The sequence below is a fragment of the Podarcis melisellensis genome (genome assembly GCF_964234715.1).
Source record: "Podarcis melisellensis genome assembly, chromosome: 1".
Taxonomy (NCBI): domain Eukaryota; kingdom Metazoa; phylum Chordata; class Lepidosauria; order Squamata; family Lacertidae; genus Podarcis; species Podarcis melisellensis.
In genome coordinates this window covers 77,485,593-77,626,179 of record NC_138528.1, presented here as the reverse complement: position 1 = coordinate 77,626,179, position 140,587 = coordinate 77,485,593, and the positions used below count along the sequence as shown (strand labels likewise).

The following is a 140,587-nucleotide window of genomic DNA, read 5'->3' as shown; positions in this document are numbered from 1 at the left end:
ATATAGGAAAAGTATTTTAATAAAAACCAATACCAATTAAAAACAACATCTGTCTCTAATAATGTCCGAAACAAAAAAAGTGCCAAATTAAAATAATGTGGAACTAGCAAGTATCCACAAAATAGTTAGCATAGCTCATAAACTGTCACAAAGTACACAAGAATGAAAAGAAATGAACCAATAAAGTTAACAAAAAGACCAAATGTGTTTTGACCAACATCTTCCTCAGTGGTCAGAATAAAATAACTATAGTTCAGCAGATAGTAAATTAAATATTGTAGATGTGAATCACCAAATAGCACCACAATCACCAGTTAGAGGGTTTTGTTTTTTAAAAAATGATAATGCTTATATAGCCTCAGTGCCACTTACAAATGTAATCTGATAAGCATGCAAGAAATAATTTGTTTTCCTCCAAATGGGGCCTCAGAACAAAGTATTCAAATGCTATCTGGCTGGTAAGCCTTCAAGGCCCTGAGCTATTATCTCTATTCTTAGGACTTAATTGATAACACTGTTCTTTTAACTATTTCAAAAGCTCACACAGGCCTTGCCACTTATAAAGAAACTTCACATTTGCAGATTCCTCACTTGGAGGAATATCCCCAGTATTTGTGCAAACATTAAATAAATCCAATGCACATATACAGCACATGTACAGATAGATAACATAATGGCCAATCAGGAATTAAGGTGAATTACACATTCTACCTTGCTTGTAGCCATTATCACCATCCAACCAATCTCCTCATTGAGGTCAGTTGGTGCTTTAGTCTTAAAGTTGTAGATCCAAAACAATTCCCTCTGCAGTCGCCTTTGATGTAGCTGGGTGCCTTGAGCTTTCATCTTTTCAAGCAGAATCTTAAATCCTGAACATTATGCCCATAATCAACAAAAAGTTGGATTAAAGGAGCTTGCAACCTTTGTGTTCTAATACAACTTTTATGCTTACAGAGTCTGACTTTAACAGCTCAAGATGTCATGTCCACATATACTTTATGGCATGCACAAGTAATGGCACCCGCGTGTGTGTGTGTGTGTGTTTGTGTGTGTCTTCAGCAGTATTTCTTTTAATTCATGCTGTGAGCTGCCCTGGGTACTGCACTGTGAAAAAGCTGGGATAGAATAAACAAATAATGTATATACTAATACAAACACATTGAATTATATGCTAGTAATAGCACTTTTGGGACGCGGGTGGCGCTGTGGGTAAAACTTCAGCGCCTAGGACTTGCCGATCGCATGGTCGGCGGTTCGAATCCCCGCGGCGGGGTGTCGGGGCGTCGTTCGGTCCCAGCTCCTGCCCACCCAGCAGTTCGAAAGCACAATTAAGTGCAAGTAGATAAATAGGTACCGCTTTCTAGCGGGAAGGTAAACGGCGTTCTGTGTGCTGCTCTGGTGCCGGTTCGCCGGAGCATCTTCGTCACGCTGGCCAAGTGACCCGGAAGTGTCTGCTGACAGCGCTGGCTCCCGGCCTCTAGAGTGAGATGAACGCACAACCCTAGAGTCTGTCAAGACTCTACGGGCAGGGGTACCTTTCCCTTTCCCTTTACCTAATAGCACTTTTATATATTGACTATGAATGCTTTACAAAAGTAGCTATTTAAAAATTTTATTTATATATATTGGTCACAGTATTGAGGATCAGCAGATAGGTCCCATTATCATCTTGTGTCCTGGACAGATCACCGTGCTGCTGCTCCCAAGCAATATTCCTGGATTCACAAAGAGATTTGAGGACGTTTCTATGACTTCTGTGCTCCAGCAGGTGGTGTTGCTAAACCAGGAGGTTAGGAGAAAGGCACGTTTATCATCTTTCTGCACTGTAGTGCTGGGATAGACTAGTTGCTGTTTCAGTATAGAAAACAAAGTGGCTGTACACAAAGTAGACTATCAAAACTGAATTTGTGTAGAAATTAAATGATGCATTACAAATGATGACACTTTAATGTACATAAACCCTATGGGTGGTGAGACAATTTTGTCTGTCTGTCTGTCTGTCTCTCTCTCTCTCTCTCTCTCTGTGTGTGTGTGTGTGTGTGTGTGTGTAAGGGGGGGGGGAGAGAGAGAGAACCTAATTTCTTGCAATACATTTTGGTATAAAGCATCTTTTTCAATAATCTTTTTCACACTAGCGGTGTTGATGGAACGATTGTAGAGTTCTTAGACAATTATTTTGAAACTGTATAGTTTCAACCTGAATATTTGGAAATCAATGACAACGCTATAAAATGCCAATAAACCTCCTTGACATCTTTCAAAAGGGGAACAAACCCAGGTAAGTGCTGCACTCCTGGAACTTCTCACATTGCTCAGAGAAATGGGGTGAACAGTATGAATATACAGCTTTTGCCACATAGATATAGTGACTAGATCTGTTCCAGCCACCATCATGTGAGCAGTCTTGTGTCAGACTTGGCCATGAGGGTTCAACCAGAACATTTTAAAGAGGCAGAAGGAGCACAATACCCTATGAGTTTCAGTGATTTGCATTAAATTAAAAACAGCATTAAAACGAATGGATAAGCATCAGAAGCCAATGAATGGCAACAACGTTCAAGGCTGATTTACACAAAGCTGGATGGGAGCCAAATGCAAAGTTCTCCACATGATGAAGCAATGGTGGGGTTGGGTACAATGCTAAAATGTTGACATGCCTTGAAAAATCGGGCATTGGACGAGCACTAAAACAATGTTCCCATGTACAAAGAAGCTGTTTCAGCACTTATCTAGGGTTCTATGATTTGCCCAGGCTGGTTTTTTCCTTCTTCCCTGCAAGGCATTACTATTTCATTCTCATGTATTTATTTGTGCTGAAAACTGATGAGGCATAATGAGGGACATCATGTTCTTTCTTAAAAAAAAAAAAAATGTCAAGCTCTCAATGTGGAGGAGGAATGTAAAATATCTGAAAACATGCACATCAGCAAGTTCCCATTTCTTTCTCACAACACTGAGCCTATTACAATAAATTAAGTTATAGCTCCCATTTTTTGTACATTCTGCTGCTCTTCAGCGCACCTGTCAAACCCTCCTCCCATTTTAAAAAAGAAAACGGGTGTGAAATCTTCAGTGCCAACATTCTCACAGAAAAAGCTAACACGGCAACCCTTGGGAGACGGCCAAAGGGCAGGCTTCTAAATCAGAAATGCTCAGTGACTATCCAGAGGTCTCCAATGACCATTAGAAACAACACACGAATGGAGAGCTACATCACCTTGGCCTTATCCACACTTAACCTTTTCCCCTGCTCTTTCCAGGCATAGGTCTGTGCTTAAAAGCCCCATGTCTGAGTGTGGGTTTGGGGTGTGTGTGTGTTTCTGCCCCAGAGTTTTCCCCACAAAAACCCACTCTTTAGCACTCAGTTGGAGCAAACATCAATTTGGGTTTTAAGCGGATTCCTGTTTGCTCTGATTGAGTTTAAAGAGCAGATTCAGAGCAAAAAAAAAAAAGAGGGAGCTGCTTCCACACACAGCTTTAAAGCACGGACCATGCCTACAAAGCACAGAGGAAAGGTAAGTGGGCATAAGCCCTCACATGCAGTTCACCAGCCTGCAGTTCCAAGCTGTTTAAATTGGCCTCATTTATAATAATTATTGGCATGGCCCTGTAGAGGAAGATGCCATTAGATCTAAGGGCTGGTAATGAAGAACTGGTGCTGTTTTGCATAGTGAGGCAATCTAGAAGGTCATGGGGCTTGAGGGAAAATGTGTTTGTGAATAAGTTACAAAAATATATTGGGAATAAATGTTTTAATTTCACATGAAGGTTTTATTTTGTTTTGTTTTTTACCTAATGTGTCAGCCTACTAATGGGACATATCAAGCTAAAAAGTCAATGCTATATATCTATGGAGAAGCACCAGTTTGACATACAGTATTTTGATTGGTGAACCAATGACAGGCACCATTTGCCCAAATCTCTGTGGACCTTTTTTTGAAGGATAGAACTTGACTGTTGTTTTAAGACTATGATTAGATTGTAGCCAAATAGTCATGATGAATTATGGTAAATGTAGTTCAGAATCTATTAGCTCATAAGCATTTTCTAACTGCTATGAACCATAAAACATATCTGAGAGAGACATGAGTAAAGGAAACCCTCAGGAAAAAAAATAGTGGCAATATAAGAGTGTATGGGAAACACTTTGTTATATAGCTGCGTGAGAATTAAGAATATAATGATGGCACGTGAACAATCACATCTTAAAGAAGAGATGTCTGATTTTATCCAAGATAAATACAAGATGAGATTGAAAGAGAAGGCAGGCCTCACTCTAAGAAATAAGAGAAATGCACAAAATGTTTTTCCTTAGTCAGGTCAAAGGAAAGCCATTTTTCTTGGCCACAGAAGGTAAACACAGAAGACCATTCAAGGAAAATATAACAAGATGAAGTGCCATTTTGAGCATGCTGCAATTTATCACGGGTAAGGAAAATATTCTTACTCCCCCACCCCTGCCCTCAGGGTGAATGTGTTTCAGAGGGATAAGAGCTGGATTAGGGATGAGAAGAGACATTTAGCCCCAACATACAGACTGAAAATGGTTCCCTAATGAGGAATCATCATAGAACCAACAGCTCTAGCTGAATGACTTTCCAATCATAACCAGTCATTGAAAGGGAAATATATCTTCTTCCCTGGCTTAGTTGCAAAGTGGTGACAGTTCCTAAATTCAGGAAAGGTTTGTCAGAGCCATGCAGCTCAGCTGGCGCAACCAACTTAGCCTTTTCACACACTGAGTTTATCAGCTGGACTGGGGGAGAACACTAGGCCTGATTACCTATTTCCTCCCAAGGTAAGAGAAGTTGGCATAGCTAAGCCTGGCAGGACAGCTCACTCTATGGAATGAATGCATTGATTAGACTTCAGCATGTTGGTTATATGAGGCTGGTTATCCCATACAGACAGCAATAATGCAATAAACTTTGGGGAGCATTGCAGAAAAATTGAATGATGTGTTGAATGACCTGACCAAAACAGTAGCCTGGAGGGCCCCTAAATCAGATTGCATATAACACCCCATTATCATCATGAGCACAAATCGTAATGAATGCAAAATAAAAGGGGCATCTATTTATTCTTTGAACCGCCCTGAGACCCCCGGGTATAGGGCGGTATATAAATTCAATTAATCATCATCATCATCACCACCATCTAGAGGGCCCCTGCAAGCCATAGCGGTCCTAGCAGGAGTATCTTCCCTAGTATGATTTATCCAGGTATTTCTGTAGATTTTCCATAGTATAAAGGCTTATTATTTTACTTGCTCATCTATTGTTCTCTAACATCCTACTTAAATTTCACTGTTTCTTATTGCTACTTGAAGACCTTCTCATTATATATTACTAAAATATCACAGCAAAAGAATGCCTTTCCCTTCTTCGTATTTATGTACCCTTTGCATATTTGTCCAGTCCTATTCTATCCACTGCCTAGCCAAACTATGCAATTAGGTCTTTTTATTCATCCATCTAAACTCAGCATGTCTGCTCTCTCTGCAGTCAGCCCAATGCTTTTCTTGGGATAAGAAGCTGCGGTTTTCATGTGGGAAAGAACATACCGGGCAAAGAACTTCTCCTTCTCTCTCTCAAGTCTTCAAAAGGTGCCTTGATGCTCCACACAGGCATTGCTCAGTAAGTTATCAGGAATCAGATATACTTTGTAAGAACATTTGTAAGGCGTTGCAGACCCCAGGAAAATCCACACACAACTCAATGAAGACTCCTGTACTGTAAACAATGGGCTGTCCGATGGCAGAGCAAGAGGAAGGCAGCTCATGCAACTTATTTTTCTCTTCCTTTCTCTCAGTGTGGCTCTCAGGACTCTCACCAGTCTACCCTTCCTCCTCAGCCACACTCCTCTCCCTAGGTCACACCCCACATCAACTCCCCTTTGCACCCTCCTTGGATGTTTTTGCTGGAAGTGTAGCTATCATTAAAAATAGCAGCTCAAAAACTCAACTGGGCGAGACTAAAAAAAGCTCAACAGCTTTGGCAAAAAAATGGCAACCCTTACAAGCCGCACTCCCGAATGAACAACTTTTCCTGCTCCCTCCCTCACCTGAAGCATATTCTGCTCAGGACTTCTGTTCATCTCACTGTTTGGAGGAGATTTGCAAGATCAAACAAAAGTCCCATCCTGTTTCCCCACAAGGCCAATCAGATGCCTATGGGAGGCCTAAAAGTAGACCAGGAGCACAAGGCCCTCTCTTGTTCATGATCCCCCAGCAACTGACAATCATACTACTACCTTTTTAAAGGACTTGTTCAGATTGATTAGTTAGTGCCTTGTTTCACTGAGGGTGGTGCCTCTAACTTTGAGATATTGGTTATCATTTTCAATTTGTCTTTTGCTCCTCTCTTTTGCTCTCAGGTCTCCTTTCCCATAATGATGAATGACAAACGCCAATAATAATAATGAACCCAGGGCTTGGCATGTAAGTAGAGGAGGAACTGCTGGGAATCAAGCTGATTTTATGTGCACATTTATCCAGAACTAAATATTAAATACAGCTTTCAGCATGTGGGTTAGCAGCAATAAGTCTTCCTGCTCTGAACAGCTTATACGACATGCAGATGACTATGGTTGCCAGGCCTACACACACAGCCTGTTGCTCCCAACTACTATAATGGGATTTAGGTAGCCTAACTGCAGGCAAGACTGCAGCCTCTGAATCTAGAATTCCAGCACGAGCTCCAATTTTATTCATTGCAGTTCTGCTAATTTAAATTTCTCTATCAAATCCAGTTGGGAGCATCAGGAACCAAGGGCCTCCTTTGGGATGATGAAATTAGTTGAAAGGGGAAAGCAAAACAGAAAGTAGTAAAGGCAGGAATGTTTACAAGGCAGGCTTTATTGGCCAGTTGCTGTACGCCTGGCCTCAGTTAGCATCCGTGTGGATTAAGGAGCAGGCCCTTTAAATGTATTTATCATGAGTTAAATCTGATACAATGAGCTTTCGTGCCTTTGAGTTATAATTTTCCCTTATGTTTTCATGTTTTATGTCTGACTCTGGTTCCTTGTATGCTAAGCCCTGTAACTATTAACGGGCAGTTCTAAGGGGATTCCATTATACTGCTTTTGAAGAATATGGGGTTTGAGCCTGAGGCAATCTGCTGCTGAAACCTTTAAAAGCTTATAGCCTCCTGAAAGGGGAGATGGAGGGGAGAAACCCCAACTACTTCTCTCAAAACCTGCAGTCTTTGAAATAGCAACCATCAGGTGTTGGAATGAACAGATGGCAACTGTGAGATAATTCAGAGTTTTAGATGAACCTGAGGACATACCTCACTTTCAATGAGCACCACTCAAGAATGTAAGTGAAACACAGCTTTCTTGGAATATAGGACTAGGAAATCCAAAGCTGAAGCAAGCTTGTTTTCTTCTTCTCCAAAGCGTAGGATCTGAACATATGGATTTAAGTTACAAGAAATGAGATTCTTGTAAATATCAGGAAGAATTTTCTGATGGTAAGAGCCGTTCAACAGTTGGACAGACCCTCTTCGAAGATAGTGGACTCCTCTTCATTAGATGTTTTTAAGCAGAGGTTAGATGGCCATCTGTCATGGATGCTTTTGTTGAGATTCCTACACTGAAAGGGGTTGGACTAGATGTCCCTCAGGGTCCTTATTCTACAGAATCAATTTTATTATTCTACAGGGAACAACAAAAGGAATAACTTGCACCATTCTGAACAAGCCTTCCCCCTGAATTCATCATCTGGCTCCTGTGTTCATCATCTGAGGCTCTTTTCCATGTGACCTCCTCCAAGTGAGGTGTGAAGGGTTGCAAGATGAGAATCTACTTTTTCAGTTTGTGAAATGCTTTCCCCATTTTTATACTTAGTTTTAATGTTTGTCTTGTACGTTGCTTCAGGTTACTTTTGTGAAAAAAGTTAAATTATTATTATTGTTCCTGGGAAATGATTCACCTTTCGTTTGTAAAAGGGCCAACTAGAAGCCTTTCCCCAGTGCTTTTGCTTGTTTGTTTGGGGTGTAGTTAACTCTTTTAATTTTTTTTAATTACCGCACTACTTCTGACATGTGTATGTTAAGTTACATATCTGGTCACTGTAGCAGCTTTTGTCATTTGTGGGGTGAGAGCAAAAAGTAAATGAAGGATTCAATCTTTCAGCTTAAGTGCCATGTTCCCTGTATCAAGGTCAATGTTGTCATCTGAGAGCAGCAACTCAAATCAAAGAATTGGTCATAAAACTAGATGTTGGAAGAGCTTGGCTTGCTAAGGACACCCCAGAATCACTGGGTCCTGAGAATATTTCTATCAAGCACTCTATCTATGCATTTGATGTATTATTCAAACAGTCACAGGAACATTGGAAACTGCCTTATGTTGACCATTAGTCCACCTAGCTGCATTGACTGGCAAAGGCTTTCTAGGGTTTCAGGCAATAGTCTCTCTGGGCCCAACCTGAATATGATGGAGATTGAACCTGCTTGGAGCGTGTGTGCTCTATCACTCACGTTTGATAAATTTGTTCTGCCCTTCAAAGGGCTTGTCAACAATGCTTCAGCTGGGTCCAACCTCATAAAGATTCATAAAACATAGCTACCACTACCATGGGTTTCATCCACTGGAAATCTTGCAATTATGTGCATATCAATACACATATAGACTTGCAACTCTACACAAGTAGAAATGTCATTGAATAACAATACACAATCACTTAACTACAGAGTAATCGTACCTCAGTAAATTGGTGCAATCTTGCCTGTTCTTTGACTGTGTGTTATTTCTGATTAGTTTACTGGGATGCATAAAACGAGTTGTAACATATCTGACTAGCTTGGATGACTGGGTTTTGTCTTGGGTCTGCTGCTCTGATGTCTGGATCAGGATGACATTATCATGGCAACCTTTAGGATGTCACCACATGGCATCATCACTTTGAACGCACAATTGTTCCACCCACAGCTGTTGTTGATGCATTTTGCTCTGAAATCGGCACTAACCTTCCTGTTTTTCTTCAACAGCGTTTCCAAGATTTTGCAAGCAGTTTTTAGAAGCCTTGGATTACACAGAACCAATCTGTCTGAGGAACAGTCACATCTACTGCTTTGTATTTTTTACCGTAGCTTTTGGCTTCTGCCAGGTGAAATTGCTGATCTTCCAACAGCTTACAAAAATAAGGTAAGATTTATTTCACTAGAAGTCTATTTAATTGAAACTGGAATAATCTGGTAATGTTTCCTTCTTAATTATTTGTTGTTACACCACAGAATGCAGAGAAAGAAGTGTTCATTTTTTCCATCTCTGTATCCATTTGTCTATAGTCAGGATGTGCTAATAACCACTTTCCCCTAACAATAATTATCACTGTAATAATTATGATGAGGAACACACACACACACACACCAACTTTCAACAATTATTTTTTTAAAAAACAGTCACAATATTAGAAAATAATTAATAGGAATATAAAAGACTACCTTACACTAGGTCAGATGATTTGTCCATCTGATTGTCTAGTCAACTCTAATGACCAATCTTTTCTCATTTTAACCCTAAAGTGAATTAATTCATTTTTTATTATTATTGCTGGGCACTTTTCTAAAGACTTTCTTCAGGAGCTACAGTTCTAGAACTATTTCCATTACTAAGAACTTTCACATTCTCAGATGCAAACCTGCCTGACTGTCTTGAAGACATCAAGTACCTTCAGAACTACCTTTTCATTTATTTATTTTACTATTTATTAAATTACCACCCTTCACCTGAGGATCACAGAGTGGTTTACAATATACAGACACAAAAATACGCACCGTAGTAACAAACAAACAAAAATAATTCCCACAAACCTACCTGTCCAATAATCTGAGAGACGGTATGGTGGAGTTGTTATAGTGTCAGACTAGGAACCGGGAGTCCTAGGTTCAGATCCATACTCACTCATGAAGTTCACTGGGTGATCTTGGGTGAGTCTTTTTGAGCCTAACCTACCTTATGGGCCAGCATTCAACTACCTTGTCCCACCAGCACAAGTATTTTTTTGCGCAATGGAACTTCTCCCTCTCCCCATGCATGTCCGGTGGCCTTGCCAAACCTGTTCCAGAGGATTAGGGGGAGGGAGCCCCTAGAACAGATTTATGGGGTGCACAGGGGGAGGAGAGGGGGGAAATGTTCCATTGCACAAGCAGAAATCCTTGTGTTGATGGAATGTTCACTTAGCACTACATTGGATTCTGCACAGGGTTGTTGTAAGGATAAGCAGACGTGGTGGAGGTGATGGGAGAAACATCTTCACTTCCCTAAGCTACTCAGAGGAAGAGTGGGAAATTGAATGGAGATAGCTGGCTTCCTTAAAGCCGCAATTTAGTCTTATTGTTTATGAGAGATGAAAAGAATCCAATGCACACACATTTATCAGACAGCAATGATTTATTGTTAAAACACACAATAGAAGCCTTCGAGTTCTGTGATGGGACGATGAGCTGCTTGTGCGTAAAATGCAAGTCCCTCAGAGTTTGATCAGGTTTTCAAACCTCTGCCTGTGACGGAGCCCCTCCAGCATGGCTGCGTCAATCACTAGTAGAATCCGAAAGTGGCTGCTTTCGGAATCTTTTCCAACATAAAAGCTCTTTAACGGAAACACGTCGTCTGGCCTCTCGGCGTGACAGTTTCCGGCGAGGTGTGGGTGTCCCTATAGGAGGTCCTGAGACCTCCCCACTGTTTTCGCTGGAAGTGTCTCTGAGCCATCCCTCCGACTCACTTTCCCTTGGAGTTCTTGCTCGCCCTCTACTGGTTCCCTCTTCCGCTGCTACTCCTCTCTCAACCTCAGTGAGCCTTTGCGCCCCCGGCGCTTTAGATGGCAGTTCCCTGACATCCACCTCCCCTCCAGGGCCCCCTTCACCCCCTCCCGTCTCCTCCCCTACTGGCGGTGAGGAGGTAAAACCCCTGAAAGAACCTCCCTCATCTTCCGACGTCGCGAACACTTCCCTCCACTTGTTGCTGTTCCTACTCTCTCGGTAATCTTCGTCATCGGAGTCCACTCCCTCTTCCAACTCCGACTCCGCGAACCCTTCCATTTCCTCTTCCTCATCGGTGGTGCCGAAATAGTCCCTCATAAACCTTGCTATCGGCTGAGGTTTCCTCGGGAACCTTTGGTGGAACGTTTCTGTTAAAACCTCGTCATTGACTTCCTCTGCACTTACCCAGGTGTTTTCTGACTCCGGTTCCCCTTCCCACGCCACCAAATACTCCACCTGATTTCCCTTCCACCTGGAATCGAGGATTTCCGCTACATGGTTGCGGCGTTCCCTCTCTTCCAAGGCTGGTCCCCTGACGTACTCCCCTTCACGTCCCCCCCTGTATGGTGACAGTAACGACCTGTGGAACACTGGGTGCAATTTCATGTGGTTGGGTAATCGGAGTTTGAAAGCTACCGGGTTGACCTGCTGAATGACCTCAAAGGGTCCCAATCTTCTGGGCCTCAATTTCTTACAACCCCCTTTGAACGGCAACCCTTGGGTTGACAACCACACTTGATCCCCCACCCTTCTGGTTTCACCTTCCCTTCTGTTCTTGTCTGCCTGCTTCTTATATTGTGCCTTAGCCCTTTCTAAGTTGAGCTGGAGCTGATGATGGATCGCTTCCATCTCTTCTACAAAATGTTCAGCCGCTGGGACGCTCCATCTCTCCCCTCCTTCCCCTGGAAATGCCCTGGGGTGACACCCGTAATTAGCCAAAAAGGGACTCATCCCTGTGGACACATTCTCCGCATTATTGTAGGCAAATTCTGCCAACGCCAACTTTTCGACCCAATCGTTCTCTCTGTCATTGACATAACACCTCAGATATTGTTGAAGAATGCCATTTGCTCTTTCCGCCTGCCCGTTGGTTTCAGGGTGCCGGGCAGTTGAAAAATTGACTTCCACGTGCAGCAAGCTCATGAGCTTCCTCCAGAACCTGGAAGTAAATTGTTTGCCGCGATCTGAGATCACCCTCAAGGGAGCCCCGTGCAACCTAAAGATGTGTTCTACAAACAACTTCGCTGTTTCTTCCGCTGTGACTGCATGTGAGCATGCTACAAAGTGGCACATCTTAGTTAACAGGTCTACTACTACCATGATGGCTGTTTTCCCCTTGGACTTTGGCAGATCCGTCATAAAATCTATTGATATCGCTTCCCAAGGCCGTTCTGGTGTGGGTAATGGTTCTAATAACCCTGCCGGCGCCCTTCTTTCCCCTTTGGCTCGCTGACATTGGTCACACCCTCTTACATACTCCCTTACATCTTCCCTCACCTTAGGCCACCAAAATTCCCTGGTAACCAACCACATGGTCTTGTGTTGTCCAAAATGTCCCGCCGTGGGGCTATCATGCAACTGCTTGAGTACTCTCCCCCTCAATTCACCTTCGGGTATATACAGTGCCCCTTTGTAATACAATGCCCCATTTCTTTCCTCAAAACCTCCGGGACTCTCGCCCTCCCCCCTGAGACCTCTGAGCTTATCCTGGGCATATTCATCATTTTCCGTTTCCTCTACCAGTTCTCGTTGCCCCACCAGCGCCGCCCCACACACCCAGCGGTCCTCAGGGATGACATGTCTCTCTTCGATCACCCCCTCCCCTTCCCAATACTCTGGTTTGCGTGAGAGCGCGTCCGCCCTGACGTTTTCTGGGCCTGGCACATAACAAATTTCAAAGTTGAATTTGGAGAATTCCTGTGCCCATCTCACTTGTCGTTGGTTGAGCACTCGAGCTGTTCTCCAATACTCTAAATTCTTGTGGTCGGTGCACACTTGCACCTTGTGTTGTGCCCCAATTAATAAATGTCTCCACCTCCGGAATGCTTCGTGAATGGCAAGTAGTTCCCTGTCATACACCGTGTAATTCCTCTCGGATTTATTCAGCTTCCGCGAGAAGAAGGCACACGGTCTCCACTCCGACGCACTCCTCCCCGGTTGAAGAAGGACCGCCCCTACCGCCCGGTCGGATGCATCGGTTTCCACTCTCATGGGTTTTCATAAATCCACATGCAGAAGTTGTTCTTCCGAGGCGAAAGCCCTTTTCAGTTCTTCAAAGGCTCGATCCGCCTCTACCGTCCAAACAAATTTCTTCTTGCTGCTGAGGCAGTCGGTGATGGGCGCCGTCAAGTGGGCAAAGTTCTTGATGAACTTCCGATAAAAGTTCCCAAACCCCAAGAATCTTTGCACGTCCTTCTTGGTCTTCGGTGTCTTCCATTCCAGTACCGCTTGGACCTTGCCTGGATCCATGGCCAATCCCTTGTCTGACAAGCGGTACCCCAGGAATTCCACCTCCTTGGTATGAAACTGGCACTTCTCCAGTTTCACCCACAGCTGGTTGGCTTGCAGCCTGCCCAACACTTCTCGAACGTCCCTCACATGCTGTTCCTCATCTTCCGAATACACCAACACGTCGTCTAAAAAGGCCACACAATTCTTGTAGAGCAAAGGTCCCAGAACGTGGTTTATAAAAGCTTGAAAACACGCGGAGCCCCCTTGTAGACCGAAGGGCATAACGAGGTATTCAAAGGCTCCCAAAGGGGTAAACATGGTGGTCTTCCATTCATCTCCCTTCCTTATGCGTATCAGATTGTACGCCCCCCGCAGGTCCAGCTTTGTAAAAATCTTTCCCTTCCTTACTCTGGTCAAAATGTCATCAATTCGGGGCATAGGGAAAGCCAGGGGCTCCGACACTGCATTGAGGGCCCTAAAGTCACACACCAGTCTCGGTTTGTCTGTGTTCTTTTTGTCCACAAAAAACACTGGGCTGCCCCCCACCGCTCGGGACTCTCTGATGAAACCTCGCTTCAGGTTTTTGTCAATGAACTCCCTCAGCTCCTGCATCTCCCTGTCTGACATGGCGTACAGCTTGCCTACTGGGAGTTGGGCCCCAGGGAGTAGGTTGATTTGACAGTCAAAGGGTCTATGCGGTGGCAGTTTGTCTGCTTCCCTTTCGCTGAATACGTTGCTCAGATCTGCGTATTGCGGGGGCACCTTCCCTTTGTCCATTACTTCCATCCCGGCTAGGGTGACTCTGTCTCCTCCCGAAACCTTCCCCTCCTTGCAGTGTTCTAGGCAATGCGCTGACCCAAAGGAGACCACCCTCTGATGCCAGCCCACTAGCGGATCGTGTAGCGCCAGCCAGCTCATCCCCAAAATGATGGGCGCTCCTCCCAGGATGGCCACATTAAACGCTATCTGTTCGGTGTGCCTTGCCACCCTCATTATCATCGGGACAGTCTGTTGGCTAACTTCTCCCCCCAACAGCTCTCTGCCGTCAATCGTAGTCACCTGCAAGGGGTTACTTAAAGGGATGGTCTGTATCTGATGCTCAGCTGCAAACTCCTTACTCATGAAATTACAGGAGCTGCCTGAATCCAAAAGCGCCTTGATCTTTAGTGGGTGTCCGTTTGGCAGTTCTAGTAACACCTCTATCACTAAAGCGGGTCTGGGAGGTTCCGGCGTGGGCACTTTCACTGCTCTTTGGCCTGGCTGCTGTGCCCCGACGGTGGCAGCCAGGCGTTGGCTTTTACTTGCTCCTTGCCTTCCTCTTCCTTTCCCCCAACAGCTCCTGCCATCCCTTGCCATTCCTTTCTTTGTGGGCAGACTCTGGCAAAGTGCCCTGGCTGTTGGCAGAGATAACATCTCTTGGCGCTCTTTCCCTCCTTCTTCCGCCCTTCACTGGGATTTGAAACTGCGCGCGCCCGCGCTGTTCCAACTTCCATCGGCTCTGCCGGCGGGAAAGGTGGCTCTGGAATGTCTGGAATGCGGAACTCCCTCCAACGGTCTCCTTTCCCTTCCCGCTTTTCCAAAGCCCTCGCCTCCTGGCGCGCTCCTATGGACAGCGCAGATTTGGTTAACTGATCCATAGACTCCGCCCTGGGCCCCCGGGAAAGCTCATCTTTGACGGTTGAAGAAAGCCCCTCTTCGAAAAGCATTTGGATGGGCTCCGCCGATAGGTCCCACCCCAATTTATGAATCAGCATAGTAAATTCAGTCCAGTACTCACGGACAGATCTGCTTCCTTGCTGGCAAGCCATTAACTGCCTTCGCACCACCCCCTGCTCAATATCGCTGGAAAACATCAGGTCCATGGCACGAAAAAACTTCCTCGTGTCCTTTAGGATCTCATTATTCGCTGCCATCAGGGGTCTAACCCAATCTTTCGCCCCGGATTCGAGATGGCCAATCACAAAAGCCACTCGCGATTCCTCGTCGGGGAAGTCATCAAACTGCAAGTTTAGAGCGTATTGCATCTCTGTTCTAAAGGCATGATAGTTCCTGGGATCCCCCCCGAATTTCTGCACCAATCCTGGTACCTTTCTGGCGAGCGGGGTGGTTTTCTCCTTTCCCTTTTCTGCATCCTGAGCCCTCCTCTCCTCAAGCCTCGCCGTTTGCAGCGCCAACTGGATCTCCAACGCCCTGTACCTTTCTTCCAGGCTTGGACCCCCTCCAGCTGCTCCTGCTCCTCCGGTTCCGGCTGGGTTGCTCATGATGCTTCTCCCTGCACAAGCTGGCTTTCGGTGACTTTCGGATTGCTGTGATGGGACGATGAGCTGCTTGTGCGTAAAATGCAAGTCCCTCAGAGTTTGATCAGGTTTTCAAACCTCTGCCTGTGACGGAGCCCCTCCAGCATGGCTGCGTCAATCACTAGTAGAATCCGAAAGTGGCTGCTTTCGGAATCTTTTCCAACATAAAAGCTCTTTAACGGAAACACGTCGTCTGGCCTCTCGGCGTGACAGTTTCCGGCGAGGTGTGGGTGTCCCTATAGGAGGTCCTGAGACCTCCCCACTGTTTTCGCTGGAAGTGTCTCTGAGCCATCCCTCCGACTCACTTTCCCTTGGAGTTCTTGCTCGCCCTCTACTGGTTCCCTCTTCCGCTGCTACTCCTCTCTCAACCTCAGTGAGCCTTTGCGCCCCCGGCGCTTTAGATGGCAGTTCCCTGACAAGTTCCTTGTAAACAGCTGGGCCTTGTCCTTTTTCTTTTACTCTTAACCATGGGTAGGCAAACTAAGGCGCAGGGACTGGATCCGGCCCAATTGCCTTGTAAATCTGGCCCGCGGACGGTCCGGGAATCAGTGTGTTTTTACATGACTAGAATGTGTCCTTTTATTTAAAATGCATCTCTGGGTTATTTGTGAGGCCTGCCTGGTGTTTTTACATGAGTAGAGTGTGTGCTTTTATTTAAAATGCATCTCTGAGTTATTTGTGGGGCATAGGAATTCGTTCATATATTTTTTTTCAAAATATAGTCCGGCCCCCCACTTTAGCTTAAGTTTATGACTAGTTCACACTGACACATGGATCAGAACCATCTGAGGTCAATAAGACTTTCTGGATGGCTTTGCATTATGGTTCAGACTCAAAGGCTGCTTTGTCATATTTCCTTAATCCTTATTTGCACTTACTGGCCCTTTAGCTGTTGTACCATGATATCACCCGCTAATCAAGTGCTATTTCCTCCCGCCGCAGGAATCCAGTTAGCTCTGGAAACAATGCCAAATTGCTGCTCTGGAACCTTGATTGGTTCCCTTCAGTTTCAGGTGAGTCAATTGCTCTGGGACTGATTTTAAACTTCTGTGGATTAAGTAAGCATGTAGTTCATTTGTATACTAGCAATGCAATCTGATCCATGTTTTTGCATGCTTCGAAAAGCAAACTGTGCATTCATGTAAATGACCAGCATGCTGGTGCACATTGCTTAGCAGTTTCTGGGGTGCTCCTCCCCTGCTGCTGTGCCATGGATAAAACAAAATGTCTTGTCGTGTTGTTGAAATCCAGACTCATGGTTTATTTCTTCCAAACCGTGAGTGGTAGCCAAAGTTGGTTCTTGGTTTACCACTTATGGTTTGTTTGGAGAAACAAGTCACAAGCCTGGGTTCAGACATCCCAACAAACCAGACTTGAGCTTCTTTCATCTATAGCATGACGGTAGCAAGCGCAGGAATGCCACTGGAACTTTTGAGCAGGGTGCTACACATTAGAGTATAGTTTGCTTCAAATTATTGTTTGATGTGATATTTGAACTGTGAATTGTGTTTATGAGGCCACAGAGTGGAAACAAGTTGTGATAGAACACTCTAAATGACTTCCATGAATATGGGACTTGGAACGGCCCAGTTCAGATGTTTGTCAGTCCTGGTTCTGGCAGGTTAAAGAGATCTGTGAAGTTATTAAACTCCACCACATTTAAAGCTGCTGGTTTTTATTGTGCCATTCTTGCCTTTATTTATTTTGAAAACAGTGCTTGTGGAGGAAGAAGCATTCCCTTTGGCAAACCCTGCTCTCTTTAGGAGATGGTAGTGTTTGTGCCAAAACTATTTTCTAAGTTCTACCTGAAAGCAAATGAAAACTAGTCCAGATCTTTATGTCCTTCCCAGAATTTTGATGTAGAAAAAGAACATTTGGAAAGAGAATGAATCGTATTCTTCGTTGTGTAACCAGCATAGTTCTTTCAGTTGAGCTTATCTGGTTTATATTAATGAAAAGCTGATCTTTGTTCGGTTTAAATGGAATATTTTAAGTAAAGATTTTTCCCTTTGCAAAAGAGCCCCGAGAGCTAAAGGTTCTGCCTCTGTCTTTAAAATTAAGAAGTGGTTAAAAAGAGCGAGAGAGAATCTCTAAAACTTTGGGGGTTGTGTATGTGGGGGTCTGTTCTTCATTAGAAAATAATTTCAATTAAGCTGCCATCCTAAAACAGATTTATCAAGGAGTAATCCCTGTTAAACTTACTTCTGAGAAAACATAAGATTGCACTGCACGGCCCCTAAAAATAATAGTGTTTAATGCACTCTGTGTGAAATCTGACCAGAGCCAAGAAGACCAAATACATAACGGTATCTATTGTGCATAATGTAACACCGTGACATCTGACATCTGTAAAGTATTCTGTTCAAAGGCTCAAGCCCTCACTAATGTAAATGCTAAAAATTCAATTTGACATTCAAGGACCCCGTGCTTATTTACATCATCAAAGATTTATGATTAACGCTCTTCAAAACTATGATAGCTCAACAGAATATAATAAGACATTTATTATTTCAGACTCCTGGCTTGTAATTTTGATTTGGCAACCATATTCAGGGCTAATAAGCTTTAACGATGCTTTCAAAGTAAGCTGGTCGTCTGTGGGTCCCTGTTCCGGTTTTGGGGGCTTCAAAAGGTTGAGTCCAAACCCAGAAGTGGAGCTGGATTGACAGTTTGTCGTTTCTTATAACACAGATGCTTCCCACTTACCTGTTCTGTGAGCAGGCTGTCTCTCATCTAGGATCCAGGGTCTCACTGCGTATGCGCGCTTCTATTAAGCTATGGACAGAGTTCCTGATTGGGCACAGTCCGACAGGCCAAAGAAATGTCATGGCTCAAGAACCTAGGACAAATCTGGCAGGGGCAAATGGATCTGACACCACACATTTGCAGCTATATTTTGTAGGCTTCTAGCGCAGAACTGGCTAGAATCACTTCCCCAGACTTAAGTCTCTCTTTTGAATGTAATGCAGTGAGAAGTGCTGGGAAAAGCTTTGAAAAGTTGTACCTTTCCCCACTTCTTTTTTGTTCTCTCCCTCCCCTGGGCAGGGATAGTGCGAAGTTACTCATGGACAGCAGGGGGGGAAGAATCAAATCTGAACTGAGCTTCCTGCAAAGCTCTAAAAAGGGGAGAGCTCTGTGCCTTGAGAGTCCTTCCTAGATCATATGGGGGGGGGAATATTCTTTGTGTGAGTAAAATGCCTCACAATCGTCCCAGGAACCCGACTCCAGTTCCAGAGGTGACGTGGGATTCTGGGCTGAAGGAAATGAATGAGACCTGGAAAGGAGCAATTGCCTGCCTTGGGGTAGCTGTGTTCTTTGTGATGACCATTGGGATTATTTACTGGCAAGTGGTGGATCAGCCAAACAAAAATTGGATCCTGAAAGGGAATGCCAGTGGTCTTATTTGGGAAAGAAAAGCTCATTCCCTCATCCTGCAGACTCTGAGTGAGGACAAAACTTTCCTGGAGATTCACATGGGAAGACTCTCAGATGTGGAGGTACCTTTAATGAAGAATCTGTGTTGGATAAACAAGACAGAATTCTGTTACACCTGGGAAGCCACCGCACATTTGAATATCTCCATGGAGTCCAGCCTTTCTTCCAACACGGAGTGCTACAGCATCGCTTGGACGCCTCTGCACTGCCAGGTTAAGATCAAGGTAATTAACTACAGCCTCAGTTTATTTCACTAAATATTACGCTTATGTCGCATTCCCAACAAACTTTACAGAGTGTGAATATCAACACTGATAAAGATGCCAGTAATATGCATGCTAATCAAAACAAGCATTGACATCTTAAACTTGGTCCTTGCAGTAAATGTAGATTTGCATTTTTTGTTGTTGCCTATTTATGAAAATCCTGGTTTTTTAAGGTAAAAGTTCAACCCCCTAAAAGAATCTCCAGGATCCCTGGGCAAATACCAAGATATCTGCACACAAAGACAAAATTGCAAGAATACAAAAAGTAAATCAGCCAGCTAAATCCAAAATCAGTTCTAGCTCTGCACCGTTGTAGTGTTGTGGATAACCAGAGAGTGGAAGAACCACCTTTCTAAAAACGAACCAAGTAATACCTAAAATCATATCGGTCTCTGAAAATTGCAAGCTAAGAAAGTTCCCTTGCCACCATAGTCCTGACATAACTTTCCAAATTATTTATCATGGAATGACAGCGGGAGTCTTCAAAACAGCTTTTTTTCTGTGCTCCAAAAAAGGAGGGGGGTGCTTTATAATTCTTGTGAAAGTAACAAATCTATCTGCGCCAGCATTGAAATCTAAGAACTGTGTTTCTCTCTGGATATACTGAAAGCTGGATAGGAGTGTTTTGGCGTCTCCTGCATGTATGAACTTCTTCAACAATATAGGATTTGGGCAGCAGTCCCAGGCATATGAAACATCATACTGAAATGTGTGGGATTTTCCTCCAAGTAAATATGTTTATGAGTCAGCATTAAACACATATTTTATGGACAGGATTTTGCAGCAATATCTAGAAATTTATTTATTCTTGTACTTGGCTTTTCACCCTCAACCATCTCAGGATCTGAGACAGGTTAAAAAATATTTATGTGGACCTATTGACATATAAGAAATTAGAACAATTCAAAAGAATGACTGGCAGAATCCGAGACCTGGGAGAATAAAGGATTGAAGAAGATTGGAAGAAGTTCAAGACTTATCTACAGAAATATTGTGATTTAATGGAATGTTAAGAAGGATGCTTGGTTATAAATAATTGGCCATCATTAAAATAGTTTAGAATTTGATGATAAGAGAGATTAAGAGAAACAAATTTGTAGGGGAATTATTTTATTGTATTTAAATAAGCGATTACAAACTTGGAAATAAGATGATAAATTGCTTGACAAAAATTTATTAATGATGCAAATGGGAGCGGGAGACGTGAGGAAGTTCAAGGATGTTATGAAATTTTGTTAAAACAAAACAACATTGTTTATTATCACTGTATTTTCTTTTCTTTCTAAAAACTTTAATAAATATCTTTTTTTAAAAAAAAGAACAATTCAAAAGAATGTGATCCTAAGCTGACATACTTAGTTGGAAGTAGGGGTATTTTCTTGAGTGATGTAAATAACTCTCTTGAATCAGGAATGCACCACTCATTAGCAATGCTAATGCAGGAATGCTTTTAAATATTTTTTTTTAAATAAAGATACATTTAAAATACAAACAAACAGAATGTACATTCCAACTGAGGTTTTATTTTGGAATTAAAGACATAGGAAATGCAAACCTAACTATCTTGAATGAAAACAGCTTTTTAAATCAGTGGGTGATCTGCTTACTTTGACTATCTGACCTATTTTTGCTCTCAATGCACAGCATATGCCTTGTTTGTTTTAGTGTACTGGTATGCTAGCAGTACCTGAAAGAAATTCAAAATCTGTGCAGTCATGTTTTCTATGTAAAATACAATTTTTAGTTCAGGATCTTGGGGAGGAAGAGGCCAGTTAGCATAAACAGCTCTAATTAAACCACTCAGTTTTAAGCATGAGGCTCACACTGGGTCAAATTCTTTGACCTCAGTTAGGCATTCTGGTTCATGCTAGAATTTCTGCAGACTTTCAAATGGTTTAGCAATCATAGGAGTACCCTAATCAAAGTCTCAAAAATGAAGCCAAGCCTTTTTCAGAGATTCGTAGATTGAATTGAAAGGACCACGCCATAGCTTTGTGTTATCATGGTCCCATAAAGACTAAGCATATGGAACAAAAGACTTCTCACTTGTACAATGATACAGAGAAACTCTTGCACTGATTGCATTAGGGGGCTGAGAATGCCCAGGGAGCAACATTCAGATGCATATCAAAGACTAAGAAAGAGGTAGAGAGTCAGACAGGAAACATGCAATTGTTTTTTAGGAGAGTTCTCAGTGAGACAATAAAGGCAACTTGCTTTTGGTCTACACAACAGGCAGGTTTCTTTTATCCTGCTGTCATCATGATCAAACAGACTTTTTGGAACATTCTCCACATCTGCCAAACCTGTTTATCGGAAGCAGTCGTAGCACAAGTGTGCATGGTATAATCAGTTATGCTCCTTTCCCTCTACTCAGGGAAGGCAGGGGGGAAATGACATCCAGTTTTGGTTATAAAATGGGAAAGCCAAACCAGAATTAGCTTTATTAAATATATTTCAAGACAACAATCTGGATTTACATAATAAAGAATTAATGAACCACTTATTACAAGCGTCAAGACGCAACAAAACCAGACACTGGAGAGGCATTTCTGGCACAATGATAGACAATTGGTACAAAACAGTTTGAGAAATATGACTAGAAATCTTCCCCTCATTAGTGGCTGATCAACCTTGACTGTGTAAAGGAGACGACATAAATGTTAACCCTGATGCCTTCAAAAACTCCAAAATCCCTTTTGAAATGTGTTTGGGCTTTCATCTAAGAGGCCTTGTGCTATTAGCCAGTGATTATGCAATCACATGGGAAGTAAAACTTGCTGATCTCATTTGTTCAGTGGAAGTAAATGCTTTTAAAAGGGTCTGGGGCAACCTGAATATTTGAGTAAAAATAACCCCACAGCTGGGTGAATAAGGTTGGAGCAAGGACAGGTCATATGGGCACAAACATGTACCCTTGCATATTTTATAGATTTAACCTAGGCTATTCTTCAAAATTATACATTAGTTTTTCTGTAATATTTTGCTTTCCAGGACTGCTTTTCCATGGTAAATATTTCCTGGTATGGAGGAGCAAGTGTCAGCAGCCAGCATTGGCCTCTGAACAACGTGAGCATCAAGTCCCAGCCATTCATTATCAGCAACCTCGCCAAAACCCCAGCTGCTTATGGCTCTGTCTTAGAAAGATATTTTTTGGGATCAACTGGTAAGAGTTGCCTTCCTCACTTGATTTCCCAACACTGTTGACTGTAAATAGTTTTTCTATGGCTTTAGTATTTTCTTTTCTTTTTAATACAGTCCGACTGAATGAAAAATTAAGACGGTAACTAGGGTTGTATCTTCTCCAAGAAAGGTGGCTAGCTACATCAAGTACCTGCCTCACTGATACAGTGAACAGAGAGTGATGTATCATACCTTAATAGTTGGATGGCCATGGACTCTACTTTACAGAGGACAGTCCTCTGTTTGAATGGCTGTCTGGTCCAAATCTAGTTTTAAAGAACCATAAGAAGGAAGAGTGAGCAGGAGTCTTCAAGCTGTCCACCAACACAGGTCACCTGGCCACATTCTTTCCCATTACAGTGGGATTATACATATATAAAGTAGCATATGCAAGTTTTATGCAATCCTGTGCCCTCTTTTTTGTTGACACAGTTCCTCTTTTTTGCAATGTGTACACGGCCATCTTACTAGCGCATTGTGCAGCAATGGTTTCGAATATTAGCTTTTGATGTGGGAATTCCTCTTGATGTGGGAAGTCTGGGAGCTTCCATGTCTCTTTGCTGTGCTGCATTTTAGAAGGACAGGGAATGACCGTTCCTAAAGGAGGATAGACCACGTCTCTGGGCTGAGAATCACCCTATGAGGAGGATTCTCTGTCAGGATCAACAACTTTGGAAGGCCGGGCTGTGTTCAGTTTGATGCTTTGCAAGTTCATGATTAAAAGAAGAAAAAAATCTAATTACATTGATAGTATTCAATCAGTTATGAGATTTTAATACCTAATTATGGTTATTAGACATATTATGCAATAAGTAAACAACAGAATGTTTACGATCTCAGCCATGAGCAATATAACTCGCAATCTCTACAAGGCTTATGTGCCTTTGACAACAACAAAAAGCAGAGCCACGTGGAGTCCCTGTTTTATTCCTTAAATAAGCAGATTTGCTAGAATGGCAACAGCCAGTGTCAATTTTCTAGGACAATTAGGATGGCACAGAGAAATGTGCACCCTTGGATGCAGGCAGAGAAGTCTATGTAGGCTTATGCCCTTTTGTCATCATCTGCACAGAAATGGAAGTGAGTGAGTTCTGATTTCTCACACTGGATTAAAAAAATGATACTGGAATTTCATCAAATGCATGACAAAGTAAAGCACAGTCCTAACTGTCTGATTTCTTTTTTTATACGTTTGTGTGTTTGTTATCTCTAAAGGAGTGACAGTGATGATTGCCTCAGACATACCCATCTTCCTCTCAGTAGAGAGGAACAAACATTTTTGCCTTGAGAGTACCCTTGGCGTCAACATGGCATCCCTGCAGTACACAGTGTGTGTCAGTCAAAACATCACGTCTGCCCATCAGGAAGTGGGAAGCCAGCTTTCAGGACATCAGCGGAAGCTGCCAGATACTGACATACTAAGGTAAGAAAGATATCAGAAAAGTTTGGTCTGACATTAAGCACCCAACCAGCTATAGGGTGGCAAGATCTTAAGGGTATGGGTACATGCAAAGGTGTATAACAGAAATCCAAAAAGGCAGACTGTAAAATAGAAGTAGTTGGTTTTGTTATTCCTTTTATATATATAACCCACTTTTAGGTCCAGTGTTATATGGTTCTGGCAGCTGCTCCCAGTCACCAGTCTAGCAACCACATTCTGAATTAATTGCAGTTTTTGAGTCACCTTCAAAGGTAGCTAGCTGCACATAGAGTGTGCTGCAGTAGGGCCAGTCCTGATTAATATTATACTGTACTATGAACCTGAGAAGGGACTCGGCTGATGCTGTGGTCTAAACTCTGAGCCTAGGGCTTGCTGATCGGAAGGTCGATTGTTCGAATCCCTATGACAGGGTGAACTCCCATTGCTCAGTCCCAGCTCCTGCCCACCTAGCAGTTCAAAAGTACGTCAAAGTGCAAGTAGATAAATAGGTACCGCTCTGGCGGTAAGGTAAACGGCATTTCCGTGTGCTGCTCTGGTTCACCAGAAGCGGCTTAGTCATGCTGGCCACATGACCCGGAAAAACTGTCTACGGACAAACGCCGACTCCCTCAGCCAGTAAAGCGAGATGAGCGCTGCAACTACCAGAGTCATTTGTGACTGGACTTAACTGTCAGGGGTCCTTTACCTTTACCTTATGAACCTGAGAAATGGAATCAAGTGGGGAATTTGCATATCCTATTAGACAGGAACATAAGTTTTCTGCCGACACGAGTCCCCTCCCTTTTTAAACATCTGCAGGCATATACTAGATATGCTGGTTTAACCTAACTATTTTAGTTTTTTGACTTCCTTCTCATCTTGAAAAACCTGTGGGCCAGATAATAAATAGGTGTTAAGTTCAAGCAAAGCTTCTTTCTTTAACTACACCAATACAGGTTGCCTGTCTGGAGCTATTACAGAGCAGCAGATTCTGCTGCCAAGGTGGAGCGAGGATTAAGATATTTCTTCAACAGACTGCAAAGGCATCACCTCGGGGAGGGGCTAATCGCTCTCAGTGAACTTTCCACAGTGCTACTTGGTAATACGGTATGTGCATCTTTGGAGGTCACGGGCAAGCTGCAGAGCTAGAGGACAGCATTTTCACCCACTCTGTTAATTCCTCAAATATATATCTTTCCCAGCATTCTGCATTAAATTGTAATAGCTACACTTTTCAAAACCTTAGCCAGCAAACTCCCATTTTCCATGTACAGGAGTGTTTTCACAGACTTTGACAACAGCTAGATTTGGTGTTTGATATCACCAGACAAATAAAATACAGAGTCCAGTTTTTCAACAGGTGTTTTGCACAGCTACTTGGCACACAGTTGTACACACACACACACACACACACGTGCACCAGTAGTCCAATATGTCTAAGCATGGGAGGCAAATTTATAGATGCAAACCCACAAATACAGGTGGGTTTTGTGGGTGCACATTTCAACTGGGATGTGGGCCATTGTGTGTGTGTGTGTGTGTGTGTGTATGTATCTGTGTATCTCAATTTGATTATAATGAAACCTCAAAGTGTTTTTTAAAAAATTACAAAAAAAATTGTTATACTTGTCTTAATTCTCACAAAACTTTTTATCATCCATATCCCTCTGTTAGATTGAACCCCAATGAAATTGGCAATTGCGGGTAGATGAGCAAAGCAGCCTATTTTTGATCCATGTCAATTTCACATACATTTATTCACATAAATTAATATTTAAATACTGTATCTACTTAGGTACATGTTTTACCACAAAATATGTATTTGAATACATGTTTTATCTAAACATTTCCCCCCAAAACATCATTTTTATTTATTTATTAAACTGATAACTATATTGCAAAATTCAGGGAAGTGAAAAATCAGCTATGTTCTGATTGGTATTTTAGCTTGGTAAGTGTGTATTAGGTCAGTTCACTTACAGACCAAATAATATTTTTGTCCATCCCTAGTTGGGACTGATTCCTTAATAGATTCCCATTAACACCATATAAATGTTATTGGACTATCTCCTATTTGAATCTATCTCCTATTTAATCTGACTGTTTAGATAGCAACTGGTGAACTTAACTTATTAAGGCTTAAGCTAGTGGGGCTCCTATTGGCATTCCATCTAGGCTCTAACTAGGTCCATAAACCCTTATCTTCTACATTCCAGACCATTCACTGGAATACTGCAGCATTGTTCAAGCCAAGGCTATGTGAATCTTGTGAGTGGAAGCTCCATCTAAGCCACCTTGACTTTAATTACTGCTTTAAGAGCCTTTATAGCTGTTACCAGCAGCAGGACTGAAGAGCTTTTTCAAATTATGCCAAACCCGGTGTGGTGTGGTGCCTTTTTAAACACACACACACACACACACACACACACACACACACACTACTTCCTGCACTTCTGTTTTTTGTGCTGAAATATTAAACAGAAGTAGGGTAAGATTTCTTGGAGATGTCATCTTGAGACCCTGTTAAATAAATAGCAGAGTGTGTTTTGCTGCTTAGTCTTACCTTCCAAACATTATAGTCCCTGGTCCTATGACAAAATCCTTGTCTAATGGTGCACACTATTCTCTCTCCTTTCAGGAACACAAGTTTTTACCTGTGATGAGACAAAAAGGGTTGCATAGTCCAAGGCTTGCCATGGACTCCTCACTTACAAAACATCTAAAGCTTTCCATAACTGTGTCCCCTTTTGCAAGCATCAACTCCCAACTTTTTCAGATGTCTCTACAAGAAGGCAAAGAAGACTTTTGGCTGAGCCGCCACTCTGAATCTGGTGACTACTCGGTACAAGTCCCTAATACAACATCTTGCACTTGACCAATTACCTCTAGAGGTTCCTAGCCTGGAAGGAACCAGTAGGTATCAGGCTTTCTCGGCTTGCTCAACATACATTAGCAGACGTTAATGAGCCAAAGCACAAGTTATGTCGGAGATGCGTGATTGGATCCCCCCAGTTGGTAGTACGTGAGACTCTTAATTGCAAGGTTGTGGGTCCGAGCTCCACAATGGGCAAAAGATTCCTGCATTGCAGGGTTCTGGACTAGGTGACCCTCATGGTACCTTCCCATTCTATGACTCTATAGCAGGGTTGAGGAGCTGTTTCCAGCCTGTGGATTGGATGTCTAGGTCCCTCACCCTGCCCCCTGCTGGCCATTCTGACAAGTAGATGGGACTGCCCACTTGTCATTCAGCTGGCATCACAGTGATGTCAGGTGACGTGCTTTATTTTGCCTGGGCAGTTTGAAATCACATTCAATGGACCAAGACACAGGAGTTTGCAGGAGCTGACAATAAGTTGAGTGTTTGCACTTGCAAAGCCCTGTGCCTTTGCAAGCACTGCCAATCAGCATTTTTCTTCTCCTGATAGCAGCTACCACGACCCCTGTTTGGATGGAGCCCTGACATGGTAGGAAGGGGGTCTTACCCTCCTTCCTTGTACCAAAGCCTTGATGCAAATCACCCTCCCTGAGCTGCAGAGGCGAAAATATGCAATACAGTCATAGAAAGGAAGCTGTATGGAGGGGAAACTTTTAGCTTCATGCCGTAAGCTCAATCTAAACTGGGTGTGTGAGTGTTGGGTCGCTTACAGCGACTTTTAGGAAAGTAAAATCATGGCAGGATACCTAATCATTGATTTCCCACATCATGTCTAGTAAGGCCCTTGTAATCAATAATCAAGCTGTACCTAAATAATGGTTCTTGGGCCTATAATCAATTTCAGGAAATTATAGCTATCCTGTATCTTCAATGGTGTCTGCAAAAGAAATATATTTCAGGCCATGTTTTATTAAGCAATGTAATGTAGCAGGCTATCATTTTTTAAAAAAATAAAAATAAATCTATTGCCTAATAAAATTGTCTCAGTGCCCATGATACACATAAATACAGAGTGATGCCTTTGTTTTGAAAATGCACATTAGCTATAAAATATTCAATGCTGTGTTCATATGATTCTGCTCAGAATTTGAGGCAAGGAGTACTGCCATTCGGAGAGCATAACCTTGAAACCAAGTGCTCACAAATGGTCCCTGCACTCCCCTTAATCTGGCGCTGCCAACTATTAGTTTAGGCAGGGAACATCCAATATGGTAGCTTCTAGATATTGCTGGATTGTAACTGCTATCATGCCTGACCATTGGCTATGCTGTCTGAGGCTGATGGGAGTTGGAGCCCATAACCTTCTGGGGGCCCCCACATTGGTTACCTGCACATGAGGTGAACCAGGAAGTCAGCCTAGCCCTTTATGCTTCTGCTGTTCTCTTCTGATGGCTGTTTCCTATTGCAGGTGCCGCTGCTCACCAGATGGAAAGGGCAGTTTTCTGCTCAGCTAAATGTAACCAGCTGGCCTGCGGTGCTCTGGTACATGCACCAAGTGAGCCTCTTGAGGCAGCGACTGGGAGCAGAGTATTTGGTTTTCGAAAGTGGCGAAGGCAATTGGTTTATGGAGCAAGCAATCCCACCTCCCACAGAACTTGGAGGGGATAAGTACATTCACATTTTAGCCTCAATGGCAGCTGCATTGGGAAACTCATCAATAATTAGCGCTGGCACAAGGTTTGTCTCAGGATAACTCTCCTAACTGTCTGTTTCTGAGGGCATCCTATTAGTGTGCACCATCTCCTGCCCCTTCTTTTTATTTCGTTAAAAAAATATTTTAGGGGAAATCTCACATCCCCCTCTCACCCCTTTCTCTGTCCTTGTCATTTGCTGCTGGTGCTGCTGTAATCTGAAGGAGAATCGTGGGGGACAGTGTGAGCTAATGAACAGAGGCATGGATGTGCGTTCAGCATGGGCTCTTCCTTTCCAGAAAAGTGGCTTCAGCTTGCATGAACTGGGTTGCCATATGTCCTCCTTTTCCAGAGCATGTCCTGTTTTTCATGGGTGTGTAAAATGAGAGTCGCTGTGGTCTAAGCCACTGAGCCTCTTGGGCTTGTCGATCAGAAGGCCAGTGGTTGAAATCCACGCAACAGGGTGAGCTCCCGTTGCTCTGTCCCAGCTCCTGCCAACCTAGCAGTTCGAAAGCACACCAGTGCAAGTAGAGAATTAGGTACTGCTGTGGCGTGAAGGTAAATGGTATTTACCTTCCTGTTGCGCCAGAATCGGTTTAGTCATGCTGGCCACGTGACCCGAAAAGCTGTCTGTGGACAAACACCAGTTCCCTTGGCCTGAAAGCAAGATGAGCGCTGCAACCCCATAGTCGCCTTTGCCTGGACTTAACCATCCAAGGGTCCTTTACCTTTTTTTTTTACCCATAGTTAAAAGTAGAAGTTGACAGATGTGTCCTCTTTTTTGCTTTTCAAAATATGGCAACCCTAGCATGAAGCCAAGCCACCAGCTGCTATGTGACAATGCGTCCTTAGAACTGTCTATGACTTTGATGCAATGCTGCACCTGTGCCTTAAGTTGGCCTCCCTCAACCTGGTGCTCTCCAGGTGTTGTTGAACAACAGCTCCCAGTGGCTCCAACCATCATGGCTAAGTCAGGGCTTATGGGAGTTGTGATTCAACAATATCTAGAGGGCGTCAAGTCTGGGGAAGGCTGAATGATTACTGTGCCTTTCAGTATTTTCAGTTTGACTCCTGGTCTGTTTCTGCTGCTTCTAGAGCCAGCCACCTGCCGCTCTTTCTCCAAATGAACCCCCGCCAGTCCGACTGGAGCTATGCTGGTTTGAAAGGGATTATTCCATCGGTGCTTCATTACAGTCTTCTTGGTTATAACTTTTTTATTCCGGATGCAATAGGTAATGTTATTTTAAGGTCAACTTCTCCTACTTCTTCTTCGAATCCGTTTTATAGAAGGGCTGAAGATGCCCCTGAGAGAAAAGGCAGATCTCATGGGCAGAGCCCATATGCTGTGTGTTAAGAGGACCCAGATTCAATCCCTGGCATTTTTGGGAAGGGCTGCAAAAGACCCATGTCTGAAACACTGGAGAGAAGTTGCTGGTCAATGCAGAGTCTTGATCAGCTACCATCCAGATGTCAGGCTGCAACTCCCATCAGCCCCAAACAGCAAGGCCAGTGGTCGGGGTTGATGAGAGTTGGAGTCTAACAACATCTGGATTATTATTATTATTATTAATAATATTAATAATAATAATAATTTTTATTTATACCCTGCCCTCCCCAGCCAAGGCCGGGCTCAGGGCGGCTAACAAGCAATAATAAAAACAAGTTGAATGAATACAACTTAAAAACAAGATTAAAATACAACATTAAAATATTGGTACGTAGGTACGAGGGTCCTAGGCCGTGAAGGGCTTTAAAGGTCTTAAATCTGACCCTGTACTCCACCGGGAGCCAGTGTAGCTGGAAAAGCACTGGGTGAATATGCTCCCATGGCAGAGACCCCGTGAGGAGCCTCACTGCAGCATTCTGCACCTGCTGGAGTTTCTGGGACAGCTTCAAGGGCAGCCCCGCATAGAGCGAATTACAGTAGTCTGGAGGTGACCGTTGCATGTATCACTGTGGCCAGGTCGGGGCAGGAAAGGTAAGGGACCAACTGCTTGATGCGGCGAAGGTGGAAAAATGTCGCCTTGGCTGTTGCTGTAACCTGCGCCTCCATGGAAAGGGAGGCATCAAGGATTACACCCAAACTCTTAACAGAAGGCAATGGCACTAATTGGGCCCCCACAAGAGAAGGGAGTTGGAAGACACTATGTTGGCTACTGCCTCTCTAAATAATACTGTGCTAGATGGACCATTAGGCAGCTTTCTATGCTCCTGCAGGGGAGATGAATGCATATAATCTGCTCACCTAATCAACTATGTTCATGAAAGCTACACCAAGCAGAACTTGAGGAACATCAGTGCCTGAAGTTCTGTTTGGTGCACCATTAGATTTAATTGATTTTCTGTTGACAAGAATTGGCCAGCACATTTCTTAAGCATTAAAAAATTTAAGCAGGAATTGCATATACATTCAGTTCTACCGAAATTAGAGGGTGTTGTTGTTGTTTTAAAAGTGTTTAGAAATAGAAGTAATGGCATTCCAGCTTCATTCATCTGGTTAGCAGAAGCCCAGAGGCTTTTGGACTGCAACTGATTTGTAGCATGGATCACATCGACCCCATAGCTCAGCGATTGAGCGCATGCTTGGCATGCAAAAGGTCCCTGATTCAGTCCTGCACACAGCCAAACACCCTTAAAACCTTTTAAAGTTCTCGTTTATGTTGACGCTGATGTAATGAACTACATGCAGCAGGTTTAAATTTCTTCATTTCAGACTGCAATGTAAAGATCTGGATTCAGCATTCAGAGTTATGCATACCTGGGGGGAAACTGTGTAATGAGAACAAAGTTTCCAGAGCAGTCCATTTGTAAAAATTCAGGAGATGCATCTGACAAATGGGAAGGCAGCTTGGACAACCAATCTTTCTCTTCCCCTTCAGAAAGTTGATGAGGCCTAGCAAGCATTGAGGGCTGTGCCATAAGGGACTGCAGTGAGAGAGGTGGATTCCCTGAGGTGGAGGAATTTTGCACCATTTGTACAGGGCTCCCATTTTGGGGCAATTCTCCCTTCCTACTGCAGTCCTGTAAAGCCCGGACACAGTGGCTTTTTGGGGGAGGTACAGTACTGTATACTGAAGAAGCCAGAAGTGAAAACATTTGCTTTAAAACTTTAATATCTCTGTGTTATTGGTTACTGTAATAAATGTATGATATTAGGCTTGTATTTTAGCAAGCAGAAGGACTTCTGTTACACAGTTGGACTTCCCCCCACCCCATGGGGCTCCTAAATCTGTTCTGGGGGTTCCCCCAACCTTCTAGTGCAGGTTTTGGGATAGCATGGGACAGAAGTCCTGTTGCACAAGTGGAAGTAATTGAACTCCCACATTTTTTAGTTGAATATCATCCTTCTGGTATTGCATCTAACTGCATTCCTATGGGAGCCAGCACTTTCTGAAGTGCTGTGTGATGCCTTAAAAATCCTATCCGTACACACACATACCCATAACAATATCTATGTCTCTTAGAAGAGAAGGTAAAATTTTGTGGCAAGAGATATAAAAATATTAATAGTTTTTTTTAACAATAGACTTGAACCCTGTAGTAAATCCTTCTTTTCGTGCTGAAAAGAGGGAGCTCATGCACTCCTTGTTCTCACAGTGAGCTGTCACTTTTGATAAAATGTGAGGCTGTTTCAGAACGAAATATTCTGTTTTGGAAAGCAATTCCCCTTTCTGAAGGAATTGGGCTCCTTAAGCCCAAGGCAATATTTTTAATAAGAATCCTCTCTTGACCCTCACCCTTTCGCCCGCTAGCCAGCACCTAGTATTTCACCAGGAAATCTGCTTGCTCCCCTTTGCAGCATGCTTTCCTTATTTCAGTTTTCTGCTCTGGTGGAGGAAACCTCTGTTATGATCTCCAACCCCCTTCAGGATTTATGAAGCTAGATGAAGCGGTGTCATGTCGCATTACATGGCGAAGTATTTTGGATGTGTTGAAACGCTACATAACCCTGCGTGGGATGACAGGACACAATATTTCCTATTGCAAGTGATATTGGTAGCATCTGTGGAATTGCTTTATCTTTCTGGATATGCATGGATTTTAAGATGGTCTCTGCAACCTGCTAATATGGATGGGTTTATGTTTCAAGGTTATAGTTCATTCTTCCCATTTGGCAAACAAGCTGCAGGGGTGTACTCTTCAGCATCTACCTTCTGCGGGTGGGTTTTGGCACAAGGCTTCCCAAGACTTTTCAGTCTATAAGTGCCCCTTCCCTACATTTCTACCTAGAAGGTGTTTCTTTCATGTTGGATTAAGAAGTCATGTCTCTGCAGATCATAAAAAGATTTAAATTTATGTATGTGGGGGCCTGACACTTTTCTACTTTGATAAAGAAACTATGCAGCTGGACAACAAATTAACTTCCTTGCACGGAATTTTAAGTCAGGGTATCCAATATGGTGTCCCCAATATGCTTTTGGCTCCAGCCCCCATCAGCCTCAGCCAGCATGGCCAATGATCAGGGAAGGAGGAAGTTGTAGTCCAACAACATCTGGAAGGCATTATAATTATAATTATTTATTAAATTTGTATACCACCCTTCATCTGTCGATCTCAGGGTGGGTCACAACATAAAACGCAATATAAAAACACAAAATACATGATAAGAACAAGAAACACAAACCAATGAACCCCACCCCTCCTCCTCCCACAAACCCACTTAAAAGGGAAATAAGATGTTAATCAGCCAAAGGCCTGGTTGGGTACTCCTCTCTAGTTAATGTGTTTCAAGATGCCCCTGTGGTCCTTAGTTATGATGTCATAGACATGGGGTTTTCCCCTGGTTTATTGTGGTAGGCTGGAACGGCCCCTAAGAGCCCCCCAAACCCAATCACTTGCACTGATGTGAATTTAGCAGTTACCAGGAATAAATGAGATACACAGGAGTAGGGAACGTTTTCTTTTCAGGGTCTTTAGTACAATATTATGTATTTTACCTGCTGTGTCAATTCCAGGCTGCTGACTGTTGATGTTATAATACGCCAGCAGTCAAGCTGCTAAAGCAACGAATGCAAAGCACGCGCCAGAAAGAGAGATGAAAGATGTTCTTTCTTTTAACAGATTATCTGGATTGGCCACTATTTATACTATGTACTGTTCCTTTCCAGCTGGAAACTGCCCCCCATTTGTTTCACATCTCAGCTTGAATCCTTCATAATGTGCTCCAAGCCAATTACATTGTTTTGTGTTAGGAGTCAGATGGTCAGAAATGTTGTTTCTCTGTGAAATCTCAATATACTCAGTGTCCCCGTCCCCGTCCCCCCGACACCCCACTTTCCCACTGCTTTTGAAATTCTTCCTACAACTTGTGTTTCCAGAATGCCAGCAATGCCAAAATGTGAGTTGGATCAGGCCATTCTTTAGTTCCACTTGCTTTGAGCCGTCGAGACTGTTTAAGCATCTGGCATGTGTCTTTTTGAACAACGCTGGCTTCTCTAGCCTCTTCTTTCTCCCTTTGGATCTTATTGGCCCCTGTACCAGCAAATAGGAGACAGAAGCCACTTCCAAGCTGTCACTCTTTTGTGGGGAATGGCCATAGTTCAATGGTAGGCCATCTGCTTTGTATGGAGGAAGACCAGGTAGAAACGGGAATGTTCCTTTCCAAGACCCCAGACTGCTGCTGCCGGACAATGAAGACAACATTGAGCTGGACTGACCAACATATAATGACCCCCTAGCTGTAAACCAGCAAATTTAGATTGTGCAGTTAAAGTGGTTGTGGTGCTCTTGTGCAGCAAACCTGCTTCCAACCCCCCTGGAATTTTCATGATAAGAAAAGTGATTGTGGCATCTAACTTGCACACAAATAAAGCAGCATGAAGTCTCAATAAATAACAGTGTTGTAAAACATTCATGCAGATTTTGTGCACCTGGATCAGGATGAATGCTCAATTAACTGGCTGTCTGGAAGAGCCCTGGGTTGAAGCTATTGTATTTTATCATTTTGTACTATTGTATTTTAATATTTTGTTGGATATAAATAATAATAATCATCATCATCTCAGCAATGGCCGCAATAGCACAAATGAAGTCTATTGCAATGGCCCTCCCCTTAAAGCTATCCAGGGAAGTTTCACTACAGGCAGAGTTGGCATTCTGCAGTGGACGCAGCAGACGCCACTGCCAGAAGACCCAGTGCAGTGCAGGAGAAGCTGAGATACATGAGGCCTGGTGGTGACTGGGCAGTGTTTTAATAGCACCTTGATTATGCAAGAGCACACTGAAGCCTTGTTAGAAATCTCAGGGTTTATCATTAATATAACATTCCTAAATTACTGGATCAAAGATTAAAGTTGAATTCTAAATATTTATAACGGTTTTCCTATTGCCCAACCATTTTTATTTGTTTGTGCTGTGCAGGAGGAAGTCTTGCAAATGAATTTCTGATCGATGAAGAGCTATATATTAGATGGCTGCAGATTGTGACTTTCCTTCCTGTGATGTCTTTCCGTACTCCACCTTGGGTCTGTTGTGATGACTGGGTAGGTATATCAACTACCACTGGTATGCTAATGATAATATTCTGTTCTCTTGGTTCCCGAATTCTCTCCCTCAGTTCTTACAAATTTTTTTTATCTCTACAATGTCTCTTTTGGATGCTTCACCACCACCAAAGTTTAAGGTGGATTAAAAAGTATACTCTGTATGTCTTCTCTGAAATCATCACTTCCATCTTCCTTGACACATCATCAGTACTCTCATCCAGGACTGGCCCAATGCATTTTGCTGCCTGAGGTGAAGGACAAGATGGTCCATTTCACATACAGAAGCTAACTGGACCAGCAGTTGAATCTTTATCTAACACTGGTGCTAGGACAGGGTGCTCTGTCACATCTGAGATAGCAAGTTAGCTTATGGGGGCCAGGACATGCCATGTAGCATATATAGCTCTGTCCTCTAACATAGGGGCTTAGGAGGAGCAGCAAGGTGGCTGTAATTGCTGCCTCTCCACCCAACATCTGCTGCCTAGGGAAGTTGCTTCACTTTGCCCAAAGGTAGGGCTAGCTGTGAGCTTCAGTTTTGCACATGGGGTGTGGGTGGGTGTTATGGAGAAAGGGAGGGGGAGAGAAATTTGCCTCTGTGTTGTTCATTAGCAAAACATTCTGGTGCCAGATCTTGCAATATTTTTCTTCTTAACACTGCCAACATTTGCTTTTTCTGATTTCATAGAAACTCTGGTTCAAGTTCTTGTACTTTCTGGCCTCAGCTATCACCAGGACTTTCTTATACCTCATCTTAAATTCTTATTTCAGCCCTAAACTCTGCCACATACCTTGCTCATGGCATTCTACCATTCAGTCTTCTTTTTTGCTTCTCTTAATCAGTTCAAATTACCCCCTCCTCCTAGTTGCTTCATGCTGTGTGCCCCATCTCTCCTTTCTAATTCCCCTTTCACATTCTTTCTCCCGCTATTAATTCTGCTTATACTAATCTTCTTATCTTAGTCCTTTAGCTATGCTCTCTTAGTCTTTTAGCTATGTTCTAGAGCTCAGCTGAAACTTCAAAGAAGGCAGTTTTCTGAAAAAAGAAGGCCACCTTACAGAATTTGCTCTAAATATTCTATACCAATTTGTTTGCGGTTGCTGCCATTCTCCTCCTCTCAACACAATGCTGGCTACAGGTGTAGTGGTAGTAAAGACTAGCATGATAAGAGACTGAAGAGATGATTTTCATCCAAGCTCAAGGATGAGAGATTTAGATAGGCTGGGATTACAATACCACTAAATTAATATTTTCTTGGCTACTCTGGGTTGGATTCACCTAGGCATCCCTGTCAGGAAAAGACCTGCGCAAGGACTTTTGCTTATACAACACAGCTCCCCCCCTCCCTTCCCCGTACACACTCTGAAATTGGCTCAGGCTGGAGAACCTCCATTACAGCACACAGTGTGGGGGAGGGTGGAATCCCAGTTGTGGAAGCTGCAATGCTTGTGCAGATGGAATGATTAAAAGAGTGTGACACTGAATTCCACCCTCTGTATCTACTCCCTTTGGGAGAACATAAATCAAACTAAAATACCTGCTTCTCTCTTGTCTTTTCCACAGCGTATTAAAATAATATGCTGAACTTCCTTTCTTTCAGGTGCTGAATCTCACCAGGCACTATGTTCAGACACATCAGAATTTTGTGGTGCCTCTTGTTGAAAAATACAGCAAGGAGTGGCTCTCTGTAGGATACCCTATTTTTCGACCTGTATGGTGGCTCAGCCCCACTGAGTCCATTACCTTTACAATTGATGATGAATTTCTCATAGGAGATGAGGTAAGAAATAAATTTTACCCCAGCATGTTTTGGATCAGGAAGGGCATCTCAGGGACTGAATATTTTCTATAAGGCATTTGGATTTATATTATAGTACTGAACATTTCAGTTCTCTACGGGTTTTGAAAATTCATGTAAAGTTATGAAGGTAAAATAGAATACTTGATGATAGAAAACCCTCATAAATTAAAATTGGCAGAAAACATTTATTATAGCTGGAATTCTAAAAACATGGAAGAATTAACTTTGCTGAGGAGTCAGCATGACTTCTGTAAATGGAATTCTTGCCTCACTAAACTTTTGGAACAAGACACATTTAGACTGTCCAGTCAAAATATAAAATCATACAATGATAGTGATGGAAGTGACCTTGAACATCACCTGCCAACATCTTGCTCTGTGTAAGAAAACAGAGACATATGTGATCCAGTGGACATTATATATTTGGTGTGTGTGTGTTTGTGTGTATCTGTCTGCCTCTATCTCTATCATCTTCCTCCTAAAATGTTACCAGAAGGTTCCAACATTAAAGCATTAAAAACAGAAAAGAGACTAAGAATAAAAGTGTATTACTAACAATGGATGGAAATCACCCATGAGGTCTTCCAATGATCTGTGTTGGGATTCATGCTGTTTAACTTAATCATGAAGGACTCGGAGTCAGAGGTGAACAAAAGTGTAGAAGATGACACAAAACTACTCAGGATGGTGAAAACTCAAGCAGTGTGTGAAAGCTTTCTTCTAACTGAGCAAATAGGCAGTAGAATGGGCAGTGCAAGGAGGTCCAAAGTGATGCTTGCTGGGACATGAAAATCCTAATATATGAAGTCTAACTTGGCTGTGACTATTCAGGAAGGGGATCATGGAGTCAGAATGGAAAGTTCATGAAGAACAGAAGCTCACGTAGCGGCAGTGTATGGGAAAACATAAATCTCATGTTAGCTTTATGTTTGATCCCTTAAAAAAAAATAATCCCTATCACAATGCTGTTACATAAATTGGTGGAATGCCTGTATTTCACTCCAAATGAATACTACAGGACAGGAGAAAGATGCAGAGCAGGCAAGTAAATATTCAAGAGGTTGGAGTACCCGCCGCATGAGGAGAGTCTAAAAATTTTGCATGTGGATATTTTTAAGTTTACAAAAAGTCAAGGATGACATGATTGAGATGTACTTATTGTATTGAAAGAGGTGGGGGGAGGGGAGAGCCAACCAAGAGCCAAATTTTGATTTAAGGTTTATTTGGCCCATTAACTTCTTGTGCTTGGAAAAATAGAATGGATCTAAACAATTTCTACATGTCCTGACATCTGGCAATTTTAGCGTCAATATATTAAGTGGAGGTGAAGGAGTGGCCAACTTCTTCATGTTCAGGGTCTGATGTATTTTCCAGACAATGAGCGGGATGCTGATGGTATAAAACATATGCTAATACTGTAAAGGACTGCAAATTTTTTTGTTGCAAAATTTTACTTCTGTGTCAAATCTGCCTGGCAAGCCAGATAAAACTGCTTCAGGGTCTAGATCTGGCCTGGCAGCAGCCCATTATCCATCATGAGGGCAGAGCTGCAAACTGGATTCCTCACAGGAATGCGACTGTGATGGACATCAGAAATGGAGGAGAGAGATGAATATATGATCAGTTGTCCAGCTCCAAAGGTTATAGCATGATTTCTTTATAAAGGTGCAGGTATCTGACTTGTTTAAGGTAGCATGCCTCAGAATCTACTCATAACCTAAAGCACAGGGTCTGCACCAATAGTCCCTAAGTATTCCAGAATGTCCTCCCAGTACTCCCTAGCTATAACTTGCTACAGAAAACAACACTTTCTCCCTGACTTTGGCCTGTCAGATATCCACTCCCATCCCCGGCACACACAATAGTCTGTTTTGCATGGTGCAGTAAGCCCAAACTATGGCTTATAAGGACTGCAAAAAATGTGCATGCTCCTGGAGAATGTCTGATGGGTCAATGCAGCAGCAAAAAGGGCCAGGGAAGAGCAACTGATTCTCAATTTAACAACTAGCTACCTAATTCTCACTTCCAGAAATGATGTGTGAATTGAAATTGGCACTACTCCAAATTTTGCAATGCAGTTTTCCAATCAATGTATAAAATAATTAAAAATAAATGCATATATTGGGGGAGGTGTGCATAAAAATGTGTATATTCATAAAAATAACACAGCAATGCATTAAATCAGGGGAAACGACGTGCAAAAATGTGTGTATTAAATGAAATTGCAGACAAAAATGTGTTTATTAGGAAAAATTCACACTAAAAAGTTGATGAATCTTCATGTGGGTTAAAAAAAAGAAATTTGAAAATTAGATGCAGAAAGTGGAGAACTGAATTTAAGATTTGAAAAAAATGAGCAACAGAGAGAAATCAAAATGCGACAGATTCATGCATCCTTCTGTGTAGTTTGACTCTCCCTGTCATATGAACCAGGCCACTGTGACTTCCTTACTAGGTCAACCATTAGGTCAGAGAAGTAAATAGCACTTTTAAAACTTTCCCTTTCAAGGCCGCCTCTTTCCAGCCACTACCTCACATTTATCATTCCTCGCTGGTTTCCCACCATTGCCTTCCCTTTGGCAGAGGGTTAACTGGAGTGATTGTGATTTATGTGACATTTTCCACAGCCTCACAAAAGCCCAGCAACATCAGTATTTCAACCGGCAGGTTTACAATGCTTTTAGCAAAGCAAGCAAATGCCTACAGTACCAGAGTGAAATATGGGGCTTTCCATTCAGTGACATTCTAGATCTCACTTTCACTTCTCTCATTTCCTCTCACGCTTCTTTCCATCTCCACCCCGCTCCCCCTTCTATGGCTCCTACTACTGTCATCCTGGAAAATCCATCACCCATCTGTTGGTTTACTTTAGAGTCTTCTACAATAGACTGGGAAAGCCTGTTGGACGTAGCTTTTTCTGTGTGGCTAGTTATGCAGGAGGTGATGTTTTATGGGGCATTCTTAGTTGATCAACTTGATTTATTAATATATGACTGGCTGCATTTCCAGTGAAGCTTCTGGTTGTTGTTGTTTTGCTAGCATGGAAAAAAACAACTTTCACAAAACTGAGGAAATGAGGATACTATAAGAACATGTGTTCTGCTGATACAATAATCACAGATTACAGTGGCAGGCTTTAGAATCTACTTGATAAAGTTCTACATTGGTGACTGCCCATAGATTATACCCAAAGGTTCACCTGTTAATTCATATGATACTTTTCAATAAAAACATGCTGAATCACACATTATTCCTGAATCATGGTCTGCCCCGCCCCCCATAAATAAATGAGGTGGTATAGTATAGGGATTCAATACTACAGTCTTTTCTTCAATGGACTGAAACCCTTTGGAGATCAATAGCAGTTAGAGGTCCATTCTGTGAAGACCACTTTCCATATCAACTCTGTTGTTTGGGTAACAATCTAAGCACATGTCTCCATTGATTCTGTTGTATCTTGATTAGTTTCTCCTTGGCTGCTTGTGAAAAGGAACTCTGGATTACATTGATGGAAGTTTAGGAATGATGGGTCGCAAACAGACCCTGGCCCAAAGAGCCACTGAAACTGGCTGGGGTCACACCATTGTAAGCATTGTAAGCTCAGTAAGCTAATTCTTCATGTTGCTCTCTTGGTGACGGTGGCATATGGGTGTAGCCAGGAATTTTGTTGGGGGGGGCAACCAAAGTTGTTGAGCTTCCCCATTGAAGCCTGAAGTCTGTAGCTATCCAGGTGAACCACATGAGGTGGTTGAGAGGGGTATATGTTAGAAGAGGAAGGAGACATCCTTTCAAATATTATTGTTTGGGTATGCATTGGAAGCACCACATGCATAACAAAGCCATTGGACTGTAGCAATCATCTTGACTTTGCATTGGTCATAATGAAACCCTATAACCTGCCCTGTATCCTAGAAATGTAGGACAGTGACCATAGCTCAGAAGGTCTGTGGTTCCATCCCTGGCATCATGTCCTCTGCCTCAGACCCTCAAAAGTCACTGCCAGTCAGAAGAGCAGACAACACTGGGCTAGATGGGCAAGCAGTCTGACTTGGTGTAAGTTCCTATAAGAGATTGGAGGGAAAAAATGCAAATAAAGAACTATAAAATGCTGCCCCCTTCTTTTGTTCACTGTAAAATTTAAATAACTATCTCCTCCATATGTGTGTCTTTGCGTGTTGGAGAAGAATCTTCCACCGCTCTAGGAATACCCAGCTCCTTTTCTCTATGATGCCATTGACTTGGGCAAAAGGAGACATGGGTGGTGGTACTAGCTGTCCACACCTAGAGGCATCTTGAAACAAGGAAGACTGTTTATGAGATTGATTTCTATGAGATGTTCATGCCAATGATGCCTCCAAGTATTTCAGATCTTGTTTGTCTAGATTAATAAGACAATCGGGTGCTCCGTTAATGTTATAATCAATTAGCATTAACAAGCAACTGGAAATAAATTAAAGAGCAGTTAGCATTCTAATTCCCTTTGCTGTTAGCATTTCAAATACAGCCAATATCTAATTAAATCTTTTGAAGCACTTTCCTATTTGCTGAACTTATGATTAATGTAAAGACTTAAATATTTCTCCCAGATCAAGGCAACAACACATTGATCTTTAGTGTCTTAAGTTCTAAGGCTGGTGCATGGTAGGATCTAAAGTGTTGCCTTTAATCATATTATGAAGACTCTCACTGAGGGCTCATTAAGCGCTCAAAGGGCAATGGAGTTTTGTGTGCATTTGAAGCCTTCTAAAATTTACAGTGACTGTTTTAAGAAGAGCAGTAGTTGCAATCTTTTTGATCAATATTTCTGCTTTGATGCTTTAAATTGTCTCGATTACTACTGTATTAGAGAATGTGCAGGGTTAGGATAGTCTTTACTGTCCAAAGTAAAATGTGAACCTCATCCCAGTGTGATCCTTGACCTTCCGCCCTTTAAAATGTAAGATGTAAGATGATTGACAATCCCTGCATTTACAAGGGAGAAAGGTCCAAGACAAAAATGGGGGTAGGACTGACATCATGTGGATACTCCTACAAGCCCCAAATACAGTGGCCACTTCTGCAAATGGCAACTCATGTGAGCAGCCGAATGGTGTGAAAAATGTAGGCAACCTAATATCTTCTGGAAGTGAAAAATCACAAGTGAGTGGAACGATGAGTGTGTCTGGGTGTGCTTAGTCTTCTTAGACAATGTTATTTACAGAACTTGGAACGTTTTTAGTAGGTATGATACACAATTCTCTCTGGTGGGCCTGCATGTTTCTCATTGTATTCTGTTTCACATAACTGAAAACGGCTTTTGCCTGATTGTGACAAGTTCCATACACCTTGGAGCAGACTATGTAGACGTGCAAGTAATCAGAACATTTGCTCTCACAGACAAATGGACTTTGGGCTGACAGCGAGGGTGTAGGAACAGCTAGTTACCAATTAAACCTTGTGGCAGATGGTTGCTAAGCCACCATTGTGTGGAACGCACAATGACCTTGCTACAAGTCCAAGGGCTATTTTCAGTCATCGGATCTTCCTTGTCAAACTTGTTAGGATATTTCCGTTCCACCTTAAAAAGGGAGCAGGTTGTTGTGCCACAGCCTGCATATTTCCTGTTCACAGGATGTTTCTGTTTTGTATATAGCTGTTGTTTTTCTCTCTCTGTGCCTGGACACGCAGACAGGCAGTCGTGTTTTTCCTTTGTTCTGATCAACGCTGAATAAAATTGTAAATAATGCTCTCCTGAGTGCATCTTTCATTGTACGAACTCTGCTGAAAGAGCGTGCACAAGCCCTGGAATGTGGCAAGCTATTTCTGAGGCTCGTGTCGCTAATTGACTGATACTGTATCTACCAGAGGTCGATGGATCGTCCGGAATCGACGTGGAGGCATGATGGCCTTTGTCTCCCTGGCAGTGATCTTCCTAGGCAAGGCACTCTTTGGTGCCGGTTGGGAACATCTGAAGATGATTTCGGTTTCACTATCAGGTGTTCTGCTTTGAGTCTAGCTGATCCAGCCAGGTGAACAAAGAAGCAAAGCTGCAATGAGGCAGAATGGCAGTGCCTTCTTAAATGGTACGGTACTACCTTGGTTCTCAAACTTAACTGGTTCTGGAAGTCTGTTCCAAAACCAAAGTGTTCCAAAACCAAGGCACACTTTCCCATAGAAAGTAATTAATCCGTTCCAGACTTTTAAAAACAACCCCTAAAATAGCAATTTAACATGAATCTTACTATCTAACAAGACCATTGATCCATAAAATGAAAGCAATAATCAATGTTCGGTACTATAAAATAAATAGGACAGTATTGTAGATGATAAAAATTAAAATAATTTTTTTTCTTACCTGCAGTGATGATAGTCACTGTTTGGATGGGGGGCTTTTATCCATTTCCACAGTCACACAATCAATCAATCAATCAATCAATCAATCATAAAACAAAGCAAGCCACAGCCACAAAAATGAAAAAGCCACACAAACAAAAACTCAAAAAAAATAGCAAAAACAAAAGCACCAAATATCACCTCAGAACACTGCAATCAGAAACAGAAGGCTTTAATTACGATGTGGGGAGGGGACTTAAATTAGCTGTGCAAGGGTAAAAATGGGAGGAAAAAAGCCTTAATTTCGATGCGGGGGACTCAAATAAGCTGTGCAACAGTGAAAATGGAAGCTCAGGAGCACATTCGGCTTCCGAGGCAAAGTTCGAAAACCGGAACACCTACTTCTGGGTTTGCAGTGTTTGGGTTCAGTGTTGTTCCTGAACTAAGCTGTTCGAAAACCGAGGTACCACTGTACTAGGCTTATGCTTGTGTCCTTGTGATCTTTAAATATTAGTAGTAAAACACAGAGGCCCCAGAAAGGGAACAAATCAAGTATGTCAGAAAGCTGTCATCTCCTTTGCATCTGTACATGGAAATTCTGTGAGTGAAAGAAATATAATACCCTTGTGGAATGGAGACATTAGTATAAACATTTATATTGACTTCATATTTTACTACCTTTGTTTATGGTTATAAACTCAGGAATAGGTGGCCTTTTCTGGTTATATTGGGGCTAGTTAATATATTCTTCTGGGCCAGAATCCATTCCAAGTCAGGTCTGCACTCCAGAATCCCACTGCCTCATCTGATTCAGTTAAGTGAAACAGACACTCATGACCTGTCCTTAATTCCATAAGGTGAACTGCAACTCCAGAAGGGTAATAGTGTCAGCATCAATTACAGGTTTCTTATCTGTTGCATAGAGGCCTAGGGCAAATGTCCTAGCATCGCTGTAGCAAGATCCTTGTTCTTGGAAGTAGGTACATTTTATTGGAGGTGAAATGGAAATCATGGCCATTTGTAAAAAGCCATTACACTTTCCAACATGAAAGGCTCAGAGCTTTGACATATATCAAGTCCTGAGACCTTGGTGCTTTTATATTGATTTCAGTGGATGTATTCAGCTTGCGACAAATAAAGGTGGCCATTTCCTCAGTTTTGAACTAGACGTGATGGTGGCAGGACCTAGCTATGAGTCTTCCTGACTCCTTCTAAATTGGTGTCTGGGTCAATTTAAAGCATGGCATCAGTGGGGGAATTAAATATCCCCATCTATGCTTTTCCAGGTGAATTTGAAATGTGTTTTCCTCTTAGCCAGTGTTCCTTTTAGCCATGGAGGTCCACTAGGAGAAAAATCAAGGGGTTTCAGAGAAAAGGCATAGGCAGCAGAAAAGGACATTTTCCCACTTTAAATCTGCTTCACACTTTATAGAAATGGAGCAGCAGATCCATTTCTGTAAACAAGGCAGGCCATCATTCCACTAGTTTGGCCCTTGCATTTTAAAAAGAACATAAATTCAATTTCATGGCAAACATTATTTGTAAAATGCAGCCTATGGTAAGCTGACAAGTGGAATCTGCACTTACAAGATATCATCACATATCTCCTCCCAGAAAATCACTTAAATGGGGCAGCGGGGGGAATCTCTATAAAATTGAATCGGACAGTTTCCAATGCAGAAATATGGCCTGCATTAACAAGAAGAGATCTTTTCTTACGATACAGCTAATGCAAAACCAAAGATTGGACTAAGAACATCAGGCCTTTCTGCTGAGCGGCTGGGATCCAAATTTGTGATAAAAGATCAGTTCTGAAAATACAACGTAATGTGTTTGCAACTCCTGGCAATTCCAGTTAAAATAAGTATGGGCTCAGACTCAAGTCCGTCACTCATAAAGAATCGTTCATGAATTTGGAAAGAACCATTGTGCTCTAATGATGAACATTTGTGCACTCTAATTCCTTAGAACTTAGCGTTTTAAAACAAACCAAAAAAAGGCTGCCCTCATCTTCCTGGAACCTCTCTTTAGATCAGTCTTTGCCCAGTTTGCATCAGTCTTGGAATTGTTTTAAAGACGTTCGTAACATCTTTTCAAGATTTTTTAATCGTTTTATCACTTGTTGTTTGCCGCCCTTGGATCTTTTGGGAAGAAGGGTGGGATTTTAATAGATGGCGTCAAAGCAAACTTTATTAATTTCACTGTTATGATACAAAGTCATTATTAGAACAGGTAATAGTGTGCTGGTTTCAAGTGAGCTTTACTTTATCAGTGAGGCGACGGCCACCCTGTAGCCAAGGCGGGTGGCACCCTGGTCCCGGGAAGCCCTGTGCAGGATCGTAGGAGGGGCTGAGCGGAAATTATCAGTGTTCTGACTACATACTCTAAGGACAAAGCTACAGCCCTGGTAAAGCACATGCTGCACATCCATTAGATCCCAGGTTCAATGCCTCCAGATAGGGCGGGCAGGCAGTGTCTACACAACTGAGCTTGATGGACCAATGGTCTGAGTATAAAGAAGTCTTCTGTGTTCCAATGCCTCTAACTTTCCTTTTTCAATTCAGGTCCTTGTTGCCCCCATAACAGAACAAGGGCAACGTCAAAGAGATATTTACCTGCCCAGCGAAGGTCAGAAGTGGAAGGACATCAACACGGCCCAGGTGTTTGATGGAGGGACCTTCATCAGGAACTATTCAGTCTCTCTCATGGATGTGCCTGTTTTCGTTAAGACTTTCTAGATTCCAAATCTGACTCAGATCTCAGAAGGTTTCCCTGTATCTCGGAGAAGGATTGCCAACAAGAGCATCCATGTTGACAAGGAAGTTCTCTCTTTTTCTGAAAAGTGTTTCCAGTCCACTGCAACGTTTCCAGGATCTGTATATTGAAAGAACTATTAAATGTGTGCATTTAAAATAGACTTGACTCCCCACTGTCTGTTTTCCAAAAATTATAAAGTTCTCCAAGGGCTTCTGGTAGGACTACAGCAACTGCTACAATTTTGTACCTTGAACCCCCAGGCCTGTTCTCCTCTTTGCAGAATCAGTTGAAACACCCAGTTTGGAGGGCGGGGAGTGGTGAGTAGGATGATGGGGCTTAGGATGATGGGGAACCTCAGGCCTTGGACTGAAATGTGGTCCTCCAGGCCTTTCTATCTGGCTCTCAGAACATTCTACAGGCCACACCCCTCACTGGCCAGGCTCTTCACCTTCCTGGAGTGCTTTTGCCTGGCTGGAATGTGTCCCTGAGCTCTGATAATGCTTCTCACTTGGCTGGATGGAGGACAGAGAGGGGTATGTGAGCTTCCTGTACAAAAGTTTACATTTGTGACTCCACTCACATTTGCCTCTGGCTCTGCCCCCTGCTGGCTTGTGGTCCTCAGAAGGTTGCTCAGAGGGAATACAGTCATCGAGGCTGCAAAGGGTACCCCGCCAACTTAGTCTTTCCCCCTGCCCCACCAGCAGATTGCTGTTTGTGATGAAATCCCATGGCAAAATGCAGTCTCTTTTCCAAGACGGATATGATCGTTTAGGATATTTTCCATAAATGTCTCCAAAATTTGGTTGTGAAAGGAGAACGAACTTTGCAAATTAGGAGAGGAATTCAAGGCTGCCTATCTTTCGAGCAAAAGAAAAAGGAGGGCAATTGCCTTTGTGGGGATGCCTTTAAAAAAAAGTTATGGGGGGGAAGCAAAGGGTTGTTCTCATCATTTCATGAACCTTTCAGCATTTTTCTTTTTAGACGTTCTTTCAAGATTGTGTGCTCCCCTTCTCCAGTGACAGAACATACATCTCTCATTATTTACTTTTGTTTTGAAAGCTATCGGCTGACTATTTCTCCCTTTCTCTACTCAAAACAAACAAAACAAACATCCACTGGTGCTGGATTGGAGCTTGTTCTAAGAAAGCAGTAAAAATAAAATGTTTTATTTCATCTGTAAATCCTGTGAGGGATTAGCTGTCTAAGATGAGCATTCCATCAATATGAGTTTGAAAAAGTGATATGATTTTTTTGGTGAAAAGTTTTATTTTTTTAACTGAGATGCACGTCACCTTGGGTGTTTTTATGAGGCAAAAGGGTGATGAATAAACTTAATAATTCTGACTTACATGAATCAATGCACCTTGCTGCTTCCAAGACCCAAAGAGCAAAAGATCTAGAAAGCCACAGCCAAAATTATTCCTTTTCATGTTCAAGAGCCATCAAAGCACCTTTCTCTTGCGGCTGATTCAGGTATCAGAAGCATTAGCACAAGTGGAAGGTTGGTGTTGCTGATGAGAGACTTCAGATGACCTTCCAACGCATGTTTTCAAACAAAACATGGGTCTGACAGAAATATTCTTAAGGTGCAATCTTATCCCCTCCATGGGAGCTGCCTCTGACTAGACATGTAAAGGATTGTGCAAAAATTCTAAACCGTTCAATTGTAGACTTCCCACAGCAACTATCACACTTTGCCCGCCAACCTCTTTTTAAGCAGAGGTTGGCTGGCCATCTGTCAGGGATGCTTCAGCTGAGATTCCTGCATCATGGATGATTGGACTAAATGACATTCAAGGTCCCTTCCAACTCTACAATTCTATGATTCTACCTCTTCAGCAGTGGTACAAACTAGGCCCTCAGGGTGTGGAGGAAACACCTTCTCTGTGATGCAGTGTAAATAAAGCAATATAAATTACAGGGGGTGGACACAGTTCAAAAACAAGAAACTCACATTTCAAGCTCTAGCCTCAGAAGAAGAAACTTACATTAAAGACACAGACATCAAGTTATCAACAAAACATCTCTCAGAAGTACAATCTATAAGCTTAAACAATGACATTGACAAACCAGCATTCTCGCTTTTGTCCTGTTTTAGTTGCATTGGGTGTCCTCATAGCTCCTTTGCTTAGGCAGCTTATGGATGAAAGACTCAATTGCTGCCTTTTGCTTTTCTCATACCCAACCTTTATCCCTTGCACAATTTCAATTTCTTTTCTCCAGGGGCCTTCTTTCAGTCCTGTTAACAAATGTTGTGTAGTGGAGACATCTAGTGGAGAAATATTTCTTAGGGCTCCACTTTTCATCCCTTTCCCCTTCATCTATAATTCCTCATGTTGTAAGAGTTCTTTTTTTGCAGAGGTTTATCTATTTGTTTACATTGTAAAATAAACTGAAGAAGTATAGCATCAAGGCAACTAACTGCTTATGTAGTGCAGTCCCATACATGTTTATTCAGCAGTAAATCTCACTGGGTCAAGTAGACTCACTAACCTAGTAAGTCTGTTTAGATTTGCAGCAGTCTTATTCAATTGACGTGTAGAGATTTCCTAAAAACTAGTTGTCACACACTAAAGAATGACAGGCTAAATAAATAATGTCTATTTATCACCACAGATTAAAAGACCTAAAGCAGCCCTTTGTAAAATGTGTTCCTTGTTCCTTTTTATATTATTTGTTGTTTCTAGATTGTTAGCTGCCTTGGACTTTTGAGGAAATGGATCTTTAAATAAACACATAATAGCAGATCATAACAAACACCCGCAAATCTGTCCACCTAGAGCAGGAGTTGATCTATTGCCAGCGGAGAGGAGCCATCTTGGAAAGCTCCAGCTGTTGGGCTCCAGCTTCTATAACTCCCTGCCAGCATGGCCAGTGGTCAAGGATGATAATGGGTTGTGGTCCAATGACATGTGGAGGGCCACAAGCTTCCCATTTCTGCCATAATGGGCCCATTGCCTTTCAACAGGGGTGGCTAACCTGTGGCCCTCCAGATGTGGCTGGTTTACAACTCCCATAATCCCTCACCACTGACCATGCTGGCTTGGGCTATTGGAAGCCTTGAGTCCAACAACATCTAGAGGGGCACATGCTTGCCAGCTTGCCCTACAGTAACATCAGAAATTAGCACCCAGGTCACAGTGTAGTGAAAACATGGCAGGGCATTTATGAAACACAGTTACGGACTATAAACATCCAAGTCTTCCAACCAATTAGCCCCAGAATACAGCCTAAGGACGATATCAGACAAAGCTTCACTCTGGCTTCCAAGTGGTATGCTTTAGATCTGAGCAAGATAAAATTACTCTGGCAGACCTTTGTTGAATACCCCTGCCTAGTCTATTATCATAGTTTTTCTACTGCCTCACTTCAGATTGAAATTTCCTGCCATTGCTGCTGCAGTTTCTACTCCACTTTCCAGCCCTGGTTACGATATTAAAAATACTACATTGTAATGTGAAACTCCAATGGGCACTACAGCTAAGTTCAATAGGCTATCAAGGCCATGCCACATGGCTGTGCACACCCTTACATGGAAACAAGGATTAGGGATATCATATGTGGCTCCCCCCCCCCCGCCCCCAATTCCTGCAGATGATTCCAACTGGCCTGGCTATCGTAAACAGCAGAGAAAACAGAGTGTGTCAGCTACAATGGGGCAGGGTCCAAAGTCAAAACAGACAACAGCCAAGAAAATCCAGGAACTCGGGAGAGAGGACGAAAAATAATGTGGGGGAGATGGAATTTGACAGTGGGGTGATATTTGGAATGGGAAGGCAAGAATCTAAGGGAAATGGGACTGTCTGATCCTCCAAAATGCCTACGGTCAGCCCTAGGAGCCATTAAAAATAAAATAAAAGATGGGTCTGCATTAATCCACATCAAAATCCAGACTTGATTTTGACACGGTGGCTAAGAGAGAATTAACACTGCTATGGTGTAATTGTTGTTTTTAAAATTCTTTATTAAATTTCAGTATAAACAAAATTACAATACAAACTCATAACTGAGTGGGAAAGGCAGAAAATAGATACATATAAATAAGAGGATTGGAAAAACACACTAATGTAGAAAACAGAGTTACAGATAGGTAGCCGTGTTGGTCTGCCATAGTCAAAACAAAAAATTTTTTTCTTCCAGTAGCACCTTAAAGACCAACTAAGTTAGTTCTTGGTATGAGCTTTCGTGTGCATGCACACTTCTTCAGATAAGAAGAAGTATCTGAAGAAGTGTGCATGCACACGAAAGCTCATACCAAGAACTAACTTAGTTGGTCTTTAAGGTGCTACTGGAAGAAAAAAAAAATTGTAGAAAACAGAGAACAGGGATAAGGAAAGGAAGTACAAGTTATTTGCAAATGTCATACATGACAGGTTATTTATTTTTGTCACTATTGCACCCTCACTAATATACATGTTTTTACAAGAGGTAGCTAGCCCAAGACCCCACCTACAGTTTCCAATCTTATTTAAGAGATGGCAAGCATTCCAAATACTGGCTGCCTGGAACAGTTTGGATAATAGTAACATCATTTATGTACAAAACAAAGCTTTGCCAGACACTTGAGGAATTATCTTTGCTTAATTTGTCCCCTACTCAACCACATTTCCCCATAATTAAGAGAACACACAACTGTCTACATCAGGCCCCTTTCAGATGTTTCCAGTTTCCCGCTATAAACCTTCCTGCCACTGCAGTAAGCCTGTGCTGAATTAGACCTTTGTCTGGACAGTCCTCCTGGATTGTGAATGCTTCTGGTCTCTTTCCAAAGGTCCACTGGGTCTCTTGGCACATTTGGAGAAAGGCTTTAGCTATTCTGGTGCCAGAGTGGGAAGCTGGAAGACAAGATAGGGTTCTTGCACCTTTGAGAATCTTGTGAAGAGGGAATTTCAGCAAGTGTAGCTTGTCAAAACAATTCCACACAACCATCTTAGGCATGGGAGCCTATTTCCTTGTGCATCAGGCTAATTTAAATGAGGCATAGGAATATCATTGCATCCTTTTGGAGGAGAGCATGCCCAGTAAAGCTTAAGGCAGCCCAGAAATGTCTCCAGAACACAAAGACTCAGCCCACATCTGCAGACAAAATCACCAATGTTCTGGAGATCTAATACATGCATGGCAAAGCCTAGGATCCCTTCCAAAATCTATTGAGGCGTCTAGAGTAGAGTACAGATTTGATACTGGACTCTGAAATCCACTGCAGAGTTTCTGATGGGTTTTGGCAGAGAGACTGCACCCACCAACCCACCCACCCACAAGATTTGTCAAAACTATCATTCCCATCCCTATTTTTAGCCCTCCTCCATTTTTTGTTTGATAATTTTTGGGCAATTAAACACACAGCCATTTAAAGTCAGTAAAAGTTACTTCACGTTGCTTCTTAACGAAATATCTGCTTAGAGGACTGGGTAGTTTTATAGCATGAAATTATGTGCATTGCAGCACAGCACTTCAGTTGATATGACATGATGTTTAAGCAAAAATCAAACAGCCATATTCTAAAAATAAACAGAGCTTTTACTCTTTGCAGACAAGAGCCTGAGTTTATGCCAGCCCTCTGACTTCCACCAGCATAAATGGCACTTTATCTAAATGTGCACCTGATCACGCTAATGTGCAAAATAAGCAAACATCTTAGTTCTGCTTCCCCAGTTTTCAGAGTATTTGCCTCATTAGGCCATGCGAAGAGACTGAGTGGAATGCAGAACCCTTTTAAGTATCAGATGCTTGCTTTTGATATGCTGCTGTCTCACAATAGGGAAGATTTTGTGCAGCTGTAAACAAAGATGATACTAAGCTACATTCCAGTGCAATAGTGTACTGGCACAAAGATTAGAGAAAAGCAGTACCGTATGCATCTCCGGCTAGAAGGATACCCTTGTTAAGACAGAACTGGTCCACAGTTGCTCTGCTCCAGGATTCCTGAGCATGAAGTATCTCGCAAGAACCAAGTTAAGGGTGTGTGCTATGTTTTAGGGACTATCCCTTTATCGAATCTGATTTCAAGCTCTCCGGGCTGAATATTAAAATGATGCCCATTCTTCAGGCAATGGATCTTCAGCTCAGAGCATTGTAATTCCATATTCGCTCAGTCCCCTGGGATTTGCCAGGGCTTTCATTGCCCCACAATTCATCCATCCATTAACAGCTAGCCATAGTTTTAGCCTGCAGCTCAGCCTCTGCACTTTTGGCTGCTCGCTCCAGTGAAGATTTTAAGAGTGCCATTCTCTGCAGGTGTTCAACAGGGCATTCTCCTAGGTAAGTGTGCATCGGAAGCAGTGCTTGCTGTTCTTTTTCATTCTTTTGTATATTTTGTATTATAATGGAATTATTGTTTTGTTTTGATGTTATAGGTTTTTTTAAAAAATCATTTTGTGTTTTGTTTTCCTATGCTCTACCCCACCCTAGGACCCTCTGGTGAAGGGTAGGTAAGAAATGAAACAATGAGGATAATGATATATATTTTTTGCATTGTAAGTCATCTCAATATGTTTTTGAACTAATCCTCTAGCAAACGAAAGAAATACTCTAAGCCTTACACTTGCTTATTCAAAGTATGCCTCCTTGATCTTAATGGAATTTATTCTCTAGTGACTGAGGTTAGGTTTGCAGTCTTAGTGAGTTACTTAGTGCCACAAATCTTGGGCTGTGCCTGCCCTGTGGAAAGCCCTTCCATCAGATGTCAAACAGATAAACAACTATATGATTTTAAAAATACATTTGAATGCAGCCCTGTACAGGGAAGTTTTTGATGTTTGATGTTTTATTGTGTTTTTAATGTGGCTGAGGCAACTAAGTCAGATGAGGGGCTTCTCATTATTATTATTATTACTACTAGTAGTACTACTACCTTGTTTTGGGAAATGCAAATTTGGTTAACTTTGCCTTTAAATGCAAACTAAATTGAGTTACTCTGCCATCCCTATTAATGCAAACTTGGTTCATATAAGGCACAGCCAGGCCTGCTGTTACCTCACAAGAATGGAGAGTGTAGTCAAAACACACCACCACTATCCTGCTTATACATACAGTGGTACCTCGGGTTACAGACGCTTCAGGTTACAGACTCCGCTAACCCAGACATAGTACCTCGGGTTAAGAACTTTGCTTCAGGATAAGAACAGAAATCATGCAGCAGCGGTGTGGTGGCAGCGGGAGGCCCCATTAGCTAAAGTGGTACCTCAGGTTAAGAACAGTTTCAGGTTAAGAACAGACCTCCAGAACGAATTAAGTTCTTAGCCCGAGGCACCACTGTATTGTAGATAGCAAGCTCTAAGCTTTATTTAAGATAAGCAGGTCAATCATTACTGATCTCACCGTAATGATGCTGATGCAAACTTCCAAGGAATCCCGGAACATAGTCTGGAAACTATCCATGGGTCACCTGGTAAAAAAGCTGATCCTCAAGTTTCTTACTGAATGTTAGGATCCAAAGTTATACATTAGCATCAAAGAGTGACAAATGCTAATCCTTAAACAGATATTTCAGACTAAACGAATAATTTAGAATGATTCGTCTTTTTAAATGGATTTTCTGTATCAGAAAAATAATTTTAGGGTCAATTGTTCCAGCTAGTTCCAGTCCCAGCACACAACCTGTTTTCTTGGAGATAATTTTAGTAATACTGATAGCTTAAAAAACAAAACAAAACAAAAAAACACCTCAGATTAATGCTTCCATATCATCATGTGGCTGATATATTAGTGGTGTTTCATCATCAATTTCTTATTTATTTTCTTTGGGGCAGTGCACGTGCCTGTGAAGTAAAAAGTTGAAAATATGATAATGGGAACAAGTACAAAATAAAGTGAAAAGGTATCTGTCAGATCACTGAGAATAGATTGTAAAAGATACATGTCCACTTCAACTCTTTCATTCAATAACAAAAAACCAAACCAAAAAGCTATCAGTAACTACTGATAGCTCTTATGAAAGTGGAAGTTAGTTTTTCTCTTGATATTTGAATCACTACATTTTCTTTACAATGTATTCAGGACCATGACGCAGGCAACAAGTGAGGGATTGGCTCATTTTCTCCACTGCCATGTTTACAGTATTTAAAAAACATTTGGGGAAATGTGGACATTTATCCAAAGTTCATCTGATTTCATTTAAAAGAAAAAAGCCAATGTGTACAAAGTGCACTGCAGTAAATTCTTTGTGTACACACCTATAGATAATTTGCAAAACATGTTTACAGCCAGTGGTTACAAAACTATGTATTGGTTTTTGGATCTTTATCAGCGTCATGCTTTTCAGCTTTAATGCGTCAAAGCTGCTCCTTCCACAAAACTGCAGGAGTCAGACATATTACACCAGGGGCAAACTTGATGCCACCAGTTCAGTTTCCGTTTGCATAAGGACAAAGTCCATTGAACACTTCACAACAGTTCACCTACTACAAAAATATATTTGAAAGCTGGCCCCTTTGACGGAATCTGATGTCAGATTGCATGAAGTGTAGACAAGAAGCTTAACCTTCTGCAACTGTGTTTGGAACTGTGTCGGTTCTGAAAAATGTGACAGTGTTTATATATTAGTCTCCCTAAATCCTCAACAAACTGGTTAAATGCAAGCAACAGTGTTTATTCCTGCTATGAACAGTCTACAATAATGCCTCCCTCCCCCTTTAAATGCCTTCTTTTACATAAAAATATTTCATTTTAGTCATGATAAAAAACTAAACAACCGAAAAGATATTGTTTAAACATGAAAAATAGTATAATATTACCCTGAAAAATAATGTCATAGTTTCAACTTTAGTTTGTTGTTCAGTACACTGATTAATTTTTCAGGGACTTTTGACCTGCCTTTTGAAAACAGAATTTCCTCGAAGGCATTTCACAATAAATGTAAAACAATTTTAAAACAACTTTAGTTCCCAGGCTGTTAAAGTTGCAGAAAAGGGCCTTTTAATTCAAAATATATTCACCAAGCAGTTTTAAAGAAGAATCACACCTGGGAAGAAGATATGCTGCTACTGCTGCTTCAGTAGCTCAATGTCCACAACAAAAGCAGGACAACCCCTCCCCACCTCTCCATGAGCATTTGTGGTATGAAAAGTTATGAGAGTTCAGCAGGAACTTACAGAATATGCACTGATTGGAAATGATGCCACTTCAAAACATTTGCAGGTGCAAACAGTATTTGAAAGCGGTATCTTATATGACCACCCATATGTGTGATAAAAAGCCTATAGCCCCTCTGAACGATGATATTGTGATAGCATTGGGGAAGCATCACAAAACAACTAAGGCCACATATTCACCTTACATTGACAGCACAAAGAATCCTGGGAATCCTATGGTGTGTTAGGGATCCTGAAAGTTGTTAAGAGACCCCTATTCACTTCACAAAGAGAGTGGTTTAACCATCCATCTCTCTTCCCAGGGTACTTTGTGGATTGTACCTCTGTGAGGACGACTAACAACTAACCTATACAGATTTTCAAATGTCTATTTCAATATACGTACAGTGGTACCTCGGGTTACATACGCTTCAGGTTACAGACTGCGCTAACCCAGAAATAGTACCTTGGGTTAAGAACTTTGCTTCAGGAAGAGAACAGAAATCATGCTCTGGTGGCGCGGCGGCAGCGGGAGGCCCCATTAGCTAAAGTGGTATCTCAGGTTAAGAACAGTTTCAGGTTAAGAATGGACCCCCGGAACGAATTAAGTACTTAACCCGAGGTACCACTGTATACAGTATTCCTTCCCACTGTGAAGTATGGGTTATCATCAAGCAATTTCATTATGATTCTGTCCACTAGATGGCACTAGGAACTACCTAACAACCTGGTCTTATTTTAGTCCAAAAACTGTTTCATGTAGGTAGTAGTAAGAAAAAGGTTTGGGTTGGGGAGGCAGGATTGGCATATTATGGACATACATACCAACTTTCAAGGAAGGTATGTGTTTCAGCAAATATGCACCTGTCATTGTATAAGTATTATTGTTACATTTTAAAGTCTCACCATGATCAACTCCTGCCCAGAAACCTATGTCCCTACTATGGAAGGACATATGGATCCAGAATTGGCCTCCACAGTCACTTATGGACTCACTTTTGAAAACAGTGTTTATGGAAGACAATCTTACTCAGCTACAAGAAGAAGATTGTTACATTTATATTCCACCTTTTCTCCAAGATGCTTAAGGCAGTGTACATAGTTCTCCTTTGCCTTAGTTTATCTTCACAACAACCCTGTGAGGTATGTGCTTTATGGCTGAGTGGAAATTTAACCCTGGATCTCCCCAGTCCTGAGCATTACACCAAAGGAGCACTAATTGCAACTCATTAGGCTTGTATGGCAAATAGCTCCCATGTCTCCATATACTCACTGGTACAGAGTACTGTTACCTCTGTTTTCCTGCCCAGAGCAGCCATTTTGTGCTGGCATCCACCAGCCTTTTATCGAGAAGTGGGAACCAGCACCTCATTTACTTATTTTGCCAAAAAAGAAAGGCACTGCCTGGAAGTGACACCGGTCTTCTGATTTGGTCGTGTAGTTCAAAGTAATTCAGTGAGAATTTCACAGCAAATAAGAAGTTAGCATTAAACAGCTTTTGCGAGTGCACCAACAGAGCAACAAGGTTTGAAGATTCTGAAGTTCCACAGCACTCAGCAAGAGTTTTGGTGAGGGCTTTAGAGCAAAAAAATACATTACATTATCTCCCCACTTTCATGAAGGCAACCATGCATGTGGGGATTTTCAGAAGTGTTTCAAAGAATTTGTGTGAGGGTAGCATAACATTACTGATGAGGTGACAGATTTCTACTTCCCCACCCCAGATCGACTTTGCTGCTGGAGAAGCCCGGCAGAATTTCTCTATAATTTTGATTAGAATTATCCACTTCAGAAGAGGAATATCCGCTTCAAAAGAGGAAATTTGCTAAGGAATGAAGATGGCGAGAAAAGGGTTAAGTTACTCCCACCCCCACTGGAGCAATCTGCATTTTTTAAAAAAGAAAAAGAAATTAAAAACCCACCTGCAGTTAGATGCAAAGATGTACTGTATTTCATAGTCACTTGTAGTTCAGCCCTTAGGCAACAACAACAAAAAGGATTTCCTTGGGCTATTTCACATATTTCATTCCGCAGACAAGGAACAGTTAGTCCTGTGTTTCCCATGCCATGTGAAACCAATTACTTGACAATCCAGAAGTGGAAGTACAACAGGCTGAAATGGAAAAGGATAGAAAGCAAATAAGATCTTTTGGGTAAAGGACTTATATGCCAGGAGCTCCTCGGTGCATATTGTGGCATCTGCTGGCACGCTTACAATTCACCCTGCCAAATGTCCTCCGCCCTATGAATGATTCCCTGAGTCACCACCAGCTCCCACCCTTCTGGCAATAGAGCTTCCAAGCGCTCTTCCAACTCCAGCTCCTCCTGTCTCATAATCTCCATAGATGTGGCTGAATAAACGAAATAGCCATCCCATATATGTTTTGTTTTTTAAAAAAACGACAACAACCCAAAACCCAACATAGGTAAGCATGAGGACTTTCATCCACTTAAACAACCCTGTGAGTCCCGGTGGTGCTTTCCCATTGCTAGCTGCAAGAGGGGAAGCCGTGAAGGCAGATAGGGATGAGAGCCCCACATATCTACACAGTAGAAATCAGGACACCTCTAGCTTTGCAGCAGGGTGTGTGTGTGTGTCCTGATATTGCTAGTTCATGTGTTGTGGGATGCACAGCTACTTGACAGTGAAGCCACGTAAAATTAAGTAGGACTTACTTCTAGCAAGCATGTGCACGTAAGGACCAGGGTGCAAGAAGACTCTTGAAAGGTTCCCATTCTTTCACCCATGCTGCCTTATTTTTACCTCTTCCAAAGATATAATTGTTTAAAGGATTTGCTTCCTAAACTACATAAAAGGCTGGCAAGAATACAGTGGCTAATGGGATTTAGCTGCAACATCAGCTGCAGCTTTCATTATTAACTTGGAGTGGCATTTTATTTGTCATTACCTTGATCTAGGTTTTGGCTGCATTATAGTTCAGAAACAGCTCAGGCAGCTATTGCTTCCTGGCGAAAGGGGTGGGGGATTCATTCTGGTTTCTTTGGAACTGTGATGACATTTGCCACAAGTACAGGTATTGATGGCAAACCAGCAGCTGTAGAAAGTAGTTTAAAGCAGTGTTACTGGCTGGCATTGTCCTTTTCTGTTTGCAAAGAAGAAGTCAAGAGTGACTTGCAGTCATTAATTCCATCCCTATGACTTTGTCACTTTGTTAAATGCCCAAAGGTATTTTAATGCTCTTACTAACCCTTTGCATTCTGCTTATATGGGAGACTAGTAGAAGTGGAGCCCTGTGATAATTGACAATGGATAAAATGAAATGGGGGGGGGGGAGCTCTCCGTACATCACTCTCCCCCCCCCCCCCGCATGTCTGCAAGGGCTAGTCCTACTCTTTAAAAGGCAACTTGTTCTGCAACCAACCATGCCTTGGGCTCCACAATCTCTCTCACCACCAACAAAAACTAAAAAACAAATTGATGAGGAACCTATTCACATGACAATGGCACAAAACCCTGCCCATGAACTATGCAAAAGAAGGAAAAATAATTACCCCCCCTTTCTCCCCCTGCCCAACCTCACACAGCCTACGACAGCAATGTCTCACACCAAGTGTAACTGATCTGTAGGCAGGACTCTATGAACAGAGACAGAGACGTTATATGTGCCTTTATTATCCATGAAAATCTTTCCATAATTTTTTTTTTTAAGGCAGCTTGTTCTTTAATCTGCTTGAGTGAAAGCAGGCACTTTCCTTTGGGGATGGCAGTGAGGGCAAAGTCAGGAATCAGTTGTTTCTCTCTCCACACCCCCTCAGTATTTTTGACAAGCATGCAAGCTAGGCTGCCTAAGACGGGCTCCCAAGTAGCACGCATGACTATGCAGTTGCTTTTTTGTGATGATGATGCAGATACTGCTGTGGTGTGTGCATTGGTGTGTAACTCTTCAAGTGCAACCAACTCATCACTTTGGCTGGGGTGCTGAAGCATGAAGAAAGCTCTCAAAAAGACACAGCACTTAGCAGTAATAGCAGATCAACAGCTGATTATATCTTCATGTGGTCTGCCTCAATCTTGTGCTTCCCAGGGGCTGTCTTCAAGTTGTGTGGGTACTCAGTCACCATGTTCCAGGTTGTAGGAGCAAATAATCGCCATGTTTCCAAAGCTCAGCAAAGACCAGTAACAGAAGAGTAAATAGGCAGGGGAGCAATGAGACATGGTAACCCACAGGGCTCTGGTTCACAACCAGATTATCCTAGATAAGCATCAAACTTGGCAACAGATTAATAGGAAATATAGGGGGGGGTGTAGTCACTGCACTGCAGGTTGATCAAAGAGCTCCGGCTCTCCCATGTACAGCCAGGAACACGTCTTGCCTGAAACCCTGAAGAGCAGCTGCCAATCAGTGTAGACAATAATACTGAGATAGATAGATCAGCAGCCAGGCTCAGTAGGAGGCATGTTCCTGCGTTCCTATTTAAATCAGCTCTTTATTCAGAGCCTCGAGAACTAGAATATTTAGTGGAAGGGCTGTAGCTGAGCGATATAGCACATCTTTTGCATGCAGAAGGTCCCAGGCAGTGCTGCTGCCAGTCAGTATAGACCATACTGAGCTGGGTGGGCCAGTACTATATAAGGCATCATCCTTTGTTCCTGTATAATGGTGGGTTGAAATTACAAGGCAGGCATTTGTAGATTGAGACCTCAAACGTAACAGAGCATTGGGGATGAGGTTGTGTGTGTTTTATTTATTTGTTTAGTTTGTAATTATTATTTTGGCATGCTTAGAACATAAATCATATTAACCTACTGACAATGTGCACATATAACACAAGAAAAGTTTCTTGCAGATGTGATCACACAATGTAGCTGGATTTTCCACGTGGCTTTTTTGTCCCAAAGTGTGCAGGGATGGGGAACCTATGCTACTCCAGATGTTGGTGGACTCCTTCTTCCATTAGCCCCAGCCAGCGTAGCCAATGCTTGTGGTCGGGAAAGAGTTATAGTCAACAAGCTCTGGAGAGTCATAGACTCCCCACATCTGCCATCCTGGGTGCATTGCCCCATTCTGCAGCAAAACCAAGAGCATCCCAAACATCAGCTAGGCCACATTCTACTAAGGCATAAAGAGGCATTGTCAAAATGTTATGGCCAGTGGCCTATACAAATACAAGACTTTCAACCTCTCAGGCTCAGAGTACGGCCTAAGGACAATGTCAGACAAGACTCAATGGCCTCTGAGTGGTATGCATTAGATATAAGTGTGATAAGTCACTCTTACTATATTTGCCAGTGGCCACATTTTGCTGTCCTGCAGGTAACTCACATTTTGCAATTCAAACTTTTAACTCTTTCATCCATTGGAGAAGCTGTAATGTTGTTCTCTAGAAGTTTCCTGTGATTTCATGAAAGGGCGGCATGCAGTATTTGCATATTGACAGATTTATAGAAAAACCTATTAACCTAAGTAGCTGAGCAAGTACTAGAACAATTCCAGTACCTTTGACCTACATTCTTGAGCAAGCGCGACAGTTCAGTTAATGCCAATCTACTTTCCAAACAGGTCATTCATTACAAGGTACGTTGCTATGGCGACATCCTAATTCTGAACTGTAACTGCCTGTTGCAAATAGGAAAATGGGTTTAATATATAAGAAATTATTGTGATGTTTATACTAGCTAGGCAAAATAAAAACTTACTTGCTCATAAGAGCTAATAAACTTGATTTCATTCTCTAGAAACATGTAAACTGTGAAGTCACCCAAGGTGAAATGCCTATCCCTGGTACATTGAATTGATTCTTGTATTGTAGGCAATTAAACTAGTTCAAGGACAGAGAAGCCTATGAGTTGGCCCTCAGTCATGGTGTTAATATGGGGTCCATTTCAATCAGCTTTCTCACGCCATGACCCCCCCAACTGTGTGATTCTGGTTGTGGGATGTGGTGTTCTTCAGAAAACTAAAATTCCTCAAAATATTCTCAGCCACCTCAGAGCAAAAGACAGCTCTTACAGCAGGACCAAAGAGCCCCAACCCCTCACATGGGAAGACATCCCAACTATCTCCTCCAAACCGCCCCTACAATCTAGAGTGTTGGTCCAGAATCTGGGAGACGATGGATCAAATGCCACAATGTTTTGGATTACAACTCCCATCCATCCTAGTCAAGCCAGTCCAATGCTGACTGGGGCTGATAGGATATGCACTCCCAAAGATCTAGAAGAGCATTGCAGATCTCTTATCACACAACACAGATCTACCTTTTGCAGGGGCTCTGAATGGGCCCATAGCTATGGTATTAATGTGGGGTTTGCTTCAGTCTGCTACCCCATTTCACTATTTTACTCAACCCACAAATGACAGGCAAACACTGTACTTTGAAGTTACAAATCCGCATTCCATGACAATAGTTTCTACTACACTTTTCAACAGAGGAATCAGAAGCATTTGTCTTCCTTCTGAGGACAATGGTTCACCCAACCTCTAATCCAGACTGTGTCATGCCCTTATTCTATTTGACGGTCACTGGCGATCCCTAAACGGAGGTCCCTAAATGTAATTTAAGGATCGCATTTCAGGGCTCTTATTATTTAAAGTACAAAGAAGTTTTCATGTACGGAGAGGATCCAGGTGGGTTCTCATTTCATCCATTCCATCATCTGGCTATAAAGCTTTAATCACTGCTCTTCTGCTGCAAGCTACAAAAATCGCAATAGTACTTTCTACACTGGGGGGGTTAAGATTGCTTTGTGCATGTATGTTATCCTGCCTTACTAGCATGACACAATTAAGCGTGGCATGTCTGAGCAGCATTCGGGGAAAGCAGTTCTCCTCAGCACCGCGAAAGGCATCATTTTCTGGAGTGCCCAGCTTGGGCGGAGGCCCAGAGCCTTTCTCCCGTGTCAAGGCCGGCAGCTCGCTGCCTTTCTATACCGAAGCCTCCTCGCTTCCCGCCCCGCCAGGCCCAGGAGCGCCACGCTTCCATTCCCGGGGCTTTGAGTAGGGACTGCGGGACTGTGCCGCTTCCTCCGCGGGGAGAGAAAAGGGGCTTGGAAAGCCGGTCCTCTCTTCCCTCGGACTACCAGTACTGCAGGCGCGCTCCGGCATGAGAAAGAGGGAGCCCTCCTCTCTCCTGCCAAGCCCAGAAGAGCCCCGCTTGCTTTCTTTGGGAGGCGCGCGCGAGGGCAGAGGCCGCCTCGCTCCTCCCTCTCTCCACCTCAGCTCCTCCGAGCTCCGCCCCGCTGCTGCCTTCGCCCTGCCCGAACGCGCCCCTGCCGCGCCTCCTCCTCCGCCTTCGCACTTTGCGCCCGCTGCTGCTGCTGCCTCCTCCTTCCCCGCCCAGTCACCCCGGAGCGGCAATTCCCGTTTCTCGGCCCCGGCCCCGCCCTTCTCCTGGCAGCTCGGCCAATCCGGACCCAGCCGGTAGCAGCAGCGGCGGCGCTCCAGGGTGCTGCACTGCGCGCGTGCTACTCTTGCGCGCTCTCTCTCCGTCTCCTCACAGCCGTCTGCGAGGAGGCGCCCCTTTCCCTCCTCGCCGGATAGCCCGTAAGTTGTGTCTTTCTGCCCCCCCCCGTCCCCCCACCCGCGTTTGGTGTCTTTCGGTTCTCGTTTAGGGAGGGTTGCCCCGCGCACATCTAGATGAGCACGCGAGGCTCGGAGGGGGCGGCGATACTGGGGCGGGGAGTGCCCGGGGGTTCCCGTGCCCGGGGGGTGCTCCGCTCGCCGTCTGAGGGACTGTCTAGGAGAGAGAGACGGCGTGCGCGAGAGAGTCCCTTCCCACGTGAGCGCCTTCCTCTTCCGCGGCTCCCTGGCGCTTAGCGGGAGGAAGGACATCCCAGGGTGGGGAGCAACTTGGCTCCTGGGTGTTCAAGAGGGGCCACTGGAGAATCGCGGTTTATAATCTTCCTTCCGTTCATGCAGCAAGCTGGGACAGGAGGAGGGTCTTCTGCTGCCTAACGGAGCAGAGCTCTTTGCTCCCCTTGAGCTCATCGAGCCCTGTCAAAGATTAGGAAACGGAAATTTAGACTGAAGTTTTGCATGGTGTCCTCTTAACTTGGATGCAAGCCCAGCTGAACACAGCAGGACTTCTGCTTGTGCTATTAAAATACTATTTTTCCTTCCAGCTTTTACTTGAACTTAGCTGGTATTTTGCATTGGAGTGAAACCTTTTGCCACTACGTAAGAACTACTGAGCAAACAGTGCTCCGTTGTAATCTCTTAAAGTCCAGGTTGCTCACAATATGGTCTTCTCTGAGGAGTGGCTGACAACATATAATAAACAAATGCTGTCTCACCTTGACAGGAAATTATACCCTTTGATATTATCAATGGCATACAGTGATGTACAAACATTGGGGGTTTTTTTGGGGGGGGGACTTCATTAGAAGTCAGGCAATCAAATTGTTTCTTTTTTTAAAAAAACACACACACACACACCTTAAAATCACTGGATAGTTTACAGTTCAGTCTCAAAAGTAAGCCCATAGGGTTCAAGAGCCTTACTCCCAGATAAGTAAGTGTAGAATTGCAGCTGTATTTTTCATAATAAAGAATGTTTCCCTAGTACAGTTAAACCCTCTGTTTCCCTAGTGTGCATTTTGCAGAGGAAGGGCAGCTCTATACAATACAAATAGTGGAAAAAATGAACTGGTTGCACCTCTTGAGAACATTGCTTTCAGCGATGAGTTGACAGCAGTGGGGGTGTATTTTGGAATTGGGTAAATAATACATAATCTTTGGACATTGTGTACAGGTAAACCTATCCCTATAAACCACTAATGCTGTAATTCTGGAGCCTGCAGCTGTGCATATTGCCAAGAATCTGAGCCTTGCAGGAACTTGTAGACCTTCATTTAATACTGAGGAAACACAGGGCATTATGCAAACTTTGGTTTTAAGGAAGCTTTTGTTTTAATATGAATTTCTCATAATAATGGCTGAGCTTATATCTTGGCTACTGCTTAGAAAGGATGATGATGGCTTCTTAGTGGGCTCTTGTGAGGAATTTCTAAACATTTTATTTTAAAATCATTTACTGCACCAACCCCCTGACCATGGCCCTATACATTTGGGATAAATTGTCGTGAGCAATGTGGTAGTTCTAGTATAACTGGAATAGCTGGGTGAGATATTATAAGCAGGATCCTGTTTCTCACACCTTTAAATGGAAAGTGTCTTCAATATTAGCTGCAAGCATGTAATTGATTCCTCAAATAGCTGCAGATTAGGAATAGTCTTAGTATGGACAAAATAAAAAGTAGCTATTGTGGTGTTAACACATGTGCAGTGCCATCAAATGTGTATTAAGCCAAGTGCTCACTGCTTCCTAATGCTTGAGATTTCTGTGACCTAGCCACATCACCTCTGCAACAGAGGAGCCAATGACCATCTTAGCGTGGGGTTTTGAAAGTCCTGAAACACTTCATTCTAATATAGGGCAGGTGGAAGCTTACACATTGGATCTTCCCATTCTGTGCAAAAACCAGACTTGAAAACTGTGGAATACCTTGAAATGTCAACAGTGCTGAATTCAAGGCAGGGGAGATTTGAAGGCGGCAGCAGCAGCAGGAGGCGAAGTGAAACCATTTGCCTCAGGCGGCAGATCCAACCCCCTCCCTGCCCCCACGGATGCGCCGCTGCCAGTCCCACTACAGCTTCCCACACCACTGGCACAGCACCATTGTCTGCTGTGCCCTTGCCACTGCATTGTGGAGGCTGTGTGGGCAAAGTCGCAGGTGAGAGTACAGTTGCAGTGGTGGGGATGGAGTGGGGATCCGGAGGTGGGGGTGCGGGCATTGGGGTGCTGTCAGGATGTTTGCCTTTGGTAGCAAAATATCTCAGGCTGGCCCTGTCGTGGGTGGGTGGGGTGAAATACTAGACATAAAGTATTTCACCAGACAATGCACACTTGGCATAGGGAGGCTGGGGGCCATAACAATGAAGCATTTGAAAAGCGGGGGCATCTCGTGAATGCATCGTGCTTTAAGAAGGGTAGGCAGCACTTTATGTTCCCAAAGTTGAGTGGTGGACGCCCAAAGTGCATGATGCTGAGAGAGAAATAATAGTAAAAATAAGCCTAGATGTTACAAGAAACCTCACAGAAAAGGTTTTCATGCTTTTCTCTTCCATCCACAATGGGAGTCTCATTGAACTTTGTAGGTCTTTGAGTGAACATGCATAGGATTGTGCTATACGGATTTTTAATCCTATGCAAAGTTATGTGGATGTATGTCCTTTTGAAAGCCCTGGGACCTAGAATAGCATTTGGGCGCAGGACAGGGACATAATCAAGAAATGAGCAGCACAAGAGAGAGAGAAGTGTATCCTGTTCTCTCACTCCCTGCAGCCCATATTGTATATCCATGTTATACTTTTATAAATCTGAGGGTTGAATTTGTTGCCGGGTTAGCTTGTGTTTAAGAAAGCACCGAATTTTAGTCGTACTGTGAATTTCCTTTTGTATGTGTGAATCATTCAAAGTGCTTTATCGTTTTCTTGGGACATTGATGGTGCTTCCCATTTCTAAGAATTGGGAAGTTGAAACAGAATCAAGGCTAGAGCGTGAAAGGCAAGCGGAGCTTTTGTAGTTTGGTGGTGTGTTGTGTTCATCAGCGTAACCTTTTGCCTACTTTTCTGAGTCCGTCATGTGATCTTTCTTTGCTGTGGAGGAAGGGCGGGGTTTCAAGAAGTACGCTGCTTTGCAGAAGTGCCTTTCAGATGACATATTGCATGACTCCATAAAATTAAATCACCAGGGCCTAATAAAACGGGGGGGGGGGGGATGAGAGGCCGGACTGAAGAAAAGGCACAAGAAGGCACTATTTTGGGAACTCGTTGTAGGTCAAGTATGTTTTCTTGCGTTGCTAGAAACGGAAATACTGTAGTAGACGCTGTCTTCCTGCTTGCAGTATTGCTTCTGGAAAATACTCAGTTGTACAAAAGCAAAAGTAGCAGCGTGCCCTGTTGTTGTAGATAAGTCGTCTTCACTGCCAGCTCCAAGGATCTGGGGACATATTTCATGGAAGTCAGTTATTTTCCTTTTATATAACCTTTTTATAAAATTGGGTATTCTGATATTTGACAGTAAAGTTTAGTTCTAGACATATTTCTATCTCCTGTTAGACTTCCGCATGGGTTGCCATATTCCTCTGTTGTAGCCAATACAAGCAAGAGTTTGTGCTCCCTTAGAGATTAACCAATTATGTCACAATACATTTGTTAGACTTGAATGTGTTTTGTGCTTGTTAGATTTGTTCGTCCAGTAAATTAAATCTGTGTGCCTGCCGTCCTTGGCATGATACCCATGATTTCTTGCCCTTTTTGTTCCTTTTGGTGCAACATAGTAATTAGGTTGAGTACTTGGGAAACACAGTTCAATCTTTTACAAAATGAGGCTATTTAAATATAGAGAATAACTGTTGATTTTTTCTGTTTATTGGAGAATTCTGTAAACCAGTGAAAGGAACTTATAAAAAGTTAAATAATCAAAGTGGTTTGGTGCGTGTTTCTTCAAATCTGTCATTCTTTCTGCTATCTCTTTCTTTGCATATCTGAAACTTGAGAAATATTTGCAGTGGTCTCTTAAGAATTATGTGCATACACCCAAAGTTGTAAAGCCAAAGTTCTCTTCCTTTATTCTCAAGTGGAATATTTATAAGAGAAGGAGAAATCTGAGGAAAACTGCTTTGAAATGCAATTGAAATTACTACTGTCTATAGTGAAGTTAAAAACAAACACAACTTACTTTTCAGCATGTCCTGCAGACGATAAGCCTCGTTTCTATTACAACAAGGAAGGGGTGGTCCCATTGTCTTATTCTGAAAATTATTAACCGCTTTTATGAGAAATCTAATGTGATAGCCTTTTCATACTGGATCTTGTGTGTGCATTCTGACCTATAGCCAGTTCATACCTTAATGAAATGGGTGTTGCATTTACATGGCTGCTTCCCATGTTTTCGTGGTAATGTATGTAATGGGGAAACTGTACTCCAAGTGGTTCTGACATTGGAGGCAACAGTAGACACCTTCCGTGTGGTCTCACTGTTAACATATGGGGCAGCAACCACACTGAAGCAGTAATTATTAACTAGTGTCTGTTCTTTCTAAGGAACGCATAGATAATAGATAATTCTTTATGACCACTACTCTTACAGTAATTTGACAATGCTCAGTATCAGGAGTACACTTCTTATCTAGATTTTATGATTTGCCCCATGGAGAAATACCAGTTCTAATCAAGGCAAGAAATTTGTAACCTCGGGGAGCATTAAGAACCTTGCTGTTACCAGCATGCCTGTGGTGGGAGAGGCCAGTTGACATAAAGTGGGGAGCCTCTCTGCTTTCTCTAGTTATGTCCTGAACCCCTTAGTCTTAGCCACCTTCTCTGGGATGGGTATTACTAATACCAGCATATCACTTGTGAGTTGCAGACAGCATTCTGCAAAGGATCTTGGGGCATGCCACATTGATTATGTTGCCCCCTAGAAGTGAATGAGAAGCTTGCAGATTTCAGAAAAGAGAACAGCATCTCTGCATACCCATATGGCTTTGCATTAAAATATACCTGTTCTTTCATTAAAAGAAACAACCAGTTGTTCTAGGTTTGAGTAAAGCCTATTGATCTATTAACCTTTTAATGTTTATTGCAGCTTATGATAAAAACAGGGTGCCTTCAAAGAGTTGCTTACCTTTAGACTATTGATGGGAAAGCGCAAGTGAACTTGCACAGCTGTCAGTGACGTTGTCCTTGGCTGACCTGCTGTTTTGTACTACTTTGTTTTCCTTGCCACGTAGGGTTTCTGTTTGTCCGTTGGCTCATGATGTGACTTGCAGAGGCTGTGTAGCTACATTGAGAATCTGAGTTTAGTTCTCTGACATTGGCATATAATGTGCTTCATTCCAGAAAAGCACACACAATATTTCTAGAGTTCCAAGCCATAGATTAGTTCCCAGTAACTCTCTACTCATTTTCCTTCGCTAGCTTGTGCAAGCCTTTTCAGGTTGGCATTCTTTTCTACTGTGTTTTCTTTGTAGTCATGGTAGTACCTCTTTTGGGGGAAGCGTTGTGCTTTTTCTTGGGTACTTTTTCTTTCGTCCCAACCCACTCAGCTCTCACCTGTGGCTTCTAGAGGCTGTTAGCATGTGACAGTGGCCACACACCAGGAATGGGTTCAACTAGCTGGCTAAGTCAGGTGAGGGTAGCTGATGGGTCTTAAACCCTTGATGAGTTAGAGCAGCGGTTCTCAACCTGTGGGTCCCCAGATGGGGCTTGTCCACCTGGGAAGATAGCCCATTTGGAGAAGAAAACACTAATTCAGAGTGGAGTCCCTAAGACAGTTGGATGGTACTGTGTACACCTTCTGGAAAATCCTGCAGCCAGGCTGGTGCCAAATGTGTTGCTCTTTGGACCACATCAACGAGGTTGAGGGCAGGGGGCTTGTCGTCTGGGCAGCTGAGAACCTCCATACACACTGGCCAGGCTTGTGCCCCAGAGAGGTCACTTGGGTGCTGCTAACACAGTGGTTTGACTTCATTCTCAGAGGCGCACTCCATTGTCTCTCGAGACAGGTGGATGCCAACAACCTTGCTCCTTCTCCCATTTTATTTCTTTCTAGTTGAAGGCTTCTAGTTCTTAGAATGTGCCTTAGTAAATGTGATCACCTTCTTCATACTTGTGATCAGGTTACATCCATCTTTGATCTTATCCAATTATTTTTATTTTCCTTTTAGCTCGCTCACTTTATGCCACACTTGGTTGAGGACCACAGCCTTAACAAGTGACATGAAGGTGGGAAAACTTCTGGCAAAATTAACCAGAACTTCCCACCCTAGGATATTAGGATTTTGATACTATGTTCAACTTATACGTTTAAACTATTTCTAGACTGGCAGTTATTTAACATTGTTTTAAAACAGTGTCAAAATATACAAAACCAATATAAACATAGCCATTGCGTTGCCACTAAACGAAACATGCTATTTCCCCATGAAAATACTAAAACATTTTCTACCATCTACTCTGCTTTTTTCTAAATGGTGCTTGTATTATTTTAGGGGTACTGAATGTCAGGCCTGGGGGTTAAATGCAGCCCTCCTGGCCTCTCTGTGCATCTCTTGGCAATCTCCCTAGACCATACTCCTCACTTGTCCTGCTCAGCAACCTCCTCAAGTGTTTTTGCCTGGTTTGATTGTGTCTTTGAACTGTGACAATGCCTCTTTTTTGTTTTGCTGAAGAGAGGTAGTGTATTTGTGCAGAAACACCCAACTTTCGTATGATTCAACTGTTGCTCTGACCGCACCCACCACAGGTGTGCAACCTCTTGAAAGTTGCCCTTGAGAGGCTTCATCAAACTCTGCCCTCCAGATGTTTTTGGCCTACAACTCCCATGATCCCTAGCTAGCAGGACCAGTGGTCAGGGATGATGGGAATTGTAGTCTCAAAAACATCTGGAGGGCCGAGTTTGAGGAAGCCTGTCCTTGAGGAAATGTGGCTCTCCACTTCTGCATTATTTGAATGCATTATTAGTCTTTTCCTATTGTTTGAGTCCTTGTTGCCCTGAATTTTGCAAACACTGCAAGCACTTAGATCAGCAGAATGTAATAACGTATCCAAAACTGCAGGGAATCTTCTGATTTTCCTAGCCCAAGGTCAGTGACTGGATACCTAAATCCACAGGGAGAAAGCAGTTCCTTGGCAGTGGAGTGAAATGGCACAGTAATGGACTTCACCCTGTTGTCTAATGGAATACAGTGGTACCTCTGTTTGCGAACGGGATCTCATTCCAGAGGCCCATTCGCAACATGAAAAGAGCACAACCCGCAGTAGCGTGTGTGCGCATGCGCGGGTTGCGATTCACCGCTTATGCGCCAGCGGCGAAACCCGGAAGTAATCCTTTCTGGTACTTCCGGGTTGCCATGGGACGTAACCTGAAAGAACGTAACATGAAGCGGACGTAACATGAGGTATGACTGTAGTTCTAGTTTTCTAGATCTGACGCTATATAAAAGCTTCATTAAGCACAAAACTTTGACATCAGTTTGGAGGGAAACCAAAATTCTGGGGTTATAAGTTAATGAAGCCGCTATAAAATACATAGCTTTCTAATGTCTCATGTACTAAAGTCTTCAGAAGGGTGTTCAGTATGGATCAGGGGCATGTTGGGTTAAAAGATAACCATTGTTGGTAGCAGAATTGTAATCAATATGCGTATTTACATATATTAACAGAGATTGGACATTTTGCTTCTTAAAGATATGAAATCTGTTCTGTTTCGTATTCCTGACTGTGTGCTTTTTTTTTTTTTGTATGTTGTGTTTTGTTATAGGTCAGTAAAAAATAACTAATACTGTTATTAGCAGTAACTACTTCTCTTTAAATCATTTTTACTTGATACTGCAACACACATATTGAATTGCACCTTTGATCAGTTGAGACAGTGGAATAGTTACATCCATTCCTTCTGAGAACACATTGTGCTATTTTCCCCTAAAGCATATTGGTATGACTACAGAGGAAATCATTCAGATGTAGCACAGATGCTGTTGGCATTGAGAACTTGGGAGAACTATGCTAAGTGGAGAGATTGTCTCAAGCCGTGTGTGTGTGTGTGTGTGTGTGTGTGTGTGTGTGTGTGTAAATCTTTACTCTTCCTTTAGCAAAGCCTGGCCAAGGGTACTGCCAAATGACACGCCGGCAACCCAAATAAGAGCTTCCTCATTTTTTCAATTGCGTAATTTTGTATAGCTTTAGCTTTCCCTGCAGTAGTGATCTGCATTTCCCCCCCTGCATAAACGCACATGCTCTGTAGTGCCGTGGCCTTTCACCCACTTTTCTGAGCAAACATGTGACTGCTTTAGAAATGTGGAGGTGGGGAAAAGTGCTGTACAGCAGACTATTTAAAAAATCTCATTTAGAGAGCGGGAGAATAATCTTAAAAGAGAAATGATAGTTCAGGGTTTCTTTAATACTCAGCTGTCTGCTTATAATACTAAGTCATATTTTGTTATTTAAGGGAGGGAAACTACAAACTCATGTAAGTGAAGTGTTAGTGACGCTGCTAGGGCTGAAGGCATATCCATACTTACCTTTGCCCTGTACAGTTCTTTCCAGGCACAGGTCTGTGCTTTAAAGCTATGTGTCTGAGTGGGTTCTTTTTTCCACCCTGGAGCTTCCCCTGCAAAAACCCACTCTTTAAAGCTGAAGCACAACAAACAACAATTTCGGTTTTGCACAGATTGCCATTTGCTCCAATTCAGCGCTAAAGGGTGGGTTTTCTCTAGGAAAGCTACAGAGCACAGTGCGGATAAGCCCACTGCCATATCCTTTAAGTTTCATATATTTTAGCCTTCATCAGAGTAGCATTTTGACTTCTCATATTTGTCCATGAGTGCAGAGCAGTGATTCCCAATTTGTGAAATACTGCGGATGCCCTGTTTTTCAAAAGCCAAGCTATGGACTCCCTACTTGTGAGAATTTTGATATCTCTGTAGTAGTTTTCGTTATGTGAATGGTGCAGTGGAACCCCTGGGTGGGTTACGTAGAATCCCTGGTGGTCCGTGGACCTCCAGTTGATAATAACTGGTGCAGAGAAATAATAAAGTGGTACCTTGGGTTACATACGCTTCAGGTTACATACGCTTCAGGTTACAGACTCCGCTAACCCAGAAATATTACCTCAGGTTAAGAACTTTGCTTCAGGATGAGAACAGAAATCGTGCAGTAGCAGCGCACAGCAGCGGGAGGCCCCACTAGCTAAAGTGGTGCTTCAGGTTAAGAACAGTTTCAGGTTAAGAACGGACCTCCGGAATGAATTAAGTTCTTAACCCAAGGAACCACTGTATTGAGTGAGCATTTTCTTTGGGAATTCATGTGGTGGAAAGGAAAAAGCATTCAGTTTTAAAATTTAGAGGGGGGGGCTAGTTTTCAACATCAGTGTCTGAGACCCTAGTTTTCTCTTTACATGAAATACAATTAACTCTAATTTTCATGCAACTATTCATATATCTTGCCTAGAATTCATTGCTTAAGAACTTAGAAATGAGAATCAAACCAGCCACTAAGAACACTGGAAACTGCTTCATAGCAGATCAGAATATTTGCCCATCTAGAGCAATTTTGCCTACTCACGAAGCAGCTCTTGAAGATTTTGGACAGACGTTTTGCAATCAACTGCTACTGGATAATTTTAACTGGAGATCCTAGTTTTGCATGCAAAGCCACAAGCTCTGCTACAAAGCTCTGGGCCCTCCTCCACCGGGGAAGGAAGCAGCTCTCATTCTGCCAGTGAACAATAATGTTGTCACAGACCTTGTTAAGGGCCTGATGTAGAAATGGAAGCTTCCATTTAAACTTGTATCATGCTTGACTACTGCAAAGAATGTTGAAGTCCTGTATTCATTATAAGAGGAAGTGTTTGGTCCCCAACTATTTTTCATTTGTTTCATTTGCCCAGTGGGATATACATGCGCTTCCAGGGTTAACACTGACAGCAAATATGATAAAGTTGTCCTCTGCATGGTCATTTCATTCTCGTGTCTTCCTTTTAAAGCCAATCTTCCCTTAATCCTCTCACTCTTTCCTGGCTATATGCTAGTCCCATCCCCAACCTGTGACTTTGTCTGTGGCTAATGTTGTATTGCTACATGAAGATCAGCTTTATCTACGCAAATTTGTTTTAAATAAAGCTGTAGGTCAGTTGTGGGAAGCCTTTAGCACATGTTGTTGGACTACAACTCCCAACGTGCCTCACCATTGGCCATACTGAGTGGGTTTGGAAGTCCAAAATCATCCAGAGGCCTACAGGTTTCCTTACCCCTGCTTTAGGTTATAGTGTACCAAAGAAGAGAATGAGATATAAATCAGGTGGCACCTCCTCAGCCATGAATGTGCTTATCGATTTTGACAAGCAGCTATCTTTTCAGCAGCTTACAATATATTATCAAAACGTTTATGTTTTATTCTCCTATGTGAGGAACCCAGTTTCTTTCCACTATGCAAGATTTACCAGTACATAGCAATTCCAATGCTGATTCAGCCATCAATCCTGCCCAAAGGGCTGTCGGCCTCATCAAAATACATTTTAAAGCATTGTATTCAATTAAATGTTCATTTATCTCTTTTTTAAAAAAGAGTATTCATTTTATTGTGGCAAAACTTAATCCAGTTATGGTTTGGATGGATTGGGAAATGGGGAGAGAGGAGCTGGGCTGCTGTTGGGCAGTGAACCAAATTGCCAAATTTGCTCTAAAAGAACTCTGCTTGTTAATGGAAGTGGATGTTCTAAGTATTCGTTACACTGGAGTAATAGGGTGTTAAATCTGTATATGAAAAACAGTTGCTTAAAAGCTTTACTTGAAATATTTCCTGTGGGTTTATGACCATCAATAATATCTTGGTTCTGGCAAGCAGTGTCTGGCTTCACTATAGCACTTGTTCTTAATGAGAGAATGTGATTACTCCAGAGCATGGACTTCTTGTCAGTTGCCTTGTTGAAGTTATTGTGGGCACTCATGCATGATGAGGCATATCTAGGCTAAGATATGACTGAGCCTTTTGGCCACACACATAACCGAGCTGTAAAAGGTGGAAAACATACCATTAACTATGGCTTACTATTTTGGTCTTCTCCAAATCTGTTAAATCAAAGTTTCCCAGTTCCAACAAAACTGGAAACTTTAGTTAATGGAAGACTAGCCAACATTTTTTGCTTACATGTGCAAGGGCTGTGTGCATGACCAAAACGCTCACCCATAGTTTGGCTTATTGGTGGAGGTATAAATGACTGAATGCTGCCTAATGATGTGGACTGGAGTAGCACTCAAGCAGTATTTGATACCTTCAGTAAACAAAGATGATGATTAGTCGCCTTTACAAATTTGCGGTAGATATCATATTCTTGGTTTCTAATTCTCTCATGCAAATTAAGTAGCTACGAATAAACATTTGTTTGTTTTTCTGTTTGCCAGGTAAATTCTAAAAATGGCGGAAGCCCACCAGGCAGTTGCTTTTCAGTTTACTGTAACCCCAGATGGAATTGATTTGCGTATGAGCCATGAAGCTCTCAGGCAGATCTATCTATCTGGTCTCTACTCATGGAAGAAGAAATTCATCAGATTCAAGGTAACTCATATTGCAGATCTGAAACTATACTTGGGACTGAGGCATATATTATGCAGCAAACAAGGGTTTTTCTGAATACCCAATTTTGCATTTTAGCACTAGTTTTGGTTGATGTGTGTATATACACCACCCCTGTCCATTTCCCCCCTCCTAGCTGTAATCCCTCCTGGCTATTTTTCTTTAGATTTAAAGACCAAAATGAAGTCTGGTAGGAGCAGAACCAGAGTAGAGGTGTGGTTAAGCAACACTCTGCTGCTTGCCAAGTCTTCCTCCTCCTGGGTTAACTAGCAACCACATGTTTCAGAAATGTGGGAACCAGATACAGTAGTGTGAATCTTACTCTGAAATGTTGAAATAGATTTAGTGAAAACCCTTGAAATGTTCCCCTCACTTTCTTTACTTTCACTTCATCTGAACTGCCTACTGCCATGGAAAAGTAGACCCTTAAGAAAGTGATGCATTGTATTGGGTGTTGATCTTGGACCAGGCAGACCTGGGTTCAAATCCCCGCTTAGATATAAAGCTCATTTGACTCATCTGGTATTGCTCACTAGTGCTATATGAGCAAGAGAAGGAAATGAAAGGGCTTTCCTGTATGCCATCTGATTGCCAGATAAAGTTATCTGGCAATCCATGAGCTCTTCCCCTTTGTTAGGGCCTGCCTTTCTATGCTAGGAGATAGTCCAGGTGAGGAAAACATCCATCATAAGGGCCTATCATAGTTGTGGGCATGTATCACCCTACCCCTTCCCGGTTTGGTGGGTGCAGTTTGGAGGGTCCTGTGCTGATTTTTAGCTTCCCAGATATTGCCATATTTACACTATTGCCATATTTACCAGTCTCCAATACATTTTAAAAAGAAGTTCATCCACACGTCATTCTTGCTAATTATACATAACAGTGTTCCATAAAGAACACTGAGTTAGTCTGCCGTGAGTTAGTCTGCATTCACATGGATATGTTCACTAAATATGTTTGAGAAGTGTTAAATGGGTGCATCAGAATCCAGAAAATTAAAGTATAATATTATTGTGACTCAGTAGGGCTCTTTTATATGTTCTTGCCTTTCCAGAATGGCATCATCACAGGAGTCTATCCTGCTAGTCCATCCAGCTGGCTTATTGTAGTAGTAGGAGTTATGTCAACAATGTATGCCAAAATAGATCCTTCATTGGGACTAATAGCTAAAATCAACCAGACCCTTGATACGACGTAAGTAAACTCTCTTTTTGCATTGAATAGATTTTTCTGGTTAGTCTTAATGATGGGTGGTACGTCATTTCTCAGTTTGGCTCAAGTGAGATAATAATGATAGAGTAGAATCCTATCTTGTCCTCCCCCCCCCCTTCATATGCTTACCTTGCAGTTACTGCTGTATCAACAGTGTTGGGGAGTGAGAAGAGTTAAGTGTCTCTATATCCATATGCAGAGACAAGTACACGGTGCACCAAGCTATTCTGGGTCTATGGACCACAATATAGCTCTCTCTGTGTGCGTGTGCAGCAAGAACTCACAAAGAGCTCTGAGAAATTTCATTTCTTGGCACTAGGAATGAGGAATGAGGAAGAAATTTGATCCAGTTCACATTTAATTTGCGCTTTCTTAGAAAAAAAGCGCAAGAACTGAAACACAGCCATCCTTTAAAATTAACGCTTCTCGGAATTTTGCAGTGCAGATCTCCAGCCATGAGACAGTGTACCTGCCCTGAAACAGTGTACCTGCCCTGAAATGTGTACCTCTTCTGAAAGAGTGGGTGCAGGTGGAAGGTGGGGTTGAAACATGGTAACAAGGCATTTACCATGTTAGTATTGGCAGCTTCCTCTTCCCCCACCTCTTATAATTTTTAAAAGGCTGCCACCAGCACTAGCCAAGGGTAATTGACTTCCATGTCCACCCTGCAAATATACTAGTGTCACATTCTAAGGGAATGAGGGGGACCATGATGGCTGGGGCTCTGTTACAGCCACCACTGCTATCAATGTTGTTTTTTAAACAGTAAAAGAAAAGGGGAGGCTGCCATAATAAGTATATTCCTCCTCCTAATCATTTGTGCCATTTTGGGGGCCTAGCCTGGAAATAATCAAACAAGCCACCTTGGTGAATTTGGGGGTCTATTTCAGCACAGTCCTAATGTTCAGAATGATCTCTTCTTATTAACAGTGGCTTACTTTGGTATGCTTCACTCTTTTACATTTGTCCAGAATTCTTGGAGTAACAGATGCTCTCTCTCTTTTTATTTTTTAACAGAGGCTATATGTCCAACCAAACGCAAGGTATTGTCAGTGGGATTCTTTTTGGGACGGGGCTCTGGGTGGCCCTCATTTTCTCCATGCGCTACACGCTAAAGATGCTGCTTTCCTACCATGGGTGGATGTTTGCTGAACATGGCAAACTTTCCACAGGAACCAAGATATGGATGGTAAGAGATTTTTATCTCTCTATATTTTGGAATATGTAGTTGATGTGACATTTACTTGATTATATCTGCCATTAGTAACTTAGTTTTCAGGGGCGCAGCTTCAATATTTTTCTTCCCAGTTCCTCCTTATTTCTGCCCCTTAATATTTAATGGAAACCAAGGAATGCCACTGAGGTGCTGCTACTTATTCTTCAAAAATTTTCCTTTGGTTACATTTTGTGAACTGGCAGAATAGCCCTCCACTTGGGTGAAGCTTGGCTACTCTTGACTGCAATATTTGAATAGCTAGATGTTCAACACAATTAGCCTTCCCAAAGGACCACAGTGTGACTAGTTTCTCTCAGTAGTGGAACACAAGCCTTGGTAAAAGGACCTCAAGCCAAATTCCACTTCTGTCAGGAACTTGCAGCTTCCTCAGTGTTACAGAGAGGCGGATGGTGGCTTACCATTCTTCCCTTATTTTGAAGAAAGCATGAGGAGAATGTGTCGGGTGGTGTTGGGGAAGTAGCTGGGAGGAAATACTCCCCCCCACCCTTGTGTAGCCTTGCAGCATAAATAGTCTAATGTATCCTGTTGGTAAACAGGTCTTACCAAGAACGTGGTCTTGTGGTCATTACATCCTGTCGCTTTTATATGTTACTTGACTGTAAAAAGGAGTTCAGGGGAAATGATAGATTGTATGTTGAATGCTTCTGTGGGAAATAGAAACTGGTTGCAAATTAAATGTCTGATAGTTTTCTTCAGATAGGATCCCAAGAGCTTTCTCATTTGAATGCAGGTTCTATCTGAAGGGTAAGGCTTTAGAGTATTGTGTCAGCCTGGCTTGGTGTTTTCATTGGCTGGAATTTTTGGCATGCTCTACAAATTCAGTACTTAAAAGACCAGTTTTTCTTATACTGTAATGCTAAGCTTGAGCAGTGTGAATAGTTATGACTAATCTGTTTTGCTGTCTTGATTTTTACTCCTGGACAGTGGCAGGAAGCTGTTTATTATAACTAAAATGGCAAGTGTGCTAAGAAATATAACTAATATTGCTTCTCTTCTCCCAGGACTAAAATTCTCAGATATTTGAGATATTTTAACCTAACTGGCTTACTCACTAGGTTGCAGCATTCTATTTCACTACAACACGATTGACCAGTCTAGCTTTTCCCCCAAGCTTCTTTCCTTACTGTAACTTGTTTTCACATTTTTTCTTTATTTCCCTAATTAAAAAACCTTGGGAACAATGGTTGATTGTGTCATTATTAATCTGTGCTCATTGTATGAACTTCTGTGTTCTGCAAAAGTTTAGAAAATGAAAGTTTAATCCAGCTGTGGTTGGTGCCCACTGGGACTGCTAAGGTGGAAGGCAGGGAGACCAACAGTAGGCAGAGCCAATGCCAGGTGGGGGCCAGCTAATAATAGTTTTGTCCCTGTCCTCCTCCCTGCTGAGCAGTACTAAGGCAACGCTGAATCTAAGGAGGAAGTTGATAGCCTTTACCCCCCCTGGATTAGTTGTAAGTAAGAATGCAGCTGGGCGGAGGCTAGCTGAGTGCAAAGAGAGATTGGTGGAGCAGTGCCTCGTTTGTCCTAATGAACAGTGGAGGTGAAGCGAAGCAGCAGAGCAGATAATTGAAACAGGCAACATAGAATACCAAAATAAACAAAAAAACAAAAACCCAGATGAACAAAATGGTCTAATAAAACACCGAAATAATCTAAAACGAACATAAATACTGCTCTTGAACGACAAATACCAAGCATTAAACACACACCAGCTTCAACTAGTTTCCAAATCCCCAAGCCATCCTCAAATGTATCCTGAGTGCACACTTATAAACACACTTGGACACACACAAAGGCACAGCCTCAGGCTGCAGTTCCGGAAGATATAGGTAGTCCAGTGGAAAGGCCAACATGCTTCAGTGTTGTCTAGATGGTCTACATCTGGTGTACATGCCTCACCCCCTTCAAAAGCTTTAGCTTCCAGGGATGTAGCTGTCCTGTCCTGCACCGTGAAACACTTGAGTGTTCTGGCTGTTCATGTGGAATACCTGCGCTACCGAAAGTATTCCAGTAAAGCAGCCTTCCTCAATTTGGTGGCCTCCAGATGTCTTGGACTACAATTCCCATGAGGTTGGTGGGAGTTGAAGTCCAAAACATCTGGAGGCCACCAGGTGGGGAAGGAAGAGATGATTAATAGTTCAGTACTGTGCTGTCAATGTACACAAAACCTTACATGAGTTAGTCGGGTCCCTGACCGGAAGGAGATTACAAGGGTAAAGATGAGTTGGGAGGAAAGAATGCAGGGAAATGTTGCTAGGGTTAGCTTGGTACAGTAGGGGATCTGAATTAAGACGATAAACCAAAAGCCATGTGAAAAAGAACTTCTGCAAGCTTTGAAAGCCGTAGGCTAGCAAGAGATCATGTGTTTTATGGTTACCTTGTACAAAGGAAGTCCAAAGGTTTAGAGTGCACATTTAGGAAACAAAATATAAATACTTATTTCAACTGTTGCTTTTTTCTGTTTCATTTTCAGACACTAGTGAAGCTTTTCTCGGGTCGTAAACCAATGTTGTACAGTTTCCAGACATCTTTGCCACGTCTTCCTGTTCCTGCTATTAAAGATACCGTAAATAGGGTGCGTAATTGAACCCACCCCCAAACTTTAATCCAGATGAAATGTTGCCCTTGTTTTCCTTGTCCAGAAACATGCATCAATAAAGATGTAACATGATTTCTAATTAGTTCGGTTCTAGGTGAAGGTATGTCTGTATCCATTCACAACAACCTCAAGAATACTCAAGGGCACACCTTTACTTTATCTTATATTTATACCCCTAAAGGCAAGATAGTCAGTCTTTACATTTCCATGTCTTTTATCTTCTGTCTGCATTGTGTAATCTTTAAATGGCTTGGAGTCTTGTGATTGTTTTCTTCAATGGACTTTGTCCTAAGAATTACATTATGAAAATCACCAGTACGTGATGATGAAAGGAAACCACGATAACAATTTTAAAAGTGCAATTTTTTTCCAAACGAAATAACCCCCCCCCCAGCATATAGCATATTATATTATTTCAAAAGTCTATAACATTTTGCTACAATATGAGTGCAAATTTCAGCACACAAAATTTATTACATGGGGAAATGGGCCCAGTTGGAGAAAACATACTGAAACATCTGTGATAATATCTCTGGGAATTTGATCACAAGTTATCTTTTATATATGGACAGTGTAAGGAATTACTATAAGATCTTGCTTAAATGTTGTCATTCTGAAAATGATAAGTAATACAAACATATTCAAATTTCTGGCAATATCACGAAGAGAGAGGTTTTTGTTTGTTTTAACCATTTGTGGGAATTGTTCAGAGGTATATTCATGGATTCCTAAACTGCAGTTTAGTAGATGGAGAAGGTGTATTGGGTCAAAACTCTTCCTCCTTGCCCTTCCATTGTCTTCTTTCGTCAAGACACCATTCCTGGCTAGCTTAACTATAGTTCCCCTTTACAATAGAAATGAGAAACTGATTTAATGTTAGTTTACTACCCAAGATCTTAAACAATTGTTTTAACATGGCTGGAACAGTTTCAGATGTAACAACGAATGATAGTTTAAGCCCACCAGGATCAGCATGCTGATAGAGATGATGAGCTCAACACACACTCCAGACTTGCAAAAAAGAGTTTTGCAATGTAGGAATATACATTGAAACTGGGCCAGAGAACTGATCTCTTTCATTGCTGCTGGGAGAATGGTTCACGCTAAATTTTGGAGGCAAATGGAAGTGCTGATAACTAAAGAGTAACTGTGCAAGTTGTGGTGCTGTGCTTCTATAGTAAAATGAAATTTGTATGTGCGAAAGAACTAAAAATCTGAAAACGTGTTTAATAGCTAGAGACCTGGAAATTTGCCATAATCTTTAAAATGTGACTTGATAGCTTACAAGCTAGAGCTCAGTTAATGGGTTAGTTTCTCTCATTTCCTTTCCCTTATATGTAATTCCTCTTCCACTCTTCCAGCTTTTTCTCACTTCTCCTTTTTCCTCTCCTCTCCTCTGTCAGCTGTGCTGCTATTTCCTCCTCTCCAGTCTGTTCCTGCTCGGTCTTCACTTCATTCCTTCCCCTATTGTCTCATTTGTTTCTTTATCTCCCCACATACCCTGTTCTTTTTTCCTACTTTTGTCATGCCTCCTTCCCCTTCCCCCACTAAGCTTTCTCTGCTCTAAACTCTTCCATCTTGTGTCCTTGGCCGTTCATTCACCTCCCCCACCCCCCAGTTTTCCTTTTACCAGCACACACAGCCTCATGCCTGCACAATGGCTGTTGGGGCCTGCCACACGAACCTTGTTCCCACACTACTTTGTATGATGAGTCAGGTGCAATTTATGACCCATGTGCAGTTGTGTTAACCTTCGTCGGAGGTGAAGGTTTTCCTCCTTTCACCATAGGTTGTTTTTTTTTTGGTGCTTTTGCAAGCTTCATGTCTCCACAGCGCATGCTAACACTTTCCTCTTATGTGCATTTGTGCGGTGCTGTTTATGCTGCACAAACATTGGCACTCTCACCTGAACATCAGAATAGAGAGAATGACACCTTCCAATAAAGAGCCAGTTCTTCTAAACAACAACATGATCTGCTTCAGGGATGGCTTACCTGTGGCACTCCAAATGTTGTGGGACTCAAACTCCCATCATCCTTTATCACCTACCACCCTCTCTGGGGCTGATGTGAGCTGGAGTTCCAAACAATGCATGCAAACAATGTCCCGGTTAGCAACTCCATTTGGAAGATCTTCTAGTCAAAACAAAACAACCTACAAAATATTTCCAGGTATTTTCTACAAGGTGATGGTAGATGCAAACCCTTTTTAATCGTAGTTTGAATGGAAATATAAGCAACAGATAGTTTGACATTCTTCGAGTCTCTCTTGCTCGCTTATTTTCTTACAGAGACTTGTTTCCATCTTCTTGCTGTTGCTCTTGTTAGCTTGTTTCTCAGGTTCCCAGTGATGACTTGCAACAGCATCAACAAATCCTGTAACTAGGGTTTCTCTTGATCATCCCACTGTATCCCACTGGCAGTTGCTGCTGATCTGTTGTAAATTACTGACTTGGTTTTGGTATACCCTTCTGCATTGACACCAGTTCTTCTTATCAATTCCAGTATTTGGAATCAGTTCGACCACTTATGAACGATGAGGAATTTAAAAGGATGGAAGGCCTTGGCAAAGATTTTGCACATAATCTAGGACCAAAGCTACAATGGTACTTGAAACTGAAATCCTGGTGGGCTACAAACTATGTAAGTAAATGAATTGAATGCTTTCATGAAGTCATGCAGTTAAAAGCTTCTCAAATCTTCATTCCTGAATTTTAAAATTTTCCAAGGTTCTCTACTTAGAATAAAAGATAGCATTTCAGTTCTAGAAATTCTGTTTCTTGTGTTGACTGCAGAGACTGGAAATAGTCAGGACTTCTAAAAGATTTTTATGGAATATATTTATAGTAATCCCACAATTTTCAACGAATGGCATAGCACTGGGGCCGGTGCTTTTTTATGCAAGCATTATCTGTATTACTGCTGCTAGGAAGGCTGATAACTGTATTGACAGCCTACAGGTATATTGGGTCATAATAAATTACTAGTTTGATCTCATAATGAAGCTTAATTATCTTAAGTTGTTGAACCCTTATGTTAGCCGCCTTTTCCTGCATGGTGAAAATAAACTTGTAAGCCACGTGCAAATGCTGAAACTCTTAGGTTCTCCCTTTGACTCTAGGCAAAACTGCCTTTTGTTCTTGCACCTGTCTCAAATGTTGTTTCCACAGCTCAGGGCTGATGTGGCAAACCAGTTTGGCATTGCACAATGCTACTGATTCACAGATGCTTCTCTGGTTAATCAGATCCTTAACTCTGCCTTAGCCACTTGTACCAAGCATCAGGTACCTAGAAGCTACTTGACATTGGGAGTAGGCTAGTTGAACAACTCAGCTAATTCTGGTGAGAATCAGAATCAGAAGAATCTTTATTTGCATCAGCCACTTGCCATAGCAATAAAATAAAATGTACTGAAGACAGAGGTTAAAAACTTAACTAGACAAAATACATTTTGGAGGTTTACATCAATAATAAAATAATATATCTTACTCTAATTGCCCCCGCTAAAAACCTTGCAGTTTTTGCTGTCACTTGATCTGCTAAAAGAAAGGAAACAGTAGCAATGCATGAGTGACCTGGCATGGACAATAATAGAGGGGCAATAACCTCACTCCTCAAATCTTTATAAAGAGTGCAAGCCAGAAGCACATGAGCCACTGACTCAATACTGCCATCTCCACATGGACGTAACCATTTTTCCAGTGGAATGTTTTGAAATCGACCTTCAATAATTTGTACCAACATTACTAGTGAGATCTTTCTAAAGAAGAACTCCATTTGGTTATTGAATATCAGAGAAATTGCCCTTCAGACGCTCTTGATAATTTTTTGTTTTGCTCTCTAGCAAAAGTAGAAAATAATACTGAGATTGTATTCAGTTTTCATTTTCAGAATCAAAGTGTATCCAGGTGTTTAGTGTATTGATGTCCCAGTAGCTGGGGCACTTTGTTTTACTTGGTGAATGTCACTGATTAATTATTTTGATCTCTTTCACTGTTCTTATAGGTTAGTGATTGGTGGGAAGAATACATTTACCTCCGAGGCCGTGGACCAATTATGGTGAACAGTAATTATTTTGCAATGGTGAGTAAATGGTACAATTTTGAAGGCATCGTCATTTCTCCCTCAGAGCCACTTCCTTTAGGGCTGAGATGGGAAACCTGATGCCATCCAGTTGTTGCTGGACTACAACTCCCACCATCCCTGATTATTGCCATGGTGGGGCTGATGGGAGCTGTATTCCCAACAACTGGAAAGCCATAGGTTCTCTGCTCTGTGGGCATGTAATTTAGCTGGCATAACATCCTTAGTTGTACACCAAGCCACATGCCAGTTGCCTGAACTGGAGCAACTCACTTTTGGGGTTGCTTCATTATGCATAATCTTCCCAGCATGTGCACTAAGATAGAACTTCTTTTGCATTGTAGCATTAGATTCTGGTATGACTAAGAGGCTGTTTTTGGGAGGGTATTTTAAAATCATTTTTTTCTGCATGTCTGGGGAGTCCCCCTGCAAGGGTCAAAAATGGCTTCCTTGTCTATGAGACGTAAGGTCATCAAGTTTGCTGTTAGAGGAAACAGTATGAAATGGTACAATTTAGAGTCCTCCAGTGTGCCAGCCATGCCCCCTTTCAGAATATTCCATTCCATTCCTTGATCCCTATTTTCCATTTCCCCAACCCCAGTCCACCAGATGCTTTGTTCTGTGACTACAAAGCACATGCAGCCGACAGTGAGCTCTTTTGGGATTCCGTCTCTTAGGATTTTTTCATTTTCATTTTTGCTAACCAAAGCGTTTTGCAAGCCATTCCACAATGGTCAGTCAGTATTCCATGTCCATCCTCATTTGGCTTGGGTGTTTGTTTGTTTTGAAAGGGAGGGTTATCCTGTTAAGTTGTATGTTTTTAAATTATATGTCACCTGCTGATAGCTCCTTCTTGTTCATGTATGTTTTGACTACATAAATTCAGGAACTCTCCCTGAGGACTGGAAATAGGATACTAGATATTGCCCTGTTTGCATGTCACACTAAGCCAAACTGTGCTAAGAGTGAGCCCCAGGCATGGGGATCTCAACCTCTTCCCTCCTGCCTAGTCATTTTGCTGCTGTACCACATTGAACTAAGCCTAGGTTTAGCGTAACGTGTTAGGCTTGCAGTATGGCTTTCCTGGACAAACCATGGTTACAGCTTGTATTTAGTCTGGAGAGAGCAAAGCCATGAGCCCATCTTTGGACAGCTATAGCTTAACTCCATGAATCTCAGCAGCAAAATTACCAGGGTGGAGTGAAGCAACTCCCGTCTCATCTCTGGGAGCACACATGCTCATACGTTCACACTAACCCATGGTTTGCCTTAGTGTGATGTGTAGACCAAGTCGGTGTCTTGATTAATAAGGTGGAAGTTGTTTTCTGAAGATGACTTTCAGTGAATGTCATACTGACCTGCAACTCTACATGCACTTTGGTGCAACAGAAGTCAAGTAACATATTCTTTATTACATGTGAATAAGACAGTGACTACTAGCAAAGGCCTAACAAAGTAGAAGCTTGTGTGCAGCTGGTGCTGTTGTGTTGTGTGAACTATATATAAATGAAAATAAATACATGCGAAGCTTTCCTTTCAACAGTGAGCAGGTGGGTTGTGTGCATTTGTGATAACATTTGTGTTCTTGAGCACATACGGCTCTGCTAACATTCATCCCTGTCCATTCTCTTTATCCTTTAGGATTTCCTCTATTTTACTCCTACCAGTATACAGGCAGCTAGAGCTGGCAATGCTATCCATTCCATACTGCTATACAGAAGAAAACTGGACAGACAACAAATCCAGCCAGTATGTACATTTAAAAAATAATAATAGTCACACGTTTGGGTCTGATGGATATAAGAAAAGCCTCATTACTTGCTTAAAAGTAACTCAGAGGAGGAATGAAGCCTCCTACTTTCAAATGTAAGACATGATTTGTCCACCACAGTTAAATGTGCATCCCATAGCAAGCAAGTGAAACCATGAGGTTGTTGAATTGCTGGGGAACAAATTGATGCAAATAAAAATTGGTTTAAAGGGCAAGCCAGTGGGGATCCCTTGGCTAGGGTCCCACTCTTCTTTGGACTCAACACGGCTTCTAATGCTGCCTAGCTGATATCAATAGAATTCCCATCTGGGCCTCATGGGGACATGGCTCCAGAACTTTGGAGGGGTTCTAATATGTTCATTCAATACTCCTATTCATTGCAAGCCATAGGGCACCCTCCCCCTGTTCGCACAGCAGGTATGGAGAATTCTGTCCTGTGCATGGAGCAGGACCACTTGAAAAGTAGACTACCTTTCAAGTTTCCATGAACAGTCTATATAAGGAAAGCTACTTTTCCTGTCCTGTTTTAGTATGTGATTTCTATATTTCTTTGTAGGAGGCATTTTAGTGGCAACTTTTAGTGGTACCTGGGGCCAGGAAAGTGAATCTTTACTGTATTACGGATACAGATAAAGTTTATTAAAAGAGATTTGAAAATGATCGCAGATTTTGGAAATGATGACATTTAAAGGATTACAAAAAATCTTAGTGGCAGCCCTCATTTTGATTGATAAGAACACAATGCAGCATAATGTTGAAGGGTGCAGAAAAGGGATAAATTTTGGAATGTATATGGCAGCTTAAGAGCAATTGGAAGAACTTCTGCAGACTCTACCATTGGCAGACGAGAGAGAGGTCTAGGGAGAAAATAATTAAAAAAAGGGATTTTGGAAGCTGGCATACTGAAAATGCACAAGCATAAAGCCTCCTGCAGGGAAATTGCATGTGTGTACATGCCATGTACTGCCAACCTAGCAGTTCGAAAGCACGTCAGAGTGCAAGTAGATAAATAGGTACCACTCCGGTGGGAAGGTAAACGGCGTTTCCGTGTGCTGCTCTGGTTCGCCAGAAGCGGCTTAGTCATGCTGGCCACATGACCCGGAAGCTGTATGCCGGCTCTCTCAGCCAGTAAAGCGAGATGAGTGCTGCAATCCCAGAGTCGTCCATGACTGGACCTAACGGTCAGGGGTCGCTTTACCTTTACATGCTGTGGAATATGCATATTAATTGATGAAGGTTGGTGAGCCACAATTTCCTCTTGTGGAAATGAGATATGAAGTGGCCCCAAGGATCCGCAAATCTTCTGGCATTCCTTCTGATTCACACGTGTTTTTTTCTTCACGTGCTTAACTCCATTTGTGAAACGCAATCATAACACTCGTTTGCGGCATAGATTCTTCTGATGGGATCCACTGTTCCACTCTGCTCAGCACAATGGGAGAGGATGTTTAATACATCCCGTATTCCTGGAGAGGAAACAGGTAAGCTGAATCAGCTGAAGAAAAGGAACATCAAAGAATTGAAATACTTCCAGAATTTCTTCTTGAGTATACCATTCTAATAACAAACATTCATATTTGCAGTGTGTGCAGCCCAAGGAGAATGGAGTGACTTGTACACTTGAAATATGTGGCAGCCGTTGATAAAATCCTGATCCACATTTCAAATACCTTGCTCACCGGTTCACCTTGTATGATTATGTGCTGTCCCTGTTCTTTCTCTTTTAAAAAATAAAAATAAAGGTGCTCCCGGGAAATGATTTGCTACCCGGTATGGGTTCTTTGACTTTCCTTTTTTCCTTTCAGCTTATGATTTACAATGCCATCCCAATGTGCTCTTCTCAGTATGAACGTTTGTTCAACACTTGCCGTTTACCAGGCACAGAGACAGGTACAGTGTTAGTCCTGTCAATCCTGTCAATGTTTTCGCCTCCCCACTTTTGCATCCTAATCTTCTATGTATGTAGCAGATAACTTAAGCCTACAACATTTGCATATCTTGTGAGGCTGTGTGATTTTTCCATCAGAGAAATCACCATAATTTGCATTATAATATGCTAATAAGATCCAGTTCTTAAAAGTTATGAACCATTTCAGTGTTGTGCAAACGCACTACTAAGTACATTGAGGCGTATTATAATGAATGAGAGTTGGTACAGGAATCTGTTCCCATTTGCTGCCACTTCCTAGAACTGTTTGTGTGTGTGTGTGTGTGTTCCTGAACAGGTGTTGAATCATATAAATGTATTTTTTGGTTTGTATATCACATTTGTACGCCTCTTCTGTGTTGCCAAAACTAAATTCAAAGTGGTGTACTGTACTTCATAAATCATGATAAAAATGATGATATAAAAATACTTCTTAAAAATCAATAAAAACCTCACAAATGTATTTTTGAAAATCTGGTCCTAAATATATTAGCATAATATCAATTCAAGAAACCTGTGACTAAAAAGCTCTCTTAAAGAGTCAGATTTTAACCAGCCACCAAACAATGAGAGAAGTGGCTAGGTGAGCTTCTGATCAAAATACACCCCAGAGTGTAGCTACTACCACAGAGAAAGCCTTGGAACTCTATGCTCCATTTTTGTGAAAGGTGGACTAACACCTCTCCCCATAGATTTAAGAGAGCAGATTTTCATGAAGCCGATGAATACCTTTCACATAGCATGTTAAAATTGGCTTGCAGGAATGGGGTGAAGGGTCATTATGTGAAGTCACCCCAAACAGGGAATGCATTCTTAAAATATTTCTCTAATGAACTTGTTTTCTACTGATAAAATTGTGTTGGTCAAGAACAAAATAGTTCGTGATGCTGAGAGATTGGTTCCATTTCCCCGCAGTGCTGCACATGCTGGGTCACAATAAGGGAATAAGGATCACAAAGCAAAGAAGAAAGAAGGATCAACAGATCAACAGCAGAGGATCAACAGCAGAGTAATTCTAATGGTTCTGAGAATATTTCACCATTAGAATTACTCTGCTTTTGTTTCTGTTGATCCTTCTTTCTTCTTTGCTTTGCATGTGGCGAGATCTTTTAGCTGAGCCTCATTACAATGGGAAGAAAATAATGTGAGCATCTCCTCTTTCCCACCCCTTTCATAGACATTCATATCAAGGCTCCCCTTTATTTTCTGGAAATATTATTTCAGATCTCTTCATCTGCACAGTTTATCTCAAATAGGGCAAAGGTGGGAGGTAGCCTGTCAAACCAGAGTAAGAAAAGTAGGTAAAGGTGTATTAATTTTCTAATGTTAATAAGAAACTGGATCTGCCTTAGGATAAATGTAATGTCTCCTAATGTGAAATAATTTAGTTGAGAAAAATGCAGCTTGTGCATAGAAACAGACTCAGATGGTTCATATACTTCCTTGAACTGGACCTTGCAAAAGTGCCATGAAACACTTCATAATGCAGTTATTAATTCAACTGGTAATAAGCCCAACATTTTGCCCCGTTTTAAAATAATAGAATCACAGAAAATAAGCAAACTTTTTTCGAATATGCTCTCAGTTACCTAAAATCACTACTAATGTTCTTGGTAATATTTCTAATTTCATTACTCATTTATCTTAAATCATTGCTAAGCATGCTGTTCTTTTGGTAATGACAAATAGTGATCAAAATTTGACAATGAATCGCAATTTTCTGGCTTTATTTTGAGTGTATTACTTTGAGTGTATTATTTTGAGTGCTTTTTCTGTGTGATAGTTAATTTTCCGGTTACTATACTGCATCCTGGTTGAAGGTTTGATATCTGCATCTCTTTTTTCCCCCATAGCTTGAATTTTCTTGCATTTACATTCCTTAACTGTAAAAAAACCATAGGCTTGCATTCAGTATACCACTAAGGAGATAGGTTTCATCCCCCTGTGGGAGGGAAATGCCATTGACGCTAGAACAGTGAGTTAGTTGAATACAGCCCATAGAATGTTAAATTATATTAGGATATGTAGTTTTACCTCCAGTCATAGTTGGACATACTACCATGCTCCATATCAAGGTTTGCTAGAGAACACTTGAAAACTTCAGACAGAAAACTAGTTACTGGCTTTGATATGGGGAACAATTTCCCCATGTGGTCACTTCCGTTTACTTTCCATGTAAAAAGAAAGAAAAATGAGTGGCAAAGTCACACGAGAGGACTCTCCTTAACCAGTGATTGTTGGAATCATTACTACTATTATTGGGGAATAGCAAGCAGGAATACAGATACAGCTTTGAGTAAAAGTATAGATACATGTGTTTCTGAATATATATGTTTTCATTGTCAGAATGTCCATAGTACAGTCTACTCAGCTGTCCAAGTGTCTTGATCGGTGCTTGACTGGAATGCAGTGCTGCACCTAACTCCATTCAGCTGCCGAGGTTCCAGAATAGTTTGTTGGATACTATGAAGTATGCAAAAGAAAGCTGCCTGTGCATATAGGAGATTGCAGAGTTTAGAATGACAACTTGGTACAGCACAGTGCTTGTTTCAATATTGGACGTCTTCTTCATGAATATCATCATTCATGAACAAATAGTGTATAGCTGTAAGTCTATGGGTTGCATCCAATGAAGTCATCCCATTTGCACAAGGGCTTATGCTTTTGCAGTGGAGCTTCTCCCTCTCCCTTCATGTTTTCCCCAAATCTGTTCTGTTCCCCAGTCTTCTGGAGCAGATTTTGGGGTGAGCACATGGGGAGCATTGGGAGGCGAAGTGCCATTGCACAACAGAAGTCCTTCTGCGAATGAGGCTACATCATTGGATGACATCCTAACTCCGTAAACCAATTTCAGACCAAGCAAATGGATGTGAAATAATAATGTATGCAGTTTGGAGCTGAGCACTCCATAGATGTTAAGTTTAAACATTACGGAAATCTTTGCTCATTTCCAAACTTTGGGTTGCAATTCTAGACACTATCCAGCATATAAAAGACAGCAAGCACATTGTTGTGTACCATAAGGGATGCTATTACAAAGTATGGCTGTACTATGATGGCAGACCGCTGAAACCCCGGGAGATTGAACAGCAGATGCAGTGGATTCTAGATGACAAATCAGAGCCCCAGCCAGGGGAAGAGAAGTTAGCTGCTCTTACGGCAGGAGACAGGTATGACACCCCAAAACAATTGCCAATCATTTCTCAAAACTGGAAAACAATTTGGGGCTACTTTCAGCTTTAAGAGTCTTTCTGCTTGTTATTGTTGTTGTTGCTATTTAGTCGTGTCTGACTCTTCGTGACCCCATGGACCAGAGCACGCCAGACACTCCTGTCTTCCACTGCCTCCCGCAGTTTGGTCAAACTCATGCTCGTCTATAGCTGCCTAAATGTTTGCTGACTATCCCTGTTATTATTCTGTATACAGTAGTCTGTTCCATAAAGTCTTCAAGTGCTTTTGTGTTTCTACTATTGTAAGATGGACTGACTGATCTTAGCACAGTGTATCTGGGCTTCTCAAGCTGAGGAGGGTTACAAACAATTTATTAATAGTTGCACTGTAGAATTTGCTGGGTACACCCAGTGATATTTCTTGGGCGGGCAAGTATACAGTGTGTTCAGTGGTTTGGACAATTTTGCAACGTTTTGAGGACCTAGTACTTGCCATCTGTGGATCTCGGACTTGTAATGCATGGATAGGGAGATTCCACATTGAGCATGGGATCTTTGTGTTCAGATAGCATTCTGTGTCATCTGAACCTGCCCAAAGACACTATCATATTTTAAGCCATTGAATAGTGTATTCACATAAACCTGAGAGAGCTTGTGTGCATCTTCCATTTTAGACTTCACTATCTGTGGAAATTGCATTTTTCACCTTCAGAGTTTGTTGATTCTTCTTTTTCCCCTGTACTACTTTAAATCTGATTTAAAAGAGGGTGGTTGTAAGGTTAGTTGCATTCACTGACTTGGCATAATGTTTCTGTTTATATTTTTCTGGCAGAGTACCTTGGGCTAAGGCTCGCCAGACATATTTTGCCCGCGGAAAGAACAAGCAGTCTTTGGATGCTGTTGAAAAGGCAGCTTTCTTTGTGACTTTGGATGACACTGCTCAGGGTTACAGGGAAGAGGATCCAGTGACATCAATGGATACCTATGCAAAGGCACTTCTACATGGCAAATGCTATGACAGGTATTTTGGGGTGTGGGAAGCAGACATGATCTTTCGCTTTTTAATATATGTGTCCCGCTTGCCCTGTTCATACATAGTGGTAGTTTTATATTTTATCCTGGAACTTTGATACAGTAAGCCCACAGCTTACACACATTTAACTTGTGCACATTCAGCTTTACGTACCGGACTAAATGAATGAATGAATGAATGGGGGTGGAAAGTGGGTGGGGTTCCGGAGGAAATGACATTAGCAATCCCACTCGCCATTGAACCCAATGTGCTTTGAATGTACATGGTTTTGGCTTTCGGTGCAATCGCCGGAACATAACCCTCACATAAGTTGTGGGCTTCTCTTACACTGAGAATCAAAATGGCACAAACAAAACAGTTCTTTTGTTCAGTGCCATTCGTATGAAAGGCATAACTTGCTTTAATATAGTTTTACTTAAGGACCATTAAAATATTTAAATAATTCTTTAAATAATTCTTTTCTTTTCTCACTCTTTTTTTTTTAGATGAGATGTGTTTGTGATATTTTTCTTAGCTCTGGATTTTCTTTTTTAAACATTTGATGAATGTCACATTTTTAACCTATAGTGAAGTGCCCCTGGATATTTATTTACAAATACGTGTTTCATACATATAACTACATAGTTTCTCTCAGAGATTGCCAGGGATTGTACCTTCTTGGTGAGGGTACTAAGAATTCCCTAGCCCCTTCCACTGCAGAATACACTTCCTGGGAAGAGGGAATGACTGTGTTGTAGATTTGCCTGTTGTAAAACTTGGATAAAACAAACTATTTTGCTATGTTAACTAATCTTACCTGCTTTTTATTTTTTGTAATATGTGATGCAGCTGCGCATTTCAGCTGCCCAGAGCCTACTTGGCTTTCATATCATGTATGTTAAGTTTCACATGTTCTTATTTCATACTGATCAACCTTGTGTTCGTTACTCATTTCACTTTGAAGTTGCTGCTATAAATGTATGGTAAATCTAACTTTTCTTTTTAGGTGAATAGCAAGTCTTTATTTGCAAAGGTATTGCTTTCAGTAACACAATGTTGCGGGAACTTCCTTTCTCTCATAGGTGGTTTGACAAGTCATTCACTCTTGTAGTGTTTAAGAATGCTAAAATGGGCCTGAATACGGAACATTCTTGGGCAGATGCTCCTATTGTTGGCCATCTTTGGGAGGTGAGTGTGTGAATATTCAAAGTGGAGGCAAACCAAAATTAAACTTGGTACAGTACTTAAAAAGCTTTGCTCAGTGTAACATTATTGCAAGCAGCGGGCATGGACTCTAAAAGCGCTTTTCTTCTCTGTGTTCCAGAGAAGAGAAAAGTTACAGCACAAAAATACATTAGAAAAGCCTGCTTCTGTAGAACTAAGACGAAGCTTAGATGAAGTCAAAAGAAGAAAATACCACTTATCTCTGTTCCCTAATGTCTGTGAAACATTTTGTTGCTCAGATTCCTTTATTTCTGCCTCCCCCCCCCAAGCTCACAACTAAAATCTCGTTCTGTATTGGCAAATGATAGGCCACAGGGTAAACATAGAAACAGTTTTCCATTGTTTTAGGCATTGACGTGATCCTAAGCCTTATCAGTGTGTCCGGCGCCTCAAGGAGGTCACTCAGAGCTACTAATAAACCTTGTATCTTCTTCAGCCCGGTGCATGGTTTCAACTTGACTAAAGCCTTTCTAAGCCTGTTCCCATGTTCCAGCACAGACTGATACATTTCTGCCTTTAAAGCAAACCTTTGGACCTGCTTGAATGGTGAATCGGGAGTTCTCTCGACCAGTGTTTGCTTCCATTCCACAGTTTCTGGGGTAGTCACCTTTAACATGCACATATACTCACCCCCAAAATTATCCTAGTAACAATCAGAAGAGATTTAAGTGCACTTAAATGCAGATAAGTATCAAATGCTGAAAGGCAAGGTTGGCAATTTTAAACAACTCAAGGTACAATAAGTTTTGTAAAATAGTAGCAATAACAAGGGTGCTGATCCTCTTTTCCCCTCTAGATCCCTTTTTTTAATATCAGAGGTTTTCTATAGTGATTTAAGCACGTTTCATGTTCTACACCAGTATATTTATGGTGTATGTAATGATGTGCTTTCCTTGCTTCCCTCTTCCAACCCCGAACTCATTCCCAGAATGTGATGTCCTCCGACTGTCTTGAGCTGGGCTACACCGAAGATGGCCATTGCAAAGGAGAAGCTATTTTAGGCATTCCTATGCCTACCAGACTGCAGTGGGAAATCCCTGAAGAAGTAAGTGCAAAGCCACTTCTAGATCAATATTGCAACTTTCATCCTGCTGATTGAAGTGCTCATCTGTCCATTTTTCAGTAAAGATAGCTATTGTCTGGCTAGGACTTAAATTAACAAGGAGATGTATTTTCATGAGATCTGCTAGTGTTGCACATTATAATTGTTGTTATTTTTTAATCTGTTTTCAAATGCAAATCACAGAAATTATTGAATTAATTAATATCCTGCCTTTCTCCCAGTGCAGGCAACTTACAACATGAATTAAAAAAACACACGATTCAGCTAAAAAACACACCTATCAGTTCTAAATATATATATAAAAAAAACTAATGAAACAAGTTGCCATATTCAAAAAGCACTGAATCAAAAGAAACCCATTTAAAAACCAGTTAAAAGCAAAAGAAGAAAATATACAACACCCACCATTAGAAGACCATGCCGCAACATTGACCAGTTAGTGGCCAGTGACCTGTCTCATCAAAAATAGGAAAGCAGAGAGAGGGACAGCCTAGCCTCCTGTGGAATGGAGTTGCACAATTCAGGAGCAGCCACCAAGAAGGCCCTTGCCAAATGTGCCTGTGAGGGTGGTGGGACCAAGAGAAAGGCCTCCCTTGATGATCCCAGAATCTGGGCAGGCACATAGAGATGCTGTCCTTCAGAAAGCCTGGAGCCAAGCTGTATTAGGCATTTATAGGTCATAACCAGCACTTTGAAGGTTGTTGGTTTTTTTTACATGCCCAAGTTTTCTTGTGCAAATTCTTCTACATCATTAAAGAGGCACAGATCTTCCCACAGTTGCCTGGGCAAAGATCTCATGCCATTCCGCTTCCTGCCCATTGTCCTCATTATTGGAATGTTAAATTTAGATCGTTCCAAAATACACTCCTGCTTTCATGCTTCTCACAGGGACCTGGTTGTCTACTCTGGGAACAGGATGCTGGATTAGATGGGCCACGGGCCTCATCCAGCAGGTCTTTACATGCACTTGCCATAGGCCTGAATTCCTATGCCTCATTGGGTTTCACTTCACACTTAATATGTATGTGAATGTGTCTAAATTGCATAAGCAGTTCTGGATATACTGAACTAGCTTGGCTAGTGCTAATATTTCCCAATTCCAAATGCTGACCTTCAGTGGCTTATTAGAAAGGCTCTACAGTCATACCTGCGGGTTGCACTCTTTTCATGTTGCAAGCGGGCCTCTGGAACGGATCCCGTTCTCAACCAGAGGTACCACTGTACTCTTATTTCTGTAACTTCATCACTTTATTTAAACTGTGTTTGACAACATTGTTGGCATAACTCAGTAACATTTTTTCAAAATTGTACTTTTTAAGTAGTACAATTTGTTTGTCCGCTCATAACATTTTTCAGAATTCATATAAAATATATTTTTAATGCATTTGCTTTTTTATTTTTGGTTATCTTTTTGTACAACAAACTAATGGAACTGTCCAGCACTGGTAAATAGAATGGGGTTAGGAGTGAGGGGCAGGTGACTAGAAACATTTCTTTTAAGTGTTGCTTGTTTTATATTCAGAAAAATAGAGAATTAATAAATCTTTCCATGCTAGAATTTTTACTAGATTCACGGCAAATTTCCATTTGTGTGAACTGCAAGAAACTGTTACCTTTGAAACTAAGCTCCAAAGCAAAATTAAATTGCTAAACAAAAATCTGTAATTTTCATCTTCTTAAACTGTTTTTAATGCTGTGTTTTAACCTGCCCTGGGACCTCAGGGTGAAGGGTGGGTAATTAATGATAAAAATGAAAATATAAAATGCGCGGAACTATTTTTGTGATGTAACACTTGCTACTGTTTAGTGCCAAGAAGTGATTGAGAGGTCCCTGGCCGTGGCAAGGCCTCTAGCAGAGGATGTGGATTTCCATTCTTTTCCTTTTGACACATTTGGGAAAGGATTGATGAAGAAAACAAAGACTAGCCCTGATGCATTTGTGCAACTTGCCCTGCAGCTTGCTCATTACCGAGTAAGTATCTTCAGCATGGTGTTCTGTATGAGATACTTTATAAAAGAAATATCTATCTGTGTGTTTGTGTGCACTTTAAATAATGGTTTCCTTTCATTTCTCTTTAATGAAAGAATGCATTATAAATGAGAAAATAATAATGCAAGGAAACTAGTAATTAAAGTGCTGCGACTGTCTTCTTCCCCAGGAACAGTAACTTAAGGAGCAGTTCATCGCTTATCTGCGAGCAGTATCAAAAAGCAAGAAATAAAATGGGCTGAATCTGCAAACAGCAATCTTTTTCTGAAACACATTCATGGTGCTTCACCTGCCTACACTGGACAGGCTGGGACTGCTGTTGCATTGTACCGTATTTAAAAAGCCACAAATAAGGTCTCAGAAACATGACATCACAGAAAATACTTTGCAATACAAAATACAAATGCAATGCTTTGACATTAACATCACCAGACTGCTCCATTAAAAGGTAGTTAACAAAGGATGGCTAATTCTGTGTGGGAAAGCTAGTATGGAAATATCAGTTTCCTACAGTAGAGACTTCTGGATCCCTAGAATAATTTTGTAACTCACATTCCTTGCAGAATTATTAATAACCTATGTCTTTGTCAAATCCATGCTTATGCTTTCTCAAAAAAGCTAAGTCTTACTCATATAGCTCTCAATGAATCATAGGTTTGAAGAAGCATGTTTACGTGAGTGATCTAATCAGCATTGCATACCTTGGTTTTCAAAATGTTTTTGAGAGAGTTCCTCCTTGAAGATCCTTAACATGGAATTCAGTTCTCAAAAAGCACATGGCAGATCTGGAAAGAATGCAGAAAAACACAACTGCAGGGACAATCCAGTGCAGATTTACCTTGAAGCAAGCCCCGTTGAACTCAATAGGACTTACTTCTCAGTAGACAAACATCCGAGTAGTAATGGCTTTTCCTAATGAAGAAAAGCTAAGAAGCTAGGGAACTCCAGTTTAGAGGGCTGACAGTATACTCCTTAGTAAACTAAGCCCTACTGGATATACCTTGTCTCAATAGGAAACATAATATGGTGCTGAAAGTCTTCCTACATACACATGCATGTTCTTTCTCTGTTTATGAAAACTGGTTCCATGCAGCCATGTAGAATATCACACTGACATGAGTGATGCAAGGTATTGCTTATTGGGTGCATAATAGCATCTCACCAATATGTGGGATATGTGCTCATACACATACATGCCCCATATATTTTTCTGCACACATCCATGAAGCTGGTGTGCATGTATGAGAGATGGACACATACACAATGCACACATACTTTTCAGCAGGTACTCATTCAGCTAATGTGTCACTTGCCAGTCTTCTAACAGAGATCACTGAGAACACAGAACACATTGAGGGAAATAATATTTCCATCAGAAATAGAATTTCCATCAACACTATAAAAGAGTCCTTGTCATTTATTTGGTGCATAATTTTTAGGTTCTGGACTCTTTATGTTAATTCAGCATATGTCACATGTACCCAGAGTTTCTCAGGGCTTGAACTTGCTGCTTGCATCTAAATCGCTCTCTGAATTATTTTTAGGACATGGGGAAATTCTGCTTAACATATGAAGCATCAATGACCCGCCTATTCAGAGAAGGCAGAACAGAAACAGTTCGTTCATGTACTGTCCAGTCATGCAAATTTGTGCGAGCTATGGATGATCCAACTGAAAGTGTGAGTTTAATGTAGCAATCAGTTATAGCTTTGCTTTTATTTCTATGTACAGTTGCATGCAGCTTCTTGGGAAACAAATATTGCTGCTTTCTTCTCCAGCATAGCAGTTAAAATGGCGCCATCAGGCCATATGGAGCCCTTGTTAGGAGAAACTGTAAGGAATACAAGAAAATAATAAATTCTGCTGCAGCAAAATCCAACTTTTACCTTTATCTGAAATATACCTCACCACTTTTAGATAGAGCATATTAAATATTATAAGCATGCTATCTTATGCTGTGTGTGTTTTTTCCTTTCTGAAATAAAGCATCTTAAAATAGACATTTGTAAGCTACTATAACTGTGTGAAATCAAGGATGGGAAAACCAACATTTTTGATTTGCACCATCTGGTGGTCAGTGATGAAACGCTCTAGCTGAGAAAATTGGAAAAAACATGTTTCTATATTAGGACTCAATTGGAATTCAACGTCATGCCAATACAGTTGCTCTGTCAGTGCAAGTATTTCTGCTTCCCCTCTCCCCATAAGCTGTTCTGGAGAGTTCTCCCAACCTTCCCAGAGATGATGTAGGGCATGAGGGAACCCTATAATAGCTGAACTATTTTGAATTGGTCTGTGTCCAATATACCGGTACACAAGTACCCTAATTTTATATAAGAACTGTCTATATTCTCCAAACCAATCCAAAGTTTGAGAGACTGTCTTGAAATATCACAGTCACACTGACTGATGTGGACATTTTTTCAGACTTTTACTCTGAAATATGAAAGGATCCATTAATTTATGAAGAGATCCATTAATGTATTAAGTTAACATACCATTCATTTGAATTTTGCTAGTTGACTCTGCAATCCACAGAAGTACATAGATATCTGTATATGTACAACTGTACCCTTCCATGATTCCCTACTCCCTGGCCCCTACTACTACCCTTTATTAGGAATTTCAACAGGGTTACCAAAACATCCCTGGAATTTTAAAAAAGCATTTGCAATGTGATAGGAAACTGTAGCAGCAGGATGCTGAAGGCGGAGAAAGCTAAAAGAGAGCTCTGCATGTGCCCATAATGTTCTGCCTTTTTCTAGGCTTTCAGGTTACTCTAATGCTATTTTAAAATGAACATTTTGAATTTCTCCTCCCTTAATCCTCAGATTGAAAAGAAGCGTGCTCTGTTCAAGGCTGCTGCTGATAATCATCAGCACTTGTATCGCCTTGCCATGACTGGTTCCGGCATTGATCGCCACCTTTTCTGCCTTTATGTGGTGTCCAAATACCTCGCTGTTGAATCTCCTTTCCTTAAGGAGGTGAGTAGTGATATAATGTGCTACTGATCACATAAGAAGTGGGAACTCTATTTTTTGGTTGACATACAAAGCGATGCCATGTTTCTGGGCATTTTGAAGCATGGAAGGAAACTAGTTTTGTATCTTAAAAAAATGTAATTTAAGCCTAATTTAAAACAACTGATTTACATTTCATAATTATATGATAAATAAATAAATAAATAAATAAATAAATAAATAAAATTTTCATAAACATTTAAAAGAAAAGACAGCAGTAGGCCATATGGACAAATAGTTTAACTCAATATAAAGCAGCTTCCTAAATGCTTTTAAAAAAATTCCAAACAAGGATTACAAATCTATCCAATATTGAGAGAGCTCCGTGAGCTGTTGTACCCTAAGTCTATCTTAGTGTTGCTAGTTGGGAACAGGAATATCTGATGGTGCAATGATTCATACACACATGCGCATCAACCTTGCTGTATTCAATATATTCCACAAAGCACCATTTTCACGAATGCTCATGTTCAGTGGCAGAGTTACATTCTTGCTGGAGCACAGCATAGTTTAATGAGCAGTATTCTCACATCATGTGAAAATCTAAAACACGCTTCTTTGTCAAAGAGCATTGACATGTCCTATAATCTACCAGTCACACTGATGTGTAATCAGAAGACATTTTGGCATGAAAGTGGCATATACAGTAATAAAATTAATGATCTCCATTCATTCTGGTGCACATTGGAATATTGTGACAGTACAATTGCTTGCTGACATGCTTCCATTAGGAAACTGCAGACCCAGTGCTTCAAAAGAAGAAAATATTTGCAGAAGGAGGAATGGGTTGTTTGGTAGAACTACACCCCTTGCTAACTGTGCTGTTCTGCTTATTTTCTCAGGTTTTGGCAGAACCCTGGAGACTTTCAACCAGTCAGACACCCCAACAGCATATTGATCTGAATAAGAACCCTGAAATGGAATCCAGCGGTGGAGGCTTTGGACCTGTAAGTTGAATGGTATCTGCCTTTAAGAGCACCATTGCCCTAAGTACACTTCTGCCAGTTATACCTGCCTGGTATAGCAAAAATACTTTCAGTGTAACATATTATCCTCAAACTGGCATGGCAAGCATTCCGTGAGCTGACACAGCAAGTCATAGGACCATGACGTTGTAAACCTTGAGCTCTCATCTCTATGAGGAAAAGAGCTAGTGTAATGGCAAAGCAAATGAACTGTTAGCCGCGGAGTCTGCAGTTTCAATTTTAGCTTATGAACTTACTGTATGGTCTTAGGTAAATTGTCATTCTATTAAACCAAGTGCCCCCACAGCCCAGTAATTGTATAGTGGTACCTCAGGTTACAGACGCTTCAGGTTACAGACTCCACTAACCCAGAAATAGTACAGTGGTGCCTCGCAAGACGAAAATAATCCGTTCCGCGAGTCTCTTCGTCTTGTGGTTTTTTCGTCTTGCGAAGCAAGCCGCTTAGCGGATTAGCGCTATTAGCGGCTTAGCGGATCAGCTGATAAGCGGCTTAGCAGATCAGCTGTTTAGCGGCTTAGCGGCTTGGGAAAAAGGGGGGGGGAGGAAAAAACCCCCGCAGGAACTTGCAAGACATTTTCGTCTTGCAAAGCAAGCCCATAGGAAATTCGTTTTGCGAAGCACCTCCAAAACGGAAAACCCTTTCTTCTAGCGGGTTTTCCGTCTTGCGAGGCATTCATCTTGCAGGGCACCACTGTACCTCGGGTTAAGAACTTTGCTTCAGGATAACAGAAATTGTGCTCCAGCGGTGCAGCGGCAGCGGGAGGCCCCATTAGCTAAAGTGGTGTTAAGAACGGTTTCAGGTTAAGAATGGACCTCCAGAACGAATTAAGTACTTAACCCGAGGTACCACTGTATTAACAGAAATTTCTGAGAATGTATGTAAAACATACATTCAGGGCTTTTCTGTGGTGGCTCCGTGCTTGTGGTATGCTCTCCCCAGGGAGGCTCACCTGGTGCCTTTGTTGCATATCTTTAGGCACCAAACAAAAACATTCCTCTTCTCCTAGGCCTTTGGCTAATTAAACCATCTGTGGCCTTTTAAACTGGGCAGGAAGGGGATTGTGTTTGTTACTGTGGTATGTATTTTTGTGTTTTTATATTGTAAACTACTCTTATGATCTTCAGATGTTGGTCAATATAGAGGCAAATAAATAAATAAATAAAACACTTAATAAAACCGTGGTTCATATTAACCACTATTTATGGTGCACATAACATGCTAAACTGTGGTTAATTGGACACAGAAGGGAAAGCTTCAGATCTGTTTGTGGCTGTGCCACAAGGGAGGAGGGGAGAGCATGCAAGTCTAAGGCTCATCTAGGCTCATTCCTGTAACAATAAATCATAGTTGATCATTACATCTGAACAAAGTCTATTCTTCTATGGGCCATTTCTTAAGAGGATTTTAAAAGAAATCATTAGAAGCTTTTACATTAATGTATATTAACACACTCCAAATGCTTCTTCCACAGGTTGCTGATGATGGTTATGGTGTCTCATATATAATTGTGGGTGATAATCTTATCAATTTCCATGTATCCAGCAAATTTTCTTGCCCTGAAACAGTAAGTGTCTGAAGTCCAGAGCATTCTGTACACTCGTTTAATAGGCCTAGTGTTCTGTTAGAGAAACTCGTGTTTGGGATATTTTAAAATATTTGTCTGGCAGAAGATTGAGTCTAAAAGTTAAAAAAAAAAATAACCCAACAGATTTTTCAAAATATAAGCTACATGTTTTCTAGACTATATCTGTTATGGATACTATGGTTTTCTGTTCCCGATAAATATGCAAATATTTTGCTTGAATTGAGCAGTCATCATTCATAGTCCAAGCAGTATTGTACAATATGCTGTCCTATGTGATGTTATATTGGTCTGTCTTAGGAGACAGAATGTCTCAGGTTAGAAGATCCTGGAGTATGTCACAGGCTCAAGTACCATGACAGTTGTTCCATCTCTCCAAACTATTGTCCAGATTGATCTAATCAGTGCTATTACAAATATTTTTCCTTTGTTCATATAACCTCACATTATCCAAAATGTCCTTGACCTGTCTCCTTATTTGCACAGTTTCTTGCTCAACCATGTTGTTAGCTTGTCCCAGCTATCCTGGTGCAGAATGGATGCTGCTACTAACTGTAATCAGTTATGTTTACTAGAACTTCTGCATAGATTATAATGCTTCATATGCTTAGTTACTTTTAGAGAAGCCTAAATCAAACTGTGCAACCTAGTCACAGTATGTTGCAAACAAAGAAAAGAATCAGATACAAGAAACATTTTAATCTTATTTGTTCTTGACCACTTAACAATGAGACTTCTGTCTAAGGAGCAACAAAAATTATTCTAAGCTCCTGTGGTGTTTTAGAGATAGTGAATGAAAATTGTGTGTGTTAACTGGTACACCGCCTTGTGGATCAAGCTCTGAGCAAAGAACCAAATACAGCAAAGAAGTAATAGCAAACAGTTAATATCTCCCCCTCCTTCCCCTCCCCAAATATGTATCAAGAGAAGTAAATCATTCACTTGAAAACCTGCACATATAAATCCCTCCTGTGTTTGTATGGTGTGAATTACTTGATATATTTACCCGTAGACTTTGTATTGTTATCGGCAGGTTCTCATTTATAACAAAAGAATGATTCCTACTATGTATTGCATTATATCTCCATAGTCCAATATTACTGTTAAGGTGAAACCAGTTTCTGGCATTTTTTTCACTAGTAGGAAATTACATATTTATCTATGAAATTGTTTTTTAAAACTCATAGATGGTGGGATCCAGTGGATGTCACTTTGCTGAAAGGATCCATCAGCAGAACAGGGAGGGAGGCAATTTTTGGCAATTCCCCAACTCCCTCCAAGTCTGTTCAGGAGGGTTGGGGGGGGCATCTGGAGCAGATTTTTGGAATAAACAGAAGGCTGCTGGGGGCATAGCTGCCAACTTTTCCCTTTTTTAAAGGGAAATTCCCTTATTCCGAATAGGATTCCTCACCAGAAAAGGGAAAAGTTGACAGCTATGGCTGGGGGGAGAGGGCAGGAATCACTAAAAATTGCCTCCCTCCCCATTCTAGTGATAGAAACCACCCATAATCAGAGCAGCGCACATTAGATTCTAACCGGAATATAAATATGAATTATCATAGTACTCTCTCTGGTTTGTAGCTATGTTATGTATGTACACACTATGAACTCTATAATAATGAGAGTTCCATGTAACTAAATATGGATTTCTTACTCTGTTTATTGTTTAGAATTCCCATCGTTTCGGAAAGAACATCAAACAAGCATTGTGTGACATCCATAACTTGTTCAGTCTTGGCAAAAATTCAACCAAGTGATTCCCTAACAGCAAGTCAACTAAGCATCCTGTGTTGGCAGTGAGAACTCTTCTGATCAGTGGCTGAAAACAAGGCAGCTATGCAGCAATCCATTCAGAGTTATATAAATAAGTATTATTGGGAGAAGTTCCAACATCCATTACTACAGTTGATCAGAAGAGTTTTCTTCTCCCCAAGATATGACTTTTTATATTCTCTGTGTTAATAGAAGAGCTGCAAACTGGCCACAAGTTAAGATGTCTAGACCTGTCCTAATTTGGTGTACATTTGATCATTTCTTACTTTAAAATCTCTCTACCTGTATTCTATAAATGAAGGGATTAAAATGGTGCATTCCAATCTCATGTCAACAAAAAACCTGACTTGAAAAGTACCTGTAGCAAACCATCAATTAATGTATCTGCTGGGGGTTTTTTTAATCAGTAAGTGACAACTTCGGGCATTCATTTTAAATAAAGGCATTTCATTAAGCTGAACGTAAAATAATATTCTGGCAAATCTAATGTAATGCGCTAAGTGAAAAAAATGTTTTGTTGCTTGGAACTAAGCTTATATTGCCATAGGTCACTGATGAAATATTTGCTCTACCCGCAACTGCGACAATTGAACACACTTAAAAAATATACATGCCCTAGTATTTTTCTGCATTCTCACTTACGTTGTGAATGGGCCTGTTTTACATGTATTCCAGTACATCAAAAAACAAGGTTCTAAATGCAGGACATTATTACACTGTGGGGTGTTTTGTATTAACTTGTAAATTGTCTGCTAGATATGGAAAGTAGAACTGCTGAACTTGGAAATAGAGTTGCTAATTCACAATAACTTATCTAGGTATATTTGGGTAAAAGTCAGCACATTTCTGTATGGTGTTGCATTTGAATGGTCCAACATGAAATTTCCTTTGGTTTTAACCTAATGAAAGCCCTTTCCTTTGAGACAGGGGTAATTTCTATGCTAGTTTTTTATAAAAAGTTTCAGTAGAACTTTTTTGTTTCAAATGGGAGATCAATATCGGTGAAAGCTGCCACATTTCATAACATTTCCCTATATTTCAGGCAAGTTAGCCATCAGATGCAAAATTTGTGGGACAATTCACAGTGCAAGCTAGTCTCAGCCTAGGTGGCACATTGTCGTTTGCCTTAAGCAACTCTTGCCTTATGTGCAATCATGAAAAATTATAATGGAGAAACCTTCAGTATACTTAGGTCATGGTTAAAATAAGTGGTCCCAAACTCAATGTCTTAAAAATAGAAGGCATGGCAAATCATGAATAACATTACCAGAGAATTTGTAATGAGAATTACAAGGACAATAGTATGGGGGCTCATGGCTGGCACAAAGTACACTAAAAAGCCTAAAAATATTAACATTACAAAAATATAACAGCAAAGTCCTCTTGGCAATCTTTAAATAAAACTAAGAGTTTAGTGCAGCAATTACATCTGCTTATATGAATAGGCTATAAAAATGATCATGCAACATGTTCAGAGATTTTAATATTCAATCCTAATGTTCCAGAACTTTTAACATTTAAAACAAATTGAGGGTGTGAGGAGGTCTCTTCTGTCCTGAGATGAAGAATATTAATAATATTCTTGGTTGTTCAACATGTCGGCTTGGGTATAAAATGAAGGTCAGATGGCAATGCTCTGTAAATAGATATTAGAGTACAGAGCCCCCCACAGGAATGGGTGGAACATGTTACGTTTGATTAACTACAGTAAATAAACAAAATTTGGGGTGGGTGGGAATGAATCCTAAAATGCAGCATGGTGTCTAATCAATGTACAGCAGCAAGTTAAGAGTCAGTGTTTTGGAGCTTTGTTCATATGCTTTATATTGTCCACTGACTAATATATTAATTTTAAGGTAAATAATCTTTTTTATTAAGAGCTTACTTAGGTTTGACTCAGGTTTTAGATATTTCCAATGTAATCATAGTTAATGCATTATCAATGCAATTTTTGCATTCTTTAAGGGAATGTAATTGGCGGAGGACAACCTTTTTTTATTGCAAGTGTTTGGAGGGTTAAGCTGTCATGCATTTTTTATTTGACACCAAACAATTTCTAAAAAGACTTGGTTTGTATCCTCTCAGAATGTCAACTGCATGTAAATAATGTTCCATTGGTTGTAAATCTTTAAACGCACAGTAAGCATAGGTTATCCTTAATAAAGAAATTAATATTCTGAAGTATGTGATTTTATTTCATAGATGTGGGAACACATTCATTTCTATCATAGTCTTATAAATTCCAAAGAACATTCATTTCAAAAGAATTGTCAAGGATTATATATGCTAGAAAGTCTACTTAGATGTATTGATCTTACACTGATTTTTAAAAGGGCTTTTGATAATGAAAACTGCAACAATATGCATGAATAGTAATGAGTAATTAATTATCTTTATATTTTTGTATAACCAGAAGCTTTGAGACACTGAACCTATTTCCATTTCTAATTGGAATGTGAAAACTGGCTTTCTATTGCATACTAATTGCATTCAGAAGTGGTACATTCCAGACTTTAAAAAGCCCAGTGAAAAGCACTTCACCCCCTCGGTTCTTTTCCCAATGCATGGATTTAGGTGTATATGCTATTTAATCACAAAAGTTGGAATATTTGGAACTGAACTCATTTTCTGTGGAAGTGATTTCTTGCAGCATGATGCTTGTCAATTTGTAAAGAATGCTCATTTTTAATTGTGCATATTCTAATCGTGTATATGTGGGCCCCGTCCCACAAAATCACATGACACTGCACACGCACACAATGGAAGTGCCCATCAACATTGCCCCCCTCAAAAAAATTTACTGTGGGGCTGGCAAAGCCTCCTCCACCCCAAGGAGTTGGCTTCTATGGGAGGATGATTAAACTGCACTGTTTTGACAAGGTTTTTTCCTGCCCTAATTACTTGATGCTGCCCTGTGCATGCTGCTGCTGTGCCACAAGAAGCGGGTGTGAGGGAAGAAGTTAGAGAATATGACATGGTGTCTAGTTGTGTATAAATTCCCTCTTATCTAACAGAAAATCCACTCTTTTATTTTTTTTAAAAAAAGACCAATCTAGTTGTAAACTTTGCTTAGCTCTTTTTTACCCTGTGCCACCTTTGTTCGTTAACATTACATATGTTAAAAATGAAGCAGCCTTATACTCAGGGCCAGATTTAGGTTTGATGAGGCCCTAAGCTACTGAAGGTAATGGGGCCCTTTATATAGCACGCAGGGCCCATTACTTACATCATAGGAGCCTACACAACACAAACAGTTGCTGTATGTTTTATTTGTTTTTTATCTTATATTTCTATAGCTTGTTTAGCTTACACGTAAATCCGACACTGATACTATCTGCGTATCTTCGGCGGGGAATGTTCCTTATTCTGGAACTTCCCTCATGCCATTCTGTGCCTTATATTTTCACTGATCCTCATGCGTTTTTAAGCGAATGTCCCCTTATTAAAAAAGAGAGAAAACCAGCAAAGCCCCTAGATTCTCAGCCGCTGCCTCAAGAAAAACAGGCGCCGGCTGGGGAAGGGAAGAGGAGTTTTAACAATTGCACATAAGTTGCCTGTGTGATTCTTGCCCTAATATCGAAAGGGGTTGAGATTGGGAAATGAGGCGGGAAGGCTGAATTCTTTTCCCTTCAGCGCCCAGCGTGAATCCACTCCGCTCAGAGATGCGAGCGGGCGGCGTGGCTTTTGCAGGCGCGCGGAGAAGCGCTGAGGAAAAACCGCCCGGAGGGAGATCCGCCCCGCTTGGCGGGGCTGCTTAGCAGGAAGCGGCTTTTCCCGCGCGCTGGCCCTCGCGGGCGCTTCTGCGCTTAAAACTTCCCAGCCAACGGCTCTTTGGCACCCCTTCGGCGAGCGCTGCTCATAATGCAGTGCTGATGATGGAGGGGAAAAGGCGGGAATCTGCGGAGGGGGAAGGTGAGGTGGCGGGGTGGCTGGCCCGCTTCAGCCACCACGGTTTAAAAGAATGTCCGCCGCCTGCGTGAGGGCTGCTTCTTCACCTTGTATGTGGTTGCCATCAAGTTCGTCCCAAGCCTGGGACACTGGTGTTTACAATAAGCAGACGTGCCAAGGATGAACGACAAGTCTTTGTGAACTAGTTGTGTACCACACACGGGGGTGTCAGACCTGCAAAGTGTGAAGCACCCCATATTCCACCATCTCTACATGGAAGCCACCCCTGGCCAGTGTTGTCATTCGTGTCAGGGCTAATAATAATAATAATAATAATAATAATAATAATAATAATAATAATAATATTGCCACCCATCTGACTGGGTTGCCCCAGCCACTCTGGGCAGGCAGGTTTTTCACCCACTCCTGGTGAAAAGGAGACACCATGAAACTCTGAACATCTTCATGCTGGGCCAATAAAGTGTGTGTGTGTGCATCAGTACAGGGGAACCTGTGGTCTTCCATTTGTTGTTGAGTAACAACTCCCATCAGCCCCAGACAGCAAAGTTTAAGAGCCAGGGATGAGGTGAATTCTAATTCAATAAGACTTGGAAGGCTCCAGGTTAGCCACCCCTGATATGCACCATACACAATATAGAGGTGCATCCAAAGCAGCAACACAGATCTATATTGCACTGTTGCTTCAGGTGAAGTAGAGGTGTGTAATTGCTTTAGATACAAGTAAATATACCCTTAATCTGTAATGTGTGAGGTAACCACCACAACACATACTTAAAAAAAAGCTCCTTTGTTTCAGGTAGGCAAATGGGAGATCATAGGACAGGGTTATCCAGATGCAAACATACTATTTCGAAGTGGCACAGTTGCAAAAGTTTGATCTGAAATTTTTGGAAGGGCCGTATAATAGTTTACAAAAACAAAACACATTTATGCCCCTCAGATGTACTTTTTGTTATTTCTTTATAATGTATATTAGCATCTTGCATCTAGTCTGCCAACAATAGGGTCTGTTTCTTATTTGGAACTGTATCTCAAAACTTTATATGTTCGAGTACTGAATGTGGAAATATTAAAAGGTACATTTATTCTGAGTATAGTAATAGTAATTGGGAAATCATTTCCCAAACTACATATGGTGATGTTTAAAAGACAAGTTCATACTAGTGTAAGAATATGTACTTTCTCATAATACATAGAAGTTTCTGTCACAAACAATGGAAAAGTTTCAGGTATGGCTAAGGCAAATAGATAATTCATGTTCAAGTAACAGTGGTCTAATAAAAAACAATTTAAGCACTTCAAATGCATAGAAAAAGTTGCAACTCTATATTGATTGCTGTTGATAGTGTTTATATGTTTGAAGATCAGACATGCACAGCAGTACTACTGAAGAAAATATAATTAAGATCAGTTAAAGCAAATTGGCATTTGAATTTAACCAGTACCCCGTAGAAGGTGGTTAAAAGTGAAAACACAAGTGAATGATTCTCCATTAAGCCATTGAAACTTTACATTTCAGTTGGGAATTCTAATCCATGTTAGTTACTATCTGTAAAACCAAGGGTGAGTTTGTAGTGTGGATTTGCAGAGTGCAAGAGTGAGATCTTGTGTATACACCATCCAATATGTAAGTGATCAGTGAGCATATGCTTAGGATTGGAGACTTATGTTGGATATGATTTGTTGCTTATTTTTGTTTGTTTATTTTGAAGCTGAAACAGCTACCGAGATGAAAATTGGCCCAGGACAAATAGATGTCTCTACAGAGATCAAATACTACCAATCTGAAAGTTTAACTGTACCTATGGAAAGTCATATAACCTTTAGTAGAATTTCAAGAATAGACAATGGACTTGTGAAGACCTTTAATTCCGAAATTCTTAGTCCAAAGAATGATTTAATTAATAAACCAGTTGAAGAAGAATTCTATTCCAGTCAAGACACCTATTTAAGTTCTATGGCTGAAGCTGCACTGAATCGCGGGAAACATGCTCTGAATAGAGAAAATGAACATGCAATGTTGGAAGTTAAAATGCAGCCATGTACACAAGAGTTTTGTGATGAAGTCCTTGGAAAATATCAGAAATTACCAGAAGCGACTCTTTCAGAAGTGACAACATGTGCATATTTACCAAAATTGCAACTGGGCTCACAGAACATCCATTTTCCATCTTCCTTAATGACAGAACATAGAGGTTCCATGCTATCTCTTGGCACCAGTACTGCTGATGGAGCAGTCAATACAAATGTAGAAATGATACCAGTAAGACTGCTTTTTAAAAATACCTGAATCATAATATATGTGCTTTGAAGTAATCATTGCATTTTAGTTGCTTTAGATAAAAATTCAGCATCATTTAATGAAAATGTAGTGCAGCTTAGAAATATTGCATTATGATACATGTGGAATATATCATGAATGCATTTTAGTCCTAATTAGGTACATTTCTAGCTCTTCATGTCCTGAGAATGGGAACAATACTGCTGTCCCACTAACAGTGATCCCACCCCAAGGAGCAAGGTCCATCCTAAGAAGGAGAACAAACTGGACAAGACAATATTTGGGGATTTAAAATTGGCCACATACTCTGCATAGGCATTGGGCGTGTATCCCTCTCAGCCTCCTGATGGAGGACTGAGGCATGATAGGATCGATCATGGGATATAGATAAGATTTGTTATAGTACTATTACAGTGTATATAATTTAACATTTAAAAATATTTATTATTATTACACCACAAATAGTTTTGTATATTAAGTTCGAACAGTATGTTTGCTTTCCTAGGTATTGAGAACAATAACTTCAACTGCAGATGCAAAGAACTGTGTTTCTTGTGACCAAATCAAAGGAATTATTAATAGTTCTACAGTGTCACAAGCCATACCAGAGTGTTCTGGTGGTGAGTGTTTTTGAAATATCCTTTCATGTTTGCATCTTTTGTTTCGTGCAGATGGGTTTCCACTTAATATGTTTTCTGGATTGCTTATTATTATTAAAGATAAATCATTTTTACCTTTAGCTCTTTTAGCTTCCTTTAAAGGAATCAGAAATGGAGGCCTTTTGCTTACCAATTATTACATTAAAGGAAACTGTAACTTTTTGCCCTATGTTTGATGTTTATTGATTACAGTTGGAAACTTCACACTTGGCATCCAAGTTGTTTCAGTTGCAACTTGTTTTCTAAAGCTTCCAGGAATGGAAGGCACTTGCAGTGAATGTAGCGCTGTTTCAGAAATGGAAATGTTCTTTGTTCTTTTAACAGCTATGTGATGGATAGAGATCCATGTTAAACCTATTCTACTATGGAAATACAATTCTGGGAAAACTTGCACCTGTTGGCATACAGTATGTCCCCTTATTTGCATGGAGTCCCTGATTTATCTTTGCCCCCCCCCTCCACCTGCAAAACAGGACACAATTTGCACAGGATACAAACCATATTCAAATATTATATGTGTGTGCCCTCATGAAAATCCTATTGGCATCCTGACCATCATTTACTGAAAAGTTAACAGCCATTCACTTTAAGCCTTAATTTTTCAGTACATTACAAAGTGTAATGTGGTGCCTTCATTTTTTCCTTGGGATGTTTTTTTTTGTTTTGTTTCATTTTCAAATACTTCATATTTTCATTTGAATTTATATTCATTTGAAACTTACATTTCAAATGTATTTTAAAATAATTTAGATTGTTTTGTCATATAAAGATTTACTATAAAGAAATTACCCCAGTGAAACTCCTTTGAATGGATTTGAAATACAGTCATACCTTGAATCCCAAATGCCTTGCAAGTCGAACGTTTTGGCTCCCAAATGCCGGAAACCTGGAAGTGAGTGTTCCAGTTTGCAAACGTTTTTTTGGAATACAAATGTCCAATGTGGCTTCTGTAGTTTACGATTGGCTGCAGGAGCTTCTTGCAGCCAATCTGAAGCCGTGCATTGGTTTCCAAACGTTTTGGAAGTCAAACAGACTTCTGAAACACATTCCATTTGACTTCCGAGGTACCACTGTAAGGGGAAATGTGTTTGAATTGTACCTAGGAAGGTTGCCGTTTCTACTTGCTCTTCTTATTCTACACTCAATTGCTTATACTCAACTTCAAATGTTGTTGGTTTTATGAGTTATATTGTAACAGTCGTGAGATATAAACAATAATATTCTGATTAGATTGAATATTTAACATTGTCCACATAATTTTCTCTTCAACTCCATTTTGTGTTGTAGAATCATGCAACGGTATCACTGTTTCATCTCAGGATACTGCTGCTGTTTGTGATGAGATTGTAAGTATATACTATGTTTTACTACTTGTTAGGATAATGTGAGTTGGATCCACAGTGAGTTGCATAGGCAGATGTCCCCCAAATTTTTGTCTGTCCCCCCTCCCCCGCAACCTTTGCTTTGATGGTTCTGAATGGGTCAGCATAGCCGGACCCGGCTTCTCTAGAAATGGATGAAGCCATTGTATGAATGAAAGTTGGGCAAAGACACTCCTGGGTACAGCTACCTCCTGAACATCCAGTTATTATGGGAAACAGGATGCCAGAGAAAAAGTACCATGGATGCATTTAGGACATAGACACAGAATTACTATCTGTATTGAATCCTTAGCATCCAATAAAATTGATTACTTGATACACCTTCTATAATTTATTCATACTATTATTTAAATGACTCAAAGCAATGTGGAATGTAATTACCGGTATTTATTTCAGGTTATTTTTTCCCCATCCTTTCTTAGTCCTTTAGATGTAAGTTGGGCTTTTAAAGATAGTGGTAATAATGACAATTTTAATTGACTATTCTATGTATCAATTTGATCATAATTTTTCCGATCAATTTAAGCAACTTCAATTATTTTTTTCAACACCAGCTTTTTAACAGTGCAACATACTGTAAGCATATCCTTTAAAATATGAAATTGATTATATTTCAGGCTGAGGTCAGAGAAGCAGTTGTTAGCATTACAGCTAATAATTCAGATGAAGCAGTTTTTCAAAATTCAAATGGTGAAGAAATCAGCCATAACCTAGCAGCTTCACAAAATGCAATGGAGGAACCTACCTGCTCACAGAGAAATTATGCCAGTCCTCAAGTGGTAACTGCTGTGTTTTTACGATATAAAAACTTTGCCAATAGTTTTTTGTTGTCTATGTTTTTATTAGAATGAAACTACAAGGCTCTTAGTAGAGTAGCTTCCTCTTAGTGGTGCCATGTAGGCAGTAAGAAAACAATGACCATTTTATAGTTCTGTTTATAGTCTTGACTATATGTGTATGATTAGATGTTTCTTCAGAGCAGCCTGGACGTGGGTGGCACTGTGGATTAAACCACAGAGCCTAGGGCTTGCTGATCAGGTCAGCGGTTCGAATCCCTGTAACGGGGTGAGCTCCCATTGCTCATTCCCAGCTCCTGCCAACCTAGCACTTTGAAAGCACATCAAAGTACAAGTAGATAAATAGTGACCGCTCCGGCGGGAAGGTAAACGGTGTTTCCGTGTGCTGCTCTGGTTCACCAGAAGCGGTTTAGTCATGCTGGCCACATGACCCAGAAGCTGTACGCCGGCTCCCTCGGCCAATAAAGCGAGATGAGCGCCACAACACCAGAGTCGGTCACGACTGGACCTAATGATCAGGGGTCCCTTTACCCATATGTGTATGATTAGTTGCTTCTTCAGAGCAGCATTATGGACTGTCATCTACTTTACCTAATCTACCCTTCCCACCCAATATATTTCCTTGGCTTTGTTCCAAGTTCTTTTTCTCATCAACTGTTTCTGCTATATTACATTTTTAATTATTTAATGCACAATCCTAAGCAAGCTTACTCAGAAGCAAGATCCTCTAAGTTCAGTAATAGTTCAACTGTCTTAGGCATTGGTTACTTAGGTCCTTTCAAATCTGGCTTCCAGGCAAGGTTTGGAATGGAGAACACTTCCCTGGATGACATGCCAGGGAATACTTCAGTACCATTGGCATTTGTATCCTTCTAAAGCAAATCACTAGGGTAGGACTTAGAGGCACAGTATGTTGTGTTTCTGCTCCATTCTGGGATAATGGATTCAGAATGCACTGCTGGGGGGGACTTCTATTCTACCCCTTGGTTGCTGGCTTCAACTTCTATCTTGTCCGTATGATTTTTAGCATTAGTTGAAAACTACTGGGATAAGCCATCTGATGGTTTAGACTTCAGTGTAATCAGTATGCTAATGGCATTAGTACGCTGATGACACACAGCTCTACCTCTCTTTTCCTTTACTTAATCCCAGGGAGGTAGTGGCAGTTATGAATGTGAAGGTTATTTTTGGGATTATGAAGGCAAATAACCTGATGAAGTGCAGGGGTGCCAACTTGAATAAAATATTGGGCAGGTAAGCCCCACCCCGCATAATCCATCACGTGACATGATGCATGCACACCATTTGAATGGCAATACCCCTCAACTTTGGGGGGCCACCCCTTAAATATTTTATGGGGGACGAAGCCCCCTCAGTCCCTCAGGTTGGCTCCTATTATAAAGTGGAAGTCCTGTTGGCTGAGAAATCTGCTCAGCTGGGTGGTGTGCAGCTGGTTCTGGGTGGGGGATGCACTCCGCTGAAGCAGGAGTGGATAACTTTGTTCAGCCCATGTGTCACATTCAATAGTGAACAACCATCCAAGGGCCAAATGCCAGTGGTGGGTGGGGAAATGGATGTTAATCTTATCTTTGTACAAACTAGAGGCTTGCCACACAAATGACAGAGCTATATCTCCATCTCCTGACAATTATGATATAAATGTATTTGTTGAATGCCCTCCTGCAGGAAGTATGTATGGATCCTTCACTGTTGATTTTTAAGAAAAATCTTAAGCTTTTTTAATTTCATAGTTTTATTATGTTGTATATTAAGTTTTGATGCTCATTTTAAGGAGTGTGATATGGGTTTTAATCTGATGATATTTTTTTTTGTTGATTATGCAATTCAGATCATCTACCAGTTGAAGGGTGGTACTCATATACTTTGTATAAACAATACAGACACAAGAGAATTAAAAGCAGTTCATTTGGTCCCCCAGTATCAAGACCAGCCTAAGTATCCTCAGACAGGTATTGAAATTTTGGAAAATATGAACAACATATATAATTAGTGAAAATAACAGAAGAAAATGCATTGTGTTAGGGAAATCTGATTAGCAAAAATGTGGATTTGAGGAATATTTCATCTAAAAATGCGTATTTACACTAAAATGCTGACAAATTTTCATGAGAATTCAAAAAATTAATAAATTACAAACTGATGTGGAAATGTTGAGAATCAAACTGAATTCCTGAGGGAATTGAAATTGACAGATTCATGCACCTTTAATCAGGAAACAATAATATTTATCCTGTCTTCACATCAGGGTAGTTTTGCTGAATTCCTCCACTTTTGTAAAATATATGTACTTCAACATATATTATGTTTTTGTTAAACACTATTGTTAATTCCTATATACTGTTGAAAACTGTCTTGAGCATCTTTGATCAGAACAAAAACAAAGAAATCCAAAGGTGCTTGAAATGAACACTTTGAGGGAACAAGTATAATACTGATGAGACTGCATTATAGTATTCTGATGGCACAGCCAGAGAGTGGACAAACACTAAGGACATAAAATGTAAATAATCACCTAAAGGTATGGACATGGGGAACCTGAATCATTGAAAAGATCCAGCCATTGTGAACATTCCCTTCACTAACTTCACCAAGGGATGTGCAGAATATGCTGAATAATTTTGCCACCCAACAATGGAATGCTCAGGTGCCTTGTCTCATTGTTTTATTTATTGCCAATATAGATCCTGTGTGTATACTTTCAGCAAGCTTCATGATAGACATTATCCAGATGACATATGTAAAACTCAAATATCCATAATCCATAGGGCAATTTTCTGGGGGAAGCACCACGTTTTCTAAGTTATAAAATATAATGCTCGCAACATTGGGAAAATGCAGTATTCCCATAACAGAAACATGCAGTTAGGGGAGATGTCTAGACTGAGCTCAACAGTTTAGGAACAAAATAAGGACTTGGGCTTATCTTAAGTGTAGAAAGGCTCCTAGTAAATTGTGTATGCTTGCAAGGGGGAGTTCTGTCTGCATTTACCCAAACCATCCACATGATGTCACTGTTCAATCAACTATAAAGGAATCTGATAATTTTAATAGATCAATATAGTAATGATAATATTTCAATAAGCATTCTTTTCACAATATTGTTATATAGCAATCACTGTCTCTGAATGATGACAAAGGTAAAATCTGAGAAGGAGTTTTTCTTAGGTTTCTTCTCAAAATCTTAATTGTAAAAAATTTAATAATTGTACATATTTAAATTGCACTCAGACAATTTCTCCTCAAACCACCTGCAATTGCAGGAATGCAGTACTTTTTAAAAATTTGGGCCTGAGACCAACAGTGCAATCTTATGCATGTCTACTCAGAAGTAAGACCCACTGAATGGTAGTTCACTGTGCATCCAGACCAGAATTTTTTTTCATACAATTACTATTACACCCATACACAAGGACACCTTTAGCTTTTTAGAAGAAGAAGCCAAGCCAAGCCTTTTCATTATTCTCCAAACCACTATTTCAAAATAAACTCACTCTTTGCGGGACCCAATTCTTAGCATAGGGCACATATTTTTTTAGCTGGGGGAAGGGGATTAGATTTGCACAAAATTATACAAATATATAAAACGAAGCCTGATAGTCATGAACATGGAAGTGCATGTGAAAGTGAAATGTGCAAAGATATGTGTTGGGACAGCTAGTTGGAGATGCTTTAGAAACAGCCTCAGAAGCTTGGTCTCCAAACTGCTGCTGTTCCTACTTAGTGAACATAAGCTGCTTTATGCCATCAAGCCACTGGTTCATGTATCTCAATATATTGCAGCAGCAATCCTGCCTTTCAGGCAGTCTCTCCAATTTGTATTTGGAAATATCAGGAGTTGAACATGTATATTTTGCATGCAGAACATGGCTTTACAACTAAACTACCACCATCCTGGGCTTCTGGAGCGTCTTATGTGTTTTTTTGCCCTCTGTAGGATCCATTCTTTTTATATTTGTGTGAAATAAATGCAGTTTGGGTTGGAAAGATAAATATATAGAAAATGTCAAACTTCTTTAGCATAGTTAAAAACTTAATTATTTCTAAGTTTTATTTATGCTAAAGAAGTAACTGTTTACATCTCTTAGTTCCTCTGAAATGTAGGTCAGTTATCCAAATATGCATTTGTTTAAATCTATACATTGCACTAACCTAAATGAAATATTTTCTTATTAGATGCAAGTAATTCTGTAACATCTGTACTGGGACAGTTTTTACCCGTTGGAGGTAAACTGAATGTCTGTGCACAAGAGGTAAGTGTTACTTTTGCCCTCAGATAAGAGTTTTTAATTTGACATTCTCAAACTGCATATCATGCGTCTTTCTCTGTCTACCAAGAGATATGCAGATTGTGCATATGTTAGTACCCAACCATTGCCTGCTTAGATGTCTTGTCTCATGTTTCTGCTTTGTTGCTACAGGCAGGCCTTGTTAGAATGGGCCATATTCAACAAACCTGTTGTGCTAGTGGAAGCTGTTGCAAGGATTCCTGATAGCGCAGCAGGAATTCTGCCCCTCTCTTCCCCCTGTGCTCCCCAAATCTCCTCTGGAGGGTTGGGGGGGTGTTATGAGGCATGCATCTGAACCCACATGCCTTACCACCACACACATGGCCTCAATGTACAGCTCAGGGGATTGGAGCCTTTTGCATGGAAAGGAGTGCATGTGTCCATTAAAAATGGGTGTATAGCTTTAACCCTTATACCTAACTAATCATACCAGGAAGTAGATTGGTCTATTTCACAAAAATGAAGAGACGGAGTTAGGGTTGCCATACATCCGGAATTTCCCAGAGAAACCTGGAATACTGTGGTTGAATGGCAAAAAATAACTTTTGTGTCCAGATTCTCACTTTTTGAAATATGGCAACCCTAATATAGATGCTGCTTCAGGCAGCACAGTTATACACAAGCATTAAATACATTCATTAGGTATACACAAACCCTAGATCTAAAGAATAAAAGTCTGTTACTAATCCAAAGCCTGCAGGGTATGTGTAACAATGTGCCACAGACCCACAATAAAAAGAAGACTATATGGGAGAGAGAAAGATACCTGATCTGGAAACAAGCAGATTGCAAAATCAAGGATGGAGATCTGTGTCTCCTGTGATAATTATTAGGAGCAACAAGGTAGCCTTTTTTTCTTGTACTAGTGCTCCAAAATTTGGAGCTGGTCCCAGTCAGCAACATGAAAATAGTGTCAATACTTAAGAGTATAAGCTAAAGGCAAATATCAATCCTAAAATACCATTTTTCCTAAAGTATATTTCACTTTTCCATGACTTGTTCTAACATTTATGAAGGTGATTTATAAATATTTTATCTTGATTATTTAATCTATTTTTATAATATTTTTGTTTTTTAAATGTATATAACAAGTTGACAACTAAATGCAAATGGAATATCTGGTTTGTATTTTGAGCAGCTTGATAATGGATCCATATATACATGCCATTCAGATAAAAATCTTCAAGAGCCAACAAAACTGACCTTAGTTGGGTAAGACAGTAATAGATATATATATATTTGTTAATGTCTTTAATAATAAGACATGGTATTTATACAAATCCCTGCAATACTGAAAAGCTCTATACCCTAGTCAGGCTAGCTTTGTCTGTTACCTCCAGATTTCAGATCTAATTGGTAACTGTTAAATATTATTTGCTTTTGTAAAACTACTCACACTCCACTAATGGTGTTACTATTTAAAATATTCAAATCTGTTGATTGTGTGGAGTAGGTGTACTTAATTGGTGTTATCAAAATGATGAGATTTGACCCTAAATTTATAAATAAAATATAACAAGTATATAGTGATTTGTTTGATAAAGTGATAATAAATAATCTTGATTTTAATCAAATTAGTCCACAGTTGGGGATGAAGCAAGGCTATCAACATTCTCCTCTTTTGTTTGTTTTGGCCATTGAACCCTTGGCACAACATATTCAGCATAATCCTGAGGAGGTGGTGATGGGAAATGGTCCTTCTGTTGACTTATATCCAGGTCCTACCTAGGTTGTTTTCCTGCTCCAGAAGCCTCCCATCCCATCCTACTTTGTTAGGAGGGGCTCCAGCCCACCAGAGCCATTGGGAGCTGCAGTGGGGGAGGAAGGATAAGTTCAGTTTATTTTAGGACCCGATGCATTATGTTTCCCTCTGTATAACAGAAGATTGAATGATGATTTGTTCAAGAGATTCATTACCCTTACAGCAAGTGATGTGGAGGACTTGAGGTAGCAAAACAAGGTTCTGTGAATGGAGTCATAGTTAGGAGTCCCATTTTTCACGCTTTTTCACCAGTAAATGGGTGTAATCTTTAATAATCTTCCCAATACATTCAATATATAATTTTTAATTATATATCTAATAATGTGCTTCTTTTTTTAAAAAAAAATTGCAATGCCTAGGTTACCTTGCAGCTCCTGGGATACAAAGTCAAAGAAGCCATGCAACTGCACTAAATCACAGTGCCTCAAATTGTAAGTAAACGAAATATTGAAGTATCTATTCTTAGTGTAAAAAAACTCCAAATGTAATTAATTTATTCCTGCCATATGTGTTAAACTGAAGCCATGGCAGTAAACAGGACTTTGATATAGAACAGGATATTAACTTACCACATCTGAAGCTGCATTTTCCTCTTCTTTTTATGCACAGTGCTTAGCCTGGTGCATACAAAGTAATGCCTGGAAGATACACTTCTGGAAGCATGTTGAAAAATAAGGCAGCACAAAAAAATAGATACCATGACAAAATAAGTGTATCTCTAGTTGTTCATAGTACTATATAAAGATAATATAGAAAATAGAGGTTCTGAGCCATTATGTTCATTGCTTTCTTCTAACATTGTAATAGTATTTTTTTTTAAAAAATTGCTTTTATATACAAAATGCATGTTGAAAATGTATCAGCCTTTTTTATCTGATATTCATTCGTTTTCCTCTGCCACTCTTTAGTAGGTATCTTGAGTAAAGGTTCATGTAAATGTTTACATGCAGAATGGGAAGATTACTTAATTACTTGCATTAAATAAGACATAAACAATGCTGGTTTAGAATAAAAAGGAGACAGAAAATATCTAGAAGGGAAACTAAAGAGAATGGGATCAGCAACCTCCCATTATAAGCACTTGCATGAAATGTTGGTTGCTGGATTGGTTGCAATCTTCAGAACGCCAAAATATTGGGGACAGAGAAAAACAAAATCATAAAATACACAGATAACCACATGACTACATGAACCATCCTTGAAAATGATGAACTATAAAATGTATTTCATCTGCTGCCTTTGTTAAACACAGATACTGTGATTGCTTTGCCAATGGTGATTTCTGCAGTAACTGCAACTGCAATAATTGTTATAACAATCCACAACATGAACTAGAGAGGATTAAGGCAATTAAGGTAATGCAAGTATTATTATCTACTTTTTATTATATCTCCTGTGTTAATTACTGTCCTGTTTTCTAACAAGAGACGAAGGAGAAATCTCATCAGCAAGGGCTAAAAAGCTGGCATTCCTCCTAGAGCAGGGGTTAGCAAAGTTTTTCAGCAGGGGGCCGGTCCACTGTTCCTCAGACCTTTTGGGGGGCTGGACTATATTTTGAAAAAAATAATGAATGAATTCCTATGCCCCACAAATAACCCAGAGATGCATTTTAAATAAAAGTACACATTCTACTCATGTAAAAACACACTGATTCCCAAACCGTCCGCAGGCCGGATTTAGAAGGCGATTGGGCCAGATCCGGCCCCTGGGCCTTAGTTTGCCTACCCATGTCCTAGAGATACATGGAAGGGACCTCTTTACCATAGCCATACTTTTAGGTTAGGGTTGGCTGAGCAATGCACAGAGCTGATGTGCCAAAGACTAGAAGATTGCTAGAAATGTCCCCACAAAGCCTCTGAGTTCATTTAACTATCTAATGTGTACATGATGGGAAAGAGTGTGTGGTTTTGAGATTTGCTTGACATTTTTATTATTATTGGAAGGACTGTATCCTAGTAGCTCTAGCAGAATAGCCTCCACAGACGACAACATACAGTGCTGTGAGTACATCTTGTCTCGTGTTAACAGGTGGACCATATAAACAAGAACTTCCTTGATTGCTACCACCTGTAAAAATAATTAATATGCCTTCAGAAAAGCATAGTTTAGAAATAAAGTAAGCTATAAAAAGGTAAAAAATGATTTTTTTTTCAATTTGAATGTCTTCTATATAAATAAAAAAATATTTGTTTTAGGCTTGTCTTGACAGAAATCCAGAAGCTTTTCTGCCAAAGATTGGAAAAGGGAAACTAGGAGATATCAAGCCCAGACATAATAAAGGATGTAATTGTAAGCGGTCAGGTTGCCTAAAAAATTACTGTGAATGCTTTGAGGTTTGTTCAATGAAATTTTCTAATTCTGCTTTATAAAAATGTGTAACAGTGGTGGGATTCATCCAGTAATATTGTAGGCACTTAGAAACTTTATCTGAGGGGAAACTCCCATAGAGTGTGCTCCTCATGGAAAACTGCAGGCTCTAGCAGCAGGTTCAAAGTTTAAAAGCAGCTAGAATATTGGGTGGCCACCTGCAAAAAAAGACAGGGCTTTTGTATCTTTACAGCAGGTGAAACTTTTCTTCTACATCTACACAATTATTAAAGGTACAACAGCCCTGTCTTTTGCATCTGCACTAGAAGAAAGGTAAATGGAAATATGCTGGCAAAATGAAGAAAGCATTTCCTATTCCGCCATGCAGGTATGATATATTTTACAAAGCAGTATGTGAGGGTTGTACAAGAAACCAAAGATGCTTCTTTGATGGTTGAAGTGATGAGTACCAGTATATCTTATTTATTTTTTAGTTATTTAACAAAATCTGTATCCCTCTTAACTGTAAATACAACTCAGCTGTTTACAAAGAATACAAGATGCACATTCAATTTGTCAATGAAATCAACTTTAGGAGAACTCAGAAAAAGGTCCTTTCTTATGGCACCTGAAGGTAAATGTGATACACATGAGTATTAAAGATAGGAGCAGCAAATCCAAGACAGATATTAAGAGCAGATTCATGGATGAGTCCCATACAAGACTTTTATAGGTCTATCCCAGTGCTTCAAATTGTTTCTGGAAACAAGTTTGATACTTGAATTGTGCCTATGGAAATAATTAAGCTTTTTTTTTTTTAATGCTAGCCAGTGTCAGTCAGTCTGGGTCCATATTCTAAACTAAATGACATTTCTTAGTATTCTTCAAAGAGAACTCCACATACAGCTAGGAGTAGTGAAATATAGTTTATCACACTATTATATTCTTTGTAGCAATTACTAATGATATTGGAAGCATACTTCCAAAGAATCATACATAGGTGGAATATACACACATAAAAAACGTTCTGAAAATGTTTTTTTTAAATCATTTTAAAAAAAACAACACATTGAATTTTCCATAAGACTCACCATTGCCATCTAGTGTCACGTTGCAAATTGCACTTAAAATGTTTTATTTGCTGCTGTATGGCTGAGTCCTTGTATTGTAGCAGAGCCAGATCTTATATTATTTAATAGTATTGAGTGATTTATGAATTAGAACATTTTGCATCTTCTAGGCTAAAATCATGTGTTCATCTATCTGCAAGTGTGTTGGTTGCAAAAATTATGAAGAAAGCCCAGATCGAAAAACACTAATGAATATACCAAACTATATGGAAATTAAAAGTTATGAAGGAAATGACTCTGTATCATTTTCTAATTTTGAAATATTATCAAAAAGCAGAAAAGACAGGTAAATATTAAGGATTACCAATGTGATGTCCACCTTTTATCTAAGATATGTATCTTAAAATAGCAAACTTTTTTATATGCCATAGCACTGATTTTAAACATATATGCAACAGCCTAGTTGTCTGTTCCTCTCAACCTTTGCTTTCTCCTTTCTAGATGCTCCATCTTACGTATGATTATTCTGTCAGAGCTTAGTAACTTGTTTCAGCTACACAGGTTACTGCTGAGGTGAAGGTTGTAGCACTGACTCTTTGGTACCAATATATGTTTGGTGTGTTTGTTTTTGAAGCGGGTGGCGCTGTGGGTTAAACCACAAAGCCTAGGACTTGCCGATCAGAAGGTCGGCGGTTCGAATCCCTGCAACGGGGTGAGCTCCCGTTGCTCGGTCCCTGCTCCTGCCAACCTAGCAGTTCAAAAGCACGTCAAAGTGCAAGTAGATAAATAGGTACCACTCTGGCGGGAAGGTAAACAGCATTTCCGTGCACTGCTTTAATTCGCCAGAAGCGGCTTAGTCATGCTGGCCACATGACCCGGAAGCTGTACACCGGCTCCCTCGGCCAATAAAGTGAGATGAGTGCCGCAACCCCAGAGTCGGTCACGACTGGACCTAATGTTCAGGGGTCCCTTTACCTTTTAAGCAACATATGCTTTAATTTCAGGCAGTCGAATGTGTGTAGCTGGCAAGTTGGCAGCTTTGCTAAAATTGTGGTAGCAGGCTTGTAGACAAGCCTTCAAAAACTTCAGTGTACAGCAGATTTTTATTTACCAATGACGTGCACCAGCAAGGGAAGCACTGCAGCAGGGCTTTTTAAAAACCTATTGAAATGGACAGAGTAGTTTATTTGGGAATGAAAGTGTCATGCTTGGTATACAGTATAAGGAATATTTTTTTTACAGCTCATTTACTGTTTATGTATGTTGCCTGTCTAAAGGCTGACCTACACATTTGGCAGCAACCTAGGTCTGCTGCTGGAACCACCAGCACTGGCACCCATTGCTATGCTTCATGAGCTCTTGTGAGATTTTGGTGAGGAATCACAGGAAATTAGCGGTGCAGGTGGTGGGGTGGGTGGGGCACATGTCGTGGCACCACCTCAGGTGGTTCTGCCTGAGGCGGCTGCTTTATCCTGCTATTGGGATGGGAGAGGCCGGTAGCTTTGTGAATCTAGGTTGTTTCCAAAGAGTTGAAAAGTAGCCTGAGTAGGGCATGATTTGCAGTGAAGAAATGGGAGGTGAGGATGAGTGCTTAATCTTTCGCCTGCCTTTTGCTTCTGCCCTGCACCTCAACCCTCTTGTTGCTTTTCCTTCCAGAATTCCAACCAGAGAAAAGTGGCTGGAACGAGAAAGTTGTATGGGGGAAATGAAGCACTGTTAAATAGACAATAATTGAACAGATTAAGCCTTTTGTAATGAGGAAATAAAATTTTGGGGAAAACTTCACCTGCTGACATTGAGACATTATTAGTTGTAGGTAGCCTTTTATTTATTTCAGTCTCTCCACACACTTGCAAAAGAAAAAATAAGAATGCATATGGGACAAAGCATATGCAAATTTGTGCCCTTTCCTATATTTGAAGGCCAAATGCAAAAAAAGTGTACCCGGCACAGAAAATCCTGTTTGAAGACCCTGAAAAGTTCAGCCATGAGTAAATTGGTAACTTATCTTTTTCATTCATTTACTTATTTTAAAAGTATATATTGGTTTTTTTGTTCCAATAGGCAGTCTAGTACATGTATATCATGGGAAGTGGTTGAGGCAACATGTGCCTGTCTTCTTGCTCAAGCTGAAGAGGCAGAAAAAGAAGCTTACTCTATTTGCCTAGCAGAACAAATGATCTTAGAAGAATTTGGAAGATGCTTATCACAGATCCTGCACTCTGAATTTAAATCCAAAGGGCTGAAAGTTGAATAATCTGCTTTGGATACAAATGCACAATGAACTGCAGTAATGCTTGAAATAGCCTTTGATGTTGATAATGTTGATAAAAAATAACTTACCATTCTTATTCTCATATCATTGCTATTTTTTATTTCCATATAATGCTAGTTTACACAGTAGTGGCCAGGATGGAGCTGCACTGCTTACCTGGCTCTCCAAGCCAAAGGTCATTGTAAGTAACCAAGAGGGGGAGTAGGGTGGCAGTAGGGAGGTCAACATGGTGCAGGTTAATATTCCAGATTAACAGTATAATTAAAAGCATGTAAACTAAATTATTTTGGTTTACAAATTAAAATCTCTCATCTTTCTGCTACTATAGGCTCAAATAGATTAACAAACACAGATTTAGATGTTTTCTAGATAACTGGCTTGTGGAACACATATTATTTGATTAGAAGCAAACTCAATACGTGAAAATAATTCCTAGTTAAAATATTTTTGTTTGAGTCAAGGACACTCACTCAAAACTTCCCTCCAAGTTTAATTATTTCACAGATTTAAATGAAAATTAGCCTGATTAATGGTGCCATAAAAATGGGAGTGCCTCAGATGTAATTTGGTTTCTATTTATCTTAGTGTTGAATTGTTTTAAAAGATTGTTTTCAATTTACTGTACTTTACTAGTTTTGTAATGATGAAAACTGATAGAAATTTTAGCTAATGCAATCCTTTATTAAGAATTTTTCCTTGTGCTAAAAGAGGAACATGCAGTAGATATGAAAGTAAAACATTGAATTCATGACATTTGAGTCACAATCCAAATGATTTGCACCTCTGCGTAGCAAAACTTGCATTAAAGTTGGTGTTTAGTTAATATATACCCTTTAAAAAGTTTTTAACATTTTTGTTTTCAAGAAACAATTCAGAAACTACTTAATACTGGTACAGCTGCATAAAGGACAATCCTATTGTACTATGCACCACTGGTAATAGTTCATTTCAGTTAGTTTACATGCAGTGCAATCCTATGCCTGTCTGTTCAGGCAAGTAAGGGTGTGTAATACTGCAGCTTTAACCATATGATATTGCTATAGAGCACAGCAATTTGTTTACAATAGTTATGAAATCCTTAGCTGAACTCTATTTTAATTGCTTATTCATTGCTTTTCATTTTATATGAGCCTTTTGAAAATTTCTCCCAATACCTGCTTGGATTGAATAGTGCATGGCATCACAAAATTTATTTTATAGCCTGTTGAGGTTTAAGGAAACCCAGTTAGATGAGGACAGTAATGTCTTATTTTACAAGTGCGGATGAGACAAGATTTCTCACTTTCTAATCATTTCCTTAGGCTTCTGTGCTTCTTACTATTTATATTAATGGTACTTTTTAAGATTGTGCTGAATGAATGAACGCCTTCACATCCCAGAAACTATCACAGAGGCAAGTAAGTAATTTAACTGTGAGTTTGCAGTTAATTGGTGTAATCAGTTCTCCAACTGATTGCAAACAACACTTACTGCTGAGGATTGCAATATTGAAGATCAGCATGGAATATAAATATATGTAGTTTTGAACAATTTTTCATGCTTGAATATCTAAACTACTCTAGCCTTGTAAACTATTCAAGTAAATAACATATAACTATCACTCATACTAGTATGGTATACTTGTAACATATAACTATCACTCATACCATTATAACATATTTCATCACCATACATGTGCTCTGTGTTGTCAGCATCATTTACATTTTGCATCATACAGTGTAAAAACGGCCACAATTAACCCTGTCCAGCAATTAACCCTGCCCAGTACAAAGTACAAACACGTATTCAACCTACTAAATCCTGCCTCAGTGTCTCATGAGTCAATGGAGGTGATGCTGAATTTATGCAAGATAAGAAACAAAACAATTTTTCTCGGAAGTCATTATCCTCCCTTTGTTTCTCTTAGTTACCAACTTCCTCTTTATAAGTATGTGGCTCAACTTACCTCATTTCCTGATGTCATTATCTTGTCCAGTATTGGCCTGCTGGTGCCTGGTGAATGATGGGGAAATGTTCCAAACCTGTTCCATGGGAGTCAGTCAGTGTTGAACTTTGCTGTGGTGCGATCCAAGCAAGCAAGGTCTCACTGGGGGACCAGGGTGCAGATTCCAACCAGACAGATACTGACAGCTTTTTCCCATGAGCCCATCACACAGAGAATATACTGGGCAAAACCTTGCCCAATATTTTGCTGCAATCTGTGGGTCACAGTGCCACCAGGCAAAGGCACCCCGTGCTTATTGGGCACGGAAAGGGGCGTCTGAGTGTGACACTTATAACGCTGTTTGGAAGATGTTGGTCTTTGTGACTCTATTGGCCTTACTCTTTTTTTACTGCAGTTTTGCTGTCTGTAAAATGGACATATTTGGTTGCTTAAATTTCATAAAGATAATTGATTATACAATGCTAGCATATGAGACCTTGATTTTAAGAGACCCCACTGTAACGCAAACAAAACACCATTCTTTTAGGGTGATAAAAAAACATGTGGATTAGTCCTGAAAAGCCAAACACTACCCTGAGAGCACATATCAAAATAATGCTTTTCATGAATCTTAATTACGGGATAGCAAAAATCTACATTATATTATCCACTTCAGATACAAATGTGACTCACTATTCAATTACTACAATCAGTACTCATTTAGGAGCAACTCTAACACACTGTCTCTTTGTGAACCATTTTTGTCAGAGTAATTACATTAGTAATAGCTGATTACACAGCAGTCTTATGTTCCTATGAAATTAACGTAATTACAGCAGCTACAAACACATCTGTCTATATTACACTCTAATAAGAAAACTAGTCAGAAGGCGTGCTATGTTTTCAATGTATTTAAAGCTAAAGATCATTGTGGTAAAATTATATTGTTAAGGGAAAGTTTTGGAGAGCTAGGAAGCCCTTGCATCGGATGAAATATGTATTCCACAGAACAAATGGATTTTAAACAAAAAACTCATCTCTCACTGAATGGGGCAAAAAAAAAAAGTATTAACTTTTAAAAAATAAAAAATTCTTCCCATGTACTTTTATTACCAATATTTTTGATAATGGTATTCTGCAGTATATAAATTACTAGCATATGTAGGCTGTCCAGGGGATCCTGTGTGGGTCAAAGACTTTTGCAGGAAGTCCAGAAGTTTTCTGGTTCCCTGTTACCATGAATGAAATGACAATTACACTGTTGAAGTGGGTAGAACGGTCAAGAGATGTCATCAACTGTCAGAAGACAGTGTCAGCAGGAGCTTCTGCAGCACCGCCCAGATTTTCTGAGACCCCAAATGCCAGGACACTGAGTGGGGAAGATGATATTCCAGTGGGAATAGTGTGAGATGGATATTCCAAAATCAGACTGGCATTCATAGGCTTTGTATACATCATATGTTTAAAGTATATCATGTTCCCAAAGGATCCTGATAACGGTAGTTTATGAACTGTGGTGTGAATTGTAGTTCTGTTAATTGTAGCTCCTTGGGCTATGTTAGAGGTAGAAAGGAGCCGTACGGTGCAGCTTTGAAGACAGGTGCTGGGAGGGAGAAGCGGTTTCCATTGACTAATAACCACTTCTGCCTTCTTGAGCAAGGTGTGTGGAGTGTGACTTGCTCCAGGAAAGGAACAATTTGGAGCCAGGTTTAAGCTCCTGACTGTTCCTTTGAAGACACCTTAATCAACACTGCCCCTGATGTCACACACTTCATTAGTTTTAGCGTGGGTGGATAAAGTTTCCCCAAAACGTCCTTGTGTGCCAAAAGGGGATGTCATGTCAGGTTTGACCCATGGGGTGGAGTTTACCCACCCTTGGCTTAAGGGGCTAATCTCCTGCTCTGCAGGCCATTGAGATTGGAACTGCTCATTATTAACAACTGATTGCCTACCATAGGTTCCTTTAGTTCAGACATGGTTGCTTTGTGGGATGGGAGGCTGTTCTGATAGAGGGTCAAGAATTCAACCCCGGGATTTGATACTTAAGGAGGAAATGAAACCAAAAGATCTAAAAAAGAGGGAGGGAGAAACTTAACATATTATAATAAAGAGAAATTGAAGTAGAGTTCTGCTGCCCTTCTGATTGGCTATGATATTGCAAGTTGGGGTTGAAATATTATATATAAATCAAATGGGCAAATAAACAAGTTACAGTCTGAGCACTTTTGGAGAAAGGAGGAGCTGAAATTGAAAAACAAGCCAAGATGGAAGGGGCTGCACTGGACCAGAACTCCAGAATTTGAAACAAAAGGGCTGGAAATAGCTTTAACTGCTAAGTTTTAACATCTGTAATATAGATTCTATAAGAAGCTGTTGAGAGCAAGGGATTTGGAGTACAGTGTCACTGTGGTACTAATGTCACCCAGCACTATTTCTCTGTTACAAATGAGTCAGGTGTGGTTGTGCCTGAATGTAGTGGTGGACTAGATGATAGGGATATGTAGATTTTGGTTTTTCTCAGCTTCTCATTTTTCCAGTGTGAAGTTCAGTTTTTCACAGTTTTTCACATATTTTTCTGGTGTTCTTTTTAAGTCCTCATGAAACTTCATCAACATTTCACTGCTAATTTATATACATTTTAAATGTGATTTTCTTTAATATGTACATTTTTGCAAAGCAATTTTTGCATGTTATTTTCACTAATATGCGAAAATAACTTTTATGCACACTTTACCTTAGTACGTGCATTTTTGTAAACATTTTTTGGCCTGAGAACAGCATTGCAAAATTCAGAAAAGCCTGAATTTTGAAGTGTGACTGCTTAGGTTCTTATATTGTTTTGGAAACTGTGAATTAGGTAGGTTCACCTTTAAATATGAACTGAATTGAATCTCTTCCCTCATGGGTGAGAGCCAATTAGCTAAAGCTGAATCCTAATTTGGAGGTATTGTAGGTGGGTGGCTCCCAGGTCCAGGAATTAGCCAGACTGCCTGTTTTAATGGGGTTGCACTCTGACTAAAGGAACAAAGTGATCCATTATTGCCACTGGAAGCTCAAGTGATCGCAGTGGTGAGGAGTTTTTTCTATCAACTTAGGCCTTTTTTGACCCAATGTACATCGCATACTTGCTTACGTTGAACCACATGTTGTTGGTTATGGTTGGCTTTGGTTGAGTAAAGAAGAATTCACTGAATCCCTAGATCCAAACATGGGGCAGAATACTCTTTGGTAAGAAAGAGCCACAACAGAGGTTTTAAAATATGAAACATGCAGCAAAGTAAAGTGTGGGAATATGGGCTGTTAGATCTTTTAAATGTCTCATTTTAAGTAGCTATTTTAAGTAGCTTACAGTGCCTCCCCTTTCTACTCCCTTGGCATAGAATGCACCACACAATTTGGCAAATTAAAATTGGCTTACTTACAAACTCATGTGCTTTCCCATACAGCAGCCAGAAAACACAGGTAGAAATCTTGGGTTACAAAATATAGTAACAAGTTTCTGAACATGTGATCTGAGCTTGGAACGATTGAGCTCAGACATCCTATCTGGTCGGGTTCACATTTTGGAAGAGAATGAACAATAGAATTTGACTTTCCTCCTTATTTTCTAAAAACAAAAAAGCCATACAATGAAAAATATTGCTATGCTTCAGAACACATGCAGTTTTTGCCTTAATAAACACATCATCAGTCACAGTGTATGTGTCACATTCACATCTATAAAATGGAAAAATACCTTTCCTCCTCCACAGAATGTGACATTTATTAATGGTTCTGGGTCATTCAGTACTACAGTGATGTGAGTCACATAAATATTGCATATATATGTCAAGAGTTGAATGTTGACTGTATATTGTCTGAGTCAAAATACCTTCTACAGCTAACATTTAGAGCAACTAATGTTGCTATTAGTGGGTATGTACTTGGGTTTACTTAATCTATCAAACAATGTATCATTATTATCATAATGTATCATTATTTTCATAATGAAAATTAATGGCACCTAGTCCTCCATAATAAACAAATGCTCAGCTCACTCCTGGTGAAGTCAAAACAACCCAAATAGATGTACTTTGGATTATTTGTATTATTATTATTATTATTATTATTATTATTATTATTATTATTATTTATAAAGACAGCTTTATAAAAATGCTGATAATAGTAATGTTGGATTAAACACCTTTGCTAAGGAATGGCACTATAGTGATTAGAAAATCACACTATCATTTGTAGGAGAAATGTATCCCCATTTTTATGTAAAAATCTAGAGACCTGGCAAAATGCGTAGACTACTTTAGCCAAAGCATATTTCACAACATTAGGATTTCAGTCTCATCCACATCAATGAGCTCTTAATTACACATTCATTTCCCTTTACAGTTTATGTGGAAGCATATTAAGGTAAAGGTAAAGGTACCCCTGCCCGTCCGGGCCAGTCTTGACAGACTCTGGGGTTGTGCGCCCATCTCACTCTAGAGGCCAGGGGCCAGCGCTGTCCGGAGACACTTCCGGGTCACATGGCCAGTGTGACATCGCTGCTCTGGCGAGCCAGAGCTGCACACGGAAACGCCGTTTACCTTCCCGCTGGTAAGCGGTCCCTATTTATCTACTTGCACCTGGAGGTGCTTTCGAACTGCTAGGTTGGCAGGCGCTGGGACCGAGCAGCAGGAGCGCACCTCGCAGCAGGGATTCGAACCGCCGACCTTTCGATCAGCAAGTCCTAGGCACTGAGGCTTTAACCCACAGCGCCACCTGTGTCCCATATTAGAAGTGTGAAAATAAAAGCAGTAGCAAGTGGTTGTCATCCAATAATGCAAATTCACTGAATAGGAAAGGAGAAAATGAAGATAGGGTGTGAGTTTCAAGTAATTTGAAAGCTTTCAATGATCTTTCAGAAATAATTGTTATATGATTAGTTAATATCATGGTCTTTTTTAAAAAAAAAGATTGCAAGGAATATAAAATAGCCTCTATGAGCTAAAAATATGACATTCTTTTCAGATTTCTGGGTAAAGTTTAAGAAGTGCTTGTGAGGAAAATGAAACTAATAAGTTCATAAAACTAAGGTATAAAAATAAGGGGAAATGGAATGTGATCAATTAAACCTCTAAACTGCAAACCTGTATACATTTAACTTCTGACTAAAGGATGCACTGGGAGTTTAAATTACTGAAAGGGGGAAGTAGGAGACACCCATTAACATTTGGAGGAAGGTGTCCCATGGTCAAAATGACATGTATCTTTTCCGCAGAGCAGTAGGTATGTTGGCCTTCAAATGCAAAGTGAATTGAATCTTCCCCATCCTTAATCACTACATCTTTAGGTAGCAAATTCCATAGTTAACTATGTGCTGTACAAATAAATGGTTCCATTTATAGGTCCTGAACCTTCCATTTTCAGCATCATTGGAAGACTGGGTTGTAGTGTTATATGTATCCACTTTTTCTACTCTGCACATTTTGTGGGCCTTGGGATGCTGGGCTGTAGGCTGTAAAGAGAAGAAATAAGGCAACTGGCAACAAACACTTGTGGGAACTTTTTCTTTTGTATTGCTTTTGTGTGATCTGTTACTACCAGGAATTCTTATTACATGCAAAAGTTTCAAATGTAAGCTGAATAGGTTGAAACAACACTCATTTAAAGAATGGCAAAATAATCACATCTAATAGAGTTTTTCACACAGTGTAAAGATTATTCATAAATACATTAATGGAACAATTTAAAAATTGTTTGCAGTGTTTGGAATTCGAAGGGCAAGTAAAATAAAACATTTGTCCAAGTGGTCAATGTCCATATTTTGAGATGTTCATTTTCTTCTGATGTTCAGGAATTTCTGTGGTGCTGAATGTTTGTAACCTATAAAAAAGGGAGACATATTCAAAATGTTATATTTCTCATTGTGAATTCTCACCATTCTCACTTCAAAATTGCACTGGCTCCCTGGCATTTCCTGCATATGCCCCAAAATCCCAATCTGAACATTCACATGTCCCTACTTTTCCTATATCCTGGGGCAGGAGAGGGGATTGCTCTTGCGAAATTAAGAATTTATTGATACGAGCTACTTTAATTCATTTATTTTACATAAAGACTACCTTTGCAAATTGAAATTCAAATGCCAGCCTCCATGGGGTAAAATGGGAAAAGAGGGAGAGAGGAGGGGAGAGAAAGAGAATGGGAAGAGGGGTAATTTTTTATAAATGTGACAGTCTCAATTTGGCATCCAGATTTTGAAACTTCCAACCCTCACAGCCTTTCATAGTTTGGTAAAGACCCTCTTGTTTAGATAGGTTTTCCGTTTAGATTAACCCATACTCCTCCTGATTCACTCTCCCAACCTCCTTACAAAGCTCTTTACAGAGACTGTATGCTAGAGAACTAAGTCTGCACTCTTCATTTATTTCCCCAGAACACTGGAAGGCCTGGCTCAGGATGGATTCAGTCCTTGAGACATAAAGAAGGAATGAATGCCTTTGCAGACAGCTGTTCTCCTGGACTGCTTATCAGCAGAGAGGGTGCCTTTGAACAAAAGTAGCCAAATCCCTACAACTGCCTGAGTGCTAGACTTGATGACCCATGAGATCCTTTCCAAATCTATAATCACATAATTCTTACAGGCAGACTTCATTCGAAATCCCTTCAAAATTCACAGCAAGTGAAAAGTACTAATGGTTTTGATTTTGCAAAATACTAAGCACTTTTTTCCTTTTAAGGACACAATTTTTAAAATAGCCTTAATCCAATGCATGTGAGTAGTGCAGCTGATTTCAAAGAAAAAGTGATTTCATGTACTAAAATGATTCAATCTGCGTAAGAAATGCTTAGCAGATTGTTGAATTTAGAAGCATGGGTGTACATTTCACATGACAGCTTTAACATGCAATCATGCAGTTTACTATGAAGGTCAGTAACAGGCTATATAGATACTGTGCTCTGAAACATGTTACCCATTCATTTCATGTGAAAGGGCTTGGAAATGAGTTCTTGCCTCTTTAGATAACATAAAGCTGAGAAGATGGAGCACATGCAGAAGGTACCAGTTTAAAACCCTGGCATATCCAGGTATGTCTGGAGCCTTTTCTGAAACCCTGGAGAGGCACTGCCACTCAGTATAGACAGTACTGAGCTGCATGCCATAGACCAACTCAGTCTAAGGCAGCTTCCTCTGCTCCTCGTGTTCCTAAAGTTAACTCCAGATTTAGAGTTCTCTAGTTTATTTTATACTGAAGTAGTTGAACCGTTACACCTCCTACATAAATTATGTACCATTTCTTTAAAAAACGAACAACAAAAAGTTTGGGTTTGCAAAGAGGATTCATAAAAAGATGCACAAAGGCCACTGATGAATGTAAGTACAAATAAATACTTTTCATAACTGCGTTCAAATCATCCAAGTCAAGCTTGTAATACTGTTCTTCACTATCAGACGAAGCATATCTTCTACCATCTGTAAAAGAAAAAAGCAAGCCAAATTACCTTGAGTTCTATATATGGCTGCTTATGATCTTTGAGGTTGAATGCACATGTTCACATCTGACCAGCCATCTGATAAATAGGTTTTCACACAGGTAATATAGCTTACAAATCTCAATACTTGGGCTTGAATGGATGATGGAAATGACCAAAAAGAGATCGGAAAGTATTTTCCAGCCTGCTCAAATGTTTTAATAACCTTGAATGTAAAAGCCCTTCTACAAATACAAACAGAGCAATTAAAGTCGAATGAGGGAAAGTGAGATGAAAACAGCTGGAAATCTTGCCAATTCATCCACCATAAAAGACTTAAGGAGTCTCAGAAATCCATACAAGCATCGATCTGCTCAGCCTGCGTTGCTTGTGGGGATCTGAAGATTTTACAACAGTCTGCAATATTAGTATATTCACTGGAGATTTCCTCAATAACTTTTGTTCATTCATTTAAGATGGAACTAATTTTGAAGGCTTCAGGTACACACACAATTCTGACTGTAGTTTTTTTGGCTTAGCTTTTATGGTGATCATCCAGCCGCTCTGAACAAAATAAAAAGGGGCAAAAGAAAGCCATAGGATTTCAGACATCTCTAGGTTTCCTTGATCCTGGACATGGGCATAGGCATAGCCAGGACTTAACTGGGGGGGCAGGCTTTATGTTAGGGGAGCAGAATTGAGTTATCTGTGATGTAATCAGTTAAGTATTTTCATTTATTTACTTTATGGGGGGGGCAGTGCCCTCCTGCAACCCTCTGGCTATTCCCATGATCCTGAACCAGTTTGTGCTGAGTTTCTCTCTTTCACTTCAGCCAAAGAGGTGCTGCTCTGTATCATTATAGGAGATACTTGATGCTGAGCTGGATCCAATCAAGGTCTATGCAGCTGACCATTATTTTCCTACCTGCAGTGAAACTTGATACCTCCTGTTTAATTTTTTCTGGTATTGATCCTCTTTGCTAACTTGTGATTTACATGACACATTATTATTATTATTATTATTATTATTATTATTATTATTATTATTATTATTTATACCCCACCGATTTGGCAAGGTTTCCCCAGCCACTCTAGGCAGCTTACAGCACATATAAAAACAGTAAAATGTCAACATAAAAAACTTCCTGATACATACAGTGCTGTCTTCAGATGTCTTCTCATGCCACAGCCTGTTCTAATACTGCCTCTTCCACCCCTTTATTCTGAGATTTCTCAGATTATTTTTACAAGCCCGCTCACATGCATTGGTGGGTGGTGTTGGGGCCATGCCCCGGACCCACAAGTGATCTGCCAAATATTTTTCCTTATTGTGTTCTTGCTGTGGATATCGAAGTGAACCAGCGCCTGCTATTATTACTTTTTCCAGTGGTAGTTACTTTGATTCTGCACATTTATTTTTAACCTCCACATTTGTCCTCAATTTGAAAGCCCTTTAACCAAACCCAAATCAGGTCCTCACTAAGCAAAAAGGCAAAAACAGCTGATGGGAAGGACATTTGGGGTAACAGGGTCATTGCTGTGGGTGGGTGGCAGGGAGAGATTCTCCCCATTAATCTTTTGGTGGGGCACCATTACTTTCTCCCCCTTCCCATGCAAGTTAAAGGGAGAATGAGCTGGAATACACTGGACCCTCAAAAATAGGGGAGGGTGAAGACCCATTTTAAGTTTTACTACGGTTTTACTATGGGTAATATATAGCGGAGTGCCTCTGTGAAACAGCTGAAGAAAAGCAACACACAAGCAAATCATGATACTCAGAGAATTCTTAAGAAAGGATAGCTCTGAGAAAAATGGCCGGAGTAAAATGATCACATTACATTTAGCCACATCTTTCTTCCTGAGCCACATTGCTTCTACAGTACTCCACAGAAAGTCCTCAAAGGATAAAGTATGTTATGCACAGATCCTGCAAATACATATTAAGGAGATTGTGGAAATGTAGTCCCTACTTCAGTGTAACATCTTCATCTTGAAAAGCTCATACCTCCTCTATGACATCCTTCTATTAGCAAGTTCAGTTTTCAGATTGCTTGCAACGTCCTTGTTACATAACTTATAGCTAAACAATTTTACAAAATTAGTTTTCAGGTTGCTTGTATGTCTCCATATTAATTCATTACTTTTAAGCAAGTGCTAATTTTACATAGCTCTACTGGGAACCAGTTTATTGTTGCTTTTAAAAAAAATCAATCAGGAATCTACTTAGAGCCTTTTAACTGGAATAAATCATTAATTTTGTGGTGGTTGTGGTAGGCAATTTTCCTCCTAAGTATTTCAAACTAATGCCCAACTAAACTTTTTTTTATTTCAGATTTCACCCTGTAACAAACATTTTGAAGTTCAATGTAGTATTAAAAACAGCCAAATAATGTTTTTTTAACTGAACCAAGCATTTTTATTTTCATTTTTTTGAAAATGAGACACCAAACTTACATCTTCCCTTGAGATACAGCATTGATTGTGGACCCCAGTTTCTTGCTATTGGATTACCCTGAAAAGAGAAAGTAGCCACAATTCACTGGAAACTTGTCATGTACTGCTGCAGAGTTTGGAGGATATTTTAGCTAAAACCTTTTACCTTTGGGGTGTGGGATGATTCAACTACGAAAAAGACCATCATGATGACAAAAGCACAAACTAATGCTGTTTTAACTTTCTGCAAGAAAAACAGTATATATTTTTCTTTGATTATTCAGAATAAAACCCACTGTAACAAATATTTAAAAGCATAAAAGAGACACAGTAAGTTGCTTACCATGCTGGCAGGTCTTTTGTCACTCGCTTCTATCACCGAAATGTGATCAAAGGTTTGGTTTGGCGTTCTTACTTTTAAATAGCTGATGATGATAAAATACGCAAGTTCAGCTGATCATAGATGTTTTGCTTGGGGTTGTTTTTCTCCCGCCCCTAAAAAAAAGCCTTTGTTTTCCAGGGAAGGGTTTACGCCAAGTTTGATATGTGGAAATTAGATATATAGTAATTTACCTTCCCCCAGAAGCAAAGCAGCAAATTAGTGTCAGAGACTCCTTGACAAAAGGGTAGCTAATGATAGTTGTTCCCGTGAGATCCGGAAACAATCTGTACACACAGGGAACAAAATGCAAGACAAAAGGTGACTAAATGTCAAGCATTTCTACTTGGTACTTCACACATTTTCTCAGGCCTTCATTCATTTTTCTGCAATAATTAATATATGGTCGGAGGAAATGTACTTTTTTTTGTTAATGGGCTTCCTCTAAGTGGACTCTTCCTAGGCTCTCCATTCAGCAGTTGAAGATTATCATTAAATCATCAGTTTAGGAACATTTTGCTGTATTATATGTTTCTCTTATAAATAAGAGCTATCCTGAGGCACTTTTATAAGTCTTGACTCCTAGGCCCTCAGCTCTTAGGAGCCCAGGATGATCCATGACACTGAAAAGCTGGTGAAACATAATCTAAACACATTCATCAATATGATTAAACTAACACTAGTATGCATATAAATATTGTTTGGTAGTGGAATGTTATTGTTTATATTCTGTTGGTAGTCTAAGCCTTCTTTGGTTGAAACTCCAGATTTCACAATGCCTTGGTGCCTTTCACGACTTAATATCAGTGTATCTCCCTAATGCAGCAACTAAGAGAGTTATTGCTATGGTGGCTCACAACCAGACCTTGAGGCGGGGCAATTCCACTGGCTGCTGGCCTGTTTCCAAGCACAATTCAAGTTGCTTGCCCTTGAAACCCTACATGCTTTTGGACTGAGGTAGCTGAAGGACTAGCTTCTTGCTGCGTACTTCCTTTGTCAATGGAAGCCCTTCTCCAGCTGTCTCCATCTGCAGAAGTTAGGTGGATGATGACGGGCAAGAGAGCCTTCTCATCTGCATTGCCCCTTCTGTGCAGTGATGGCAACACCTTGTTTCCTTTGTGCAGAACCACTCTGCCTGTTCAGAGCCTTGGTACCAATCTGAACATGCAGAGTGGTCCTCTGAGTGGCCCAGCACTGTGAACATTGTGAACACTTACTTGGAAAGTAAGCTTGGAAAGTCTAAGTCCTCCTTGGGAGAGGACGTCTATGAGAGTCCACATTCAGGTGTGTAGGAGGAGGGGCAATTCTGAAGCAGCAGTGAAGAAGAAAATACATCGCATTCACAAAGAAACCCCTTGAGGTCACCCGCCATTAGAGCATTGTCTGAATTACAGTATTACAGATAACCATGGATGACTCTGAATTACTCAGTAGCCTTACTTTGTAAAAATGCTCACCATGCACCACAATAAGTAGCATTGATGTTGCAAATCTTGAAATGCAATCTGTGCAGTTGCTGTACACGGTTTCTCACATATGTGCCTAGATTTAAATAGTCAGTTACTGTCTTATTATAATGTATTTTCTCAGCTTCTAGTTCAGTTTTATTTTATCAAATATCCCCCTTGTCATCAGGATCATGAAAAATGCAGACACACACAGCTAAAGCCAACACACATTCTGATAAGGATCTCCTATGCTGTGATTGTAAAACCTTGTTCTGTCTACTTTTCCAATTGTATTGGTTATTTGTTTAGGGTTCTTCTTGAATTGAAAATAAATCTGCCAATATCATAATGGTATTATACAAATCTATAGTGTGGCCACATTTGGAGTACTGTGTACAGTTCTGGTTGCCTCATCTCAAAAAGGATATTGTAGACTTGGAAAATGTTCAGAAAAAGGACAACCAAAATGATCAAGGAGGTAGAATCATAGAATCATAGAGTTGGAAGAGACCACAAGGGCCATCGAGTCCAACCCCCTGCCAAGCAGGAAACACCATCAGAGCACTCCTGACATATGGTTGTCAAGCCTCTGCTTAAAGACCTCCAAAGAAGGAGACTCCACCACACTCCTTGGCAGCAAATCCCACTGTCGAACAGCTCTTACTGTCAGGAAGTTCTTCCTAATGTTTAGGTGGAATCTTCTTTCTTGTAGTTTGGATCCATTGCTCCGTGTCCGCTTCTCTGGAGCAGCAGAAAACAACCTTTCTCCCTCCTCTATGTGACATCCTTTTATATATTTGAACATGGCTATCATATCACCCCTTAACCTCCTCTTCTCCAGGCTAAACATGCCCAGCTCCCTTAGCCATTCCTCATAAGGCATCGTTTCCAGGCCTTTCACCATTTTGGTTGCCCTCCTCTGGACACGTTCCAGTTTGTCAGTGTTCTTCTTGAACTGTGGTGCCCAGAACTGGACACAGTACTCCAGGTGAGGTCTGACCAGAGCAGAATATAGTGGCACTATTACTTCCCTTGATCTAGATGCTATACTCCTATTGATGCAGCCCAGAATTGCATTGGCTTTTTTAGCTGCCGCGTCACACTATTGGCTCATGTCAAGTTTGTGGTCAACCAAGACTCCTAGATCCTTTTCACATGTACTGCTCTCAAGCCAGGTGTCACCCATCTTGTATTTGTGCCTCTAATTTTTTTTGCCCAGGTGCAAGAGGTGGAGTGACTCTTCCTAGGAAATAAAGGTTGCAGCGTTTAGGACTTTTGTTATTACATTATTGTCATTGTGCTGTATCAATAAAGCGTACTTTAGCAATGTTGCCCATAAAGGTAAAGGTAAAGGGACCCCTGACCATTAGATCCAGTCATGACCGACTCTGGGGTTGCGGCGCTCATCTCGCTTTATTGGCCGAGGGAGCCAGCGTTTGACCGCAGACGGCTTCTGGGTCATGTGGCTAGCATGACTAAGCTGCTTCCAGCAAACCAGAGCAGTGCATGGAAACGCCATTTACCTTCCCGCCAGAGCAGTGCCTATTTATCTACTTGCACTTTGATGTGCTTTTGAACTGCTAGGTTGGCAGGAGCAGGGACCAAGTGACGGGAGCTCACCCCGTCATGGGGGTTCGAACCGCCGACCTTCTGATCGGCAGGTCCTAGGCTCTGTGGTTTAACCCACAGCGCCACCCGTGTCCCAATGTGTCCCATTTAAAAAAAAATAAATTAAATACATTATGTAATAACATTACAGAATGGGAGTTGGCATAAGCCAATGTTGCCCATACTTCCCTGAGGTAGAAGGATACATATGAGGAATACATTCAAAATTGGTTTCCTCTGCATTCTTTTCCTACTTTTAAAAATCTGTCAGTGTTATTTGTTGTTGCCTAATAAGCTCATATCAAAACAACCACTGTTCAAGACATTAATTTGTGAGTCTAAGTCCATCTGTTCCGTTGAAATAATGCTGATGTTATGGTGACATCTTGGTGTTGATGCTGTTTGTCTTTTTTGTTTCTTCCAATAATTACGTAAATTGTAGCCCTAGCTTGTTGGCTTTGTTCTTAACCAAATGGCTTGTTTTATTCTGCATGTTCAATTTCATTTTGAGAGAGTTATTATCCAGAGCTCAGTAATTAAGATGCTAATCACTGCACAAATCAGTAATAATGCATTAAATCATTGAGTGAAAAATGGGCAGAATTTTACAACCAGTCATCCCTCATGCACGCTTATAAAGAGATATCTGTTCAACAGGTTGTCACCTTACCTTTTAGGCATTGGACAGTTGACGTGTATTCCAACTTGGAATATTTGACTTAAGATTTGTTCACCTAAAACTTTTCTGTTTGAGTCTACTTTTTATTTAGGAAGCAAGATTGAAATCTGGGCAGAGCAATTCTATTGAGGAGCTAGGCAGCACAAAGTGACTAGGGCAGAAAACGGTCAGTTTTGTTGTAGTTTGTTGCTGTTGCACAGCTGAGGGGTCCAAGAATTGGGTCCCTGGAAGATGCTGCAGGGCTCTAGCTCCAGTGGATACAAAGCCCCTGATACCCCAAGCATCCCATTTGGCGACTTTCTGCTAGCTAGCGCTAGTGCCAGTGGGAGAGCTCCCAGTGGTAACTTCCTATCCTCCAGGGCGAAGCTCAAGACTTCCATTGTGGCAAAGCCTAGTAGGAAACTCTTCTGTATGACTCCATGTCATCTAAGACATTCTTCACTACCAACCTTACTGTATGCTTGTGAAACACAAACTACTTATCTAAGACCACACCACTATCAACATCAGGGGGAGTTAGGATCTTACCCTTAGTTGATCAATCAATGAATCAATTTTGTGAGAGCAAATTGTGATCAGTGGGACTGAGAGTTAAGACTTAGCATGCCTGTTTATTCTTTGAAGTTATTTTAGTTGTTATCGGTGCTTTTTTCCCCAGTCAGGACTCACTAGAACTCCGTTCTGGCACCTCTCAGGTGAGAGCCATTGCCATTATAAGAGAACAAAGAAGGCATTCATGGTGAGTTCTGACACCTCTTTATCTAGAAAAATAGCACTGGTTTGTGAAATGATGGTGGCTTTTCTATCTATAGCTTTGTTTAGTTGTAAGTTATTTTACACTTTCTTCTGTGCAGTGGTACCTTGGATTACAAACACTTCAGGTTACAAACGCTTCAGGTTACAGACTCTGCTAACCCAGAAGTAGTACCTTGGGTTAAGAACTTTGCTTCAGGATGAGAACAGAAATTGCAAGCCAGTGGCACGGCGGCAGCGGCAGGCCCCATTAGCTAAAGTGGTACCTCAGGTTAAAAACAGTTTCAGGTTAAGGACAGACCTCCAGAACGAATTAAGTACGTAACCAGAGGTACCACTGTATCTTAAATAGGCATCTGCATTTCCTGGTTTGAATATATATGTGTGTGTTTCCTATTTTCTGGTAAGTCACTGTGAACTGCCTGTGGCAAAAAAGCGACTAATAAATATAACAACAACAATAATCTATATGAGATTTGGTAACATGTAGAATTAATCATCGATTAATTCATCAGTGCATAAACCCATTAGAAACCAACAGGATATTTCAGCACCTTGCCCTTGGTTACCATTTAACAGATCTCTCTCTCTAGTACTACTGGTAATAAAAA

At 40.9% G+C, this 140,587-nt stretch overlaps 4 protein-coding genes and 2 long non-coding RNA genes across 12 annotated transcripts; 3 read left to right on the top strand and 3 right to left on the bottom strand.

The window, feature by feature from the left end:
* Nucleotides 1–1,609: 1,609 nt before the first annotated feature.
* LOC309374755 lies at nucleotides 1,610–6,727 on the bottom strand. The gene is made up of 2 exons (XR_014170714.1): nucleotides 6,253–6,727; nucleotides 1,610–1,777 (listed from the first exon to the last, which is right to left on the bottom strand). It is a non-coding gene; the product is annotated as an uncharacterized lncRNA (long non-coding RNA).
* Nucleotides 6,728–8,789: 2,062 nt separating this feature from the next.
* On the top strand, nucleotides 8,790–45,895 carry LOC309365132 (SITS-binding protein-like). 3 transcript variants are annotated; one of them, XM_081903313.1, is made up of 12 exons: nucleotides 8,790–9,150; nucleotides 16,457–16,527; nucleotides 18,952–19,173; nucleotides 22,210–22,381; nucleotides 23,614–23,821; nucleotides 24,775–24,925; nucleotides 26,457–26,660; nucleotides 28,162–28,430; nucleotides 29,480–29,616; nucleotides 34,745–34,866; nucleotides 36,468–36,647; nucleotides 45,545–45,895. In XM_081903313.1, exons 2-12 carry the CDS (start codon nucleotides 16,480–16,482, stop codon nucleotides 45,716–45,718), a joined length of 1,887 nt encoding a protein of 628 aa, XP_081759439.1. In that variant the 5' UTR covers nucleotides 8,790–9,150; nucleotides 16,457–16,479; the 3' UTR covers nucleotides 45,719–45,895. The 3 variants fall into 3 exon arrangements, with proteins under 3 accessions (XP_081759439.1, XP_081759438.1, XP_081759437.1); XM_081903312.1 differs by having other exon boundaries at nucleotides 8,792–9,150; nucleotides 18,729–19,173; XM_081903311.1 differs by lacking the exons at nucleotides 8,790–9,150; nucleotides 16,457–16,527 and having other exon boundaries at nucleotides 18,694–19,173.
* A 4,569-nt stretch (nucleotides 45,896–50,464) lies between these two features.
* LOC309374773 lies at nucleotides 50,465–53,489 on the bottom strand. The gene is made up of 2 exons (XR_014170727.1): nucleotides 53,403–53,489; nucleotides 50,465–50,572 (listed from the first exon to the last, which is right to left on the bottom strand). It is a non-coding gene; the product is annotated as an uncharacterized lncRNA (long non-coding RNA).
* An 8,660-nt stretch (nucleotides 53,490–62,149) lies between these two features.
* CPT1A (carnitine palmitoyltransferase 1A) lies at nucleotides 62,150–104,735 on the top strand. 2 transcript variants are annotated; one of them, XM_081919397.1, is made up of 19 exons: nucleotides 62,150–62,313; nucleotides 73,734–73,887; nucleotides 74,960–75,099; nucleotides 76,135–76,306; nucleotides 78,828–78,929; nucleotides 81,458–81,595; nucleotides 82,958–83,035; nucleotides 84,677–84,784; nucleotides 86,200–86,287; nucleotides 89,708–89,903; nucleotides 90,736–90,924; nucleotides 91,998–92,103; nucleotides 93,068–93,184; nucleotides 95,010–95,174; nucleotides 96,737–96,871; nucleotides 98,024–98,176; nucleotides 99,055–99,159; nucleotides 100,671–100,763; nucleotides 102,452–104,735. In XM_081919397.1, exons 2-19 carry the CDS (start codon nucleotides 73,747–73,749, stop codon nucleotides 102,536–102,538), a joined length of 2,313 nt encoding a protein of 770 aa, XP_081775523.1. In that variant the 5' UTR covers nucleotides 62,150–62,313; nucleotides 73,734–73,746; the 3' UTR covers nucleotides 102,539–104,735. The 2 variants fall into 2 exon arrangements, with proteins under 2 accessions (XP_081775523.1, XP_081775524.1); XM_081919398.1 differs by lacking the exon at nucleotides 86,200–86,287 and adding an exon at nucleotides 86,612–86,696 and having other exon boundaries at nucleotides 62,152–62,313.
* A 1,372-nt stretch (nucleotides 104,736–106,107) lies between these two features.
* On the top strand, nucleotides 106,108–123,379 carry TESMIN (testis expressed metallothionein like protein). 3 transcript variants are annotated; one of them, XM_081919454.1, is made up of 13 exons: nucleotides 106,108–106,466; nucleotides 108,176–108,726; nucleotides 109,250–109,364; nucleotides 110,691–110,749; nucleotides 111,403–111,564; nucleotides 113,432–113,552; nucleotides 115,777–115,853; nucleotides 117,028–117,101; nucleotides 118,011–118,082; nucleotides 118,904–119,006; nucleotides 119,847–119,984; nucleotides 121,199–121,374; nucleotides 123,093–123,379. In XM_081919454.1, the coding sequence occupies exons 1-13, from the start codon at nucleotides 106,427–106,429 to the stop codon at nucleotides 123,283–123,285; spliced, it is 1,881 nt and encodes a 626-aa protein (XP_081775580.1). In that variant the 5' UTR covers nucleotides 106,108–106,426; the 3' UTR covers nucleotides 123,286–123,379. The 3 variants fall into 3 exon arrangements, with proteins under 3 accessions (XP_081775580.1, XP_081775582.1, XP_081775581.1); XM_081919455.1 differs by having other exon boundaries at nucleotides 106,448–106,552; XM_081919456.1 differs by lacking the exon at nucleotides 121,199–121,374 and having other exon boundaries at nucleotides 123,093–123,235.
* A 6,860-nt stretch (nucleotides 123,380–130,239) lies between these two features.
* LOC309359119 (spexin prohormone 2-like) lies at nucleotides 130,240–135,641 on the bottom strand. Of its 2 annotated transcripts, none has more exons than XM_081892605.1 (5): nucleotides 135,453–135,641; nucleotides 135,276–135,353; nucleotides 135,131–135,188; nucleotides 132,587–132,677; nucleotides 130,240–131,086 (listed from the first exon to the last, which is right to left on the bottom strand). In XM_081892605.1, exons 1-5 carry the CDS (start codon nucleotides 135,453–135,455, stop codon nucleotides 131,014–131,016), a joined length of 303 nt encoding a protein of 100 aa, XP_081748731.1. In that variant the 5' UTR covers nucleotides 135,456–135,641; the 3' UTR covers nucleotides 130,240–131,013. The 2 variants fall into 2 exon arrangements, with proteins under 2 accessions (XP_081748731.1, XP_081748732.1); XM_081892606.1 differs by having other exon boundaries at nucleotides 130,243–131,086; nucleotides 132,597–132,677; nucleotides 135,453–135,630.
* Between the last annotated feature and the right edge of the window lie 4,946 nt (nucleotides 135,642–140,587).

Bases quoted from the DNA above. Each gene is read 5' to 3' on its own strand.
- LOC309365132 (XM_081903311.1), top strand. From the start codon at position 18,709: ATGCCTCACAATCGTCCCAGGAACCCGACTCCAGTTCCAGAGGTGACG. The intron at 22,382-23,613 runs GTAAGAGTTGCC...TTATCTCTAAAG, and splicing joins ATATTTTTTGGGATCAACTG to GAGTGACAGTGATGATTGCC. The intron at 34,867-36,467 runs GTAGGTATATCA...CCTTTCTTTCAG, and splicing joins GGGTCTGTTGTGATGACTGG to GTGCTGAATCTCACCAGGCA.
- CPT1A (XM_081919397.1), top strand. From the start codon at position 73,747: ATGGCGGAAGCCCACCAGGCAGTTGCTTTTCAGTTTACTGTAACCCCA. The intron at 83,036-84,676 runs GTGAGTAAATGG...TTTATCCTTTAG, and splicing joins ACAGTAATTATTTTGCAATG to GATTTCCTCTATTTTACTCC. The intron at 92,104-93,067 runs GTGAGTGTGTGA...ACTCATTCCCAG, and splicing joins TTGTTGGCCATCTTTGGGAG to AATGTGATGTCCTCCGACTG.
- TESMIN (XM_081919454.1), top strand. From the start codon at position 106,427: ATGATGGAGGGGAAAAGGCGGGAATCTGCGGAGGGGGAAG. The intron at 110,750-111,402 runs GTAAGTATATAC...ATTATATTTCAG, and splicing joins CTGCTGTTTGTGATGAGATT to GCTGAGGTCAGAGAAGCAGT. The intron at 119,985-121,198 runs GTTTGTTCAATG...TGCATCTTCTAG, and splicing joins ATTACTGTGAATGCTTTGAG to GCTAAAATCATGTGTTCATC.
- LOC309359119 (XM_081892605.1), bottom strand. The intron at 135,189-135,275 runs GTAAAAGGTTTT...TTCTCTTTTCAG, and splicing joins AATCATCCCACACCCCAAAG to GGTAATCCAATAGCAAGAAA. The intron at 131,087-132,586 runs GTACTTACATTC...CCTTTTTTATAG, and splicing joins GTTATGAAAAGTATTTATTT to GTTACAAACATTCAGCACCA.